The following is a 144179-nucleotide window of genomic DNA, read 5'->3' as shown; positions in this document are numbered from 1 at the left end:
CAGTAATCTAAAGTTACAGTCATTACTTTAGCTGCATGTTGATAAAGTTGTAGATTAGGTCTTTTTTAAAAATAAACTTTGACCTGAAACCCAAGAAAATTCTTGAAATCCAAGTCGCTTTAATTGTTTCTAAATAAAAATTCAGAATGACATAAATACTGAATGGCTCCTGGGCAATGTATCATTGCAGGTTAAGTACATTTTGCCCCGGAGGCTGCAGTTCACAGGGTACAGATAACAAGAGGAATGAAATTGGTGATCCCAGCTAGTCCAGAGTGGATATTAACATACATCACCTAACTGTCTCCAAATGTGACCCTATTCTCACTCTCAGTTTTTCTGTCCTCAGGAAATTGTTGCTGGTGAGAGAAGAGGTGGACGAAAAAGAGAAGTGATGGGTGTAGCAGAGGTGGGAAGGGCACATTAACAAGACTGAAAAACTAGAACATCCTCCTGATCTATTCTTTGCATTCTCTCACTTTTTTAAGAACAGGGAAGAAGAAACAGCACCTCCTTTCTTAGCCTAAAGGGTGCATAAAGAACACTGTCCTCTAGGAATGCTAGGACATTTCCATTTTTCCTCTCTAGTATTTCTGATATTTTGTTACTAGGGAGGGGGATGGGAGTGAGAAGGAATGCCTATGTGAGTTTTTTTTTTTAAAGTTTACAAAATCAGCACTTACCAATTATTGCCAAATTTAGCTCCTCGAAAACTAAGAGAAAAGAAAAAATATCAGCATAGGTATCAAAGAGAAGACTAGATAGAGAACACTGTAATCCTTCAGGAGCCAAACGAAATCTATATTTTCGTACTATTAAGTATAGTATAAAAAGGCCAAAGTCATGGGCCTTAGCCCCATAGGGGCCAGTTAGCTGGACTCAAATTCAAGGCCACAGAATATATATCTAACTTTGCTGCTGGCAGTTAATTATATCAATGACCATCAGGAGAAATAGAAAAGTGTCTTCTCAGTGCCTATTTTAACATTGCCTAACACTTTCGGCTTGGTTGTTATAATTGTCAAAAAATATTTTTTTTAATCATATCAATTTTAAATGTAGACTTATGTCCATGAGCTGCTATACAAACACGATATTTCTAAAATATAGCAAGGCCTCCTCTCTTTTGTAGATGGAATTTTTGTAATTTATCCAAAGCTAAGACCAAATAATCTACTTTTGCTCCATAGTTCATACTGTGGTTTTTCTCACTGTAGTATTTTCCACCACAAACAAAACTTATAAATATCATATTAATCATGAGAGTTAAAAGCAGCATAGCAATTGCTTCTGCTTCTCTTTTCTAAATTATATCATAGCTAAATATTAGTTACTAACTTTCTTGTCTAAAAACTTTATCTCTAGAACCAGGAACAAATACCTAAGGCTGCCTTTGTCTTCAGCTCTGGTATAATTTTCATTGTTTTGCATATAATAAAATATGAAATGATTTTACAGTGTTATAGAAAAACTAGAGCTTCAGGATTAAGCAAAATTATCATTAAAATATTATAAAAAGAAATGCAATGCTGTTCACAGGCAAATGTTTAATATAAGTTTCAAAAATACATACTCAAAATGGAAAACCAACTTTTCCATAATACCAACTGTTGAATCAACTGAATAAAGACAAACATGACACAATATTGCAATGTGTTAAAACATAGCTTTCTGTTTCATCTGTAACTATTTTTGTGCAAATTTAAAAACAGTTTGTTAATTACTATTTAGTGGAACTGTCTTCACTATAGACTGTTGAAAGTTTTGAGTAAAAAGTATCTCCTCCCTCCCTCCTTCACTTCTCTCCTTCCTTCCTTCCTTCCTTCCTTCCTTCCTTCTTTCCTTCCTTCCTTCCTTCTTTCCTTCCTTCCTTCCTTCTTTCCTTCCTTCCTTCCTTCCTTCCTTCCTTCCTTCCTTCCTTCCTTCCTTCTTCTCTCCTTCCCCTCTTACTTTTCTTCCTTCTCTCCTTCCCTCCTTCCCTCTTTTCTACCTCTCTTCAGTATTTAAATAGGATCAAATCCCATGTCATACCTGCAGACTAAGGTAGGAAATCATGGAAGACTGAGGAGAGCCACTGCAGGTTGACAGATCCTTGCTGACTGTCTGAGAAGTCAGCTAGAAGAGCCAGGGTATTTGAGTTGCCATAAGATTCAAGTGAGGAAGTTATAGGTAACATTTATTGAGGATTTACTATGTGCCCTTACTGTTCTAAGCCCTTACCATTAGAGGATCCTATTTAATCTTCATAAAATTTTGCTTTATATAATTGAGGAAACTGAGGCTCAAGAAAAGCATACTAACTTATTCAGACATTTAGACAGATAATAGTTATTATAAAGTCAGGATTCATTTTCTGTACTGTTTGCCTTTTGAGCAGGTTTGGACACAGAGCTCTGAATCATTCTTACCTAAGTGTGTCCAAGTTGAGAGCTCTGGGGACAGGGTATATACAACTTAGAAGTGGCTTTTACCCTTGTTCCCTTAAAGGTTATTTTAGGCAAGAGACAAACATAGTCAATACAACTGCCTGCTGACGACTACGTGCTTTTGAACAGATGTGTAATGGGAGCGCATCCAGATATGGATAAATACAGTTAAGAACCAGTATGGAAGGTTCAGTATGGAGCCAGTATGGTATCATCTGTCTGATTTGCCTCCTTTGGATTCAAGATCCTTTGGATCTTGATAACAGCTGTCAGTTGGGGTCCAGCCACTTTGTACATCTATCTCAATACCTAAACAGGCTTTTGAGCTCCTTAGTTGTGCATGACTAAAGTTACACTATGAAACAGATTATAAAGTTTACTAAACTTTTCCTGTGGCCAAATGTCTAAGACTATGCCTGAGTTTAGTTTTGATGTTCAGAGGCATGAAATTCAAGTTTTTTGGTGATATTATAAGAGTGGTAATAAGAGGAGAGATGTGTGAAAGAAAAAAAGAAGAAGAAATATGGCAAGGTGAAGGAAAGATGGGAATCCATGGCAATCTAGTTGCTTGTATATTGATTGCACTTCTGTCCTCCCACGGAAGTGGAAGTGAAATCATAATAACTCATTAACCTCTGTTTCATTATTAACACTGTTTTTTTTTTTAATTTTTTAATGTTTGTTTAATTTTGAGAGAGAGAGACAGAGACAGAGTGTCAGTGGGGGAGAAGCAGAGAGAGAGAAGGAAACACAGAATCCAAAGCAGTCTCCAGACTCTGAGCTTTCAGCACAGAGCCCAACACAGGACTCGAACCCATGAACTGTGAGATCATGACCTCAGCCAAAGTCGGACACTCAACTGAATGAGCCACCCAGGCGCCCCTTAACACTGTTTTTGACATTAGAAACACAAAATATTATTTTCTTTAATTTTAAACAATTATGCTAAAGGGTTAATCAACACTTCCTGTGAAAGGAACAATGATGTTTAGCCAAATAGTTTTGAAAAAGCAGACAACAAAAAGTAGCTTCAATAATTCATATTAATTCAAGTCCTATGGTTAATGAGGCAAATGGAGTGCTCTCAGAGGGGATAAAAGCACCTAGCAGCAGCATCAACAATCTTTAAACCGCTGCTGGCAAAGGATACTGCAAGTCCAAAATACCCCCTTACCACCTACTATTCATACTTTACACTCGGGAAAAGCTTAATATCATTCTAATTTTGCAGATGGTAGCAAAAAGAGTGGCTGTACAATTATAACACAAACAAGCAATGGCTTACACCCTTCTTTGTTGTTATGGTTCTTAGCTTTGATGATCCCATCCAATTTGTCTGAAATGTTCACAATATTAAGCATATACTCACTTGATGAGGCACAGAAATAGTGAGACTGTGATCAGCTGTATGTGGCCCAACAATTAAGCTGATATCAGGGTAAAGATATGTTAAAGTTTGTAACAAAATCATGGAGCAGCTTACCAAACGGGATGATGAATAGAGTCAAGTGTTTAGAGAGATGATTGATTCATCAGAGATCAATCTGATAAAGTATAAATACATGTTCATTTTACCATTAATGAGGCAATGACTATGTAGTATGTATTAGGTAGTGTGCCAGCCACTAGGGATATAAAAAAAGAATAAGGGGGCACCTGGGTGGCTCAGTCGGTTAAGCGGCTGACTTCAGCTCAGGTCATGATCTTGCGCTTTGTGAGTTTGAGCCCTGCGTCGGGCTCTGTGCTTATAGCTCAGAGCCTGGAGCCTGCTTCAGATTCTGTGTCTTCTTCTCTCTGCTTCTCCCCTGTTCATGTTCTCTCTCTCTCTCTCTCTCAAAAATAAATAAACGTTAAAAAATATTTTTTACAAAGAAAAAAGAATAAGATTTCTCCTCTGAGTTCTAAAATTCTCCTGAGGCTGACAGAGACCATCACTTTCCACTTTGATTTAATGTAATAATGCAACCTGTGCTAGTAACACTGTACTCTGTTGAAAGTAGCAGAAACAGAAGAGGGATTTAGCTTCATAAGGGGACCTCTTTTTGAGCTGAGCTTTAATGAATGAATGGGAAAGAAGGTGGAATTGCATTCATGCATTTGCCAGTTATGTATGAGCGTCAAGTGCCTAGTCCTTTGTGCTGTTTTGGGAATATAATTAGACATGGTGCCTGCTGTCAGGTTTCTTATAGTCTGGTAAGGGTTGAAACTCCAAATATGTAAAGATATCCCTCTCCCCCCAAAATACACACACACACACACACACACACACACACACACACACACACACACACACATATATAAAAAGCATGCTGAATTCAAAGAAAGGTGAATAATATGATGCAACTGTAACACAAGGTGCATAGAGAGATGTAAATATCTAATCCTTTCCACTGGTCTCCTTTCTTACTGCTCATTTCCCTACCCCTTGTTGCCTGCTGCTTTATCCTGTTTACTCATTATTTTAGATCTGAGTCAATGCAACAGCATCCTAACAGGCTTTTCTATCTCCAATTTCACTAACTCCAAATGATGCCATAAAATTCTTACTCCAAAAGCTCTCATTGTTACAGGATAAGCCCCATAAGTCACTCAAAGCCTGTCATAAACTTGCCCAACTCACTTACCCAGTCTGCCTCCCCTGCCTTTTATTGCAACTAATGTTTTCCTCCAAACACACTCACCCAATGGTATCTTCTCCTCACATCTCCATGCTTTTGTACACTGAGCTTTTTATATGTGGAATGTTTTTACTACTTTCTGCATCCAGGGAATGCCTCCTTATCTTTGAAGATATCTCCTTTAGGAAGCTTTTTTTTCTGTCTCCCAGCCTGCATAAATGCTCCCTCTGTGGACTCCCATAAATCCATGTGGTTACATCCACCATAAGAAAGGAATACACCAGGCTATCTCATCTTCACTATTCTGTCATCTGTGTCCTTCTTTGCACCTGGAACCCCTGGAAACTAGGGCTATATTTTGGGTTTCATCAACATCTTGTACCATATCTGAAATAGTAAATGCTTAAAACATATTTAATTAATGAGTAAATTAATTTTTGATTTGAATATTTGATTAAAGCATTTTATATGACATTCTAAAATTGTATCCTCTATAGCATTGGTCAACAAAGAAAAAGTGACTGTCTTTCTTAAAGGGTCAGATAGTAACTATTTCAAGCTTGGCCTCTATTGCAACTATTTCATTTTGCTGTGTTGGCACAAGAGGGGCCAAAGGCAGTATGTAAATGAACAGACATGGCAGTTTTGTGATCCAATTTTATTAGCAAAAACAAGTAGTCAGTATGTAGCTGTCTTTAATGACCTCAGCTCTATACTCTCATGGGGTCACAGACTCCCATCCCACCGATTAGATCTGTTTTTAAAATACATTTTTGTTGTTGTTGAGAGATAGTTCTTCATGGTGTCCCTTGTTCCTGCACATCATGCAAACAGTCACTGACTGCCTTTGTTGTCTCACACTATCTTTACAAGAACACCTGTAGAGTGAACAGACTTGGAAGATAGAGATAGCGTTTCCTTCTGGAATAAAAGGCAAACAAGTGTACGTCCCATCATTAAAGGTTCAGGTGCCAAAAACTCAGTGTTTCTCTCCTGTAACACAACCCACTGTGTGTGTAGGTTTCTCATGATCCTCTTCACGTCACCCTGTGGGAACGGGGCTCCAGGAACCAGGCTGCATGCTGATGCTGGCTATTGCTATTACCATAAGTAATCATGTTTGTCTCTCTCACATTCTGCAAGCATCCATGAAGCTACAGCAGGATAAAATGTAGTAGGATAGAGTGTCAGACCCTTCATCATTCTTTCCTAAACAGAGACAGCTTTTCCTAAAACATACCTTAAATAATTAGAGCAAATTATTTAAATTTGAGGGATTTTACTTTTTTAATGTTTATTTCTGAGAGAGAGAGAGAGAGAGAGAGAGAGAGAGAGAAAGAGAGCGAGAGAGAGAGATGGAGTGCAAGTGGGAGAGGGACAGAGAGAGGAGACACAGAATCCAAAGCAGGCTCCAGGCTCCGAACTGTCAGCACAAAGCCCAACGCAGGGATTGAACCCACAAACCACAAGATCGTGACCTGAGCCAAAGTCAGATGCTCAACCGACTAAGCCACTCAGGTGCCCTGAGAGATTTTACTTTTAATAATCTCTTTTTTAAAAAAAGAGAAATATTTACTAATATTGGGCCTTTGTTTCCAGATGACAACAAATGGCAAGAACTGAGTGGCAGCTGTCCCCATGGTCCCCACGCCTCAGGCTGTTTCCTGACCCAGTTTGCTTCTCTGATTTATACTTCTTGTCAGGTTCCTATGGGCCTTTGAGTTGGTGACCCCTGCTCAAGGCAATAAGGTGCCACCAAATGTATTTATTTACACAGGGAATGAGGTTAGATCTGAGTTTTAGAAAGATAACTCTGTTGACAGTGTATAGATGAATTATAGTAAGGGAAATCCAGAATGAAATATTGAGGGATAAGGTAATATTCCAGAAAAACAAATGAAGAAGGCCTGAGCTAATATAATGACAAGTGTTGTGGATAAAAAGGAAACGATTCTATGGAATTGTCAGAACTTGGTAATATATCGGTACTTCTTATGTGGGAAAGAATGACATTTTGAATTATGCTTCAGTGACTCCTTGGATAGTAATGCCATTGCTTGAAAGTGAAATCGAGAAGAATGTGATATGAGAAGGGCATCCATAGGAAAGGCTAAGGACCAAAAGGGCCACACTTAAGTGTCTAACAAAGATTCAGTTAATAATGTTAGTAGGCAGTTGACTGTATACATCAAGAGTAGGTTATCCATGGGCGAACCTCATGGGGTGTGTAAAACCTGAGAAAATAAATATAAAACTTTGTATGCCTATTGTTTAGTTGTCTCTTTTTCTTTCTGGGAAAGGTGTTGAAACCTTTCATTAGACTCTCAAAGGAACCTATGGTAACTCTAGAAAAAAAGGTGACAAAAGTTAAAGATTTGGACTGATCCAGGAAATGATTGCGGTTACCCTTTGGAATATGTGTATGGTAAGAAAATAAGAAGGCTAAGGAAAAGTAATTGGAAAAAAAAAAATACAAAATAGTTTGTGAAGACAGAAAGAGGGAAATTTCAAAAAGGAACACCAAGGCCTCAGAGAAGTCAAGTAGATAAAAGTCATTAAATTTGGTAACTGGTAACCTAGAGCAGGTGTGGAAGCCAGAGTTCAGAGGATCAAAAGGAAAAAAAAAAAAAGAGGAAGAGGGGTGCTTGGGTGGCTCAGTCAGTTGGGTGTCTCACTCTTGATTTCAGCTTGGGTCATGGTCTCATGGTTTGTAGGATGAAGCCCTGTGTTGGGCTGACAGCTTAAAGCCTGCTTGGGATTCTCTCCCCCCACCCCACTCTGTCTCCCTCTCTCTCTCTCTCTGTCCCCCCCCCCCCGCCTTTGCTTATGCTCTTGATGGATCTGTCTCTCTCTCTCTCTTTCAAAATAAATACATAAACATAAAAAAAGAGGAAGATTAGAAAGTAGAGACAGCGTAAGTAAGCTATTATTTTAAGATTTGATTTTTAAGTAATCTCTACACCCAACATGGGGCTCAAACTTACAACCCTAAGATCAAGAGTCATCCGCTCTACTGACTGAATCAGCCAGTCGTCCTATGAATAAGCTATTTTTATGGGTTATCTGAAGATTAGGAGTAGATTTTAAGCAGGGTTGTGGGGATTATTCAGGAGGATGATAGATTTGAATGTGTTTGTAATTAAAAAGGAGACACTAGAGGAAGAAGGTAATTAAAGATGCTATAACATGGGCAAAAAGTATCGATGTGTCAGTACTCTTAGCATCTTCACATTCCCTGACCTATTAAGCAAATTCTGCCATTTTTGCTTCTCTTGACCCCAAGCTCCACATTCTCATCTCCACCCTGGCCTTATCAGCCAAATGGAGAAATTGGTGGGGAGAGACCCAGTTCAGAGATTGAGAGACTTGCATCAGAAAGGGTAGAAATTTACTGGGGAGAGAACCTAGAATAAGTTGGCTAGAAAGAGAAAAGAAGAAAAGGGAAAAGGCCCTCACCATTGGTAATTTGTGATAGGGAATCGGATGTTTGCAGGTAGAGAAAAAGAGGTGTCAAAACAGCACGTGAAAAACTGGCAGAGCAAGAGCACTAGTGGAAAATGGATTTTAAGAAGGGAAATTGTGAATTTTAACCAAGATTTCTTTTTCATGGTTTTTGAGCACCGATAGTAAAGATCTGAATTCCTTTCTACCGGCATTGCTTGCAAGATTTGTGTTTCTCTGAGCGTGATACGATTATTTTGACTGGACCTCTTGGAGCTGCAGTATTTATTTGGGTTACACAAGAAATGGGCAGGCTACTGGATAGTACGGCTCTGAGTAGGACCAGAAATTTCTCTTCCAGGGGCTCCTGGGTAGCTCAGTCGGTTAAGCGTTTGATTCTTGATCTCAGCTCAGGTCATAATCTCATAGTTTGTGGGTTTAAGACCTATGTTGGGCTCTGTGCTGACAGCCTGGAGCCTGCTTGGAATTCTCTCTCCCTCTCTCTCTGCCCTTCCCCAGTCATGCCCTCTCTCTCTCTCTCCCCCAAAATAAATCAACTTAAAAAAAATTGCTCTTCCAGAGGGTACTTTATACATTTTAGACTCCCAATCCCAGGACAGAATAGAAGCAGTGTTCAGGCTGATGGGATGGACAAGTATATAAAGTCAGAGGTAGAGAGGAGATACAAGTGGGAAGAAGAAATGTTTATGTCCTTTATCTCTCATCATGAAAACCAGGAGAGTTGAAGGGAAAGAAAGATGGGAGAACATTTGTCTTCATGCTTTGATAAAGTTTTTATGGATTACCACCCCCCAACCCCCTCAAGCTTGAGGAAAGAGAACAAAGATTAGAAATGGAGGTGGGAATGGGGAGAAGAGTATGAGTGAAACAAGGCTGAGAATGGGGAGAAAAATAGGAAAAAATACCATTTGGCCCAACTCTTCTTTCCTCCTTTCCCTTCCTTGAAACCATCCACATTTACAGTCTTATGCAGCCCAACTATTTTATTTTTAGGAAGTGATAAAGAGAGAAGAAAGGGAAAGGAAAAAGAAAAGATGAACTCTATTCCCCCAAACTCTCATTTTAACTTCTCCCTCTATTTTCTTCATTTTTAACTTGGCACAATCCCCTTCAATGGCACCCTGGATCCTACATCCTCAAGATTCTTCTTGATTTGTTCCAATGTCTGCTCCTTAATGTCACACTGTAGTACCTCAAGATCCTAGAGGTAGCACCGGTGGAGCTGGAGAAATTCCAGTTTCCTCTGGCCATCACTTAGTAAGTGTTCTGTAACTAAGATTGCAAAAGGCAAGACATGCTTTTGATACCCAGAATTTAAAGAACAGAGTTCCTGTTCCCCTAGCCACATAGTTTCTGCCCTATTGCCCTTCCAAGTTCTAAACAAACAATTTATATATGTTCAGACAATAACGAATTTAATATATATAGGAGGGAAATGAGCAAGTAAAGAGGATGCTCCTTCTATTTCGAAGACTTCAGTTTGTTTTCTAACCATTTAATAAGCCACTATCTTTGTTTGACCTCATTGCTTTTTGATACCTACTTAAAATTTGGCATTAGCAAACTAGCACTGTGAATTGGTTTATTTTTCCCCTTATAATTTTTTAACCACTGTTTTCAGTTGTATGAGGCTCTGGGGGCTAAGTTCAAGCTAAGTTTATTATATTTTAATTTGTACAAACTCTATACCAAACAGGAAGATAGTATCTCAATGAAGGGTAGCTATAAAGATCTGTGCGTTTAAACAAGGCCAGATTAAAACATCTTTGAAGTTAATTTAAGCAAAGAGTATCATCCCACACAATTGTGCTTATTCAGTAGGTACTTGGATAGAGGTAATCTTAAAATTTCAAACTGAATTAAAAGCCACAGATTTCTAGTTTGGTCTCAAGTCAGCCTCAATATCTGAAAAACTTACTAGCTTAAGGGAATGAGTCTACAGAAAAAAATTAATCAGATTTCTTTTTTGTCCCGATGTAAAAATCTCTTCATAACCTACCAGAAAAGTAAAAAAGCAATGTACATAAAATATTTGCTATCATTTGCCTGTGTGTCTAATTATTATTGTATCTTGGAACCAGTTTGTCTCCCGCAATCATAGAAAATAAACAGCAAAACATGGTTTTTATTTGTTCAGATTTGAGCTGTAGACATTGCTTCTCAGTAATATTAAATAAGTTACTTAATTCACTTCTATTTAAATATTGATAAAGTTTATTATTTGTACTCCAGATTCTTCCACAACCTAGAATAATTTAGATAATTAATAGAATTTTTGATACATTTTGGAATAATTTAAATTAATATTTAATTCACAATTCTGTTTGATATCATATAAAGTAATGATAAATATGAGTATTTTGGCTACCAGTAATTCTTTAATAGCATTCTCTTATGGAGATAAAAATGTTTAAATATTAATTAATTTAGTACTATCAGAACTGCATAGTTATTAGGCATTTCCAAATTTGGAAGAATTTTCATTACACAGTAACAGAGTAATGAAGAAAGAAAACTGAAAGTCCTCCTGTCGTCCTTATTGGGAACAGATCAATGAAATTTCCTAATAATCTGGAGATGTTTCATAATTGAACACTTAGTAGTCGTTCCCGAAATAGCAAATCTAAGGTTTCATTATTGACTAGGATTTTGAGAATACATCCACATCTGTCTCTATACCAAATAGGTTTTCATTACTCAAGTAGCATATGGCAGTAAATGAACCAAAAAAGAACATGTTGCATTATTTTTCTGCATTAAGTGCCCACATTATCTTTGCCACACTGTGTGTGTGGTGTTATGTAATGAGAATCCTTTTAGAGAGGGTTTGGAGGTCCACGTTCTGTTCTAGCTTATACCTTTCGGAAGGAGCCCTTTTTCAAAGTAGCATACAGTATGTGAATTATGCCCCATCTAATTACCACGCAGTGCTTTGGGAATTCACTCCTAAATGGATGCTATTAACATAAACAAGTCAATTTACATGTCACAGTCAGGTTCAGGTTAAAAGAAAATGTATAATGGATTTCTGTATATTTGTCATCTACTGTAACTATGCTTTTATTTAAAAAAAAAAAAAAAGCCAGAATGATAAATAGATGTACTGATTTTCCTCCATATAAACTTAGCTCTTATAAGAGCAACATGAATAGTTAACAGTAGCTTCTGCCATTAGTCACACATACTTACTGAGGACCTACTGTGTGTAAACAGTGTGCTGGGCAAAGACCGTCAAAGCTGATAGGTCTCTGCTCTGGCAAAAGCTACTCTAAATTAATTTTGCCCCAAATCTTCACAATAACAGCTATAGAAATCTAGAGGAATAAACACTACCATGAAAGGGCAGGGCTGTCTGGCCCACAAATCAGATACATTTTCCTTTTTAAAATGAAACAAAACTTACAATGCAAGTTAGATATTTACAATAAATTTAAATTAAAAGGCTTGAACTGGTTGATATGTGTCACTAAATTGATCAAGTCAGAAAGAAAATAGGCAAGTGTAGCACTATGAACTTGAATGGGAAAAAAATTGCAACATGAATATAGAATCATTAACCCAAATTTCCCTTGACCTTTTAAAATTAGGATGTTTCACCAAGCTCAGGGGAAAGGCCAGAGGAGAGTTATAAGCATATTTTTTAAAATGGTAAATAAATAGCATGGAAAAAAAAAGTTAAATGAAACTTGATGAGAGAGTCAATTTGAGCATAAAAGATATATAGTTATTCAGCGGTAATGTCTTTTTCCTGGCATTGCGCCAGAGCAAAGGTTATTTTTTTCAGGGAATTTAAATTTAAGTTGTATGGAAGTAGGACATGTGAAACACGAAGAAACATTTCCAAATAAGGAAGGCAGTAGCATGATCTCCCTTTCTGGAAGCCGCATTTTGGTTTTGGCTGTGCCTACAAAGCAGCTACATATATTAAAAAATAAAGCATTCACTCAAACAAAAATTAGGAACTCCTTGGCTAATCCCAAGTAACTGCCATGGTTATTTTCTCTAGTTTTATCATGATTATATAGACATGTCTCTTGTTTTATCAAAAAGCACAAGAATGGTTTTAGTTGTTGGGCTTACAAAATCAGAGAATATTTATATGTAAAATATCAAAGCTGATGATGACATCAACTTTTAACTGTCATCTAAAGGCAGACATAATAGGAGAGAATTTATATTGGCTAGAAGACCACCAGTCGATATTACTGGGAGTATGACCTCATTCATTCATCCATTCTTTCAACAAATATTTATTGTGCATTTATAAGGTCAGAGATACAGCCACAAGCAAACTGCCCTAAGGAGTCTAATTTACATTCTAGGGCAATATAATGGAGAGCAAAATATAGTTTCTGCCTTCAGAGAGCTCAAAGTCTGATCATTATAAAAATAGCAAGAAGGAGGAAAAGGAGGATGAAGGAGAGAAGAAAAAAAAGAAAGAGAAATTAATCTTTGTATAGTATGGCTGAGACTAGCTGTCATTATCATTTAAACTTCTTGTCTAGCTTATTGCTTGTTGTCTCTTAGCCATCTTAATCAAATATTTTATATTTTCCAAATATAGTGACAATCCTTTGTTTAATTTCTGGCACATTATTTTAATGACATAATTTTGAATTAAAAAAAAATTAAGTTTATTTATTTATTTAGAGAGAAAGAGAGTACAAGCTGGGGAGGGGCAGAGAGAAGGAGAAACAGAATCCCAAGTAGACTCCGTGCCATCAGCACAGAGCCTGATGCAGGGATTGAACCCACAAACTGTGAGATCATGACCTGAGCCAAGATCCAGAGTCAGTCGCCTAACTGACTGCACCACCCACATGCCCCCGAATTTTTGTTTTTGAACAAAGTCACTGCTACAAGATTAAGCTGAAAGTGCAGGTTAAAAAAAATTTTTTTAATGTTAATTTATTTTTGAGAGAAAGAGAGCGAACAAGCACTATCAGGGAAAGGACAGAGAGAGGGGATACAAAATTGGAAGCAGGCGCCAGGCTCTGAGCTGTCAGCACAGAGCCCAACGTGGGGTGCTAACTGACGAATCATGAGATCATGACCTGAGCCGAAGTTGGATACTTAACTGACTGAGGCACCCAGGCACACCTGAAAGTGTAGTTTTAAGAGAGAAGCAAAGTGATATGGATTTGGAAAATTTTCTCTGGCACCTGTATAATTTAAAAAAAAAATTATTAAGTATTCAAGAATAAAGTCCAAATCCACTTGTGAAATTATTCCCTAGAACTTTAGCTTCCTTGAGATTCTAAGGTTATCCTAAGAAATGACTACCAAATACTTTTTACATTTATTCCTACCTTCCACATTTATTGTACCAAAAAACCCCTCTTTTCAAACTTGACAAATTTGTTTTTAAAACATGTACAACTAGACTAAGGGTGGGGGGAAGGATGTTTCTCCGGTAACCTTAAAAAGAATGTAGTGTTATTGTGCTTGTAGTTTAATCTGCCAGGATTCCATAGCCAAGAAAAGATGGGTGTCAGATCTCCACACATAATCTTCAAAACATCCGGAACTGAGAAACGGAGGTTGAACAAATGAAAACAAGATAAAAGTGAAGCAAGCTTACTTTAACTTTATAAGAATGTGAATCAAATAGTGCAGGGTGGAGGGGGAAGCCTCATCAGTTTCAGGACTGGGACTGAGACCTTGGCTATAACTGAGCTCCTTGTCTCTTTTGCTCTGTGCAGATACTGGTAATGCACCCACTGAAATGGGAAGAAGGAGTCCTGGGAAAGCCGGAGAAACCTTTTTTTTTTTTTTTTTTTTTTTTTTTGTTCTAAATCAGATTGGAGCGCTAACAGGAGCTGTACTCTTGACAAAAAAAAAAAAAAAAAAAAAAAAAAAAAAAATCAGGAAACATGTGGGGACAGAACAGCCACAAATGCAATTGAAGCTTCACTCACAGCCTTGGTAAAATGTTCTGGATCTGATACCTCTATTGTTATCTAAAAGGAAGAGAGGCTCTCCGGGCAAGTTTAAATATTCTTTTACTGGGAAAAGATATGGAAATGAATACATTGCTTCATCCTACTTGATTAAATTGAGAAGAGCTACTCAAAGTAAATAATTTTTGTGTTTACACGCGGAGTTAAACAAGTAACTTTTGCATTACCATAACAAAGACACTTGTAACACTGTTATTATTGTATCCAATCTAAAGAAACTACCTAAGTGGGAGACATTATATGTTAAAACTCTGAGGCTCCTAAAAAACTCACAGCAAAAGAAGTAACTCAGTTATTTTGTGAAGTATCTGTCCTAAAAGGCTCTCTGAATACAAATTTTAAGAAGATATTTTAAAATATCATTTGAATGTCTTTTAATTGCAACTCGAAACTTTTTTCTGATGACCCTTTATAGCTTAATACAATCCTTGTCCTTCTTTATATTACCTGAGTCTCCTTTCTAAGCCAAACACTGGCTCCAGATTCTAAAGCTGTTACTTTAATACTCACAAATAGTATAACACACTCTGATTTTGTTCTTTTTTTTTTCTCTTTTTTTTCTTTATCTCACAGTATTTGGAATTGAGATGGGCAGCTGTGTAGTAGATTGTGGAGATGTTGACCTGTTTTCTTTTCTATTAGTTTGTATATGAACTACCTTGGCTTAATCTCCTTACTAAATAACTTATTTGCTTCTAGATTTCTCTTACACATCACGTAATCATGGAAAGCAAGACCTTTTAGAGCAAAAAGATGTGCTTTTCTTCAAGGGACCAGAGTATTCCTTCAAAAGAATGGGATAATTAGCCTCATATGCTCTGCCCTTTCACATAACAACGTACTGTCATAAAGCTTACCCTAGGGGCACTGGGTCATGATCTCCTAGTTTGTGAATTCCAGCCCTACATTAGGCTTGCTGTCCTCAGCCAGTCAGCACAGAGCCCACTTCAGATCCTCTGTACCCCTCTCTCTGCCCCTCCCTCACTTGCGCTCTCCCCCAAATAACTAAATCTTAAAACAAAACAAAACAAAACAAAACAAAACAAACCTTACCCAAGAAGAGACCTACCTCCTCACTTTTCCTGGGGTGACTAGTATTTCATATCAGCCTTAGCTGTTGAAAGCCATTTAGGAACACAGCCTGGACTGAGTGGTGGTAGGGCCAGGGAAGAAGAACCAGCATTGGCAATGATTTCAACTTTTTGTCACCTATTATCACAATGATACAAATTTCTTTCAAAGTCCATGCTGCTATGGGTGACTAAATAATTTCTGTTCAATGGCAAATGAAGAGTTCCATGGAAAGCTATTAGGGAATGTTTTCTGTTTGGAGTTTTCAGAACAGGCTACTTACTCCTGTTTCAGCTCAGCTGGAGGTCTTTCCTTCTCCCATAATTTTAGATCGAAAAAAAATTTTCTTAAATATGAATAAAGTAATAGTGTAATAGGTCAACTTATAAGATATCAGAAAGCTTATTGTATATAAGTTTGCCTGAAACTCACTTTTCATGAATAGTTGAGATAAAAGGCTTATGTCGTTCCCTATTAGGGTTATCAGTAATTACTAACCGCCCTATCTCACTTCTGTGACCTCACCTGCTTACTAAATAGATACCTTAGGATGCAAAACGCTCCCCCACCCCCTCAACCAAGATCTGGCCTAGGCAAGACCAACATGTAAAAAGTCACTACTCACTGCCCTACAGCATCTCAGGTGTCTAACTATGATTGGTCATTTTAAACCCTCTTAGGACAAAGACCTTTAAAATGTATAGGTTCCCGCCAAAACTAATGTCTGTGTGTCACAATATAATTGGCTACCATGAAATGCTGTAGATTGTAATTGGTTAACCAAATAATGATATATTCTGACTTGCTAAAATCCATATAAGCCCACTGCTGCTTTTGTTTGGGGCCATTCTCTGCACTTTTCTCCGTAAGATCAGGAGATCAGGTTTGGCCTGGCCGTGAATAAAATCTTGCCTCACTTCTATTCGGCATCTGGTGGTTTTTTTTGATATCACCCTGTTTCAATAGTGACTCAAAAGTACACTCTAAGTAGTATTTCCTTTTATTTCTAGTTACCTTGGAATCCTTCTTGGTGATGTTTTAAGGGAGAAGACCAAGAAAGTCACCCACCTTACAGACTCACAGCCCAAAGTTTCTAACCTCTGCTTATGAGATGATTTTGCTTTAAAGATGTGACATTTATAATTGTATATTAGTTTCAGATTTCTAACACCAGCATTTTAGAGATATTCCATAAAGTGTGTTTTTAAATACTATCAACTAGAGTTGGTAGAAATGCAGATTCCTGGATCCCACACCAGATTTTCTCTGAGCATGTCCAGAAAGTTAACAAGTTACCAAGACAGTTCTTGCAAAAATGCTCTGATCAAAATTTGCAAACCACTGCCTCAGAGACTCATAAATTACAGAAACAATGGTTACAACAATAGCTAAATTTTACCAAGAAATTACTTAGCCCTCAACCTAGTTAAAGCTATCTTTTCTGTCAATTCACAGAGTGGTTAGAAAAATTTCATTTGGGGCACCTGGGTGGCTCAGTTGGTTGAGCATCAGACTTTGGCTCAGGTCATGATCTCACAGTTTGTGGGTTCGAGCCCCTCATCAGGCTCTGTGCTGACTGACAGCTTGCTCAGAGCCTGCAGCCTGCTTCAGATTGTGTTTCCTTCTCTCTCTCTGCCCCTCCCCTGCTCATGCTCCGTCTCTCTCTGTCTCTCAAAAATAAATAAATGTTAAAAAAAAATTTTTTTTTAAAGAAGAAAAATTTCAATTGGGCAAAGAAATAAAGTATGAAATGGATTTAAAGAAACTGAAGTATATTAGTACAAATAACTGAAAACATTCTATGAATTTCAAAGTTTGCTCTTCCTTTCTACATTGCCACACATACAAAGTGGAAAGGCTGTAGGCTTGGTCACATCCTTCTCTCTTGATTCCAGACCATGTCTTCAAAGTGTTCATATTACTTGCTTTTTGCCTCTTTCCCACTTACTGCTGCTGCTTTGCTGGGGTTTTTTGGGTTTGTTGTTGTTGTTGTTTTTGTTTTTTTGATGCTGGATCAATACTACCTCATTTCAGTGATGAAAAAAGACCTATAATTTTTTCCATAAACCTTCTGTTTCTCTCAGTGACTATCAGCTTTTGTCTTTTTTGGGGGAAGAAAAGAAAAACAATGTGAATGGTGAATTCTGATTTCAAAATTAGCCCTTAGGGAAACTTCTTAAAGTGCCGAGTATTTGATTCTGAATCATCCAGAAATCTTTCATGGAATGCAGATTCCTTGGTTTCACCTTTCCCCCTGCATAAAATTGAACCTATTTTTTTCTTCTAAGAAAACAAATGTTATTCGTACATAATAGCTGCTAGGTTATTCCCTTTCCATAATCTATCCGTTAATAGTCCAGTTTTATCTGGTTGTTGTGTTTGTTTGTTTGTTTTAGCCAATACACTTCCTAAGGACCTATAGGGCTTTTGTTTATATTTTTTAAACTCCTATAAGTTTTATTCCTTTTATTCTAGGTTTATATTTCCCATTTATCAGCATTCCTCATTCTACCAAAACAAACATTCAAATGTGTTTAACATGTATTCTTTTGTCTTTATGTGTTCTTGAAAATGTGTCTTGCTGTTTTGAGTGCATGAATTTTTAATTTGCATAAATGATATTGTGTTATGTATTACTGCTCATGCTTTTTCACTCAGCATTACATTTTAAAGGTCCACACATACTGCTAGTTATTCACCTCTCTGGTTCTTTATTTCCACAGGCTGCCTAGTAACAACAGGTAGTAAAAGTCACCACGTGTGTCTGTCCACTCCCCTAGAGAAGGACACCCAGATTGCCTCCAAGTCTGTCACCATAAATAACTGACATTAGCGCCACCTTACAAATTCCCTTAACAGGCTTGTCTGAGAATTTCTCCAGGTTATGTATCAAGGAGTGAAATAGCTGGGTTGTAGGTGGGCAGAGGGTTATTTTGGCTAAGTATGCCAGGTTGCTTTCCAGAATGTGGCTGCACCAATCCACATGCACCTGCCTCATAATACATATGCCTCATCATACATCTCTATCCCTACCATATCTGGCTTTATCCAGCTTTCTAATTTTATATTTTGGTGGCATAAACATATAAACAGTTTATAAAAGGAAGGAGACTATAACCAATCAACAGCTCTTATTGATTATTACAAATACTTTACAGTGTGATAGATGCTGAAATTTTAAAGCAAATGATGTATCAATTCTACATTCAAGGACCATGCAATGTAACAGGAAAGAGAGACAGAAGATGTAGGAAAACCCTTGACAACAGAATGAACGGTGTGGGGGAAGCACAAAGGGAGGTCTTGTAGCCCAAATTGGCAGAATCAGGGAAAGTTTTCTGCAGAAAGTGACCCTGAGGCTTGAAGGGGTGAGGATGCTTACCAATCCTTGACTGAACAATGATTCCCCTCTGTGTGGAAATGTTATCCTCTTTGACTTAAAGTGTATTGTGAGGAATCACACCCATAGAGCCACATCAACCCTGGATATCAATGTTCCAGCATCCCTTGCATTTTAGAAGACAAATCCTGGTTTGTTATGCTGGACATTGCAAGACTTTCAGCAGGAGAATAGCACATACAAAAGCAGAGGGAAGAGAATATACAAAATTACAGAGATCAGCATGGACGCCAGATACAGAATGTACTTTCCGCTTTACGTGCATGTTCTCATTGAACCACAGCATTCTGGGATGTTGGCTTTGGTCTTTTGTTTTACAGTAAGAAAGCAAAGCCTCAAAAACAAAGTTGTATCGCTCAACACCAAATGGCTAGTAGTACAACCAGATACAACCAGGATTTTTTTAAGTTTATTCATTTATTTTGAGAGAGAGGAAAAGAGAGAGAGTGAGAGAGACAGAGGGAGAGAAGGAGAGAGAGAATCTTAAGCAGGCTCCACTTGTGGCTCAGAGCCTGACTTGCAGCTTGATCCTGCAACTGCGAGATCATGACCCAAGCCTAAATCAAGAGTCAGACGCTTAACCGACTGAGGCACCCAGGCACCCCTCAGGCATAAGTCTCTTTAAACTATTGATATGCGCCAGTAGAGTTTGGGGGCATATTTAGATGTCTGGAAAAGGCGATTGTATACAATATATTAACAAATAAGTGCTTCTAATAGGAAACTGTTTCCCATTAGTGTCCATACAGATCACATTGCCTGCAAGGCCTCTGAGCTATGGAGACAATAGATCCATGACCTGCAAAAGGCATTTTCGTGTAATGTAGCCTGTAATTACAATTAAATATTAATTAAATATTTTTGCCAATTTTGTCCGTTTCCTCACAAAGCATTTTATGGATTAACCTATTTCTATTTGTTAGTCTAGGTCTTACAATTAGTAAGTAATTGCCGGAAGTCATACTTAAACTTGTTAAATATACAAAGTATACAGTGAGATACTATTTTTGTAATTAAGGCAATAATTTATCAGATTGTAGATGTTATGCCTTAAATCACAGATCCTCTCAAAGAAGGTATCCTGAGAATTGAATATGCCAGATCATCAACATGCATTGTGGAGACATCTAATATTAAAAAATAACATTAGGGGCGCCTGGGTGGCGCAGTCGGTTAAGCGTCCGACTTCAGCCAGGTCACGATCTCGCGGTCCGTGAGTTCGAGCCCCGCGTCGGGCTCTGGGCTGATGGCTCAGAGCCTGGAGCCTGTTTCCAATTCTGTGTCTCCCTCTCTCTCTGCCCTTCCCCCGTTCATGCTGTGTCTCTCTCTGTCCCAAAAATAAATAAACGTTGAAAAAAAAATTTTTTAAAATAATAATAATAACATTAAAGGAAACCCAGTGCTTTCCACATGGCATATTCTGCATTCATAGGCATGGGAAGAACAGGGTTTTTTTTTTTTTTTTTTGTCAGCAATACAGTATTTCTTACACGTATACATTTTTATATTTTTTTTTATTTTTTTTAAAATTTTTTTTTTTTCAACGTTTATTTATTTTTGGGACAGAGAGAGACAGAGCATGAACGGGGGAGGGGCAGAGAGAGAGGGAGACACAGAATCAGAAACAGGCTCCAGGCTCTGAGCCATCAGCCCAGAGCCCGACGCGGGGCTCGAACTCACGGACCGCGAGATCGTGACCTGGCTGAAGTCGGACGCTTAACCGACTGCGCCACCCAGGCGCCCCTACATTTTTATACTTTTTATTGTTAATCAGAGAGCACACTGCTATTATACCATTAACTCACAAGGGATTTCTGACTATATTTTTATATTGATGACACAGTATTTAGCATTAAGCCAGCTGGAAAAAAAAGGCACCCTCTTATGTTAAAGTAAATTGGAATGATTTGGATCAAAGGCAGAGATATTCAGATTGAGGGACTAAATCCCCCCCTTGAGACAATCTATAAAGGTTCTCTTCTTAACCTAGATATTGAAACTAAAATTAAGCAGTTCTTTGAGTTAAATAAAATGTGTTCAAGCTGACATAAAGTTGTAGAGAAGATTCCTGTCCATATTCTTCACAGTTTCAAAATTCTAATGACTTGAAGTCCTAGATGGAACAGATTCTTCAATGTTAGTCTTCAAACAGCTACTTAACTTGAGGCTAAATTAATGATGGACTAACCAAGACCAGAGACCCAAAGAATCTCTTGGGAATATCTCTATTCAAAAATTAGGTCTCTGGGATGGCCACATGAGAACACTTTTTAAACCAAAATTCTTCTAATCTATTACTGGGAGTACTATGGTGTATTAGAATGCAATGAAATTTCTTATTTGTCATTGGTGTATCAGGACTTCAGCAGTTGAATATGGCAGGAAACTCACTTCGAAGTAACAAACCACTTACCAACCTTTAGTATATCAGATTTACCTGGAGAGCCCATCAAATCTTTGGGCCCCATCCCTAGAGGTTCTGAGTCAGAAATGAGCATTTCTTTTTTTTTTTTTTTTTTTTTAATTTTTTTTTTCAACGTTTATTTATTTTTGGGACAGAGAGAGACAGAGCATGAACGGGGGAGGGGCAGAGAGAGAGGGAGACACAGAATCGGAAACAGGCTCCAGGTTCTGAGCCATCAGCCCAGAGCCCGACGCGGGGCTCGAACTCACGGACCGTGAGATCGTGACCTGGCTGAAGTCGGACGCTTAACCGACTGCGCCACCCAGGCGCCCCAGAAATGAGCATTTCTAACAAGTTCTTGGGTGATGTGAATGCTGCTGCTCCAGGGACCACACTTTGAGAAACACAGACTTGAACAAGTAAATAAAAACAATAACAAAAAAAGGCTCATGTAATTTTTAAGTCCAGGGGCCCAGGAATCCTATTGCTGCTTTGGGTTTGGTTGGCCCACAAGAAGGAGCTTAAATACTGTAAGGAAAGCTCCATCTCCCAATTATTGGGCAGATTCACTCTGTGTAAGCACTAAATGATCACTGGCACGCCCATAATCAAGTCCTATAGGATCAGCAGATTCGTCATAAATAGACAATCTTGTCCAATTCTGTAAGGGAAAAGTCCTAAGGAGGGTTCGGATTGGCCTTAGCTTAGTCACATGCCTATTTCTGGAAGAAAAAAAAAGACTGAGCTTAGGGTAATGGTGCATAGTTACTGTGCAGGCAGAGGCCATATGCAGGCCTATGTGCCCAAGGAGTTCCTCTAATAGACTTGGTCATTTTACTTCTCTTGCCTTTAGACTGACTTGTGTCCATGAAATTCCTTGGTTCTTCATGGGAGTATGTTTTGGCACGGCAGCCCCTGGGCCAAATGGTGCATGAAAACATCTATGCCCAAACTGGGAATATAGTCTAGATCCCAACCCTGGAGGCTATTTTACATGTAAGTATGGAGTTTAAATTCTCTTAATGTCATTTTTTAAACCTTCGGTAGTATTCTAGTTATGACAGTAACAACATTTTAAACAGATAGAGTCTCTGACAGTAATATCACTTGTCCGGAAAAGAAAGGGTTAAAAACAATATAAAAACTGGTGAGTACCTATGGTTACAGACTCGGAGTTCAGCAGTTCGGCCGATTTGTCTCCTAAGCATAAGGTAAACTGGTTCACATTCAGAGGCCCTTTAAATGACATGATTTAATGTGACTAAAAGATGTCCAGATGGCACCACACTGCCTCTACTGGGAGGAGAGGTCAGACGGCAATTGGCTCGAACACAAACCACACTAATGCAGAGCTACAAGCTGCCACATCAGGGTCCATCTTTCCAAGCTCCAGTTGGGTGAAATAATCAAGCACTGCCACAGTGTTCCCCAGATGCAGGGAAACATGGTGACTTTAATGCCACCCTAAGTGCTGTCAGATACTCACAGGACGACTGTTTTAGGAACAATACTTTAATATAAATTATCATCTATTTTATTTGTTTAATAAGAAGATAAATATTATACATATTAGGTGACAACTCTAATTTGAATCCACAATTCCATATATCATTGAATTCATGTGAGTATTGAAAGGTTACATTTAAAATCACAGTAGCAGAGGGGTACTAGGGTGGCTCAGTCGGTTGGTTATGCCTCCGACTTTGGCTCAGGTCATTATCTCACAGTTTGTGAGTTCGAGCCCCCCATCTAGCTCTGTGCTGGCAGCTCAGAACCTGCAGCCTACCTTGGATTCTGTGTCTCCCTCTCTCTCTGACCCTCCCCCTCTCCTGCTCTGTCTCTCCCTCAAAAATAAACATTAAAAACTTTTAAAAATAAAATTACAAGCAGCATAAGCATTTATACTCTTAATGTACACTTTTATCAAATGTAACTGAGATGACTGAAAATTGAGCCAAACCACACAGAAGACTATTGATGTAGTTAAAGGATAGTTGGTACTATTGCAATATTCTAAAATCATACTTTGTCTTATAAACTAATGGGTGCCTTATAAGAAATGACTACGAAAACACTGTGACTTTCAAAGAAGGAAAGACTCGAAAAGATCATTATCAAGAAGAAAAAGCTACTGATCATTTATTTCATAACAGAGTTTGTACAAAACACAGGTGAGCAAAGACAAAAGAGACGCATTCATTAAAAAGAATATGGCTAAATATAATTCTATCTATAAGAAAATCTCAAATCATCTTGAACTGGGTGACATGGTATATATGTTAGAAGTAGACAAACCTATGGTTTCATTGAAAAACAAAATGTAAAGTGCTTACATTTCCCCAGTTCAAAAATAATGCCTCTTCAAGCTAACAGGAGAAAAGGGACATGTCCTCCTATCTCATTATTAAGAAAGGAAAGTAGACAATGATATGGCAAAATGAGACCTACATAGAATGAGTAATTTGCTGGGCTGCCTGGGTGGCTCAATCAGTTGAGTGACTGGCTCTTGAGTTCGGTTCAGGTCACGATCTCACCGTTAGTGGGATTAAGCCCTGTATCTGGCTCTGTGCTGAGGACATGGAGCCTGCTTGGAATTCTCTCTCTCCCTCTCCCTCTGCCCCTCCCCCGCTCTTGCCCACAGGCACGTGTACATGCATATATGTGTGTGTTTGCAGAAGCTCTCTCTCTGTCTGTCTGACAAACAAATAAATAAATACTTAGAGAATGAGTGATTTGCAGAGACTCACAAAACAAACTAGCAGCAGAATTAGAACCAGAATACATGTCTTGTCTACTGGAGCAGTTCTCATTCCATTATACCATTCTTTTTCTCTCTCAGCCATCAGGTTGTAAGCTAACATAGAACAATTAATCATAGTACTTAGAGCTATAAAATTCCTGCAGAGATCATTTATTTTCAGCTTCTAGTCAATAAGTTATGAAGTATTTCCAGCTCCGTTTTGCACATGAGGTAATTGGGATCAGAGTGATATGTCAAATATTAAACATCTAGTTGGTTTATTTTTTTAATTTTTTTTTTTTATTGTTTATTTATTTTTGAGACAGAGAGAGACAGAGCATGAATGGGGGAGGGTCAGAGAGAGGGAGCCACAGAATCGGAAACAGGCTCCAGGCTCCGAGCTATGAGCACAGAGCCTGATGTGGGGGTCGAACTCACGAACCGCGAGATCATGACCTGAGCCGAAGTCGGCCGCTTAACCGACTGAGCCACCCAGGCGCCCCAAACATCTAGTTGGTTTAGAAAGAAAGACCATAAGTCAGATCTCCTTAATCTTAGATGACTATTCTTTCTGCTGCTATACAGTGCCTTTCAAAATAACTATGCCTCTAACTGAGGTTGAACCACCAACATAGCTAGCAATTAAAAGCAAAACATGTAAATACTTATTTACAGAAATTTTGGTTAAATATCATATTACAGGAGATGTTCTCAAATGGTAAATCAGAAAGTAAGATTCTCTGCATGATGTGGTATCTTGAATCTGGAAGCAGCAAATAGATATATTTTCCATTTTGCTCATTCTACGCATTTGATGAGTTCGTATTTTGGAAGTAATACTTAAATCATGTCATTTTATGATGTTTCAGGATCTTCTAAAAAATTGAAATTTGACCCTTAAAGTAATGGGGTCTCATGTGTTCTAGGATGGATAGAGAGGTTTTGATGGAGGAGTTAATTACCCAGACTCAGGTACTATACAGACTGATTTTATTATATGTTTTTTATATTTTATTTATTTATTTATTTATTTATTTATTTATTTATTTGAGAGAGAGAGATAGGGAGGGAAGACAGAGGGGCAGAGAGAAAGAAAGAGAGACAAAGAGAGACAGAGAATCTCGGGCAGGCTCCACACTCAGCATGGAACCCAACATGGGGCTCAGTCCCTCAACCCTGGGATCACGACCTGAACTGAAATCAAGAGTCAGGGGCTCAACTGATTGAGGCATCCAGGCACCCCCATGCAGCCTGATTTTTAAATCTTGAACCTACTCTGTTCTTTACATGACTCTCTTAAGTTTTGGTTTCTTAATATGTAAAATAGGATAATACTATAGGCTTTACAAGTTTGTATAAAGATTAAATGATATATGCAAAGTGCTTAGTACAATGACAGTAATTGTTCAATAAACATTAGCTAGTACTAGCTAGTAGCTCAATAAACAGTCAGTATTTGCTGAGATAAGCTTCCATAACAAACAATCCAGGAATCTCAGTGGCTTTAGATACAAATGTTTGTTGTTCACTCATGTTACATATCATCTATGGATCAGATTTACTTTGGCTCTATTTCACTTCTCCAGTCTGGGATCTAATCTCCCATCCCCCTGTTGCCCATGTATAAGACATCCTATTCTCACAGTAGAAGGAAAAGAGTAATGTTCATAACTGGTGGCTCTTAAAGCTTTTGTATAGATGTGGTGTATGTTACTCCCCCTTCACACTGTTTTGGCCAAAGTAACTCACAAAGCCAAGTGAGAAAGTATATTTTTCCAAAGGGAGGTAATGGAATTACATGGCAATGAATGGAGATGTATAATTCTTTCTCATAGAGACAGCAAATAATTGAGAATGACAACTACTTCTACCATAGTTAGTGACTCCATAAAGGTAAAAAGGGAGATATAGGAAGCACTTTACCAAGAGCAAAAATAATTGGCTGTGTCTAATGTACCTCTACTACTAGTATGATGTTCAATAAGACATTGGTGCCTCTAAATTATAGGTTCCTTGTATGTTCAAGGACTGTTGTAAGAATTAAATGATATAAAGACACTCAACTAAAGCCCTGTATGGAAATTCAAAGCAGTGATGAGCACTTTGGGAAACTGACCAATTGTTGCCCTGGATCGTAAACACAAAAATACAGGCAATCCAGATATTTTATTAAGAGCTCTGAGTGCTTATCAATCATGAGGGCTCCCACTGGGCACAGGTAGGCAATAGTAAAACTATTTACCACCAAGAAAATCTCAAAAATGAAATCACTTGCTGAACCTCAGCAAAAACAAGCATGAACTAGAGATCTTGAAACAGAAGTCATGAACCCTACTACTACACTCCCAAGATAAAGGAGAAAATGAATGACAAACTTATACTGATATACAATAGCCCCACATTGTCTTCTCAACTCATCATTCATTATTCAATCAGTGACTCACTCATTTGTCCAGTAATTATTTATTGTTCACCTGTTTTGTGCCTAGTTAAGGGATAGAGAAATAACGATGAATAAAACATAACACATCCATGATATTATGACCCTTGTGTCTAACTAAGTGTCTAATTAAGGAGACCAATATTAATTAGATAATTATATTAATAATGTATAATTGCAAAATAGGAAATGTGCCATTGAAGAAAAGAAAATGATCTCTCAAGAGTGTATGAAGGTGGGAACAGGGAAGACTTTTCAGAATAGGTGATTTTGACCTGAGATTTGAAGAGTACCTACCGTACATAGTTCACTGGACCAAGGAAACAGGGGGTTGGGAGACATAATGGTGAAGAGCATCTCAGACAGAACACTCCAAGGTGAGAAAGTATGATACATTGAGAAACTGGAAATTCCCTGGGCCTGGAGCACAGAGAGGAAAGAGTGATGAGAGAGAGGATGGCCTGAGGCATGGAGGCTGAGTTCTACAGGGTCTTATAAGCTCTAACTATCTATCTTTATTCAAATATCAGTGAGACACCATTAAGTAAAATTAAGTAGGAAGGAGCTTGGTATAATTCGATTTTATTTTTTTTAATCAAAGTAATATATGCATTGGTTAAAAATTAAATTGTGCAGGAAGATTTATAAAGGAAAGCGATAGTCTCTCATCTCAACTCCACACTTTCCTAGACTCACTCCCCAGAGGAAAAACCACTTTTAACCACTTTCTTTTTAGTTCTCCTTTCATTACTGTGATAGTGCTAAATGAATTGTTTACTCTTTAATTTCTCAATCCATGCTCAATAATATACTTTTCAACGTCCTGGTACTGAAGGTGGAGATTTAACTCACATTCTTTCACTTCTCATTACCCCATTCACCAGTCAATTTTTAAATCATTATTTGAATGCTTCTGTCATTCCCTTTGTAACTGTAAATAATATATTTAAACCTCTATTACATGTTCCAGGAAATATAAATAGTATGTCTTTAGTAGTCCCTCTACTATATTAATATAGTAATACCTAGATAACTCTTTTCTTCCTCTCTCCTCCTTATTCATTTCTATAACTACCACTTGCATCTATGTGCATCAGTGAGATTGATCATCATTGACTATACTGTCTTTATCTAATTTTGCTATCAAAATATGCTAATCTTTTTTAAAAATTTTATTTATTTATTTTGAGAGACAGAGAGAGGGGTGTGAGAATGTGCATGCAAGCGGAGGAGAGGCAGAGACAGAGAAGGAAAGAAAGAAGGAGCCAAGCCGGCCCCGCACTATCAGCACAGAGCCCAATAGAGCTGGATCTCACAAACCATGAGATTATGCCCTGAGCTGAAATCAAGAGTCACTTGCTTAACCAACTGAATCACCCAGGAGCCCCTAAAATATGCTAATCTGATAAAAGTTAGTTGGAAAGCCCTTCCTCCATTTCTCTTCCTTGGAAGTGTTTATGCAAGATTGAAATTATTTGTTCCTTAGAATATTTAGAATTCAGCTGTAAAATTGTCTAGATTTGTTGCTTTCTACATAAAAACAGATTTGATTTCTTGTAATGAACAACCTATTCAGTTTTACTTGCTCCATCAAGGGTGAATGTCCAGACCTCACATACCACTGGTCTTCTGGAGCAGTTTTTCTTGGGGAAGACCTCACTGAGGCAAGAGCAGTAGCTAGCCTGAGGGTCCACCCAAGGCATTCCAGAGAAATACACAAGGATCTTTCAGGGCTCAATACCAAATTTCTATACAAGTTACCCTTCCCCTTAGGCTCCAGGGTTTTTAAGTTGCCTGGTTAGGAGGGGTGTCTGGGTGGCTCAGTCAGTTGAGCATCTGACTTTGGCTCAGGTCATGATCTCATAGTTTTATGACTTTGAGCCCCACATCAGGCTCACTGCTATCAGCACAGATCCCACTTCGGATCCTCTGTCTCCCTTTCTGTCTGCCCCCCTGCCCCACTCACATTCTCTCCCTTTCTCTCTCTCTCTCAAAAATAAATAAACATTAAAAAAAAGAGTTGCATGATTAGGGAACAACTAGCCTCTTCTCTAGGATAAATCAGCTGATGTACCTCAAGGATTCAACAGCAGAAAGATATGTTGCCCTCTTCAACACTGATGGGCTAACAGACTACTCTGATGTAATGGAGAGCTGGAATTCAAGTCCTGCAATGATAGCACTGTGACCAAATGGTGAAGAGTTTGTGCCCAGTGCTTCATCAGTCCCTTAGCTTTCAAGAATTGGGAAGAGAGAAACTTTTCCCTGGTTGGAATCCCAAGACTGATGATTCAGCTACATGATATGATGGACCAATGCCTTGATCTGCTCTTATCAGCATTCTTTCAGAGCTGACCATAGTAACCACTAGACTCTGACCAATTTTCATGGAGTTTTACTTAAAGCCAAACTCCTTTTCTGGAAAAGCTAGGCTATAGAAAATCTGTCTTGGACAGTTGAGCCTTACCTCTTAGGTTTTCTGTTTCTTCCTAAGTCATTTAAACAAAAATTTTTTAATGTTTATCTTTATTTTTGAGACAGAGAGAGACAGCATGAGCAGGGGAGAGGCAGAGAGAGAGGGAGACACAGAATCAGAAGCAGTCTCCAGGATCTGAGCTGTCAGCACAGAGCCTGACGCGGGGCTTGAAGTCGTCAACTGTGAGATCATGACCCGAGCTGAAGTCAGACACTAAACGGACTGAGCCACCCAGGTGGCTCTTCCTAAGTCATTTTTTTTTTTTTTAATTTTTTTTTTCAACGTTTATTTATTTTTGGGACAGAGAGAGACAGAGCATGAACGGGGGAGGGGCAGAGAGAGAGGGAGACACAGAATCGGAAACAGGCTCCAGGCTCTGAGCCATCAGCCCAGAGCCCGACGCGGGGCTCGAACTCACGGACCGCGAGATCGTGACCTGGCTGAAGTCGGACGCTTAACCGACTGCGCCACCCAGGCGCCCCCCTAAGTCATTTTTAATAACATTTTTAAGAGAATGCATTTACTTCATCTAATTTATCAAATTTCTTCAGATAAAATTGTTCATAATATGCATATCACTTTTTAAAAATCTCCTTTAAAAATGTTTTGCCAATTGTAAGTTTTTTAAAAAAGCAATTTTTAACCTTGTCTTTCTATTATTGTAATTTGTTTTTGTATTTGTTGATTTCATTTACTTAACACATTCGATTGAATTCTGACAACAAGCAAAGCATTCTTCTAGGTTCTGGAGTGAAAAAAGTTTAAAAAATCCCTTATCTGATGAAACTTGGATTCTAAAGTAAAGACAAGAATAAATATGTAAAGTACATTCTGTGTTAAATGTGATATACTTAATGGAGAAAAATACATCAGGAGAGAGGAGTTAAGGACTCTGGAAATAGGAGTGTAGTTTTGTAAAGGGTTGTCAAAAAAGACCTCACAGAGTAGGTCACATTTGGGAAAGATCTGAATAAGAGCAGAGAGAACCCTGCCTTTCTCAGAAGGAAAAGCAGTATATATGGTGGTACCAGCATGATCCTGGTGTGAAAGCAATGTTGGGCACATTAGAAGGTCATTGAGATCCTCTTGTGATTGGTGTGGAGCCAGCAAAAGAGAAAGAAGTGAATGAGAGGGAGATACTTGCTTTTACCTCATTATTCCTTGCCTTCTAATTTCTTTGGATTTATTTTGGTATTACTTTTCTAATTTCTTGAGTTGAATACTTTGTGCAATAATTTTTAGGTGTTCTTCTTTATTAAGACAAGTACTTAGGACTAAATATTTTCCTCAAAATATAAGGCCTTTGCTAAAATACATGTATTTTATGTTTTATTTTTATAACTCAGTTTTAATAATATTCTAGCACCTATTTTATTTTGGCTTTGGTCTATAAATTGTTTGGCTAGAAATATATGTATATGCCAATTAATTATTGGGAGTTTTAGAAGGAAAGAGTAGTGAGAAGAGGGAAAGCAATGGTTACATACATAATGTCTGAGAATTTTATAGAAATTTTAAAAGATAATAATCCTCATATTCAGGAAGCTGATGAATCCAAAATGGATTAAAACATAATCCATCTCAATATGCTCAAATCTTCTATATTTTTATTAATAATTACTGAGCCATGCATAACTGTTGAGCACTTTAAATATGGTTAGTGCAACTGAGGAATTGAATTTTCAGTTTTATTTACTTTAAATAAATTTAATACTAATACCCATATGTGGCTAGTGGTTAGCATATTGAACATCACAGTTCTAAAATGAGGTTAGAAGAGGGCCTAGGGCTAATCCTTGAGAAAATGTGGCATTTGATGGCCACACAGAAGATGATGACTCTGCAAAAAGAACCAGGAAACTGTCAAAGAGGTGACAACAATACCTATAGAATGTACTTGCACAGAATCCAAAAAAAGAAAGTGTTTCAAGCAGGGAGAGCAGTCAACAGTGTAATGTGCTGCTGAGAGAATCCAGTAATCCTTACTTTTGGTTATTTAAGCATAAAGAAATTTAGGAACTTGTAGCAGCATACAAAATACCTTACAAGGAATAAATTCTTTATTGTGCTTTCTGGAAACACCTCAAAACAAAACTATACTCCGAAGAATCTTCTAACCCTAAGGCAATTAGGGTTTGCCAGTCATTTTATAAAATCACTGCCACAGAGGCCAGCTCTTGAGCCATGCTATTTCTGCTACAATTCACACCAACAAAAGAGATGCCTTTTGATCTACCTCTCTCCCAACTCCCATGAGGCTCAGGGGAGCTCATGTGGTTTTTGCAGACTAAGTTACCTCCAGGAGACTAGCTGCAAGGGAGTCTGACAAATGATGTTTTTAGCTTGAGGATGTTTTAAATTGTAGGTGGAGGGATGTATTTAGTTGTGTTATCTTTATGTTATTGGTCTTTAACTTAGTACCACTTTAGCAAGACAATGTGTCCTATGTGATATTCATTTTTTGAAATATGTTGGTATTTGCTTTAAGCCTAGAATGAGGTCAGCTTTTTGCATATGTTTTGGGTGTTCCCAAGAATGTAGGATGTATCTTGTGTGTACTCTAATTTTGTGGTGTAAATTTCTAAAAAGATCCATTGGGTCCAGCAGGAAAACTGTATTGCTCAAATCTTCCATATTCATTCTTATGAATTATTATAAGAGTTTTGTGTCAAAATCTCCCACTATGATAATGAAATTCATCAATTTTGACTTTTTATTCATCCATTTTGCATCATATGCACTGAGATTAGGTTACTAGTGCACATTAGTTTTAAAAATTTCTATGTTCCTGGTGCAATTAAAACTGGTGAGTACATACCTTTCATCAATTGGAGTGGTCTTCATCTCTAACAATACGTTTTGCCTTAATTTCTATTTTGTCCAATATTAATATATCTATATCAGTTTTCTTTTTGTTAGTGTTTTCCTAGTATAAACTTTTCTTTGTCTTACCATCAACATTTCTGTGTCCTCTTTCTTCTGCTCACTTTCTTTCTTTCTCACATTCTTCCTCCCTCCCTTTCTTCATTCCTCCCCTCCTTCCTTCCTTTCTTTTCTTTTTTTTTTTCTACTCTTTCTTTTTGGCCCTCTATACTCATTTCTCCCCCCCCCCCCCCACCTACCACCTCAGGCAAACACCAACCTATTCTCTGTATCTATAAGCTTGAGTTTTTGTTTTTGTCATGTTGTTGTTTGTTCTTTTGTTTGTTTGAGATTCTACATATGTAAGAGACCATACAGTATTTGTCTTCTTCTGACTTATCTCACTTAGCTTAATGCCCTCAAAGTCACTCCATGTTGTCACAAATAGCAAGATTTCAGGTTTTTAAAGGACTAAATAATATTCCTGTGTGTGTGTGTGTGTGTGTGTGTGTGTATCTCACAATTTCTTTATCCATCATCCATTGATGGACACTTAGGTTGCTTCCATATCTTGGCTATTGTAAAGAATGCTGCTATGAATATGGAGGTGCATATAGCTTGCTAATTAGTTAGCACTTTTGTTTTTTTTTTTAATTAAATTTAAGCTTATTTATTTATTTAGAGAGAGAGAAAGAGAGAGCACGAGTGGGGTGGGGCAGAGAGAGAGGAAGAGAGAATTCCAAGCAGGCTCCATGCTATCAGCCCAGAGCCCCATGTGGGGCTCAAACTCACGAACTGTGAGATCACCACCTGAACCAAATTCAAGAGTTGGATGCTAAAACGACTGAGCCACCCAGGTGCCCCAGCATTTTTGTTTCCTATAGATAGATAAGCTAGAGGTGGAATTGATATACTATAATTGCTATACTATAATATACTATAATTACTATGTGGTAGTTCCATTTTTAATTTTTTGAAGAACCTCCCTTTGTTTGTCATACTGGCTGCACCAATTTATACTCCTACTCACAGTGTGCGATGGTTCCCTTTTCTCCACTTCCTTGCCAAAACTTGTTATTTCTTGTCTTTTTGATAATAGCCATTCTGATTGGTGTGAGGTGATATCTCATTGTGGTTTTAATTCTCATTTCCCCAGTGATTAATGATGTTGAGCATCTTTCCAAGTACCTATTAGCCATCTGTATGTCTGCTTCAGAAAAATTTCTATTCAGATATTCTGCTCATTTTTATTTGGATTTTTCTTGCTATTGAATTGTATGAATTTTGCATATATTTTAAATATTAGCTCCATATCAGATATATTTTAAAGATTAGCCCCTTATTTGATTTGCAAACATTTTTCTCCCATTTAGTAGGTTGCCTTTTCATTTTGTTGATGGTTTCCTTTGCTATGCAAAAGCTTTTTAGTTTGACGTAATCATACTTGTTTATTTTTGTTTTGTTGCTTTTGCTTTTGGTGTCAAATCTAAAAAGTTACCATCAAGATCTAGGTCAAGGAACTTACCACATGTTTTCTTCTATGAGTTTTATGGTTTCAAGTCTTACATTCAAGTCTTCAACTCATTCTGAATTAGTTATTGTGTATGTTTGTAAGATAGTGGTCATGTTTCACTCTTTTCCATGTAGCTGTCCAGTTTTCCCAACAAAATTTATTGAAAATGTTGTCCTTTCCCTATTGTATATTCTTGGCTCCTTTGTCATAAATTAACTGACCATACATGAGTGGACTTATTTCTTGGCTCTCTGTTTCATTGAGATATATGTCGCTTCTGTGCCAATACCATACTGCCTTGATTACTATAACTTTGTAATATAGTTGGAAATTGGGGAGCATGATGTCTTCAGCTTTGCTCTTCTTTCTCAAAATTGCCTTGGCTATTTTTTTGTTTTGTTTTGTTCTGTGGTCCCATACAAATTCTAGGACTATTTGTTATATTTCTTAGAAACTGTCATTGAAATTTTGGTCGGGATTACATTGGATTGGTAGGTTGCTTTGGGTAGTATGAACATTTTAATAATATTGGTCCTTCAAATCCATGAGCAAGGAATAAGCTTCCATTTATTTGTCTCTTCATCAATTTTTTTCATTAGTGTCTTGTAGTTTTCAATATACAGTCTTTCACCTCTTTGGTTAATTTATTCCTAGGTGTTTTATTCATTCTGATGCAATTGTAAATGAGATTATTTTTATAATTCTTCTTCCTGATAGTTTGTTATTAGTGTATAGATATGCAATGGATTTTTATGTATTGATTCTTTTATCCTGAAACTTTACTGAATTTATTAGTTCTAGCAGTTGTTGATGGAGTCTTTAGGGCTTTCTATGTATAATATGTCATCTGCAAATAGTGGCAGTTTTACTTTTTACTTTCCAATTTGGATGTCTTTTATTTCTTGTTCTTGATTCATTGCTCTACCTAGGATTTCCAATACCATGTTGAATAAAAGTGGTGAGAGTAGGCACTCTTGCCTTATTCCATACCTTAGAGACAAGGCTTTCTCATATGAAAGGTTAAAATATGATGTTAGCCTTGGGCTTGGTATAAGTGGCCTTTAATACATTGAGGTATGTTCCCTCTGTACCCATTTTGTTGAGAATTTATTTGTCATAAATGGAGATGAATTTTGTCAACTGCTTCTTCTGCATCTATTAAGATGGTCATATGATTTTTATCCTTCATTTTGTTAGTGTGGTGTATCACATTGTTAGATTTGCAGATGTTGAACCACCCTGGTATCCCTGGAATAAATCATGGTGTATGATCCTTTTAATGTATTGTTGAATTTGGTTTGCTAATATTTTATTGAGGATTTTTGCATCTATATTTATCAGGGATGTTGGTCTATAATTTTCTTTACTTGTGGTATCTTGTCTGAGTAATGCTTGCTTCATAAAATGAGTTGGAAAAATTCTCTCTTCTTCTATTCTTTTTGGAAGAGTTTGAGAAGGATTGGTATTAATTCGTCTTTGAATGTTTAATAGAATTCACCAGTGAACTTTTGTGGTCCTAACCTTTTATTTTTTAGGTTTTTGATTACTGATTCCATCTCCTTACTAGTAATTGATCTATTTAGATTGTCTGTTGCATTATGATTCAGTCTTGCTAGGTGTGTTTCTAGAAACTTACCCATTTCTTCTAGTTTGTCCAATTTGTTGGTGTATAAATGTTCATAATAGTCTCTTTACTCATTAACCTCTCTTGACCTCTCACTTGAGGTTATTTTCCTCCTGCCATAAATACTTGGATAGGTTCTTTTGGTGGTAATCTAGTTTAGTTTTCATGAAAATATTTTTATTTTGCTTCTCTGTTTTAAATCAGATTTCACTAAGATGCAACTTACATCAAACATAATTGTATTTTCAGCACCTTAAAGGTATTATGTTATATGCCTTAGCTTACATTGTCAATCCACATCATTCCTTTCTAGGTAAAATGTCTTTTCTCTCTAGCTCTTTTTAAACCCTTATTTGCTTTGGGTTCTTCAATTTTCCTACCATATGACTTTAAATATTTTTTTTAGAATTTTCCTGCTAGAGATTAGTTATGTATTCTTAGTATGAAGATTGGTGACTTTCTTTAATTCTGAAAAATTCTCAGCATTTATTATCTTGAATATTCCCTGCCCATACTTCACTCTCTCCTTTTTTTCTGAAACTGTGATTGCATTATTTTAGGCCATCCCACTCCAGCCATATCTTATAACCACTATTTTTAAATTTTATTTAAATACAAGTTAGTTAACATACAGTGTAGTAAGGATTCAGGAGTAGAATTTAGTGATTCATCACTTACATATAACACCCAGTGCTCATCCCAACAAGTGCCCTCCTTAATGTACATCACCCATTTAGCCCATCTTCCCACCTACCTCCCCTCCAGCAACCCTCACATTGTTCTCTGTATTTAAGATTCTCTTATGATTTGCCACCCTTTCTCTTTTATCTTATTTTCCTTCCCTTATGTTCATGTTTTGCTTCTTAAATTCCACATGAGTAAAATCATAGAATATTTGTCTTTCTCTGACCGACTTGTGTTGCTTAACATAATACACTCTAGTTCCATCCACATTGTTGCAAATAGCAAGATTTTTCATTCTTTTTGATTGCCAAGTAGTATTCCATTATATGTATGTATGTATATATATATATATACATACATATATATAATGGAATTGTATACACACACACACACACACACATATATATGTATATAATGGAATTGTATATATATACAATTGCCAAGTAGTATTCCATTGTGTGTGTGTGTGTACATATGTGTGTGTGTGTATATATATATATATATATATGTATATATATATATATACACATATATATATATATAATGGAATACATATATAGAATGCAATTATATGTAATATAAATATACACATATAATATATGCAATATCATATTACATATATTACACATATATTATATTATGTATATTATATTACATTATAATATATTATATGTATTATATATGATGGAATTGTATACCTTTATAATGGAATTGTGTGTATATATATATATATATAAATAAATTGAATTGTGTATAGGTACATGTGTGTATATGTATATGAAATAGAATCTATAAATGTATGTATATGTATATACACAATGGAATTGTACATATATATATATAAATTGAATTGAATTGAATATATATGAATGTGTATATATGTATGTATGTGTGTATATAAACATTCCATGCCCATGGATTGGAAAAACAAATATTGTTAAAATGTTAATACTACCCAAAGTAACCTACAAGTTCAATGCAATCCCAATCAAAATAACACCAACATTCTTCACAGAGCTAGAGCAAACAATCCAGAAAAGAACTTGAATAGCCAAAGTAATGTAGAAAAAAAATCAAAGCTGGAGGCATCACTATTTCAGACTTCAAGCTATATTACAAAGCTGTAATTATCAAGACAGTATGGTACTGGCACAAAAACAGACACACAGATCAGTGGAACAGAATAGAGAATGTAGAATGGAACCAGAAATATAAGACCAACTAATCTTTGACAAAACTGAAAAGAATATCCAATAGAAAAAAGATAGTCTCTTCAGAAAATGGTGCTGGGAAAACTGGACAGAGACATGCAGAAAAATGAAACTGGACCACTTTCTTACAACATACACAAAAGCAAATTCAAAATGGATAAAAGATCTAAATGTGAGACAGGAAACCATCAAAACCTACAGGAGAAAACAGGCAGCAACTCTTTGACCTTGGCGTCAGCAACTTTTTACTAGACATGTCTCTGGAGTCAAAGGAAATAAAAACAAACATGAACTATTGGGACCTTATCAAGATAAAAAGCTTCTGCACAGCAAAGGAAACAATCAACAAAACTAAAAGGCAATCAATGGAATGGGAGAAGGTATTTGCAAATGACATATCAGTTAAAGAGTTAGTATCCAAAATCTATAAAAAAAAAAAAACTTATCAAATTCAACACCCAACAGAAAAACAATCCAGTGAAGAAATGGGTAGAAGACATGAATAGACATTTTTCCAAAGAAGACATCCAAATGGCTAACAGACACATGAAAAGATGCTCAAAATCATTCACCATCAGAAAAATATGTATCAAACCTCACATCTGTCAGAATGACTAAAATTAACAACTCAGGAAACAACAGATATTAGCAAGCATGCTGAGAAATGGGAACGCTTTTTGCACTGCTGGTGGAAATGGAAACTAGTGCAGCCACTCTGGAAAACAGCATGAAGTTCCTCAAAAAACTTATAATCACATTTTATTTTTCCCAATCCTTTCTCTTCATGCTTCTCTCTGTGTGGTCTTTAATCAACCTTCTAGATAATTAATTATTTCTTTAGTCATGTGAGTTTTTACGAGTTTATACTTTGCTGCCCTAAATCTGATTTGAGAGCTCATTCCACAGAAATGATGGGTTTTTGTTTCCTCCAAGTATCTCTGGGCATGTCTTACTCAAGTCTACTTTTTTTTCCATGTAAGTAATTCAATACTTATTTTTTTAATATGAAATTTATTGTCATATTGGTTTCCATACAACACCCTGTGCTCATCCCAACAGGTGCCCTCCTCAATGCCCACTTTCCCCTCCCCATCAACCCTCAGTTTATTCTCAGTTTTTAAGAGTCTCTTATGGTTTGGCTCTCTCCCTCTCTAACTTTTTTATTCCCCTTCCCCTCCCCCATGGTCCTCTGTTAAGTTTCTCAGGATCCACATAAGAGTGAAAACATGGTATCTGTCTTTCTCTGTATGACTTATTTCACTTAGCATAACAGTTCCATCCACATTGCAACTCAAGACTACTTTAATTAAACATTTTGGCTTCAGGTTCCTGGACCATAATGATAATTTGAACCATAAACACATGTGAAGATAGAGATGTTGTTATAAATTTCCACTCAGTTTTTTTTTTTTTTCTATTCTACTTGGAAGCTTAGGCTCTAGGTCAGCAAACTCTGATTGACAACCAAATCTTACCTGCAGTCTGCTTTTGTACAGTGTATGTGTCACAAAAAAAGGGGTTTGTGTTTTAACATTTTTAAAAGGTGATGAAAGTAATTACATAAATAAAGAATATGTGACAAAGATCATATGTATAGCCCGCAAAGCCAAAAATATTTATTATCTATTCTTTTACTATATAAAATGGCTAATCTCTCAGACTGGAGATCAAGGAAGGACCTTTTGTTTAAGTATCTATCCAAATCTTTTGCCCATTTCTTATGTTAACTTGTTTGTTCTTTTTTTATTGACTTGTAAGTTTTCTTTACGTGTTCTGTATACAAGTTCATCATCCAATATGGGTTTTGCAAGTATTATCTCCCAGTCTCTGGCCTGTCTTTTGATTTTCTTAATAGTTTCTTTCAAAAAGCAGGTTTTTATTTTAATGAAATTTAATTATCATTTCTTCTTTTAAATTTTCTGTGTCCTATCAAAGGAATTTTGCCTAATCTAATGCTACAAAGATTTATTCATATATTTTCTTCTAGTAGTTTCAAAGTTTTAACTCTTACATTTACTTTGTGATCCATTTTGTGTCTTGATTTTTGTTCATAAAATCATGGGGGTTTTTAGGTATTTTAAAATATTTAAACTATTATGTAGCAGGATTATATGAGAAATCTGTGCTTTCTGTTCAATTTTGATGTGAACCTAAAGTTGCTCTAAAAAAAAAAGTCTAAAGGAAATCCTGCCATTTGCAACAATATGAATAAACCTGGAAGACATTATCTTAAGTGAAATAAGCCACACATAGAAAGACAAATACTTTATGATCTCACTTATATGTAGAATCTAAAAATGTGAAACTTACAGAACCAGAGAATAGAATGGTGCATACCAAGGATTGGGGAATAGGGCTAATGTTGGTCAAGGGTACAAACTTTTAGTTATAAAATAAGTTGTGGGGATCTAATGTACAGCATAACGACTATAGTTAATAATACTATATTGTATTCTTAAAATTTATCAAGAGAGAAATCTTAAGTTTTCTCACCACACACACACACACACACACACACACACACACACACAAAGATTTTAGAAAGGTAACTGTGAGGTAATAGATATGTTAATTAACTTGATCATGGTAATCATTTTGCCTTGTATATATATATATATATATTTATATATATATAATTACAAGATAATTATGATTATATTACATAATCATAGTATGTATATAATATATATAATCATCATGTTATCCACCTTAAAAATCACATTGTATGGCCTAAATATATTAAATTTCAATTTGTCAATCATACCTCAATAAAGCTGGAAACAATGTTCAGTAATGTCTGTTAAAAAATTTGTGGTATATTATGAAACACTATATGCCAACAAATTGGACAAACTGGAAGAAATGGATAAATTCTTAAAAATATATAAACTACCAAAACAAACAGGAAGAAATAGGAAACTTGAATAGACTGTTAACCAGTAAAGAAATTGAATCAGTAATCAAAAATATCCCAACAAACAAAAAGTCCAGGACCAGATTGCTTCACAGGGTAATTCTACCAAACATTTAAAGAAGAGTTAATATCTATCCTCCTCAAACTATTCCCAAAAATAGAAATGGAAGGAAAAATTCCAAATTTATTCCATGAGGGCTGCATTACCCTGATACTAAAACCAGACAGTGACACCGCTAAGAAAACTACAGGCCAATTCCCTGATGAACATGGATGCAAAAAATCTCAATAAAATACTGGCAAACTGAATCCAACAATACATTAAAACAATCATTCACCACAATTAAGTGGGATTTATTCCTGGGCTGCAAGGGTGGTTCAATATTCACAAATCAATCAATGTGAAACACCACATTAATAAAAGAAAGAATAAGAACCATATGATCCTTTCAATAGATGCATGTAAAGCATTTGGCAAAGTACAACATCCATTTATGATAAAAACTCTCAGCAAAGTAGGGTTAGAGGGAACATATCTCAACTTCATAAAGCCCACTCATGAAAAGCCCACAGCTAATAACATCCTCAATGGGGAAAAACTCAGAACTTTCCTTGTATAGTCAGGAACAAGACAGGGATGTCCACTTTCACCACTGTTATTTAACATAATACTGGAAATCCTAGCCACAGCAATCAGACAACACAAAGAAATAAAAGGCATCCAAAGAAAGAAGTCAAACTTTCACTATTGGCAGATGACATGATACTCTATATAGAAAACCCAAAAGACTCCACCAAGAAATTGCTAGAACTGATATACAAATTCAGCAAAGTCACAGGATACAAAATCAATGTACAGAAATCTGTTGCATTCCTATACACCAATAATGAAGCAACAGAAAAAGAAGTCAAGGAATTGATCCAATTTATAATTGCACCAAAAACCATAAGATACCTAGAAATAAACCTAACAAAAGAAGTAAAAGATCTGTACTCTGAAAACTAAAACATTGATTAAAAAAAAATTGAAGTGGACACAAAGAAATGGAAAAACGTTCTATGCTCATGGATTGGAAGAACAAATATTGTGAAAATGTCTATATTACCCAAAGCAATCTACACATTCAATGCAATTCCTATAAAAATACCACTAGCACTTTTCACAGAACTAGAACAAACAATCCTAAAATTTGTATAGACCCACAAAAGACCCCAAGTAGTCAAAGCAATCTTGAAAAAGAAAAGCAAAGCTGGAGGAATCACTATTCCAGACTTCAAGTTATATTACAAGCTGTAGTGTTCAGGACAGTATGGTACTGGCACAAAAACACACACATAGATCAGTAGAACAGAATAGAAAATCCAGAAAGGAACCCACAAGTATATGGCCAACTAATCTTCAACAAAGCAGCAAAGAATATCCAATGTAAAAAAGACAGTATCTTCAGCAAATGGCATTGTGAAAACTGGAAAGCAACATGCAAAAGAATGAAATTGGACCAGTTTCTTACACCATACACAAAAATAAATTCAAACTGGGAGAAGACCTAAATGTGAGACAGGAAACCATCCATCAAAATCCTGCAAGAAAACACAGGCAGTAACTTCTTTGACAACAGCCATACAACTTCCTACTAGATATATCTCCTGAGGCAAGGAAAACAAAAGCAAAATAAACTATTAAGACTTCATTGAAATAAAACATTTCTGCACAGCAAAGGAAACAATCAACAAAACTGAAAAGTAACCTTCAGAATGGGAGGAGATATTTACAAATGACATATGTAATATTATTCAAAATATACAAAGAACTTATAAAACTCAACACCTGAAAAAACAAATAATCCAGTTAAAAAATGGGCAGAAGACATAAGTAGACATTTTTCCAAAGAAAGTGTACAGATGGTCGACAGACACATGAAAAGATGTTCCACATCACTCATCATCAGGGAAATACAAGTCAAAACTACAATGAGATATCTCCTCACACCAGTCAGAATGGCTAAAACTAATAACACAGGAAATAACATATGTTGCAAGGATGCAGAGAATGGGGAACCCTCTTACACTGTTGATGGGAATGCTGCTCTGGAATTTCCAGACTACAGCCTCTCTGGAAAACTGAAATTCCCCCAAAAAGTTAAAAATAGAGCTTCCCTACATCTCAGCAATTGTACTACTAGGTATTTACCCAAAGGATACAAAAATAATAATTCAAAGGGAAATATGTAACCCAATGTTTATAGCAGCATTATCAACAATAGCCAAATTTGGGAAGAGTCCAAATGTCCACTGACGGATAAAGATGATGTGCTATATATGCAATGGAATATTACTCAGACATAAAAAGAATAAAATCTTGCCATTTGCAATGACATGGATGGAGGTGGAGAATATTACGCTAAGTGAAATAAGTCAGTCAGAAAAAGACAACATACGATTTCACTCATGAGTGGAATTTAAGAAAGAAAACAGATGAACATGGTAGGGAGGAAGAGAGAGAGGCAAATCATAAAATAAACTCTATAGAGAACATACGGATGGTTATCAGGGGGGAGGCTGGCAGAGAGACGGGTTAAATAGGTGATGGGTTTACCAAGGGCACTTATGATGAGCACTGAGTGTTTTATAAGGGTGATGAATCACTAAATTCTACTCCTGAAACCAATATTACACTATATGTTAACTAACTGGAATTTTTTTTAAATTTTTTTTAATGTTTATTTATTTCTGAGACAGAGAGAGTCAGAGCATGAGTGAGGGAGGGGCAGAGAGAGAGGGAGACAACAGAATCAGAAGCAGGCTCCAGGCTCTGAGCTGTCAGCTCAGAGCCCAATGCGGCGCTCGAACTCACAAACCATGAGATCATGACCTGAGCCGAAGTCGGTCTCTCAACCGACTGAGCCACGCAGGCACCCGTACTAACTGGAATTTAAATAAGAATTTGGGAGTGAGGTGGGGAGGAAACTTGGAAGGAAAAAAATGTGATATATACATATAATGGAATACTATTTGGCCAGAAAAAGAAATGAAATACTAATATATGCAACAACATGAATAAACACCAAAAAATTGTTAAGTAAAAAAGCCAGACACAAAAGGTCACATATTGTATGATTCCCCTTATATCTACTTATATTCCATGAAAACATCCAGAACAGGTGAAGTCCGTAAAGAAAGAATGCTGATCAATGTTTATCAATGTTTGTGAGGGGTTGGGCGCAGGAGTGAATGGGGAAAACTGTTTAATGATACAGTGTTTTCTTTTGGAACAAGGGAAATGTTTTGGAACTAGATAGAAGTGGTATATTCACAATGCACAATGCACAACACTGTGAATGTACTAAATGTTACTGAGTTGTTCACTTTAAAATGAGAAATTTTATGTTATGTGTATTTCACCACAATAAATTCTTTGAATGTTTATTTTTTTTGAGAGAGAGAGAGACAGAGAGAAAGAGAGAGAGAGAATGAGTGGGAGGGGAGCAGTGAGAGAGGGAGAGACACAGAATCCTAATGCAGGGCTCAAACTCATGAACCTGAGTTGATCATGACCTAAGTGGAAATCAAGAGTCAGACACTTCACTAACTGAGCCACCCAGGCATCACTATCACTGCAATAAATTTTTAAAAATTTAAGAATCAAGGTGAATTCCTTATAAGCTTAATTCTTTTTAATGTGACCAAATCTATAAATTTATAAATTTTTAGATATTATCATTTAACATCTATTTTATATTTAAAATATCTTTCCAACCTTCTGAAATTTGCAAAAACAAAACAAAACAAAACAAAACAAAACCCAATCACCAGAATTTTCTTCTACTAGCTTTATGGTTTAACCAGTCTGAAACATATTTTGATATAAAATATGTAATAAAATATAAATATAGTAACAGCAGGCCTTCACAGGGAAAGAATCATGTGGGTTTGGAAAAAGTGTTTTGGAATGGAAAATATAACCGCAAGGCTATGAGTTAATGAGAAACCAGAGAGTATCCAATTGTCCTGTATCATAAAAATGAGAAGAATTTGTTTTCATTTTGTTTTATGTTGGGCTTTGAAATGAGTGAAACATAAAGGAAGGCTAAAACCTGATTTTCAGAAGACACCTACAAATGGACAGTTGAGGAAATGAAATGTTTGATATTCAATTTTTATGTTTATAATGCTGCATTGTCAATCCCATTTATTTCCCCAAAGAATCCTTAACCTTGGCTAACACCAAAAGCTCTTGAAAGCAGATGAGCAAGGTGAGTTTCATCTCCAGGACAATGTAGTGGAACAAGGTAGCAAAATGACCTAGGGGCTGAAATACCTCATAAAAAGCAGAAATCTCAGGTAGGATGTATTTTCTCGCACTGGACTTTCTACTGGACATAAAATAAGGGTTCAAGTTCATCTTTCTTAGATTTTTAAGAGGCAGTATGACTTCAGCTAATAGCTGAGCATTAGATATAGACAAGAATGAAGACATTTCTAATCTATTCTACAATTATGATTGTTCAAATGCACTTTAATAGGAAAGTAATTTAGTAAGTTTGTCAGGGAAAAAAAAAACACCCTAAAGTACATGCTTGAAAGAAACTTGTTTGTATTAGCCTTTTTGAGATCGCTAAAATTTAAGTTAGGGAAGATCCAATTTATATTATGCAGATAGGAAAAACAAACTCAAAACCAAAAATTATTTCATGCATTTAACTCATTTTGGAATGAAATTTCATAAGTTTACTTGTCACTTTTTAGGTTATAAAAAAACAGATGCTATTTTTGAACTCTACGTGTTCAAAGAGAATGGCTGATAATCTACTTTGCTAAGGACAATAAATTTTATCTCATGATCAGAAAAAATCAGGAGGATATTTTTACCGATTTTACCAAACCAGCAGGATTAACTTCCAACTAATCTTTCTGTTTTAGCAAAACCACATATAAAAGTGAATGAATATAAGATTTTAAAATAATTCCTTAGATATGAGTAATATCTTTCTTCCAAGAGCTCAAAGCGATTTGCTTTCTGTTCTTATTCAGTCAAGAAACACTTCTGTGAAGAAGATGTGCATTACGTGAGAGATAAATATGTATTTTCACTCTCATTTTATAAATAGGAAAATCAAAACTTGATAGACTAAGTTGAGATTAAGTTTTGAGATTAAAACTTGATTTTGAGATTAAAAACTTGAGATTAAGTTTTGGCTCAAGATTACAAAGCTAAACTCAGATCTCCTGACTTCCTGACTTCCTCTCTCTCCAAAGACTACTTACTCTCTGAGCAACGCAGAAATCCCCTTATCTCCTGCTGGATTTCAGTGAATGACCTTGTCAGGTCAGGCAGGTACCATGTTGTCTTCCCAAAACTAGTTTCTTTTTCACTTCCATATTTCCATCTATCTGGAATGTTCCTTACCCCTTTATGTATTCAAATACATCCTTCATGTCCCATCTCATCTAAAAATTATCCTTGGACTAAGGAGACTCAATTTCAGTTGGCTTAACCCACAAAACGAATATATTTAACCAATAGGTTTAACCAATCATGACCATGATTCTGGTGTAGATATCAGCACCTTTCAGAAGAAAATACCCAGTTAGTTTGTCCTCTTTGAGGGCAGAAACCATGTCTTAGTCATCTTTGTTCATTTAGTACCTATATAAGGCCAGATACAGTAGACAATGAGAGTAAATCTTACTGAGAAGATTGCTATATGTAGCCATGTTGATATATTTTATATATATATATATATATATATACATGTATCAACTTATACTAATGACATATTAATAACTTAGATTAATTAACCTGCATACCTTATACTAACTATTCTATTAATAACTTCTGAAACATATTAATATGTTTAAATAACAGAGCACAGTACTGATTTAGGTGATGGCAAATAAAGCTGGCAATGACCTCACAACCACTATTGGCTCCCTATCCATGCTACAATGTCTTTGATGTCTGTCAACTAGATTATGATGTTTAAAAATATGAGGGGTCTTTTTATTGGTGCTCTTTACATCACACCATTCTTAGTCTCTAGCTGCAATCACTATGGTTATTCCCCTTTGCACTCTTGGCTTATTCTTCACCATTTACTCATATATTACCAGGTCCTCATAGGGTTTGGAACATGGTTATGAGAGTGGGGGGTGGGTGATGGCAGATGTAGGATGGCAACTGAGTGATCAGCTTCCTCTTTCTAGCCATGGCCACATTCCCTTTTAACATGTCTCCAACTCTTCCCTGAACTTCCAGACAGACGTGTTTTCTAGATGGCTATGGGCTTTCTGCTTTACTAGATCATTTTACCTGTGGCTCTCTAGGTACTTAACAATGAATCAGGCACATAGTAGATGCTCAGTAAATACTAATTAATTCATCAGCCACCCGGAAAGGGAGTGCAGCAGAGGCACTTCTGAAATACCAGAAGAGCCAACGTGACTGATCTCAATAAGAATTACTATTCATCCCAAGAATCAGCAAAAGAACTGCTATTGCCAATAATGCTCTTAACTAACACAAGCCCAATCCAGCAAGCCATATTGGTATTTAGTCCAGTTGCCATCTATTCCACTCTTGTCAAAAGGGGATAAGAAATGCCTTTTAGTTAAAATAACAGGACCATAGACTTCCTACTTTTCCATCTTCTTGGTTCACTGGAATAAGCAAAACAGAAATGGTAATGCTATTGACAACAGAGATATGTAAGAGATTGTGAAATCATCAAAGAACTGGGATTCATTTATCTATGAATAATTAAGAATATATATTAAAAATATGTATTAGGAGGAGGAGCAAAGATAGCGGAACAGCATGGAAGTTTTTTGTGTGTCTCGCATCCATGAAATACAGCCAGACCAACACTAAACCATCCTACACACCTAGTAACCTGATTGGAGGATTAACACAACAATCTACACAACCTGAACCACAGAATTCAGCAGGTATGCAGAGCGGAGAAGTGAACTTGGGGAGCAAGAAGCCGCGAAAGGTAGGGAACCGCTTTTGAGGGCAGAGAGAGGGCGGAGACTGGGGAGGGGGGAGAATACAGGAAAAGCACCCCTCCCCAAAAGCAGTTGGAGAATAAGTGGATAATTGGAAACAGCTGCAGGCACTGCACTAAAAAGGGAGAAAGGAGAAAGGAGAAAGGAGAGGGCTTAAATTCCATTAAGACTCTAAACAAGGGGAGAGCAAAAGCTGCAACTCCACAGCTCCATACCTGGTGGTGCTCTGGCGGGAAGGGCGGATCCCCAGGAACAAAGTGGAGTCCGGGAGGTTCTTGGGCCACATGGGGAAAAGCGGTTCTACTGCTGGAAGGACATTTGGTAGAGACTGTTGAAGCCACCTGGTCCCAGCAGACTCCAGAGGGAGGCCACATTCGCTGGTGCTGGAACAAGGTCGTTAAGCGTGAAGCCTGGTGCCAGATGTCTTGTGATTTTCCGTAATCCCTGAAATACTGCTGCTACACTATCTCGCAAACTTTTTCTGAGGCGGGCTGGCACCTGGCTGCCGTCTCGGGGCACCGGCAGCAGCAAGCGTTCCTGGCTGCAGCTGACATTTGGCCATTGCTCATTCGGCCATTGCTCGGTGAGACCCTCCTGCAGAGGGGCGGAACAGGTCAAAGCCGCAGTCCTTCAGAAGTAAGGGGTCGGGGAAAACAGCCACATCTGAGACAAAACTCTGGAGTAAGGTACTGCCTGAGGCCTGATCACGGAGAGTGGAAAAGCAGGGAGTAGATGAGAGCTGAAGACAGAGGACGGATGCACGATTGCTGATCCAGGAGAACAGACTGGGTGGCTGGATGGCGCCATTTTTCACCGCTCCCGCACATGCGCATGCGCACAGAGGAGCACCGCAAGAATCCACCCCAGTAGGCTAGCAGCGCCATCTAGTGGAGAACGGAGCTGTTACACAGAGCCCCACCCAACTGGGCCAACTTCGCTCTTCAAGAACACAAGTCTCACCACCAGCTTAATTTATGGACTATAAAGAGCTACATAGACTGATTTCTAGGGGAAAACGAAGCAATTTCAGTCCTACTTTAATCTGTTAGCAGGTTCATTTATTCAATTTTTTTCTTTTTTTTTTCCTTTTTCTCTTTTGCAATTCTTTTCTTTTTCTTGAATACAGAAAGAGAAGAAATTCATTTTTATTTTTAATGTTTATTAAAAATATCTTTCTTTAATTTTTATTACTATATTTTTTTACTTTTGTGTAAATTTTTCCAAATTCTATTTTACTTCCATCATTTTATTTTAGTATACTTCAGTGTACTCACCTTTTCAAATTTTCAAACAATTTCCTTTTTTCTTTCTTTTTCTTTTTCCTCTTTTTCATTTCTTTTCTTTCTCTTGAATGCAGAAAGAGAAAAACTTCATTTTTACTTTCAATTTCTATTAAAAATATTTTTAATTTTTATTACTATATTTTTTGGCTGTTATGTAAATTTTTTCAAATTCTATTTTACTTCCATCATTTTATTTTAGTCTACTATAGTGTATTCACTGTTTCAAATTTTCAAACACTTTCTTTTTTTCCTTTTCTTTTTTATCTTTTTTCTCTTTCATTTCTTTTCATTTTTCTTAAATACAGAAAATGAAAAAATTCATATTGATTTTTAATTTTTATTAAAAATATTTTTATTTAATTTTTTTCTACTATATTCTTTACTTTTGTGTATATTTTTTCCAATCCTATTTTACCTTCATCATCTCATTTTAGTTTACTTCGGGGTATTCATTTTTCAAATTCTCAAACGATTTCCTTTTTTTTTTCTCCCTCCCCCCCCCCCGCTTTTTTCCCCTCTAATCTGTCAAACCAATTTCAACACCCAGACCAAAACACACCTAGGATCTAGCATCATCTATTCGATTTTGTGTGTGTGTGTGTTTTTAATTTCTAATTTTAATATTTTTTTTATTTTAATTTTTTTATTTCAATTTTTCTACCTTATTAATTCCTTTTCTCCCTTCAAAATGACAAAACGAAAAATACACCCCAAAAGAAAGAGTACGAAGAAACGACAGCCAGGGATTTAACCAATACAGATACAAGCAAGATGTCTCAACCAGAATTTAGAATCATGATAATAAGAATATTAGCTGGAGTCAAAAATAGATTAGAATCCCTTTCTGCAGAGATAAAAGAAGTAAAAAATAGCCAGAATGAAATTAAAAATGCTATAACTGAGCTGCAATCATGGATGGATGCAGCAGCGGCAAGGATGGATGAGGTAGAACAGAGAATCAGCGATACAGAGGACAAACTTATAGAGAATAACGAAGCAGAAAAAACGAGGCAAAAGAGCACGATTTAAGAATTAAACAAATCAGTGACTCATTAAAAAGGAACAACATCACAGAGCGCCTGGGTGGCTCAGTCAGTGAAGTGGCTGACTTCTGCTCAGGTCATGATCTCACAGTCCGTGAGTTCGAGCCCTGGGTCGGGCTCTGTGCTGATAGCTCTGAGCCTGGAGCCTGCTTGTGTTTCTGTGTCTCCCTCTCTCTCTGCCCCTCCTGCATTCACTCTCTGTCTCTCTCTGCCTTTCAAAAATGAATAAATGTTAAAAAAAAATAAAATAAAAAAAAAAGGAACAACATCAGAATCATAGGGGTCCCAGAAGAGGAAGAGAGAGAAATAGGTGTAGAAGGGTTATGTGAGCATATCATAGCAGAAAACTTTCCTAGCCTGGGGAAAGACACAGACCCCAAAATCCAGGAAGCACAGAGGACCCCCATTAGATTCAACAAAAACCGACCATCAACAAGGCATATCATAGTCAAATTCACAAAACACTCAGGTAAGGAGAGAATCATGAAAGCAGCAAGGGAAAAAAAGTCCCTAACCTACAAGGGAAGACAGATCAGGTTTGCAGCAGACCTAACCACAGAAACTTGGCAGGCCAGAAAGGAGTGACAGGAAATATTCAGTGTGCTGAATCAGAAAAAATATGCAGCCAAGAATTCTTTATCCAGCAAGACTGTCTCTCAAAGTGGCATATACCAAAAGCAACAAAGATTAGAAAGGACCAGAGAACATCAAAAGAAACTCCAACTCTACAAGCATCATAATGGCAACAAATTCATATCTTTCAGTACTCAGTCTAAATGTCAATGGACTCAATGCTCCCATCAAAAGACATAGGGTAACAGAATGGATAAGAAAACAAGAACAATCTATATGCTGTTTACAAGAGACCCACTTTAGACCTAAAGACACCTTCTGACTGAAAATGAGGGGATGGAGAACCATCTATTATGCTAATGGTCAACAAAAGAAAGCCAGAGTAGCCATACTTATATCAGGCAATCTAGACTTTAAAATAAAAACCATATTAAGAGATGCAGAAGGGCATTATATCATAATCAAGGGGTCTATCCACAAAGAAGACCTAACAACTGTAAACATTTATGCGCCAAATGTGGAAACACCCAAATATATAACTCAATCACAAACATAAAGAAACTCATTGATAGTAATACCATAATAGTAGGAGACTTCAACACCCCACTCACAGCAATGGACAGATCATCTAATAAAAAAATCAACAAGGAAACAGTGGCTTTGAATGACACACTGGACCAGATGGACTTAATAGATATATTCGGAACATGTCATCCTAAAGCAGCAGAATATACATTCTTCTCCAGTGCACATGGAACGTTCTCCAGAATAGACCATATACTGGGACACAAATGAGCCCTAAGTAAGTACAAAAAGATCGAGATCATACCATGCATATTTTCAGGCCACAATGCTATGAAACTTGAAATCAACAAGAAAAAATTTGGAAAGGTAACAAATACTTGGAGACTGAAGAACATTCTACTAAGGAATGAATGGGCTTAAAGAGGGAATTAAAAAGTATATGGAAGTCAATGAAAATGATAACACCACAACCCAAAACCTCTGGGACGCAGCAAATGCAGTCATAAGAGGAAAGTATATACAAACCAGGCCTTCCTAAAGAAGGAAGAAAGATCTCAGATACACAACCTAGCCTTACGCCTTTAGGAGCTGGAAAAAGAACAGCAAATAAAACCCAAAACCAGCAGAAGACAGGAAATAATAAAGATTAGAGCATAAATTAATGCTATTGAAACAAACAAACAAAAAAAAAAACCCAGTAGAACAGATCAATGAAACCGGAAGCTGGTTCCTTGAAAGAATTAACAAAATTGATAAACCACTAGCCAGTTTGATCAAGAAGAAAAAGGAAAGGACCCAAATAAATAAAATCAAGAATGAAAGAGGAGAGATCACAACCAACACAGCAGAAATAAAAACAATAACAACAGAATATTATGAGCAATTATATGCCAATAAAATGGTAATCTGGAAGAAATGGACAAATTCCTAGAAACATACACACTACCAAAACTGAAACAGGAAGAAATAGAAAATTTGAACAGACCCGTAACCAGTAAGGAAATCGAATTAGTAATAAAAAATCTGCCAAAAAACAAGAGTCCAGGACCAGATGGCTTTCCAGGGCATTCTACCAAACATTTAAGGAAGAGTTAACACCTATTCTCTTGAAACTGTTCCAAAAAATAGAAATGGAAGGAAAACTTCCAAACTCTTTCTATGAAGCCAGCATTACCCTGATTCCAAAACCAGACAGAGACCCAACTAAAAAGGAAAACTATAGACTAATTTCCCTGATGAACATGGATGCAAAAATCCTCAACAAGATATTAGCCAACTGGATCCAACAATACACTAAAAAAATTATTCACCACACCAAGTGGGATTTATACCTGGGATGTAGTGCTGGTTCAATATCTGCAAAACAATTAATGTGATTCATCACATCAATAAAAGAAAGGACAAGAACCATATGATCCTCTCAATAGATGCAGAGAAAGCATTTGACAAAATACAGTATCCTTTCTTGATAAAAACCCTCAAGAAAGTAGGAATAGAAGGAGCATACCCCCAGATCATAAAAGCCATATATGAACAATCCAATGCTAATATCTCCTCAAAGGGGAAAAATTGACAGCTTTCCCCCTCAGGTCAGGAACAAGACAGGGATGCCCATTCTCACCACTGCTATTCAACATAGTATTGGAAGTCTTAGCCTCTGTAATCAGACAACATAAAGAAATAAAAGGCATCCAAATCAACCAGGAGGAGGTCAAACTTTCACTCTGCGCAGATGACATGATAGTCTATATGGAAAACCCAAAAGATTCCACCAAAAAACTGCTAGAATTGATTCATGAATTCAGCAAAGTTGCAGAATATAAAATCAATGCACAGAAATCAGTTGCATTCCTATACACCAATAATGAAGCAACAGAAAGTGAAATCAAGGAATTGATCCCATTTACAGTCGCACAAAAAACCATAAAAGACCTAGGAATAAATCGAACCAAAGAGGTGAAAAATCTATACACTGAAAACTATAGAAATCTTATGAAAGAAATTGAAGAAGACTCACACACACACACACACACACACACACACACACACAAAGATTCCATGCTCCTGGATAGAAAGAACAAATATTGTTAAAATGTTGATACTACCCAAAGCAATCTACATATTCAATGCAATCCCTATCAAACTAACACCAGCATTCTTCACAGAGCTAGAATAAATAATCCTAAAATTTGTATGCAACCAGAAAAGATCCGAATAGCCAAAGCAATCCTGAAAAAGAATACGAAAGCAGGAGGCATCACAATCCTTGACTTTAAGCTATACTACAAAGCTATAATCATTAAGACAGTATGGTACTGACACAAGAACAGACACTGATCAATGGAACAGAATAAAGAACACACAAATGGACACACAAACTTATGGCCAACTAATCTTTGACAAAACAGGAAAGAATATCCAATGGAATAAAGAGAGTGTTTTCAGCAAGTGGTGCTGGGAAAACTGGACAGTGACATGCAGAAGAATGAACCTGGACCACTTTCTTACACCATACACAAAAATAAACTCAAACTGGATGAAAAACCTCAATGTAAGACAAGAAACCATCAAAATCATCTAGGAGAAAGCAGGCAAAAACCTCTTTGATCTTGCCTGCAGCAATGTCTTACTCAACATGTCTCCAGAGGAAAGGGAAACAAAAGCAAAAATGAATTACTGGGACCTCATCAAAATAAAAAGCTTTTGCACAGCGAAGGAAACAATCAGCAAAACTAAAAGGCAACCGACAATATGGGAGAAGATATTTGCAAATGACACATCAGATAAAGGGTTAGTATCCAAAGTCTATAAAGAACTTCTCAAACTCAACACATGAAAAACAAATAATCCAGTGAAGAAATGGGCAAAAGACATGAATAGACACTTCTCCAAGGAAGATATCCAGATGGCCAACCAACACATGAAAAAATGCTCAACATCCCTCATCATCAGGGAAATACAAATCAAAACCACAATGAGATACCACCTTATACCTGTCAGAATAGCTAATACTAACAACTCAGGCAACAACAGCTGTTGGCGAGGATGCAGAGAAAGAGGATCTCTTTTGCATTGTTGGTGGGAATGCAAGCTGGTGCAGTCGCTCTGAAAAACAATATGGAGGTTCCTCAAAAAACTAAAAATAGAACTACCCTACGACCCAGGAATTGCACTACTAGGCATTTATCCACGGGATACAGGTGTGCTGTTTCAAAGGGACACATGCACCCCACGTGTATAGCAGCACTGTCAACAATAGCCAAAGTATGGAAAGATCCCAAATGTCCATCGATGGATGAATGGATAAAGAAGATGTGGTATATATACACAATGGAGTATTACCCGGCAATCAAAAAGAATGAAATCTTGCCATTTGCAACTATGTGGATGGAACTGAAAGGTGTTATGCTAAGCGAAATTAGTCAGTCAGAGAAAGACAAAAATCATAAGACTTCACTTCTATGAGGACTTTAAGAGACAAAACAGATGAACATAAGGGAAGGGAAACAAAAATATATAAAAACAAGGAGGGGGACAAAACAGAAGAGACTCTAAATATGGAGAACAAACTGAGGGTTGCTGGAAGGGTTGTGGGAGGAGGGATGGGCTAAATGGGTAAGCGGCTTTACGGAATCTACTTCTGAAATCATTGTTTCACTATATGCTAAATAATTTGGATGTATTAATTTAAAAATTAAAATTAAAAAAAAATTTCAATGGCCAAAAAAAAAAATATGTATTAAAACATGGCAGATCCCCAATAACATAGAGACTCAAGCACTTGCATTTTAAAAATCATGTTCATCAGCTTTAATTTATAAGGCAAAGCTTTCAAACTGAGAATTAATTGATTCTCTTACTCTTCCTTTTCACTGTTCATTAAAAAAAAAATAAGTGTGGTACTCTCTCACTTATTTTCTTCCTCTCACCCATTTTTATTAACATTATTTAACATTCGTTGAACAACTCACGTATATACTAGGCCCTGTTAGGGATATAGAATTGGTCTTCTGTTTTACATTGTCTTGCAAAGGCACCTTCTGAAACATGATTTGCTACTGTAATCCACAAATGGAACATGATTGTACCCTTTGTTTCACCTTAAGCCAAAAGCAGCTCAAGTTAAATGCCAAGCTTCCCTGAGTTACAAATTTAGAATCTCTCTGAGGTGCTTGTTCACATGGTGCATTAGCCTACTGCACTGGTTGATTAGCAATGCTCTCTCAGAGTGGTATATTGACTTCCATGTGCGCTTATCATTTATCATACTTATGTTCATTTTATTCTTCTCCCAATAATGACAGCTTTCATGTAAAATGAAAGGAGAAAATAAGATTAATACCTTCTTAGGACACCTTTCACACCATGCACAAATACGCAGGCTTCTGAATCAAACACATCTTCTCTGAATTTGTATTTTTGTATCATTATTATTATTATTATTACTCTCATTCAAACATGATCTGAAGATAACCATTTGTCATTTCTTCAGGAATGGTCGAGCAATAAAAGTGGCAGAGGAGTATAGAAAGCAAGAGAAAGGGGATAGAGAGGTTATATGATGTGCATGTTCAGTAAGGAGAAAAGCAATGACAACGGAAAATCAGACCAGTCGTCTGAGACAATACTCATTTTTAAACTTAATCATTTGAGAGTTTATTGAAGATATGTATTCAGCTTTGGAGCAATTTTGAAAGTCTGTGTTGGTGTTGATATCCAAGAGCTGCAGCAAGTTTGAATGAATTCCAACAACTGTAAACTTTTTTTTATAGGTACTTCTATCAGTTCAGAATTAACAGGATAAATGACAGCTGATTAATGCACCCTATCCTCTAGAAAAATTTAAAATTAGAAATATCCCTACTCCTGGAGCTGCAAAGATACCTTTGCATGTTCTGTCACTTTATGACATTCTGTCTTTTTTGCTACTGGGCATTGAAATGGTTAAAGAGGGAAAAAATTGAGTAGTTGCAGCAAGTGGGGTCGAGAAGTAAATGGATTTTTACTGATGGTGTACAGGAATGTCATAGTGTTTATATTTACAGTCAATGAAGGGTGCCTTTCCAAATGGAACTTCCTCAGGAAGTGATCTTTTCCGTGGAAGGTTGCAGAACAAATCTCTCACTCTGTCTCAGTATGGCACAGAATGGTCAGTTTAGACACAGAGCTGCTGAGCAAGCAAAACTCCCATAGGAATAATAGGACAAAGGCTGCTGCTTAAAATTAATCTGAGGCCATTGCATTCTCAGTGATTAGACTTATTTGCAAATAGCAATGCAGAGCATGAAACAAGGACATGACCAAACAAAACACAGATGACCTAGTGAATTGCGTGGGAGACAGGCACGTCAGCATCACCAGAAAACTGAGGAACTGACCAGAAATATATAGAAGGGCTCTTCCTAGTTCCTTAGAGAGGAGCACTAAAAATGGGTATCAGAAGCCTAGTGTATTACTTTGAGAATTGTATATGTTTATGTTTAACTTAAGTCCCGGTCTATGCCTGCAATTCTCATTCCCGAATGTGTGGGCCAACATTTTAACTTTCTCTGGTTGTGTTCCTAACGCCCTTTATTTGGAACAGGGCTTCTTAACCTCAGCACTATTGACATTTTGGACCAGACAATTCTTTATGGTGGGTGGAATGCCCTCTACGTGTAGGATGTCTAGCAGCATTCCAGACTGCTACCCATTTTATGCCAGTACCAGCCCCACGGTGGGGACAATAATAATGTCTCCAGACATTGACAAATGTTCTGGGGCAGGAGTGATGTGGAGACAAAATTGCTCCCTTTGAGAATCACTGACTTGGAGAGATATATAAACCTTATACTAAAGTCAAGGTTCTGGCTAACAGATTTAAAAATTGTCTAGTAGAATTATGGATGGAGTCTTGGCCAGGTTTATTTCTGACTGGATATGCTCCATGTAAAAGGCAGGGACTGATTTTGCTGGAAGAATTATTTGCTCTGAAGGAGTTCTTTTTGCCTCCATGGAAAGACTAACCTACAAAATGCAAGGAGCTAAGGAACTGATTCAAGGATTTCCAGATGTCTTTAGAGCTGGGCTCAATATCAGCATTCCACCTCTTATTGGAAGAAGGCAAAAGGTTTTCTGTTTTGGTTTTGGTTTGTTTTGGAGTTTTAGGGTTTTTTTTTTTTTTTTTTTTTTTTTTTTTTTTTTTTGAGCCTCTTCTTTTACTGTCAGTAAAGTACAAAGCCAATGGAAATAAACTATTGCAACTACTTAACCTATTAAAGGAGCACTTTAAAAGCTCATTCACTACCTAAGCATATTCATTTGGATATCTTTAGTCATCCATGGTCATATATGATTTTATTATCCCTCAATATGGATAACAACAAATATTGAAAAATATCTCCGAAGGAATTTGTCATTTCAGGAAAAAGTTTATTAAATTAGTAGCTGATATATCAGCACTTTGGAGGGTGGAAATGATGTCTGATACTATCTTCAGCCACTAACACTCACCATTTTTCAGCTCAGCCGAGTAACCAGGTGTGCAGGTGTTTACCCAAATTATTTAAAACTCTTGATTTCTGAACATTAAGGACGTCTTGTTCAAAACAGGTGGTCTCATCATTAGTGGGACTTGTCGTTTGGTCAGTACTGCTAATTAACAAATATTTACTTTTGACCCTCAATTTTTTTTCTGATTGTGAAGATCAGAAAAAAAGCTGTTTTATAAATATATTTTATTGGCCAAGTGAAGAGTCGACTGACAGAGTACACACATTTTATGCATTTATGATTCCTTGAGGGATTATAGCAGTTTATGCAAGAATGTGCATAATGTATATAATCTCAGAGGAAAGTCATGTATATTCACTTGGGGAGAGGTAAGGAAGGGATTAGCAGAGGGTAAGGTGAAGGCAAGTAATGGGTTTGGGGAACACCAGGACGTTTGATATGATTGGCGCGTTGGAGAGATCGTGTATGAGTGTGTTTGAGGTCTACAGTTGGTAAGTATTCTGTTTGTTGCATCTGCCTATAACTTCAGAGATGGATCGAGATGCCTCCATAGCACTTTCTTCAACAACATTAGTGAGTTGTCAAGGAAGATTAAAATATGTAGGTCTATACTCTGGTCAATTCATTAATCACTCAGAAAAAGATTGTTCTGCTACTATCTATAGTAACTTTTCTATAAAATTAGATAATGTTAAATTTCTGGACCTGAAAGCTGAACTTCTGTAGTAAATACATCTTTATGTAGACTCTGCACTATTCACTGAAATTAAATGGCATTTTTTTTTGCTTTGTAGCTGAAAGTCCTCATATTTTCCTAATGCTCAAAAATCATAGCATTAAAATACCCAGTGTTAGTGCAATAAGATTATTTCATATACAGAAATACAGAAATACCATACAGATTATTAAGTATAATTCAGTACAATAATTTTAACAGAACTGGTTAGTTTATTGATTGATAAAAATATTAATAATGTAAACAGATGGGGGTGTTTCAATTCTAATATTCCATAGTCTAAGATTACCAACTGAGAAAATAATTATTCCCCTAAAAAATGGCTTGTGTTCATGTTGCATAATTCTGCTGTTCTCCATTGTCTTCAATATTGGCCACCGCCAGAGGCAAGTGTTAGACAAGACAGACAAATGGTCTGATCTAGAATGGCAAATTCTATGTTTCCTTAATACGGTCTCCTGGAATGACAGCAGTTATGTATTTTTAAGTCTGCTCTTCCATTATGGCGATAAATGGTTATTTAAATACAGTCAGGTTCAAATTATACTAGTGGAAAATGCAGTAGGGAAAAGTATCAAAGACAAAGAACTTTTAAATAAATCTCATCTCTCCTCCCACCATATGAGTTAATTTCTATGCCAGATGGCAGATGTTTATGCTGGTACTTAAAAGAAGTAAAAATTAAATGGATCTCAAAACTTAATTGTTTTTAGTTTAGAAATGTTCTCAAATAAAGGGAGGGTGGTAGAAATTTTACTTAAAATGATCCCCCAAACTCAGGATCTTAGTATATAATTGTAATTTGGAAAAAAATAGGTAGCTTTCAAGTAATTGATTATTTTTTCAGTCCATTATTGAATTTTGCTATTATTTTTCAGGTAATTTTAAAAAATGCAACCAGTTATTTTTTTCTAGAAGTGATTGCCAAAAATCTTCAAAGGACTATATTTAAATGTATAGTGATTCAATTAGCTCTTTAAAATCGAGCCATAAATGAGGTTTTTAGACACTCTTAATCATCATCTATGTCAGTCTAAGTCACAAAGTTACCTATCCAAGGCTATTTTATTTTGATGTGGATTAACACAACACAAATAACAGAGAGTCTTTCTGAAACAAGTAATTGCTACATGATTAAGTCCTGTTTACCCAGACAGAACTGATCAGCTTAACAACAAGAAAGCTTTTCTTTTCTCAAAAGGTTAGTATTATGGAGAAAAATTATGTTATTATGACATCGACATTTATTGCTCAAAATAGCAAACTTGACCTAAGTGTTATATAGAGATTTTCTTTCCTTTTCTGCAAATACATTGACCCTATCAGAAATAAACACTGCCTTCTTAATCTAAAATGCAGAATAAAATTTATGGCAGATATTTCTGGAAATCTCAACTGAAGGACAGCTATAAGCTCAAATAACTCTAGTAGTCACTTGATTTTTTTTGTGTTCAGTAAACTCCCCCAAACATTTCCTTTTGTACTAGAATAATGGCCATTTTGTATTTGGTCAAAACAAACAAACAAACAAAAATGACCAAAAAATAGTATTTCGATTAGTAAATTATAGTGAAACTTTTTCCAATTATTAGTCATAGAAACTAGGAAATCTGTAATATTCTCGAATATCTGTATTCTGAACAATCAATTAAACAAATCTCAATTGAGCCCCAAAATTAAGTTTACTGTTTTACTCTGTACAATAATATGATTTCTGTGTTAAGGGGCGCCTGGGTGGCGCAGTCGGTTAAGCGTCCGACTTCAGCCAGGTCACGATCTCGCGGTCAGTGAGTTCGAGCCCCGCATCAGGCTCTGGGCTGATGGCTCGGAGCCTGGAGCCTGTTTCCGATTCTGTGTCTCCCTCTCTCTGCCCCTCCCCGGTTCATGCTCTGTCTCTCTCTGTCCCAAAAATAAATAAACGTTGATTTCTGTGTTAAGCAGAAATATAAAACAACTTTTTTCTTCCATTTGTTTATAATGTGTGTGTGTGTGTGTGTGTGTGTGTGGCCACAAAGAAGCTTTTAGAAAAAAAATAGTTTCATCATCCAAGGCTAAGTTTCAGCTTTGTTTTCAGTTATTTATAAAGCCTAAAAGAAATTCCTGTTGATTTTATTTGAGGCAGAGTTACGGATTGCATAATCGATGAAGGTAGCTTGGTCTGAGGATCTGTGTGGTACTGACTTCTCAAATGTGCAGCACCTCTTTACAAGGAAGACTTCAACTCCAACCAGTTTTGCCCATATTTTACTTGGGAGCTGGCATTCTTAACAGAGTCCTCTTCAGTCTTCAACATGTAGGACACAAACCCTCTTGCAAGGGTCCGGTCTAGCTGCTTTCTCAGATTATCATAGACCTACTAGCAGACAACAGGTGAACCCGTGAAATTCTAGAATGGCACCTATGGAAAAGAACATTATGCATTTATGTAAAAGAGGCTGCTAGTGAAGGTGCAGTGACAAAGATACTCCAAAATACAATCACTCAAAAAGAAAATAGAACTTTATTTCTTTCACATGTAACAGTGCAGCGATAGGGGACAAGTTTCTAACACATAGAAAGCTTCACTTTATCTAGATTCCTTCTGCCTCATTTTCTAGCATTCCCTAAGTGTTGCTCATCTCACATCAGTGAAGATGGCTCACCACCACCCCTGAAAAGATGAAAGAGATAGAAGGTACCAGTTTCATTGTTAAAGAAATGAGCTAGACATTGAACATATTATCTATCTGCTAGCCAATGGGGAAATGTAGTCCCTAACAAGACAGCCGTGTGCCCTGCTAAAACTGGAGGATGGGGATAGGCATTGTGTTCCTACAGGAAAGAAGTGAGTAGATATTAGGGGGCAATTAACAATCTGTACTTAAGCATTTAATAGATAGCTTATAATATAGTGCTTTTGATTAATTTATCTTCCAACATATTTTTCCTGAGTGCCTACTTTGTATACAGCACTTCACTAGGGCCCGCAAGGGATTTTAAATATATACCAATTTTTACTCAAAAGGAAGGTCTGATATTTTTAGGGAAATCAGCTATATACACCAAATTCCATCAATAATAATATGAATTATAATGCTGCTGATAATGGAACATATGAAGGATGCTAAATGAGTGGCATGGAAGATGTGTGCTATTCGTATTCAGTGTTCATTTCCTGCTGGAAGACAGAATGAGAGGCATTAGCTGGCTCATGGGTGCCCACTCTTGTTTTGCACTTTTCACCCAATAACAAGGGCCCAATACAAATAAGGGCATTTCATACCATGAGACCCATAATTTCTATCTTTAAAAATTATATGTATCTATGTATAAATTTATGTGTATCCATATCTGTATATAAATTAACAAAGAGCCTGCTATTTTTCTAAATTCTGACGTAGATGTTATGCCTATACTCACCTTTTAGTTAAACAGCATCCGTTCTTATTGTTAGTGAGGTTGAATCAATCAACTGCATTCTCTAATGATGGAAGCAGATGGAAATAGAATGAGCTTCTGAATCTTCCTCAAGGGCATTGTAGAGGATGCTGCACCCTTGACTGAAAATTGCTCAATTTTGCAATAGAGTTGGCCAATGTAGACATAGTCTTATATTTTCACTAATTTTGAATTAATACTCTAGAAACCAGCAGCTGACAATGAGCCTGAACAGTTGGTTTCACACCTGAGGCCTCTTTTAAAAGACCATTCTCATCACAGTCAAACAACAGGAGGATATATTAGAGGGGAAATTAGCGCATTTTCTCTAAGACTACTTAAGTAGAGTTTCTCTTGAACTAATTAAGATTCGATTCTATTTCGGAAACTAATGTCTAAAGCAGACATTCTGTTTGGGAGTTATTAATAAACGAAAGCAGGAGGTTCCAGAACACTCGAAATGGTACATTTTTGCCTGGTGGATGTTCAATAAAAGCGCTTGTTGGAAACAATTAAGTAGAGAATGGCATTTTAAACGTATTAGCAAATGTTCAAGGTGAATGATTATGGTATATAAAATTATTAATGGGAACTAAGAACTTTGAAAAAGTAGAATGAGTGACACTCTTGACTATTGAAAACATCCCTGATGCTCTCCACATTAAGCTTGTAGGCTCTTAGAATTTTTAGATGTGTGGAGGGAACAAAGGACAGCAAAGGACCTTACTTTTTATTTTTTTTTCCAGACTATATTGGCTATAATATGAATTCTGGTTCCAATTTGAAAGGAAAAATATTTAAATATACGTGTGAAATTTACATACTGGATGTGATGATTCATGCAGCCCAATTCAAAAAGATCAGCTGGTCTAAACCAGAAAATGCTAATGTAGCATGGAGGAAAATATTTTTGCCTGGCAACTTCAATAAGTGCTCACAAGTTGTGTGAGTTGCACTCTGCATTTTCATATAATAAATTGCTACACGTGTAAGTGGTGGGCCAGAAAGCACTGTCTTGCCTTTCGCACAATGCATCTTTCATGGAGACCTGAAGGTGGATGTTACATTTACCTTCCAGTGATAACCATGCTACGTGAGGTTAGTGACTGCCAAAGCCCTTAGATTTGTATTTCACATCATATGGCAACCCTCATTTTTTTTTTCAAATAAAAGAAACTTCTCTGTGGTGTTTCCTGTCATTTTATTTTAATAGCAGAAATAGGCATTCACGAAAGCCATCTGCCACCCTCTATGAAGTCTCAGGGTCAGACTGCCTTTTACAAGTTGCATGGAACTGAGATTATCAGGGGACAGGAGTGATAGTTATCAGTGCTACAAAATTGTGGGAAATGTTAAATTCTTAGAAAAAAGGGAGGAAACATCAAAATGCTCAATATTCAAGATTTTAGGGCAGGCATGTTTTTTAGTGCCTGATACAAAAGAGGGGGTGTGTCAAGAGAAAGAAAAATAAAGAGTTCGTTATTGGACTCCTTTATCTTTGTTACCAGTTTCCATCCGGAGGAAAAATATGTCTAATTGGGATTCTTGTAGTTTTCTGAGGCAGCTCATTCTGTTCCATGCTGATACAAACAATATCCTCCGCTGTAGCCATTTTAAACGACTCATTTTTCTTTCGTTCAAGCGGTTCATGTCTAATGACCTCAAACTAGAAATCTTTTCTTCTTCACTGTGGTATCAAAACCGTTCTTAAACCAAGGTTGATGAATTTAAGACTAGATGACAAAAGTAAGCTGTACCAGTTTCTTTGTCATGGCCAAGTTTCAATAATAACCTTCTCTTTGTGCAAAACTGTTCTGTCAAAGTCCAATTACATACAGTAGAATCCTTCACTTTTCATCAGAATCATTATGCTTGACCTAGACAGCTGTTGAAAAAAATTCAGGGTTCTGTGAGAGGAATAGTAGTACAAAAACCTCAAACCATTCACAAATCCATTCCTTCTTTTCCCAGGGCACAAAAATACACTACCTACTGCCGGGTTCAGTATGGCCATGTGACTATTTGCCAATAACTATGTGCAGAAAATGCAAATGGTATGTGTGTGTGCGTGCGTGCGTGTGTGTGTGTTTAAATATAATTACTGTACTAATCAGCTTATTATACAAATTAATAATTCTTGAATAATCAAGCAATTGAGTCTTTAAATAAATACAGATATTTCCATAAAATAAATGTTCATTTTTACCTCCAGAGAAACTTCAATACTTAAAAAAAGAATAAGAAAAGTAAGACCTATAAGTTATGTCTTAACTGAGAAACAACATGCAAGCCAGAGAATATGAACGACAGGCCTAAAGCGAAAAGGCTGAAGGGGTGGGAGATGTAAAATTTGGGGGAACATAGCCCATCACACTTTCTGTACTAATAGCCCCAATCCATTTAAATGTTAACTAGTTAAATTTAGACCTTAAAATACAGGATGTGAGCAGAGTTGAATCTGGTTGGTCACACTTTCCCATAAGATGTATGCCCTTCAGAATAAAGTGAATTAGAGAAATGGTTTCATATTCTTCACCTTGTGTCTCGTAAACGTTTTGAGCTCAAAGGGATTCTATTTAAGAACAAGCCCCTACTGGTCTGTCCCTGTCCCAGCACGCACCATACCACCCCCCTTCACCTGGCCACTATCCACATTGAAGTCAATAAGGGAAACTTACAGTCTCACATCTAGGATGCATCTGGAAAACGGGCTGCTCATACACACCATTCTCTGCCGAGAGGCAGTCTTGGTACAGAGTACGGTATTTCTAGTTTGCTGTTCCAAGTCTGTAGAACACACAGCCCTGCTGGTGTCAGGTAAACATGTGAACAGGGGGAAATGAGGCATGGGTTCTTAGAAAGCAGGCAGATTGGAAAGCAAAAGGACTTTCTCTTTGAGAATTCCCTTCTCTTTATTTGTAGAGGTTATCCAACAATTTATTGAATTACAACACATTACACCCGAGAGGACTACAAAGCTGTAGGATATAGAGGGGCCCCAAGATGGAAGGCTGCTCGGTGTCACAGTCACTACATAAAGCCTTGTACTGACTCAGGAACACGGGACTGACTGTCATTTGAGCAGAAATGCGTAACTATTAGGTTCAGGTTCTAAACTGTTGAAGTTATGTGTCAGGGTAATGCCCGTGAGTGCCTGTGAGTAGGAAGCCAGGGCATACAAACTCCATGGCTCAGGAAGGAACCTTACTCTACACTGTAATTCCAACAACAGGTAGTTGTTGGTTGGCATGACACTTGCCCTGAAGCAAAATACACACAGCCCTTGCTTAATTATTATCATAGACTCTTGGATTTAAATTTTTAATCATACTACGATCTGAAGCCAAATCACTCTGGGGCAAAAGAAATCATTTACCAGAGAAACTACCCATTTTACCAAAGCGGGAAAAAAACCTTTTCTCTAGAGGCTACCAGTCAGGAAAAAAAAAACAAAACAGGAAAATATTAATCATGAAAGCTTTTCTTGTTTATGGCATTCGATAGATTAAAGTAGGAAGAATAGTGTGATGCGAGAAATGTTACTTTGCATTTCTACCGCATTAAGTGTTTCATGATAACCACTATTGAGCATTCACTAGGTGCCAGGCTGCATGAGAAGTATTTTTACACAGATTCTTTTACATAATTCTCATGACCTATAAAGTAAATAGTATTTTTATACCCACTTTACAGATGAAACTTGTAAGTCACAGTCACATAGTCAGTAAGCCATGAAACTGGCATTTGAACCCAGGACGATGCATTGAAATAACTTATCATCCCCTTAGCTTCGGTTGTCTCCAAAGCAACCCCACTTTATTTTCCTTGTTTTTTTTTCTATTACTTTATCACTTCTATTTTGCTTTACTGTTAGTTAATTTGTGTAACATTCACTTCATCCATTTATTGTGCATCTTCCTCTACATCTTCTCTTAAATTTTCTCCACCATGCAAGTAGGTTAAATGTATGATTTAAGAGTTGCTTGGAAAGCTTCTTGCTTTATACTATCTCCTTTAATGGCCTGCTATGGAACCTAGAAATTTACCTTTTAAGAACAGTTACCTGTTAAGAATAGTTTGTTAAAGTTCAGGTACGGCATCACCAGACATCTGTTAAAACACAAAAACCCCTCTGACTGTTCATTCACTCATTTCATCACCCACTCCATAAACAACTTATTTGAAAAACAAACAAAAAAACCCAAGCCATTGCAATTTAATCGGAATTTAAACGTGAAATCATTTACCAAAGATAGAGTATAAAGAATGGGTTAAAAGTGAATAGGGTGGAGGCGATTAACAACAAAAACAACACCCAGAGCATGAGATATTTCTCCAAAGAAAGTTACCCTGAATCCACTGCCATCCTAGGAAGTATTAGGCAGCCTCAAACAGTGAGGGCAAGTCACACTAAGGAAGAGATGCCTGGGCGGAACAGAGACCACTTAAGGTTGGGAGCAGAGCTCTCACAAGGAAGGTGGGAGTGGGTAAGAGAAAATGTTTAGTAGTTTTTCATGTTGTCTAGGCCTACTTAAGTTCTTGGCAGCCCATATCACCTTGTCCTGCGTGAACTCTAACTCTCACTGACCATATGGCTCCTCGAGTTCTCTCAATTTCTCATTCTGTCAGGAGAAAATGTCCATGCCATGCTTTTTCACTCACAGTTTCATTGAATGATAATGATAGCTCAAGTGGACATTTAGTTTTTCATCCAAACCGTTGTAAGAGGACACTACAAGAAACCATGGCTATCCTAGGCAACTCAGACATGTGTCTTCCTATTAACAAATAACCTTTATTGAGAATACACTGTAGCAAGCACTGTACTAGATTCCTTACATGGACTGTCTCAATTAATCTCCACATCAACCCTAGATATGAAGTGTCCTCTATCATCATCCTGAAACTACTGAGGAAACTGAAACATAGAAGGATTGTATAACATTTCCAATCCATTTAGCCTTTATTTCCATAATACAAGTGGGTAAAAATGTGATATTCAGATCCATACAGTATGCCTCTTCCATAGCCCATGTCAATCCTCGTTGCTGTTTGAGATTGTTGAAGCAAAGCCACTATAGAAACCTTCCCCATAAAGACAGACATGACCCAAGGCCATATTTGAAGTAAATTTCCACTGGGCTTTACATGTACCATCAAGGTCATGAGGGCAAAAGATGTAGTTGAGAAGCTGAGTTCCAGAATTCTTTGAGATATTCTAGCAAAGACCTGAAGCACATCCTGAATCAGATAACATTCTCTACCTTGATCTGACCCTTGATCTGACATTTCCTTCCCACCTCTTCATTCCTGACCTTGGTTGAATCAAAAAATAAAAGTTGGCCGTATGTACTATTGTTGAATTAACCTCAAGTAATAAAAATTAGACAGAAACGTTTTTGATCTCATTTTCTTTTTCCTTTACTATATTATGCCACATTAGAGAGCCCCATGCAACAGGTAATTCAGACATCCCAAAACTCATGGGATGAGTAGGAAGTTTCTTAGACGTTGGTGTTCTCATCCCCATGCTTCTTTGGGTTTAAAATTTCCAAGAGGTGGGGAATCTTCTGGAGTTTACTATTCATAATTTGAGAGGGAAGCGAATGAAAGAGAAGTTAACTGATTAATTTTGGAAAAACAAATAATGCCCTATTGTCATAAAGCTTTAATAGACTTTTGCAGTTTTAAGCGTTTTATAATTTGATAACAATATGTAAGCCACAGTTGTCCCTAAAGCTCAGTAGTGCTCCAGGTATAAAATGCTGTCCCAAATTGCCTGGACCTGTTTGGATTTCTGTTAGAATTCCCAGCTTTCTCACTCTAGCTCAGCAGGATAGGTCATATAGCTTCCCTAACAAGCCACTACTTACCACTGAACATGGAGACTTCGAGATGTACTTAACCTTGATGGAGGGAAACCTTGTATCTAATAAAGAGGAATAAAAATCCCGAATTACTGCAAAGCACTGCAGCGGGCAAGCTGCAATTCCAGTCATATGAAACCTCTGTTTACAGTAAAATGATGATATGAATCACAATGACTCTCATATAAGGACTCAACTGCCTACCTAGTCATATTCCATATATTTATAATATATAATTTCATTTTCATACAAGCTTATTATACATATTAAAGCAATACTTTTCCTTGTACAGCCAAGATTCATTGATAAAACAATGAAGTGAACTAACACCCTTCCTAAATAAAGTTTCACCAATAGCACCGTATGTTAATGGACCTATTTCATTGTTAATGTGACTGACTGCTTATTGATTCTTGCAGGAATCCAGCAAGGGCTTCAGAGTACAATTTAGTTTGGAGAGCTCTGGGTCCAACATCTATGCTCAATTACAACTTTCAGAAGAGGAGATCAATAAAATTTAAATTGCTTATGGTAATCACAACTTCAAATCATTGCGATCAGCATAAGCAATCTGCTGACCCCAGCCAAGCTCCTAAATTGAAACTTGTAATGAGTGGTCATTTAGTTTGGGTCCATTCATATTATTTTGGAGGCAGGTGATGAACAATTAAAGATCAGCCAGCACCTTCTCTGCACAACATTCCCATCTTTATTCCCAAAGTATTAATATGCAGTAACCCTCGGGTTCACGCTTTTGCACTGCTTTAATGGGTATTCTGTATGAATAAGCAATTATATTTTCTATTAAACAATTTCAGTGTAATTGAATTAGCAGTTATAATATTGCTAGGGCAAGCAAAAGCTTTCCTAGGGAAAAATTAAGTGATATTGGGTAGTGCAAATTAATTTATAGAACTGAAAAATGTAACCAATTAAATAGAATTGCCTTTGCTCCCCCCCCCTCCTCCAAAATACAATTAAGCAGCACATTGTTTCAAAGAATATGTTTCAGAGCAATTTGTTTTCAATCATAATAGCTGTTTTTCATTCATTATGAAAAGCTGTCTATTATAATGAAAATTTCATAGGCAGTTTTCCTTGACAAAGCAGGTTGCAAGTTTAAACAAAGATAGCCTGCAGATTACTTCCTTGATAAGGAGTCACCTTAGAATTACATTTTAATAAATCATTGAAAATAAATCTTCTGCATTACAGCACGAAGGTTTAGAGAAAGAAAAAGCAAATAGAGAGAAACTAATCAATGAAAATCTCCTGCTGCCAATATAATAACAGATGGACAAATGTTAATATATAAACTGTATTACACTCACACACACAGCCAAAAAGAAAAATGTAAGATAAATATCACGGAAGTCAACTGTCACAAATGAGACTTGAGTAATAACCCCATCTTTACTATTCATCATCTACTGTGCCTCCTCCAAGCACTTTGCTGAATTATAAACTAGGGTATTTAGGGCACATTTTTTGCAACCTAATAAGATGGCCATCTTTAGATTACTACTACTAAGGTTCAAAGCATCTTACCAAGTCTTTCAAAACAAAGTAAAATGTAAACATATACATCTATGTAATGCATATACATAATACATACAACATATGATATGTACATATATATTTGAAGGGAATTTAAAACTATAGCTGGAATCATTGTAAATATTTAATAAGTATACATTAGTTAAGAATTTTGTAGTAAAACTATTTAGTAATACCAATGTCATTTCTTTTATTCATGCTCAGCTCTGAAAAGACCCGCACAGAAGCCGTAGTCTCTCAACATGAATTCCATAAAAAGAATGGTTTAGATTCTTTAGAATTCTTTGGATTCTTTGGCTAGAACTTACAAGATTTTTATGCAGGGAATGACAAGTCAGGTCTTTAACTTGGGTGAAGTGAAGACTGACTGGAGGGCAGAGCGGACCAGAGGGAGGTAGGGCTTTAGTGACTCTTGCATTAGTCCAGGTTAGAAGGTGGGCATTTGAATTAAGGAACAAGTGGAGAAGGAAATGAATGCCATCAGTTTTCAGAAGCTGAACTGACAGAATTTCACATTTGATTGGCTGTGGAGAGGGAGAGGACTTGAGAATAGCTTGAGGTTTCCATTTTGGAAAACGTGGAAGGCTAATAATGCTATTTATGAGTTAGAGAACGTAGATGAAGAAGTATGTAGGGGAGGTGATAAAGTTCATGTGTTAATTAAGAGTATTTCCAAAATACTGAGTTAGATTAATGTTCTTTCTGGGCCCTTTGCCTCTAGTGAGTCAGTGGTGATTGAAAATGGCATTTAGTGCAGAAATAGCTACCGATGTTCCTTAGGTAAGTTTATCTTTGCATATTCCCATTTATTTTTTATTTAGTATGTAGGTTAGGCCCATTGTCTGAGAGGGTATGGGTTCTGCACCTGAGTAGAATTTTTTTTTTTTTGCAACTGACTGAAATAGCTATCTTTGGGTTAGTACCAAGGCTTAAAGGCATACTAATAATTTTCTCAAAAAAGATGGAAAATATAAGTATATTTTTAAATTCAGCCTCTGAATCTGATAAACATAGTGAATAGTGGTTTGAGGCTGCAACAAATTTTATCTAACATTCAGAAAATATTTGTCAAAAATTTATATTCATTTATTTTTAATTATTATTTTTTATTTCATTTTCTTTAGAGAGAGTGAGTGCAGGTAGGGGAGAGGGGTAGAGGGAGAGAGAGAGAGAAAGGGAGAGAGAGAATCTCAAGCAGACTCCATGGTCAGCATGGAGCCTGAAGCAGGGCTTGATCCCACAATGCTGGGGTAAAAAACTGAGCCAAAATCAAGAGTCGGAGGCTCAACCAACTGAGCCACCCAGGCACCCGTATATTCACTTAAAAGATGTAGAAATCAAAATTCTCTAATTGGGGAAAATTAGTAATGCCAAGTGTTTCCACAGTTCGTAAACAAAAAAAAAAAAAAATTAACAAATGGTAGTTATTTTTTATTTTATTTTGTTTTATTTTAATTTTTTTTAATTTTTAAAGTTTTTAAAATTTATCTATTTTGAGAGAAGGAGAGAGAAAAGTGCACGCATGCAAATGGGGAAGGGGCAGAGAGAGAGGGAGAAAGAAAATCCCAAGCAGTCTCCACTCTCTCAGCACAGAGACCAATGTGGGGCTGGATCCCACAACCCTGGGATCATGACCTGAGCCTAAATCAAGAGTTGGATGATCAATTGACTGAGGCACCCCAGTAGTTTTTTTTTTTTTTTTTAAATATGAAGACATTCTGGAGCCTGGCACAATATTTGGCATATAGCAGAAACTCAATAAATGTGAAATAAATCTGTTTATATTTGAAATGTAAATAGTGGCTTATATATTTTAAGTTGTCCATATCTTGAGGCAGTTGCTCATATATTTTAGCATCAAAGTATTTTGATGCTAAATAACTCAATTATTTAGTTATTTTCACATTGACTAATTTTGGCATTTTTTATTAAATAATTATTAATTAACTATTTAAATATGTATTAATATTAATTAAATATTATTTATTTTAATAATTTAAGGCATTTTGCCATTTAATAGTTCAATATAACTTTCCATACACTCATAAACACACTCCCAAATAATTCACCTATCATCTATTTTGTTTTAATAACTTACTGCTGAGGGGCTCCTGAGTGGCTCAGTTGGTTAAGCATCCGACTTCGGCTCAGGTCATGATCTCATGGCCCGTGAGTTTGAGCCGTGCTTGGGGCTCTGTGCTGACAGCTCAGAGCCTGGAGTCTGCCTTGGGTTCTGGGTGTCCCTCTCTGCCCCTCCCCCGCTCGTGTTGTGCCTCTCTCTTAAAAATAAATAAACAGTAAACAAAATTTATAAAAAAAATAAAATAACGTACTGATGAAATTTTTATGGTTATACAATATTAATAATATGGTTCATATTTCAATTTTTTGAAATAGATAATTGCAAAATACATAAATTTCCCAGGGAAATTCTTTCCATGGGTTTCATGACCATTAACTTAAACTTAACTTTCTTATATTGATTTCTGAAAGTCAAGATCTGATGAAACACAGCAATATATGGCAGAGTATTTCCCTTTCTACACAAGGTTACCCTGTCTATCCATGCTTATGCATAGATTACTTTTACTTGATGAGGCTTCTTGGTTCGGATGTTTCCTCTCATTCTGTAGCATCATCTGCTTTATCCCCTGAAGACACCCCTGTACTATTCAGCATTTCCATGCACCCAATCCTTAATAAAACATAACTTAAAACTTCAGTGCACTTTATCCAACATTTATTAAATACCTGCCAAGTGCTATGATAGGTGAAAAAAAAGCTGAATTAAATTCCTTCATGTATCATTTCTTCTTCCTTGGTGATATCAGTGGTTAAGAGTGATTGCTCTGAATAATCCAGTGGGTCCTTTACTCTGTGACTTCTAAACCTCATTTTCCTCATTTTAAATGGAGATTGTAATAGTACGCGCATCATAAATTTGTTGCGGGGAAAAAAGCAATATTGATAAACTATTTGCAACCGTCCCTGAAACATAGTATGTGCTCAGTTAATGTTGGCTATTACTCTCCTTTGCATGGATCAATTTTCAAACCAGTAGAATAGATTATTATGGAATTATGTACATTTACTACACTTATATCTAATTATAATCCTCAAAATTCTATGGAAAATGTCTTCCTATAGACATTTTCAAAAATTTAATTCCAATATATTTATATATACTTACTAATCATTTCTTGCACACCAGACAGTGGTGATGCAAATATCAAAGTAAGATTTGTTTCCGGTATGGGATTAGGTTCAATAAACTGCTTTCATTCACATCTTTCCTAATGTAAGATATCTGGCTGCAGTCTTTCCTGGTTCTCTTCAAATCTCCCAGGTCTTTGTCTATTCAAATTTATTGAACATTTTTCACATTAACTACAAATTTCATCAATGATTCAATTTTGACACCTTGAACTTCTTTTCACACTCTTAGCTAAGGAGTGCTTTTACTTATATGGTGGCCATGTCTTCCAGCAGGAAAATTATGTCTAAAATGATTCATCTTTGATCTCTTCTTCCTGTATACTTTTACAGGCTGTTTTGTGCTACCAAAAATCAAATATATGGGACAGCACAGTGATAGTTGACCTTTTTGATTTCTACTTATACAACTTATTATCCACGTGACTTTGGTCAACTTATTTGACATCTTTCTGTTTTGCTCATCTTTCTAATGATAATAATTGCACTCACCTTTTGAAGTCTTAAGATACATTGAGATAGTGAAGTACAGTGCTTTCTGCAATGCCTTTGATACCTAAGTGTCCCTGGAAAGAGAATTCGAGATTAAATTATTGTTATTTAACTATTTAGTATATTGTTCTTGTGAAGCTTCCATAATTTTCTACATAAAATGTGTGAAACATATACACTCTCACCTTTAAAATCTTATTTAACAATTTAATTTTCCTATCAGAAAAAAAAATCAGTTTTTAGGAGTAGTACCTGGGGAGTGCAGATGGTTGGACAACAGATTATTGATTTCGGCTCAGGTCATAATCTCACAGTTTGTGTGTTTGAGCCCAACATCAGGCTCACACTGCAACATGGAGCCTGCTTGGGATTCTCTCTCTGTCTCTCTCTGCCTCTCCCCCAGTCTCTTGTGCACATGCACTCTCTCTCCCTCTCTCAAAATAAATAAACAAATATTAAAAAAGAAAAGAAAAGAAAAAATCAGTTTCTAAATGAAATAATTTATCCCAGTACACTTTTCGTAAGTTGCAGCCTAGGCAGTGGGAAACCACATTGTGTTTATATATTGGAATCTGAATTTCAGTCCCAGTTCTGCCACTGACTGTGTTCAGTAGGTAAGCCACTTAATTTCTCTGGGCTGAGGTATTCTCATATGGAAGACAGATGGATTTCTAAAGTTTCTTACAACTCTATTCTGATCCTAAATATTTCCCTCCTTTCAAAAGTTAAAGCTTATGTTATGAGGTGAATTGGGTCCCCTCAGAACCCATATTTGAAGTCTTGATTTCCGGTACCTCAGAATGTAACCTTATTTGGAGACAGGGTTATTGCAGATGTAATGGTAAGATGATGTCATATCGCAGTGGAGTAGGCCCCTGATCCAATATGATTGGTGTCCTCATAAAAGGGGAAAACTGGAGACAGAAATGCACACAGGGAAACTGTCATGTGAAGACGAAGGCAGAGATCAGGCCAATATTTCTACAAGTCAAGAAACATCAAAGATTGTCATCAAACTACCAGAAGCGAGGGGAGAGGCACAAAACAGATTCTTCCTCACAGGCCTCAGAAGAGACCAATCCTATGGATGCCTTGAACTTGGTCTTAGAGCCTCCAAAACTGTGAGACAGCACATTTCTATCGTTTAAGCAATCATTTTGTGGTACTTTGTTATGACAGCCTTGGGAAACTAATAAATCTTATTCCGTAATTAACTAAAAAATGCTGAGTGTCAATTATGATATAAATATATATGCATATATGTGTATCTGTATGTCTGTATAAATAATATAAAATACACTATCGGAGGCTTTGTTTGATTTATTGTATCAAGTAGACTGTTGATTGAAATATTGAGCAATTAAACATTGAATTCAATTACTGAACATTAGAGTTTCAAATTGAGAAAGATATATTTTAAGGAAAAGCTTCAAAATTATAATGGCTTTTTATATCAGAAAGGTCCCTAAATATATTTCCTCCTCTTTGAAGTCTAAGAGGATGTTGCTATCTCTAAATTGCCTCTCTCAGTTTTTAACAACTCCCTAAATGGGTTTCCTGAGCAAGTAAGAAGAGTATAAGCTGTCCCGGTCAGCAGTCAGCATTCTTGGTTCATATCACACTGGTTAGTGCTTCTGAGGTATTTTGATTTTCTTATGAGACTGCTTTTCCCATTTGCCCTGCATGTCTTTCTGTTGCCCTTTATGAGAATGTGAGCCCTGTGAACTTAAGGTTCGGAGCACTTTCATCCAATCTGAGAACTATCAATTTGACCATTGCCTAAATAATAACCTGCTATGTATCCTTTCATCCTAAAGAAAGACCATAATTGATAATTTGGGCACATTCTATCACAAACCTTCTTCCACAAAGTAACAAGGGGACCACTTCTAATTCAAAAGATTTCAATATAGGCCAGGAAATTATAATACCCTGTCATTCACTGAAACATAGTCATAGATGCTTTTGTTAGGGGAATATCTTAGGAATATTTTTAAAAGATTTTTTTAGTTTTTATAAGTTTATCATAATGATTAAGAAGACCGGCTCTGGGGGTGCCTGTGTGGCTCAGTCGGTTAAGTGTCCGGCTTTGGCTCAGGTCATGATCTCACAGTTCGTGAGTTCGAGTCGCGCATCAGGCTGTGTGCTGACAGCTCAGAGCCTGGAGCCTGCTTCGGATTCTGTGTCTCCCTCTCTCTCTGCCCCTCCCCTGCTCATGCTCTGTCTCTCTCTGTCTCAAAAATAAATAAAAACATTAAAAAAAAAAAAAAAAAACATTAGCTCTGGAGTTAGACCTAGACTGGGTTCAAATCCCAATTTTACCACTTTAATAGCTTGTGGCCCTGGGATCATGATGTAACCTTCATAAACACATCTCATTCCTACGACTAATACCAACCTTGAAAAGTTATTGTGAGGATTAATGAGATAGTACTTAACACAGCACTTAGAGCATAGTACTGACTACCAAAGGCTCAATAAAGGTTCTCTGTTGGGTTCTTCTTAGCAGCGACAGTAACATCAACAGCATTGCCAGGTTTCAGTCATTATGAACAATGGAAAATTTCAGTGGGGCAGACTGAGTGCCTCCTAGGTGATTACAGGCAACTAAATAGGTTCATTTGTATTGGCCACTTCTTATAGATACAATCTAACTTTGGCCTCTGAATATTAGGACGTAAATCTGAAAGCATTCAGTCCTATGTGACATGGGTTATCTACATAAACATAGGGTTCTCTGTGAGACAGACTGATGTAGGGCACGGAGATATAATAGAAAATAAGGACATAGACTGCAAATGATTGCTTTTAATTGAGTATGTCATCGGAAGGCAAAGTAAAAACTTTGAAACTCTCTACAAGTCTCAGGATTTTATACACTGCCCACGTTTAGTTCCTCTGTCAGACCTGCCATTTTATGTGTAATATAATACAGCTTAAGGTTATCAATCTTTAAAAAAGTATACCATTGCTTTATAGCCACTCCTGCTTTGCAATACAAATGACATAATTACTTGTTCTGGCTGGAGGGGGTCCAGTTCCTCTAGTTCATTTTTTAAATGCAAATCTTATTAAGTATTTTATCCTAAAATGGCTAATGCAAAAAGGGCAGTCCTAGACTAAGATGGACAACATGCCTAAAAAATAAATACTAGGCAAGTAATGAAACCTGAATTAAATCAGCGTAGTGGAAACCAAATTGATTACTTATTGAAATATGTTAACATGGTGTAATGGGTAACTGCCAAAGTCAGATATACAATAATATTACATGAATCATTGTCAGATAATCACAAAGGTTTATAAGAGCAATAAGAAATTTTAAAATCTTTTCTGCCGAAATCTAGAGGCTCATAAAAAAAATTACAGATAGTGATCTGTATATTATGTAATTCAGTTAAAAAGATCCTTTTGTTTTTTACAGGTTCTCTTTTTGGTTTTCTTCAAAATTCATAGGCTTGTTGTCAAATAGAATAATGGGCAGTTTTTCTATAAAATCTTGCAAGAAACTTTTAAGAATGCTAAATGCATTGTCTCTGCTCAATTCATTTTAAGGTTTCAGCTATGCAACAAAGTCTTTTTGAAAATTCTTTTTTTATTTTGAAATGTGGAATCCACATGAAAAGTATATATTGTATATTTTTGTGTGTACAGTTTAAAGAATTAAAAAAAAAAAAGAAACACCCAATGTACACACCACTGTCCTAATCTAAAAAAATATAGTTTCTGTCCTTGGAGCTACCTGGAACAATGCCTTTGAAGAGATTGCTTTCATTGAAGCTATTCTGAAAATAATTGAATTAAATTGTTTGGTTGCTTTAAATGTATCCATTGGTTTCTAGAATGTATCCATTAGTACTTATAGGCTTTTTTTTTTTTTAACCCAATTGTTTAAATGTCCAGTTTCACACAAACGATTTGCAATGTAATTTAAAAAATTGAAATGTAATACTTCATACATTTGTTCAGTGTTTAACAATTAGAGAGCATTTCACAGCTATTGTTACTCTCCAAGATGTTAACTTAGAAGATATAATACCTGAACAGCTCTTATTCATTTCACAACGTTTAAATAGCAGTAGGGAAAAGCTGGAGCGGAAAATCCATCCAAACTCAGATAATTGTACTACCTTTAAATTTTAAATTTGATCCTTTACGCCTCAGTTTCCCCTAAGATACATTTGAAAAACACACTGCCTGCCAGGATTGACAAGGTATTTGAGTATTTTGTTTGCCTGATCAAAGAGAGCTCAACAAAGAAGGGAAAGCCCATTGACTCCTGCTGGGAAGAAAGTGACTTCATTAGCACATCATAGGGGTGCCCCTTTGAAAGTGTGTTAAACTGTGTTAACAGTTTGGTTTAGAGGTGGGAGTGTGACTGGTTTAAACTTGTCTCATTAATATACTAGTGTGATTCTGAGTTGGATTTTGCAACCCTGTTACAGTATTGCCCCATTGCTCTCCCTAGAATTCCTTACAATTTCTACTTCTCCGCGGCTGACTGTTATCAAGGCTCTGTTCTTGAGTGATTTCTAGCCCTAGGACTCTTCCTTTGTTTCAGTCATCAAGAACTGTTAGCAGCTCATTTTCCCAAAGAAGGGCCATTTCGATGTATTCTGTTGTTTCAGCAGCCCTTTGTCTTCCCCTTGAAGAAGAAATGAACCCCCATGCTTTCCAGAGGGGCTGGCACTCAGAGAAGCATATTGCTTTATGTGATGAGAGATGTAGGAGGAGGCCCAAGTGACTGGACACACACACCCTAAGGGTTATCCGTGCAACCAATAATTAAGTTCTTAGAGGCTGATTACTTTCTGTTGCTTAGATGCAAAGCAAACAGAAGTGTCGTACACAGGATAAAAGCCAAAGAGCTGAGTATGTGTAAACCTCTTTTGGAAGATTTATTACATGTCACAATGTGGCTATAACTTATTCTCATCTGTCCCTCTTGGCACTTACCAACAGTGATGAAAATGGAGAGTCTTTACTCAGGGAACTCTTGACTGCATTACTATTAAATTATTTGCATATTGGTAGCACAGAGGAATCCTGGGATGGCATTTTTCCAAGTTTCATTACCCTAACCCTCACCACTCAATAAGAGTTCCCACAATCCCAATGAGGTGGAGAGAAAGCAGTGGAGCTATTTGCCTTCTGAGTATTTTCACCGTTAACTAATGAAGAATTGCAGGTAAATGACACTAACTGAAAGAATGGAAGGATGGAGGGATAGATAGATGGATAGAAGGCCCCAACAGTTTATTAACAAAGCAAAGTGGTTCATTGGAGGGGGGTTGGGGGGGGGCATTTAAATGAATGAGCACAATTGTATTGCAAAGCCACAGAGCCCCCTATTGGTAATACAATATAGTTTATCTTGGTTACTGCCGTTCTGTTTTGATGAACAGTTTCATCATTAGGTATTTGTTATGTCACAGACAGACAGATGACCATGAATCAATCTTTCTCCATCCAATCGCGTGCCTTTTGCTAACTACAAAGTGTCCACCTGCATATGCACTACGGTATACTCACCTCAACAACTAGACTTACAAAAAGTTCAGCACAGACCCCATAGCATCATGATTTTCTCCATCTTACTAGGTTTAAAATTACCAGTATTTTTATGAGTTATTTTTAACATTGTTAGCTTGACTTTTAAAGACCTAACCTTCCCCTACCTCACTTACAAATGAGATCTAATTTAAAGTGAATTTCTGCCTTTCAGACCAATTAGGGTAATGTTTCCTGCTTTCCTCTTTCATTTAGAATCTTCCACCTTGTTCTTCTATCAACACATTAATGCATTTCATTAGCAGAATGGAGATACTTTGGGATAGGATTGGAGAGAACTAAAGGTCTTCTAAAATCCTTAGTAGCTTCCCCAAACAACCCCAAGTTAAATAATCACTTAATTATTTAAATGACAAGAGAATTAGCAAATGTGTGTTTGAAAACATCAACTCAATATTGTTTGCATTGATCTATACCACAGACTTTAAATTTTAAATGTTTTACTAGGGAAATGCGGCCTCCAGACAAGTGCCCTGAATCTGCTCTCAACTACATTGTTGCTCCGAATCTCCATCAACATGAAAATTCTGGAGCCATTGTTTTTGTTTTTTTCTACCCTGACATGTCTCTTTATTTCCTCATGTGCATTACAGCAGCAAAGTCTTAATCCTGCTCATGCTTAGCTGAGGGCAGAATTAACCCTATTCCCTACATCTATCCCATTTCATCATGCTTTGATCCAATTAGTCTTTAACTCAAAACTTAACTCTTCTTAGAAATTCTTCCTCATCGAACCCTAATCCTTGATTTACCCACAAATTCATACGATCTCTTCCTTGTTAATTATACAAATTCTAGAATATTACAGCAAACATTTGTTAATTAACTGAAGCACAACAGAATGCCTAGATAAAATATTTATGTTCCTGTCACTTTTTCAGTCTTTTCTGAATTCTCATAATCTTATAACCTATAAATACTGTTGTTCCCTAATTTGTTGTTTTAAAATTTTTCCTTTCTTTGGTCTTGTATAATCTTCCTTGAAAACATCAACCACTCTTATAGCCTATTTTAGCTATTGCCGATATACAGATAATTCCCAATGCCTCCTCAATGTTTTCATCAGGATATACCAGAATTCCCTTCAACTCAATAAATCTATTTATTCAGCATTTATTAAGAGACTTCTGGTTCAGGCCATGATAGAGTACCTAGTTTTGTAATTAAATTCCCACCATAAACAACTAAAAAACTTAGAAAAATATATATGAGGGAACTGTTTTTAGGCATTTGATAGCAATTGAGACAAGGCTACAACCCATGAAAAAAGTCAGGCTCATGGGTGAGCACCATTACCACCTGTCAGAACCTTGGACATCTCCTGAGTTGACCTTATTCTGAGACTGCTTACAGGATGTCTGGCTGAGAGCAGGGGCTGGGAAAGACTATAGAGTGCTTGACGGAGTCAGTTCTGTTATGCCAAGATTAGGGCTCTTGCTGGGAAAGCCTGAAACCCTGACATATGATGATCATCTGAATGTATGTGCCCAAACATTTGGGCTCCCCAAATCCTCTAAATACTTAGATCCTATACAGGTGGCCTTTTCTGCATGTGGGGAAACACTGTAGAGTCCTCTCTCCCACAAGGAAACAGGGTCAGCTTCAGGATTTTCCCCACTATCTTCTTTTCTGCACGTCAGGCCAAACTTTGATTTAAGTCATAGCAAAAGCAAGTCAAAGATCTACTGGGCTTGATTAGTGAGGAAAGGGACTATACTTAAAAAAAGAAAGAACGAAAGAAAAGAAAGGAAAAAGATATTCAATAATTAGCCAGCATTGATGGCGAAAAGCCTGTGCAGAGTACACACAACTAAATTTTGAAGGTTCTTGATCAAGAGGACAGGACATAACACTAAAAAAAGGAGAGTTTATTAATTCTCCCAGGGTATGACTTTAACACTTGGCAAGGACTCCAGAGAATGATGCAAATTTGTTGCTTTATAGTGGCTTTCAGAAGTTTAGAGAAAGTGATGGCCCATGATAATTGAAGTTGCAATGCTTGAACTGCCATGTGAGACAATGGGGAAACGGATAAAAAGCCTCAGGGAGGTGGGCAGGCTAGAATGGCTCTATTATGTGAGACCAGAAGACCCGCCAGAGGATTATGTTCCACAGAAACATAATTATGTTCCAGATTATGTTCCAGAGAAAATGTCATTCAGCAATGCCATCAGGAATCCACTGGTGTGAGGGATACCAGAATCAATAAGTTCAGTGGTGGCTCTGTTCCTCAGGCCAAGGTAGATTCTAGGAAATGCTGTCACAGAACTTAGTTTGTAAGTGATAAGGTTTTATAAAACACATGAGCTTCTGGGAGTGGAAGACAGATTCTGCAAAGATTCTGGGACCTGCCACTTCAGCAAATTTCTAGTGCTCAATCATAAGGGCTATCCCAGGACAATCGCACCAACGTAAATGCTATTTACTGTATCTTTCATCACCCACCACAAAGAACCACAATACCCAATTGGCCTCTTTGGGTTCTGGAAGCAGCACACATTCCACATCTAAGAATACTCTGGCCCATGTAGTGAACTGATAGACTTGAATGGGGTCTGGAATGGAAAAGGACTCTACAGCAAGTCCAGGCTGCAGTAAATAAAACTGGCAGTTTGGGACCTAAAATCCAGCAGACTTTATGATTTTGGAGGTTTCAGCAGTGTAAAATATGCAGTATGGATTTTATGACAAATTCCAGTGGGAAAATCACAATTCAAGCCGCTAGAGAAGTCATGCCATCTGCAGCAAAAATACAAAACAAAACAAAACTATGTTCCTTTAAAAAAGCAGCTTCTGGTATGCTACAAGATTCTTAGTTTATCCGTTTGTTTAAAATTCCCTATGAGCTCAGTTATATTGGACCCGCCAAGTCATGTAATCAAGTGGTCCCAGCAGCAATCCATCACAAATTGAAACTGTATGTACTAAGCAAAACCAGAAGGCATAAGTAAGCTATGTGAACAGGTTGCTCAGAACCACATGTCACTCACCATGGTTGTTTCACCATGGTTCCTTCAGTTTATTCATACCTATGGCCATGTGAAAGATTCTACCTAATCAGCTGAAGGAGGGAAACAAAGCCCAGTGGATGGGTTGACTAGGTTAATGGAAGGATTGGCTCAGTATGTGGTATAAGCTGAAAATGATATGCCTGCTCTATAGTTATTATTAGAGGTGGCCTTGAAAGATATTGGTGAGGCAAAATTTTCCCAATAGGAGGAACTTTTAATGCTGTTTATGTCTATGCATGCTTTGATAAAATAAAAGTGTTCTGAGTGGAAAATGACTTAGCTAGCTTGCCAAGGAACTTATAGAAATAAATTGAAAGATCAATAACAAGAGAGTCTGGAGAAAAGGTTTCTGAAGGATATATAAAAATAGGTATAAGGTGAATATTTTTTTAATAAAAGCTAATGCCCACAGAAAACCAACTATGGAACAGGCACTGAAAAACCGAGCAGACAAGATAATTCAGAAAGTTGTCTTAAGTCAGCCTTTGTCATTAGCCACTTAGAACTAGCTAAAAAGGCACCCGGAAGGATTGACCACGGTGGCAAAGACTTAGATTATGTATGGGACTAATAGCATGGAATACCACTTACCAAGGCTAATATAGCTACTGTATCCTGTCATTAATTTTCCAGAAATAAGACTGACACAAAATGTGGCACTATTTCTGAAGGAGATACCATCACTCGGTGACAAGGTGACTACTTTTGGCTCCTCTTATCTGAGGATGACAAATGACATTTTTATTGGATGTGAGTTTGAATTCTGCTTTGTAGGACTTCAGCCAAAACTATTATCTGGAAGCCTACAGATGTCTAATTTACAGCTGTGATGACCAATATTGTGAGTTAAGTTTGCTACACCATCGTACCCAGTTTTTGGTCAAACACCAGTCTAGATGCTGCTGTGAAGGTATTTTTTAGGTACAATTAATTTAAATTAGTAGATTTTAAGTAAAGCAGTTTACCTTCCTTAATGTTGATGGGCCTCATCCATTCAGCAGAAGGCATCAAGAGAAAACACTGAAGTCTTCTTCAGTGTTTATAGAATTCTTCCTATAGACAGTCTTTGGACTCAACACTGCACCATCAACTTTTCTCTGAGTCTCCAGCCTGCTGGTCTTCCCTGAAAATTTGAGACTTGTCAGCCCCCACAATTATGTGAGCCTGTTCTTTAAAATATCTGTCTCTGTCTCTTTGTTTCTGTCTCTCTCTCTCTCTCTCTCTCTCTCCCCACACACACACACACACACACATGATATGAAAGTATCCAAATATTGGGATCCACTAGTCATATCGTACAATGTACCACCCAGAATTAGCTAGCCTTAGAACATTGGAATGACCTGCCAGAGGTAATGCTAGAAGCATCAGCTCAGAAGTAATATTCTGTGAGGATGGGCTGCCATCTCTTAGGATGCAGCATCCCCATTGAATTAGAGACTTATATAGCACTGTGTCCCCCCAAGAAAAACATGCATGCATACAGGAACCAAAAGGTAGAAGTAGAAATGGGTCTACATATATACCATCATTCCTAATGATCCACTGTAAGACTTTGAGATTTCCCTTACCACAACTCTGGATTCTGTACAGTTTGAGCTCCTGGTCCTAAATAGGGTCATATTCTTGCCAGTGGACATGTGTAGCAATTGACCTATATTCTTTGATTGCCATCTGGGCACTTTGGAATGCTGAGATCAGGGAACAACAGACAAGAAGAATAGTTATCATCTTGTCAGGGACAATTGATCCTTACCAGTAAGATGAGTTAGGATTATTCTTAGATAATGGACCAGAGAAAAATATTCATGGAATCTACTTGGATGTCTCTTGGTACTCCATTGCCTGACAGTACATGTGAGTGAACAAATGCAGTAACTCTATTCTGAGAAGGGTTTTGTTACACAAAACTCAAACACCCCTAGGTCACTCCACTAGTCATGGAAACCAGCAGAAATAACACTGAGGATGAGGGTTATACAAATCATTGTGGAAGAGAGACTATGAACACCAGTTGTGGTCCCAAGAACAACTACAGCAGTGGTGGTTATAGTTGTCCCACTAACCTCATGCTTTTTTTCCACCCTGGAAGAGAGGTCCATCGGAACCCTGAAAGGGCTACAACCTAAATACATAAAAAGTGAATCCATGTAATGCAAGACATGGATCATGTTAGTCATAGAGTTATTCCTCTCTGATCTCTCTTTGAGAAGAATTCGTCATTCAGTTGTGTTGAGTATATTTAGCTAACAGCCTCCAACTCAATGCTTTAAGGATGCACTTCAATGTTCCAGCCAAGGCTATGTTTTTGCCAGGCAGCACCAAACTAATGATTAAACAGAGCAGGGGTATTATAACCTGGCTGTTTCTCACTAACATGGGACTTCTCAAACAGGTAGAATTTGCTTCAGCGCTCTCCAAAGAGTTAGTCAAGGTTGTGTCAGATTTGTATCATGGGATGAGGCTCTTCCTGCCCAGGTCTTTTTCTTTCTTAATTTCTACTCACAGATGTCAGATCAGCCTCACAATCTGACATACCTGCCTTCTGCCTTTTTATCTTTCACAGGAGTTACCTACTCCTCCCATCCTCCAATAAACATTTTGTGCTCCTTAATCTTGCATCAATGTCTGACACACTATGGAAGCCAGAAAATATCTTTAGAGTGCTAAGGAAAACAACTGCTAAAATCTAGCATGCTATCTCCAGTGAAATTATCCTTCAAATGAGAAGCTAAAATAAAGACATTCTCAGACAAAGGAGAAAAAGCTGAGAGGATGTGTCACTAGCAGCCCAACATTACAAGAAATACTAAAGGATTTCCTTCAGCTGTAAGGAAAATAAGCCAAGATAAAAGCAGAGAGGTGAAAAGAAATAAATGGCTCTGGAATGGTAAATAAATGGATAAACATGAAACTATTTACTATTTGGAGCAACAATCATATTTTTGGGGGGTTTTTACATTAGGATGAAAGGCATGACAAAATTAGCAGAATATAAAAAATGAAAAAGAGATGAGAGTGTATTAAGTGGAGTCAACTGGTAGAAAGAGCTTACATTGTTTAAGATGTTCTAAAAGTACTAATTTAAGGTATACTGTAATAAGTTAAAGAAGTAATTTCTTGGATAACCACAAAATAATGATACTAAAAGTTATAACCCCCCCCCCAGGAAAAAGCTAATAGAGGAATAACAAAAATATTTAATCAATACAACAGTAACAAATAATATATGGAACAACAAGACCAAAAAGTAAGATGTTAGACTTAAACATAACCATGTCATAAATGCACTACACATGAATTGATTAAAAATCCCTATTAAAACACAAGGATTATCAGAGTGGATTTTAAAAGATCTAATTGTATATTGTTTACAAGAAGTGTACTTTAAGTATAAAAGTAAAGGTATATTGAAAATAAAACAATGGACAAAAAGGTTTTCCATGTAAATACTTACCATAAGAAAGATGCTATTACCGTATTAATATTAGACAAAACTGCATTGAATGCAAGAAGTGTTACAAGACGTAAAGAAACACTTTGTAGAGATAAAAGTCCTATTTAATAAGAGGATATATAAGCCTAAACTACTATGGACCTAATAGTAAAGATTTAAAATATATAATGCAAGAGTTAACAGAACGAAAAGAATACACAAGTATATGCACAAGTTCAATTGGGCAGTTTAACACACCTTTCTCAGTAACTGAGAGTATAAACAGGTAAAAAATTTAGTAAGCATATAAGATTTGAAAAATATAACACACTCAAGTTTTAACTGATGAATATAAAACACTGCAAGATTTCAACCCAGTTGTCTCAATAACTAAGAGAACAGCAGACAAAACCCCCAAAGGTAGACTCAGAATAGCCAATACAATATTGAAGGATTACAAAGTTGGAAGACTGACACTCTCTGACTTCAAGATTTACTAAAAAGCTAATAATCAAGACAATGTGGTATTGGTGAAGGAACAGACAAAATAGAGAGCCCAGAAGTAGGTCCACATAAGTATAGTCGACTGATCTCTGACAAAGGAAAAAAGGGCATCTCAAAATAGAAAAAGTAGTGTTCCCAACACATGGTGCTGAAACAACTGGATATCTGCATGCAAACAAAACAAACAAAACAAAAGCAAAGAAAGAAAGAAAAAGAAAATAAAGAATTTAGGCACAGATCTTATGTTTGTCACAGAAATGAATTCAAAATGGATTCTAGATCTAAATGGAAAATGGAAAATTATAAGCTCCTAGAATTTAACATTAAGAGAGAATCTAGGTAATCATAAGTATGGCAATGGTTTTTTTTAGGTAAAAACCAAAGGCATAATTCATGAAAAAATAACTGATAAGCTTGAATTCATTAAAATTAAAAACTTCTGCTCTGTGAAAGACAATGTCAAGAGAATGAAAAGACAAACCACAGACTGGGAGAAAATATTTGCAAAAGACACATCTGATAAAGCAGCATTATATATTTTATAATATACAAAGAACTCTTATGACCCAACAATAAGAAAATAATCCATTTAAAACATGGGCCAAAGACATTAAAAGACTGCTCACCAAAGAAGTCATATAGATAGCAAATAATCATGAAAAGATGCTCCACATGATGTGTCATCAGCGAAATGCAAATTAAAACAATAGCAAAATATCACTCCAGACCCGTTAGAATGTCCAAAATCCAGAACACAAGACACCAAATGCTGGGAAGGATATGGAGCAACAGAAACTCATTGCTGGTGGAAATGCAAAATGGTTCAGCCTCTTTGGAAAAACAATTTGGCAGTTTCTTCCAAAACTAAACATACTCTAACCACACAACCCGGCAATTGCATGTCTTGGAATTTACCCAGAAGAGTTGAAAATTTATGTCCACACAAAAGCCTGTACATGAATATTTATAACAGCTTGATTCATTATTGCCAGAATTTGGAATCAATCAAGATGTCCTTCAGTAGGTGAATGGATAAACTGTGGTACATCCAGACAAAGGAATGTTATTCAGTACTAAAAATAAAAGCTATAAAACCATGAGAAGACATGGAGAAACTTTAAATACACATTACAAAGAGAAAGAAGTCATTCTGTAAAGGTCACATACTGTATGACTCTATATAACATTTTGGAAAAGGAAAAACCATGGAGACAATAAAAAAGATCAGTGGTTGGCAGGGGTTGGGGGAAGGAGGGATAAAGAGGCAGAACAAAGAGGATTTTTTAAGGTAGGGAAACTATTCTGTATGTAATTATAATGGTGGGTATATGTCAATATACATTTGTCCAAACTTATGAAATGTACAACATGGAGTGATTCCTATTGTAATCTGTGGAGTTTGGATGTAAAAGATGTGTCAACATAGTCTCATCAACTGTAACAAATGTGTTACACTCAGGTGTAGGATATTGAGTGTGGAGAAGGATGTGCATATATATGGATAGAAAGTATAAAGGAGCTCTGTAATTTCTACTCAGTTTTTCTCTAAACCTAAAACTTCCCTAAAAAATAAAGGATATTTAAAAGAAAAAACAAGTTAATTGCATAACCCCCACCCCCCACCAAAATCAATAAGAATAAGATTTGAAGAACTGACAAACCAAATTTATCTAGTTGACATATATAGAACATCATATGCAACAACCACAAAAAGCATATTCTTCTGTGGTGCACATAACACATTTACCAAAATAGACCATATTCTGTCCTTAAAATAAGCTTTGACAAATTCCTAAGGATTTAAGTCACATTCTGATCATCGAAGTATTTACATTAGAACTGAATAAAAGATAGACGACTAGGGGCGCCTGGGTGGCGCAGTCGGTTAAGCGTCCGACTTCGGCCAGGTCACGATCTCGCGGTCCGTGAGTTCGAGCCCCGCGTCGGGCTCTGGGCTGATGGCTCAGAGCCCGGAGCCTGTTTCCGATTCTGTGTCTCCCTCTCTCTCTGCCCCTCCCCCGTTCATGCTCTGTCTCTCTCTGTCCCAAAAATAAATAAACGTTGAAAAAAAAAATTAAAAAAAAAAAAAGATAGACGACTAGAGAATCTATAAATATTTAGACATTAAGCAACATACCCCTGCAAAAGACTTAATTCAGAGAATAAATCACTAGGGAAATTAGAAAATATTTTGATCTAAATGATAAAAAAATACAACATGTCAAAATTTATGCAATGAAGCTAGAGCATGCTGAGTAATAATTTTGTAGTTTTATATGCATGCATTACAAAAGAAGGATCTAAAATCAATAATTTAAGCGTCTTCCTCAAGAGTGAGAAAAAGAACAGCAAACTAAACTCAAAGAGGGTGGAAGGGAAAAAGATAATTAGGTAAGAGTAGAAACAGGCATACAATAGAGGCAGTCAACAAAGCCAAAAGTTGGTACTTTGAAAAGATTAATGAAATTCATAAACAACCAGTAAGATGGACAAAATAAGGGGTTGGGAGAGAATAAGAAGCATAAATTATCACTATTCAAAGTAAAAAAAGGAAAACTATATTGTAAAGATATTAAAAAGGTAATAAGTGATTTTTTGAAGAATTTACATTCACTAAATTTTTAAAAATCATGAAATGGGAAAAAAAAATCCTTTGAAAACACAAGTTACCAAAACCAGCACAAGATGGAAAATCTAAAGTGTTGTATGTCTTTAAAAAAATTTTTTTTAATGTTTATTTTTGAGAGAGAGAGACCGAGTATGAGCAGGGGAGGGGCAGAGGGAGAGAGGGAGACATAGAATCTGAAGCAGACTCCAGGCTCTGAGCTGTCAGCACAGAGCCCAACGCGGGGCTCAAACTCATGAACCATGAGATCATGACCTGAGCTGGAGTTGGATGCTCAACTGACTGAGCCCCCCAGGCGTCCCTGAACTGTTCTATGTCTCTTAAAGTGTTTTTCTCCAAGTTAAAATCTATTGATTCAATACCATTCTAATCAATTTAGAACAGTTTGGGGGGGTAGTAAGTGGGAAGTGACAAGCTAATTCTAACATTTGTATGAAAAGCTAGCAACCTAGAATATTCAAGACAATCTTAATAAAATTCAAAATTAGAGGGCTTACTCTACCAGATTTCAAGATATAGTAATTAAGGCAAATATACCAATGATATCAAATTAACAAACCAAAAGTAAGCCTACACATATATGGTCCTACTGCAAGTTAGTGACAGTAAAGATGATCTTTTCAATAAATAGTTCTGGAGCAGTTGCATTTGTCTATGGGATATAAACAAATCTCAAAACTTTCTGCACACCATAAAGAAAAATAAGTTTGAAGTGGGTAACAGACCTGAATTTGAAAGTTAACAAATCAAATTTCTAGAAGAATTACAGAACAATATCTTTATAAACTTGGCTAAAGATTTCTTAAAAGTACATAAAGAGATGAAAGAAAAAAAAATGGGACTCAGTTAAGAACATCTGTTCATCGGGGCGCCTGGGTGGCTCAGTCGGTTAAGTGTCCGACTTCAGCTCAGGTCACGATCTCACAGTCTGTGAGTTGGAGCCCACGGGGCTCTGGGCTGATGGCTCAGAGCCTGGAGCCTGCTTCTGATTCTGTGTCTCCCTCTCTCTCTGCCCCTTCCCCGTTCATGCTCTGTCTCTCTCTGTCTCAAAAAATAAATAAATAAATAAATAAATAAATGTTAAAAAAATTATAAGAACATCTGTTCATCAAAAGAAAGGCAAACTACATCTGAGAAACTTTATTTGCAATACATCTGACAAAGGAGTTGTATTCAGATATGTAGAGAACTCCAACAAATCAGTGGGAAAAGACAACCCAGTAAAAAGTGCAAAAGAATTGAAAAGGCAATTAGTAAAATATGATATCCAAATGGCCAATAGGTACATAAAAATGTGCTCAACATTATTGGTCAATAAGGAAATGTAAATTTCATCTACAAGGAGGCCACTATAAAGCCACCAGAGTGGCTAAAATCAATCACTGACAATATGAATTACTGGCAAGGATACGGAACAAGTGGGACTCCTAAATTTAGCTTTTGAGTGTATCAATTGCCCCAGCCAATTTTAGGAAGTAATGAAAGTTGAAAAACTAATCTTATACCTATCTTATGACATACCAATCCAATGCCTACATATATACTCAAGAAAATGGCATAAATATCCACAAAAAAATGAAATAGTAACAAAAATGTTAATAGTAACTTTATTCATAGAAATTAAAAACTATATATAGTCCACATGTTCATGAAGAAGAGAATGGATAAATAAGTCATGTCATGCTTATGCAATGGGATTCTATACCATAATACAAAAGAATGAACATAGAACAGCATCGGTGAATCTCAAAAACATTGTGCCAAATATAAGAAGTCAGACACAAAAAAGTAAATACTGTTTGGTTCCACTTATAGACTCCCTATGTAGTTCAAAACCAGAAAAAATAATTTATTGCATTAAAGTTAGAATGGCAGTGACCTGGTAGGGAGAAGGTGTTGATTAGGAAGGGGCATGAAGAAACCCTCTGGGAAGTTGGAATTGTTCTATACCTTCATCTGAGTCCCAGTTACATGGAGGTATACAAATGTAACAGTTATTGAGCCCTACACTTAAGGTGTGTGTGTGTGTGTGTGTGTGTGTGTGTGTGTGTGTAATTGCTCACTTTATATTTATCTATTTATATTTCTCAATTTATTTATAATAAAATGAAAACACACATATACAAATATATACAAATGTTATTTAATCATTATTCATCACTTAAATTGTGGTTGCCACTGAATTTGAAGTTAGGACTCACAAAGATGAATGAACAGTGGTGCCTGGGTGGCTCAGTTGGTTACATGCCCAACTCTTAATTTTGGCTCAGGTCTCTGCATTGGGATGCTCCCTGCTCCATCTCTCCCTACCCTTTCTCTCTGCCCCTCCCCTGCTTTCTCTCTCTCTCTAAAAAATAATAATAATAACAAAAAACATGAATGAACATCCTACCACACATTCTGGTGGTGGGGTTGCGAAGACAGGTATTTAAACAGACAAATCAGAATATCATATCATAAATTCTTTTTCAGAGTCATCATTATGTTGCTGAGGTAATAACTAGGATGACAAAAACCAAGTCTTTGTGGGGGCTGATGGCGAAGGCTTCCCTCGAGAACAAATTTTGAGCTTGGAATTTTATATTTTATTTTATTTTATTATTTTTCAGCTTGGAATTTTAAATGAAATAGAAATGTTCTGGGGAGAAAGAAAATAGAGTAGGTGGAGTTTGCTTTTCCAGATGGATATATAAAAAGGTGAGATTCAGGAAAAATAAGTGGGGTTCATAATGCTAATGAAATTAGTGACCTGGATTATATCCAGATTACAAAAGGCTAAATAATTTAACACTAATGATTCCTAGGCATGAGTTAGGTGTGTTTAAATAACTGTGGAGTCTTCTTTATTTTATTTTTAAAATTTTATTAATGTTATATTTATTTTTGAGAGAGACACAGAGCATGAGCGGAGGAGGGGCAGAAAGAGAGGGAGACATAGAATCTGAAGCAGGCTTCAGGCTTGTAGCTATTAGCACAGAACCCAATGCTGGTCTTGAACTCATGAGCCTCTAGATTGTGACCTGAGCCAAATCAGAAGCCCAACTGACTGAGCCACCCAGGCACCTATGGAGTCTTCCTTCTCCTTCTCCTTCTCCTTCTCCTTCTCCTTCTCCTTCTCCTTCTCCTTCTTCTTCTTTTCTTAATGTAATTTATTGTCAAATTGGCTGACATACAGTGTGTAAAATGTGCTCTTGGTTTTGGGGGTAGATTCCCGTGGTTCATCGCTTACATACAACACCCAGTGCTCATCCCAGCAAGTGCTCTCCTCAATGCCCATCACCCATTTTCCCCTCTCCCCCATCCCCATCCATCCTCAGTTTGTTCTCTGTATTTCAGAGTCTCTTATGGTTTACCTCCCTCCCTCTCTGTAACTATTTTTCCCCCTTTCCTTCCCCCATGGTCTTCTGTTAATTTTCTCAAGATCCACATAGGAGTGAAAACATATGATATCTGTCCTTCTCTGACTGAGTCTTCTTTATAACATGCAAGTTACTCCAGAGATCGTCATGCCCCTCTTGTACTTCCCACGCCTCCACCTTATCGAACACTCTCATAGGGAGCCACTGTAACTCCAACAGGAGTACATCAAGTACCACCAGTGTTTTGGGGACAGAAAGAAAAAAAGATTGAAAATAAATGTTTTAGGACAAGGCTGTGGTAAGCCAAGAAAGGAAAGATGAGGCTCTCATCAAAGGCAGAAACAGAATTTTCAAGCTATTTCTGAATAAACACAATAGGAGTAAGAATCTGATTGGTGGTTGGAGATAGTCACTCTTCCAATCCTGGAGAATATCATCCTTGTATATTTCTGGTTTCCACCTTGTTACCAAATTGGAACAGACACTCCCTGAAACACTCAGTTCTTAGTAAAAACAATATTACATGAATTATAAATGTAATGAGAATCTTTCTCAAAGTGTGTATTTTTAATGTTCACTATGTTCCTCTTTGTACCCGACAAATGCAACTCTGAAATAGTCCTCTGGTTTTGTGGCAGGGTTTCATACAATCACAAGGGGATATAAATAGTCTTCTATCTGGCTTTTTTTTTTTCACATGTCTTACTTTTTCCATACAATTTATGCTATCCTGAGAAGTTGGAGATTCCTCACCTTTCATCTGTAAAAATATTCTGTGTTGTCAGACTGTTTGAGCAGTACATTTGACAGGCTTTCATGTTCCATCTTTCCTATTAAAAATTGCACCATGAATAAATACTGCCCCCAGTAGTTAGTTAAAATAGTATCCGGCCACCTTTCACCCCTTTTTGCTCACAAAGTAATCTAAACCTAGCACATTAAGGGAGAGATCAAAGTGATGTTGCTGTTTTATGTACAGTAGGTGCAGCTGGCTCATTTGTGAGTTACCCCTCTCTAGGGCAGAGATAAGGCATGCAAACAGTTAGTTGTGGCCTTTCACCCGCAAAATCGAGTTCATAGTAAAATATGTGTGATGCACAAAAGAGATAAATAGGAAGAGATGTAGAAATCAACATAAAGAAGGAAAAGAGACAGATTTAAACATTTTCCAGATATTAAAATGTCACAGTATTTAAAATGAACAATTATGACAGAATCTAAATTTCTTTATGTGTGCTACATGGGGAAGAGGCCATATTATCTCTGTCCAATAAACGCAGGACAGACAGACAAGGCATGATGCAACCTTTATTCACATGTTAACCTCTAAAACTACCCTGCTAAGCAACTTCTGAAAAAGTCTTTTCTAAATCTGAACCTGATTTATCTCCCAAGTTATGAGCTTCGTCACCAGAGAGTCTAGTTCAAACATCAAACATTGTTCTTCGAAGGAAGAAAGTAACTCCCCCACTGTCAATGTAATTTTATCCCAGTGGCTGAGGATCACATTTTCCATTGTGGAGCACATTTTGCTTTTTCTTTTGTCCTCCTCTCCTTTTACAGAAAAGTCACATTAACGCCAGCCAGGATGTGGAATGCAGATGTCCAGCCACTTCAGGGATATTCAGGGAGATGGCAGGTATGACTAACGCAGGCAATGTACTTTTCTTGCCATATTTCTTTTGAGGATGCCTTCAGATTTGCGCCATGTCGTTGATTTTACAAGCTGTGGGACATGGCACTATATTTAGCCCAATATTGTCTTCCAAGAGCAGGCAAAAGGTTTTTTTTGTTTTTTTTTTTTTAACTCTACTATACCACAGAGGTAAGCCCAGGCATGCCAAACAGTTTTAAAATGTTATGAACCCTGTGAGGACAACCCGGGTCCTAGAGGAAAGACATTCAGGATACTTTAAAACATTTGATCTAGGTCTTTCACTTCCTATGAGACATGTTACCAAGTCACCTTCTGGTAAAACTTGGGGATAAATAAATCTGTGAGAGGTTTATTTCTGTTTATTCTATGTTTTACCGTCACTTGTTTCTGCCCTCAGTGCTCTTTTCCAAACGGAGTTTATGATCTCTTACCCTCAGAGCACATTTGCAAAAGGATGAAAAGGTGTGTTCCTTCTCTTTTGAAAATGCCTAAACTTTTAGAAGTCATCTCGCAAAGTGCCTTCCTTTTAGAAGGGAGAGAAAAGAATGGCTTGCCTTTAAGGTGGACCAAGAAGGAAGTGAAAGCTAGTTCGGTCAGTCAGCCTGAGAAGAAATCTGAGGTCTCCAGAGTAATGAGAACTTGAAAGTCAACTTGTGCCAGCCATTCATGGAGATAAGACTGCAGAGCATTGGGGTTTATTCTGGGAAGAATTTCTGGAAGCCACCAAGTCCTGGGCACAGGGTGGATTTGTTTTGCCAAAGATTCAGGTGTCACCAGATTTGAAGATTCAAAAAGAGCCAGTGTCAGCCTGTCATTTGCTTCAAACAGATTTTCCTAACCATTACCCTTGACTCTCAAACAGAATCATCATTCCAGACAGCCTGGTCTATACATGTTTCCTAGAGCATAACTGTTTGCTGCTTAGAGTCACACGACTTTGATTCGTGACATGGTTTCTCTCTGGAATGTGTCCCACATCTTCCTGTCTGATCTCACCTTCCCAGGACTTTAATCTGAATTCCTCTTCCTCCAGGAAGTCTTCCCAGAGTACTCCAGATTTCAGTAATCTCCCCTTTCTCTAACGTAATCATGTATGCCCTTGCTCCTCATTTTTGACATTAGTTGCAACAGCTATAATTTTAATGTATTTATTACTATTTAGCTACTTAAATGATGCAAACATGCACAACTTTCCCGGTTATACATTAAGTTCTTTGAAGGAAGTGACCATGTCAATATCATTCTCTATATTACCCACAGAGCTTTGAGAAGCATTGTGCAGTGGTTAAGAGCACAGATGCTGAAACCAGACTTCTGGGATTAAGTCCTGGCTTAACCACTAACTAGCTGTGTGATCTTAGACAAGTTGTTTAATTTTTGTGCTTCAGATACTTCTTCAGGACAACATAGACATAACAATAGCAATTATTTCAATACAGTTTTGAAAATTAAAAAACTCAATACATTTAAACAGCAGCACTTAACAAATATTTGCCATCATCATAATTATCACTATACTTATAATTATTCACATTTTCCCTGGAATACCTTCTTTTATTGCATTTACTTATGTGGATTCAATTAGAAAACATTTCTTGAGTTTCTACTGAATGCAAAGCATTGTTCTAGGCAACATCGAGAGAGAAAAAGACATATGCAACATATTTCCTTCTCTCAATAAATTTAACATGTGAAGAATACCTATCATTTAAGGAAAACTTATTCCATCTCCTTGTTCAGGTCTTCCTGGAAGCTTTCTCTGAATGTGGCACATCACATGGCATAGCTTGCCTAACTAAATTATTAAACACCTGAGGACAGAGCCTACCTTAAGGTGATTTTATCACTCGTAGTATCCAACAGAATGTTTTTCACATTGTAAGAACTGGGTAAATATTTAGTAATTGATTTAGCTTTATTTTGTCATTGTTTCTTTAGTGCAACTCTCAGGAAAAGCAAATACTAGCCTATTAGAAATACCTTGTTGTTGGAAGAGGTTGAAATTCCATAGTGTTGACCTTTGTGGTAGTACTAATTAGAGGCTCTAAATGATTTCAGTAAAGCCAAGGAATTATGAAGTCAATTTTCAAAAGAATTTGTATGTGTGAGATATATACATATATATTATTGTATCAGCATCAAAATAGCTAGTTTCTTTCAAGGATATCACATAGGTTCTATGTTTGAATTTTTCTGCATAGATCTTATGACTTAAGGGCTATTGAAAACTCAAGGCTATCTTAGAATAGTATCTGAAATAACAATGCCCCTAAGTACAACACATTTCATTCTTTATCCTATGAAAAGATAATAAACAACACAATCATGTCGAATTTTTAATTTTCCACACTTTAGTCTGAGTGGTTTGTTTCTTCTATGAGATCTAGGGTTACAACTGTTTTCATAACTTTTAGAATTGTAGCTCTGATTTGGTTATATGCCTTGTCTTTTTATTATTCTATATCTACCATTCAGCATGTAAAAAAGAATTATTAAATATTTGTGGAATGTTGAAAGGGAAAAAAATTCCCTTTTATTAATACTCAGAATGTTGAAGGAGGAAAAAGAAGATTTGACAAAAGTGTTTCTAACATAAAGAAATCAAAATTCATAGTCAGAATTTGATTGAAATCATATATGTTTTAGCTATGAATTGGAGAAGATAAAATTTAGAATGTAAAATTCAAGGTGTAAGTTTACTTTAGGCACATTTCCTTAGAATTATGAAAACCAAAGCGTTTAATAATATTGCCAAAGTATTGCCTATAAGTTGTAATTATAAAGCAAGGGAATTATGAACAATAACTTACAAATTCACCTGTGCTATTTCAATATTCATTCATTTGTACTTGTATTTGAACATTTCTATGTTCTTGTCTCTCATGACTCTTTATTTGTACATTTAATTAGGACAGGGAAATGAAATCAGCATAAAGCCAATTAAGGTAAATAACAAGTCACTGGGTGTTGTATGGAAACCAATTTGACAATAAACTTCATATATTGGAAAAAAAATAAATAGTGATATAGAAAGAGCTTATAAACAAACAAAAAAGATAAATAACAAGAGTATACTGTGAAAAGTTTTTATGTTATCTGTATTCCCAGGTCCTAGAATAGTGCCTGGAATATTGGTATATAGTAGGTGCTCAATAAATTGGAGCTGAACGTTTTTAAATGGACTTTTTGGTAAAAGATGGACATCCTTTTGTTAGATATATTTAAAAGAGGATCCCAGATAAAATTAAAAATAAACAATGAAAGAGTTATACAAACCTACCAGATTAAGTTAACTAAAAATGTCATTTCTCCTCTTTCATTGCTTATGTTCTTTCAATTTCATAAGAAAATTATTTTCTAAGCCAAACTAATATCAAATGTGATCTCTATTTATGAGAAAACCACATAGCGGAAGCTATCAAAGTAGGGTTAAATTTACATTCTGTCAAATCGTTTTACTTTAAGGGTTCTTGGAAGTCAAGCATGCTGGTTAATTCCCCATAGAGATTTGAATGCTCCAAAAACAATTCAGAACTTCCACTCATCTCTGCTAAAAGAAAAAAAAGGCGTAATGAGTATATAGGAGGCGGGATAAGAAAGAAAAAGTAAAAATGAAGAACGGCTGTTTAATTAAGGTGACAATGAATCTTTGAATCATCTAGGGACTTAACTGGTCATGGAATAATTCTCTACGAGTTTTTCCTAGTATCCAGCATATAGACACAAGCCAAATCTAGTTGCAGCATGTTAAAAATGGAACAGAAACACACACACGCACACACGCACATGCACACACACACAAGTTGAAATAAAATAAATGAAAATTACTTGGAACTATAATGAGACATAAAAAGTGATCGCAAGAACCAACAATTTCTGTTGTTTAATCTTGTGTTTTAAAACTAGAAAGTGTTTTATAACGCTGTACAGCTCAACTGGATGACTTGCTACCACCATTCATAAAATGCATTTCTTTCTTATTTGCATAGTGTTTCATGATTTCTGCATTAAATATTTGTTTTCAGTGATTATTTCATTCATCCATTTATTAGCCATTCATTTATCTGTTCACTCAATAAACATTGATGGTGTGCCTATATGAGGAATATTCTTATTAGTCCAGATAGAATAGAGATAAATACATGCTTACAGATATACATATAAGGTGCTTGTTGTTGCATTGCAATGGAAAATATAATGGGGACTGGAGAAAGAGATGGAAATAGTAGAAGTTAGTTTTGGAAAAAAGAAACAATTTACTCTCACACAGGAAAAAGTATTGATGATGATATAAAGAATCTAGGAGTTGTAAATTCGCAGAAAATAGAAAATTAGTCTGAGATAATGGCTTTTATCAAAATCAACCCTGTGTACATCAGAAAGAGAGGTAGAAACATAGATATGAGAAACCAACATTAAAACTAACAGAAAGCCTTGGGGACACTGAAGACCATCTTGGATTGGAGGTGTGTTTTTGATGGTTAACTTGAGTAGGTCACAAGGTGTACATTGGTCAAACATTGTTCTGGGTGTTTCTGTAAAAGTGTTTTTAAATAATATTGATATTTATATCCATAGACTGAGTAAGCAGATTGCCCTCCCTAAAAGAGTGTTGTTTTATCCAACTGTTTGAAGGCTCGAATAGAATAGAAATATTGGCCTTCCCCTGAGTAAAAGAGAATTAATCGTACCTGACTGCCTTCAAACTCACACACTAGCTTTTCCTTCCCTTGGGCTCAAACTGAAATGTCAGCTCTTCTTGGGTTTCCAGCCTGCTGGTCTTTATTAGAACTGGACCATCTGTATCTTGGTTCTCAGGGCATCAGACTAAGACTGGAGCTACACCATCAACTCTTCTGGGTCTCCACCTTGTCAATTCACCAGCAGATCTTAGGACAGGTCAGTCTCCATAATCATGACAGCCAATTCCTTATAATAAATCTCTCTTCCCCATATATATATATATATCTCATATATATATATATATATATATATATATATATCTCATATATATATATATATATATATATATATATATATAATATGCAATATATATGCATATATATTACCTCTATATGTGATACATATACACACATTCTATTGGTTCTATTTATATATATGTATATATGTATGTATATATATGTATATATGTGTGTGTATGTATGTATGTGTATACAAACACATATCCTGTTGGTTCTATTTCTCTGAAGAATTCTGACTGACACAGTATATGTGTGTATATGCATGTGTGTGTGTGTATATGTGTGTGTGACTTAGGGGTGAAGATGTATTATCAGGAATAAGACTATAAAGTTGGGGGGGCAACAAAAACAAAAGTAGAAGTTTAAGATGCTGAATAATTTAAGCTTCATTTTTAGCTCGTCCCACCTGCTCTTAAGAGAATCATTGCTTCAACCATGAAGCAGAAAATAACCATCCAGGGTTGACTAGGTAATATGCAGGCTGCTCATAAGTATTTACTTATTTTCTCCCACTGCTCCAAGCCCTAACTAAGTTAAGAAACATGGAAGAGTGAAGAGTACTATTTAACAATCTGAAAAGAAGGAAAACATACATCTACATATGGTAATGGACATTAACTAGATTTATTGGGTGATCATTTTACAATAAATACAAATATAAAAATCATTATGTTGTGCACTTGAAGTTAATATAATGTTATATATCAATTATATTTCAATTAAAAAAAAGAAAGAGGAAATTATAGGAACAAGACAGCAACTAAAAAATTTAAATAAGAGTTTCAAACTATCAACCACAACACAAGAGTGACTGTAAGAGCCATAGAAAATAGCTGAGATGACCCAGCATACATATGACTTTCTGAAAAAGAACAAATATTAAAAACAATAAGTTTTTAAAGTTTTAAATTAAAATAAGGCTTGAAACTAGCTATACAATCACTCACAGACAAGAATACTTTCGTGGGAGTCTTGGAGTCAAGGAGAGCAATTCCAGAACACTAGTGGAACAAAACACCCAAAAATAGATGCAAGAACAGCTTTACTTTATCTGTATCACTCATGTCCCAAGGCAGCACAGTTCAATTCCAAGAGAGATTCCCTTCAGCCAACGATTTCTTCTACACAGAAAAGAGAGCACAGTGAGGGAGGGACTAGTTTTCCTAGCTAGGCAGGATATTGCCCAAAGCCTACCTAGAATGCTGAGGTGATTGGCATGGCTGAGTGATTGAGAGCCTAAGAGCAGGGAAGATATATGTTCTGGGAGTAGGGACTCTGGTTCTAAGCAATCAGGGCTCAGAATTCATCAAAGGGCCAAGGATCCCACCAACCACTTTGTGAATTCCATCAGGAAATCCACCCATGAGCTGTGTGGGATGCCCCACCTGTGGACACCTGAGTGGCCCATGGAAAACCCCAATGCTCTGCACACTTCATTCCCCTCCCAACATGGCAGTTTCCCCATGTGCCCCCACAGAAGATGACTGTGTTCCTTTGCAGGTGGCTTGTGAACTTATGCAGAAAGGCAGCCCAACTCTGCAGGATTGGTAGGAGGCACACAAATTTGAACATTTTCCAGGCGCTACTTTAGGGAAAACAAATGAGAGACTCTCAGCACTCAGCTTGATAAAGAAAAAGGCACGTCATCCAAGAATTCCCTCCCCCTGACCCAAACATATCGGTTTTGCTTTTTTCTTTGGTATATATACATATATTTATGATATGGTATGTGCGTGTGTGTGTGTAATATATATATATGTATATATATATATGAAGAGAGGTAAAGAAGAAGCTTTACTTTGGGGAAGTATGACTCATGTAGACTTGATCTGTATGAATAGGGTAATAAAATAGAGGCTATATTTCCCTTTCCAAGTATGAGGGCTGATGGTAGTTTTAATGATGGTGGGGAAAATGACAAGGTGACAGTTTAAAAGGTGAGAAGTTCAATTTGTGCCAGATTTAGCTTTTATGGGTGGCAGTATATGCACATGCCCATGTCACTCAGGCAGCAGCAGACATAAAACTGGAGCACAGCTGAGAAATTATGCCTTGGATAAAGATTTGGAAACCATCTTCATACTCCATACATGTGGTGAGAGCAAGTAAGTGAAGAAGTAACAGAGCACAGATTTCAATCCTGGATCTCAGAAGGATTAACTAGAAGAAAAGGTAAAAATGGTAACTCAATGCCCAGGAATGAAAAGGTGTCCATGAGAGAGGAGAGTTCGATATTATCAATGGCAATGTACAGATTTCAGAAGTTTTAGATCACTAGATTTTGCAGAGAAGTTTGGAGGTTTTTGCAAAGTGGTACGTGAAGGGCTTTACTTCATTCCTGTATACTTTTAGATAGAAAATGCTGTCTATTTCTTCCAAACATTCTCTCAGGAAGACTTAGGTCAAAGTGAAGTTGATTCTGATTGCTCTGTTGGACTGAAAGACTGTGACGTGTTCATGTAAGTAAACAATATATCCTTCACAAGGTAGGTGCTAAAAACATTTAATAATTGATTAAATTTAATACAGCATTTATTTAACATCTATGTTTCTTCTTGGTCCTACAGAAGACAAGAAGATGAATAAATCATGGTTTTTGCTCTCCACTGACTCGTAGTCTAGTTGCATCAAGAAATACGCTTAATAATAATACAAATCTGGGTAGGTCATTTTATTGAATGTAAACAGGAAAATATGTTGGATGAATTGAGGAGGTTTTCGGAATTAATGGGAAGCCTAAGAACCAGGCTAGAGCACTGAGAGCCACCACATCCAGAAAGAAAGCTAGAACACAAGAACCACCACAGAGGAGTGATAGCAGAGTCTGGTGAGGCTTAGGTAAGTTTACTTATGTGCTTAGGTAAAATGACCATTTTCTTTCCAGGGAAGGAGTGTATGATTGGCCTATCATGGAGCAAGTGCCTTTAGACAGAAGAGTGAAATGGAAAAGCCGTCATTTCAATAATAGAATTCATAATTCCAAGAATAGAATAGGCAATTAGGAAGGGTCAATGAATGTTGGGCAGCAAAATAACAAGTCCTCAGATAATTAGAATCATAATGAATGCACAAACAAAATGCCAAGGGAAGGCCTAGAAGAAAGCACCTGTCCCACAGTAGAAGGATCCAATGGCCATTGAGACGGAATGACCCAGTCAGTTGATGTTAGCCAGGCTTGGCCAATAGCCATTGCATTGTTGGCACAATTGGTGTAAAAGTCTAAGATGGTAGAATGAAGACTATTTATACATGGGTGTAGCATGCACTTACTAAGGTTGAACTAGCCACTGCTCCTAATGATGAATATCAAAACAGCCAGCCACAGAGATCTAAAGTGATGACAGGAATGAATGCTGGGTCCAGATTTGTTACCATCCCTCAGGGAGATTAAAACAGCCACTGAGAATCAGGTTGATTACATTGAACCCTTCTCCTCTGGAAGGTGGTGTTATTCATCTTGACCAAAACGGACACACATTCCAAGTACGGGTTGCTCTTACTATGATGGGGCTTATAGAGTATTTGCCTCATCAGCACAAAATTCCATCTAAGAGTGCTCCATCTAAGAAACCACTTTACAGGGGTGCCTGGGTGGCTCAGTTAAGCGTCCAACTTCGGCTCAGGTCATGATATCACAGTCTGTGGGTTCAAGCCCCGCATCGGGCTCTGTGCTGACAGCTCAGAGCCTGGAGCCTGTTTCTGATTCTGTGTCTCCCTCTCTCTCTGCCCCTCCCCTGCTCATGCTCTGTCTCTCTCTGTCGCAAAAATAAATAAAAACATTTAAAAAAAATTAAGGGGCGCCTGGGTGGCGCAGTCGGTTAAGCGTCCGACTTCAGCCAGGTCACGATCTCGCGGTCCGTGAGTTCGAGCCCCGTGTCGGGCCCTGGGCTGATGGCTCAGAGCCTGGAGCCTGTTTCCGATTCTGTGTCTCCCTCTCTCTCTGCCCCTCCCCCGTTCATGCTCTGTCTCTCTCTGTCCCAAAAATAAATAAACGTTGAAAAAAAAAATAAAAAAAAAATTAAAAAAAAAGAAACCACTTTACAGAAAAGGAAGCATGGCAGTGAGTTTATCACCATGGACATAACAATGGATCATATACCGTACCATCCAGAAACTGTTGGTTTGATAGAGTGACAAAAGAACCATTTGAAGGCAGAAGTGAGGTAACAATTAGGAGATGATTCCATACATAGAAAATACCGTTCACATGAAAAATACATTTTAAGTATAAAACACTTATAATATGCTATGCTATTGAATATGCTATGTATTCAATAAATAGGATACATGGATCTAGAAGCTATGAACTAGAAGTAGAAGAAGACCCACTTGGGAAATTTGTGATTCTCATTCTTGGAACTCTGGGCTTCATAAGTTTAGTGGTCTAGTTCCCAAAAGGGAAATGCTTTCATCAGGGAAGAAAATAAGAGTCTCATTAAACTTTAAGCTAAGGCTATTTATTACCTCATCAGACAGAGAGTCGTCCTTCCAAGAAACCTGCAGGAAAGGAAAGGAGTAGCCCTACTGTTAGAAGCAACAGACCTTGATCAATAAGTGATAATGGGGGTGTATGTTTGGTACTCAGGTGATCCACTGTTATTCTCTCACCCAGTTTTATTGGTAAATGGACATGTGCAGCAGCCATGGGTATAGCAACTCCTCAGGACTGAAGTCTGGATCATTTCATCAGGTCAAGTAATGTAGACAAAAAGAGGTGGTAGTCACGAGGCAGGGAAATTGGTAGCAGAATTTAGTAGAGGAAGGAGACAAGGAGCATCGACTGCAGTCTTGAGAACAATTGTGGAAATGGGCTAGTAAGGCATCCCAGTAACCTTTCTCAGGCAAGTTTCACCCCAAAAAGGGACCTATCAGAATCCTGGAGAAAGTGATCCTAGAACTTATCATGCAAAGCAAATGGATCTGATAAGCTCAATGGGTAGACTGTAATAGATGCTGAGGCACTCATTGCCTCAACTGCTGGGAACCTCAGCTAATGCTTAAAGATTCTTAGATGAGTCCTCTGGCAATTGACAGGAGACAGCAGTGTTTCCCAAGGTCACCTCCCCTTCCCACTGACAGCCCAAATCCAATTGCTGTTTGGATAAAGGTCCAACTCTGAAGAATCATTCCAGTTCCAGAATTTTCTATAGGATCCAAGGAGGTATTGTCGTGATTGCATCACAATTCAACTTCCTTCTGTTATTCTTCTTTCACTCCATCACCAGTGTTGATCCTAAGAGCACACCTCTGGGAACATCCAACATGGTAACTTCAGACTCAAAATTTATTTCTCAGGAAACCTAAGTTAAGACAGTTTTCTATTTAGATTTAAAAACATGTAAAAAATTACATAGAGTCTGGAAAGTTCATTACAAGAGCCTTTCTAATGACAAGGGAGGTGAGTTTTCCTTAGATTATGAATATGCTCAATGTTGCAGAATCAAAATGCAATTAGCATCCTCAATGAAAAGACCTGAATCTGCAGTTAGGGTATTTTGCCCCTTATGGAAGTGGGCACCTAGATGAGGTGGTCTGGGATATCAAAATGTGCCTGAGTGTAATTATTTTAAAAGATTAACATTTTTAGTCACCCGTGAAAGAAATAGGAAAAATTATTATTTCGCATGATTGATTCTTAAAGCCAATACATAAAGACAAACTTTAAGGAAAATAAAATCAGAGTAGAAATAAATTGTTAGCATAAACATTTCCTTCTAAATCACCCTTAATCCTTACACTGGATTCAAACTGCTTTCAGCATTAATATACTTTGGTTTTTCACCAAAATCCCTCTGGACAGCCTTTATCAGCTGCCAATATGTCTCCATCACAGACCCAAGTAGTCTGTTCACTCTGATTAGACTGTTGGAGCTAATTTAAAGTATGGCCTTTGTTATGTCTACAGCAGTCTAATCAGCTAGTAAGATTCTCTGACACCCTGGCATCCAATCCGTCTCCATGTCATTGAAGCAGAAAGGCAAAGATTATGGCCATCAAAGTATATCTTCAGGCAGAGATATAGCTTTCCAAACCAGTGCTTAGTTAAAATTGTCATGTTTTAAAATCACTTTAAAATCAAAGATATTCAGATATTTCATAGAAATTCCAGGAAGCTTAGAAGTGGCTCAGTTGTTTTATCTCGGCTAGGTCTCATTTCCCTCACTAGAAGGTAAGCTCCTTGAAGGAATAGATCATATTCTTCTCAATATTTCCTACAGTATCTTATAGATAGAATGGCTTTATACAAATTTATGCAACAAGATAATTTACTGGGAAAGTTCCTTGTTACTTTGAATGTCTCTGATGCTCTTTCAGCAGAGCACTCACTTTGGATTAGACCCAATGTTAGGTTCTTTATATGTATCATCTTATTTACTCTCTACAACCTTAGGAGTGACATTATTATTATTATTATCCCTGTTGAGACAACCAAAGCACAAAAAGGTTAAATATTTGCCTACATATATCTAGTTGGTGGGAAAAGTGGTATTTAAATGCAGACTCTCTGTCTTCAAAGCCCAGAATTTCATCTTCTTGCTTCTTGATGGTAGAACTCTCAGAATATTCTCTGAGTATTAGAGTGTGCTTCTGGGTACAGAACAAGTGAGGGAACTGAACTCCTGTTCCTGGCACTCCATGTTGAAAGTCATTTTGATCAGAGAATAACAAGGATAATGAGCGCAGACCTTCTGATGATATATTTGTTAATTCAACAAAAATATAAATGATAGCACTTCCTGATTTCCATCTTCCCTACTTCACCTTCAGGTGTTTTTTTTTTTTTTTTCCCTCTCATTTGAACCTTGCTCTCATCCTTGGAGGTGGACTGGTATGCTGCAAAGAACATGAACCTTGGAATTAAACTAGCCTCATTCCATTTTTGACTCTACCATTTACTAACTGCGTCCTTGTGCATAGTTTTTAAAATATTTAAATTCAGTTTTCAATAAAATGAAGACAATAAGCCCTGCCACATAAAGTTGTTTGGATGATTAAATGACATGACAAACATAACATTCGGAGCCTATGGATGATACTCAATAATCATGAATTCTCTCTGCCCTGCTTTGACTACTTTATTTTCTGATGAAGGGATACATGTGCAATCAGCCACCAAGTCTTAACAGTCTTTCTCTATAGCAAGGAGCAAGGAAGAGCTGCTCAAGCTGGAAATTGAAGATTTCCTATCTTCCATATGTCGAATTGCTTTAATTGAGTAATTAAGGAAGGACCTCAATTACATTTAAATACTTGTCTTGATACTTTAAATACTTGCTTTAGTGCTTTTGTATTTTAAAACCAATACCTTTGATGTTTTAGTACTTGCATCTGGGGATGTTTTCTAGGTTCTGAATTTGATCCCTGTTGTACGGATGTTAAGGCCCATTACTTCAAATACTGTAGGTTTGCTTTTAATAGTTCCAAAATAGAAAGGTCTTTATTAACCTGCCATGAGTTAGAGGTACTGATTCATTTACATAACTGCCGAGCATTCTCTGTCTTTAGTATTGGTCAGACTCTTAAACTTCAGAAGTCTTATAGAAAGAGCATTAAACCAGGAGTTGTGACAACCTGAGTTAGCACATTGGCTCTGCTACTATCTGTCGGCAGCATCTTGGACGAATAGCTCTCTGAGCTACTCTAGCCGGGTACCATTTCTCATTTATTTGTTCTTTGTACAGAGTCTATCAGAGTACCTAGAATAAGGTAAAAACTACAAAAAACAAAGTTTGTGGATCGAGAAATATTTTAATCAATTAGACAATTAGTATAGGAATTGAAAGCTAAAGAGCTTGGCGCATTTTCAGCTGGCTACCTTGTGGTCACCCTTTGGATCTGGACTTGTAACAAATGAGATGAGGAATGGTAATAACTCTACAAATTTCTAACTTCAGTTTTTAACAGTGAACTTCCAAATTTTCAACCAAATCTCTCCAGTTTGTAACAATTCTTTCTACATCTACCCTCTCATCCATTTTGTTTATTTTCCTCTGAAATTCCTCCAAGTTTCCAATCTTAATAGCACTTCAATCTAGTTTAATAGTTATACATTTTTGTATTTCTTTTCTAGGCTGAGTTTGACCCTTACTTACTTGCAACTTTTGAAAAATATCTTCATTTATGTCATTAAAATGACAAACTTAGCACATTTATAAACAATAGTTTTAAGCAAAAATACAAAACAGTTTTTAAAATAGAGGTGTAAATTGACTTCATAATCAACGAAATCTATAACTACAAAGTTATTTCTTTTCCACATGGTTTCATTTCATATCTTGTTCCCAAATAGAAAACTAAACCTGGGTGGCTCAGTCAGCTAAGTGTCTGGCTCTTGATTTTGGCTCAGGTCATGATTTCATGGTTTGTGAGCTCCAACCCTGTGTTGGGCTCTGTGCTGACAGTGGGGAGCTTGCTTAGGATTCTCTCTCTCTCTCTCTCTCTCTGCCCCTCCCCCACGCTCTTTTATGCTCTCTGTCTCAAAATAAATAAACTTTAAAATAAACGTATAAATAAATAAATAAATAAATAATAGATAGATAGGTAGATAAAATTAATAGGCCCATCTGACCCTATGTTAAAGGCAACCATTCATTTATATATATACAAAAACACATGAAGGGACTACATATTATTCTTTTTGCTAAAACATATAGAATGTATATAGAGAGTGCAAATCTTTCAATTATTTTTAGAATATTGATACAAACATTTATAAAAGAAGCTTCAAAGACATTTGTTTGTGAGTTTTCTATTACTGGTACTTGAAGATAAGCAGGTCACCCCTGACAGTGAGAATTTGGGCTTCCCCTCACTTGTGTGATTAGGTATATTTCACTTATGGCCAAGTAAATATGGTGAGTAAATAAGATGATGTCTTCAAATCTGTATACTTCACTATGCACCCCTCTTCACTATGGAAATTAATTAACTGGCATCATGAAATAAACAATATAAACTCCAAATGTTAGCGAGAAAAATTTTTGCTTTTGTATTCAAACTGGAAAATGGAAAGACATACGTGAAGAGTAGACTGTCTAAAATCTTAATGTATGGGAAGAGTAGCAGAATATGCTACCCCAAAATATGCTGGTTTGATATAGTGATTAATCTGAGCTGTAGGCCTTTGGAAAAGAGTAAATGCAGGGATAAGCTTTCTCTTCTGCCTAAAGACAGACCCTCCAAAAAGAACTCAATGGCCATGAGTTCCCTACCTGACTTTCATCAATGAAGGAAGACTGATTTTTGTCACAGAGGAGAAGACAAGAAGTAGACACGATGTGTGAACTTTGTCACAAATGATCATACCTCCCATATATGCTTCCAAGGACCCATTCACCTTTCTTAAAAATAATTTAGGCTCTTCTAAGACTAAGTCTACATCCTGCCTCTCCTTTCTCTGTTAAAACAGTATTTAAGCCCAAATTTTAAGCAAGCTTAGGGAGTTATTCATTTTCCCTTGGGTATCTCCAACGTGTACATATATATCAATTAACTTCAGTTTTTCTTTTGTTAGTCTGTCCTTTATTACAAAGTTCTCATCCAAGAACTCAGAAGTGTGTATTCCTCCTTTATATGTGATTCCAGAAAATTACATATCAACTATGAAATGCAAATTTGCTTTTAATGTTCAGTTCCTTATAAATGTTTTAACCTACCATAAATACTAAAACATACAGTAATTATCAGAAAATATATATTTTTTAAATAACCATCTTGAGACCTAAAGAAATCAGGTAGTATGGAGGAAGTCATGAATCTTCCACTTTTTGTCAATAGTTTGAATGTAATAAATAGCTTACCAATTGGTTGTGAGTCTCTGACCTGTAGAGTCCACATTTTTAGTCTAAAAAATATCACAAATCTGTGTGCATAAAACTAAAAGGTAGTAGCTAGAATAATTGACATCCCAAAGGGATAAAGAGAGTACAGAAGTTTAAGAAGCCTAATTGTCTTTTTGGACACCAATATTATTTCTCTTGGTAGAACTAGCAACCCACTTTTCCCTTCTTGCAGCATATTCACAAGTGAACCAGCATGTTGTTTTGATTTTTCATTATTCTCATAAGAAAAGTGCAATTCCTAGTAATTTTCAGAGACTTTGAAATCTCAATAGGAAGAAGAGAAGAAATATAACAGCAAAAAATATAAGAAAAAATAATAAATATAAAATTTGATTCATAGTTAGCAATTACAAAGAGTTCTCATCATTTCATTTAATAAAGGTATATCCTTAAATGTTAAATTGCATACTATAGGCTTTATTTTTTTTTAATATATGGAATTTATTGTCAAATTGGTTTCCATACAACACCCAGTGCTCATCCCAAAAGGTGTCCTCCTCAATACCCATCACCCACCCTCCCCTCCCTCCCACCCCCCATCAACCCTCAGTTTGTTCTCAGTTTTTAACAGTCTCTTATGCTTTGGCTCTCTCCCACTCTAACCTCTTTTTTTTTTCCTTCCCCTCCCCCATGGGTTTCTGTTAAGTTTCTCAGGATCCACATAAGAGTGAAACCATATGGTATCTGTCTTTCTCTGTATGGCTTATTTCACTTAGCATCACACTCTCCAGTTCCATCCACGTTGCTACAAAAGGCCATTTTTCATTTTTTCTCATTGCCATGAAGTATTCCATTGTGTATATAAACCACAATTTCTTTATCCATTCATCAGTTGATGGACATTTAGGCTCTTTCCATAATTTGGCTATTGTTGAGAGTGCTGCTAGAAACATTGGGGTACAAGTGCCCCTATGCATCAGTACTCCTGTATCCCTTGGATAAATTCCTAGCAATGCTATTGCTGGGTCATAGGGTAGGTCTATTTTTAATTTTCTGAGGAACCTCCACACTGCTTTCCAGAGCGGCTGCACCAATTTGCATTCCCACCAACAGTGCAAGAGGGTTCCCGTTTCTCCACATCCTCTCCAGCATCTATAGTCTCCTGATTTGTTCATTTTGGACACTCTGACTGGCGTGAGGTGATACCTGAGTGTGGTTTTGATTTGTATTTCCCTGATAAGAAGCAACGTTGAACATCTTTTCATGTGCCTGTTGGCCATCCGGATGTCTTCTTTAGAGAAGTGTCTATTCATGTTTTCTGCCCATTTCTTCACTGGGTTATTTGTTTTTCAGGTGTGGAGTTTGGTGAACTCTTTATAGATTTTGGATACTAGCCCTTTGTCCGATATGTCATTTGCAAATATCTTTTCCCATTCCGTTGGTTGCCTTTTAGTTTTGTTGGTTGTTTCCTTTCTGTGCAGAAGCTTTTTATCTTCATAAGGTCCCAGTAATTCACTTTTGCTTTTAATTCCCTTGCCTTTGGGGATGTGTCGAGTAAGAGATTGCTACGGCTGAGGTCAGAGAGGTCTTTTCCTGCTTTCTCCTCTAAGGTTTTGATGGTTTCCTGTCTCACATTCAGGTCCTTTATCCATTTGGAGTTTATTTTTGTGAATGGTGTGAGAAAGTGGTCTAGTTTCAACCTTCTGCATGTTGCTGTCCAGTTCTCCCAGCACCATTTGTTAAAGAGGCTGTCTTTTTTCCATTGGATGTTCTTTCCTGCTTTGTCAAAGATGAGTTGGCCATACGTTTGTGGGTCTAGTTCTGGGGTTTCTATTCTATTCCATTGGTCTATGTGTCTGTTTTTGTGCCAATACCATGCTGTCTTGATGATGACAGCTTTGTAGTAGAGGCTAAAGTCTGGGATTGTGATGCTTCCTGCTTTGGTCTTCTTCTTCAAAATTACTTTGGCTATTCGGGGCCTTTTGTGGTTCCATATGAATTTTAGGATGGCTTGTTCTAGTTTCGAGAAGAATGCTGGTGCAATTTTGATTGGGATTGCATTGAATGTGTAGATAGCTTTGGGTAGTATTGACATTTTGACGATATTTATTCTTCCAATCCATGAGCAGGGAATGTCTTTCCATTTCTTTATATCTTCTTCAATTACCTTCATAAGCTTTCTATAGTTTTCAGCATACAGATCTTGTACATCTTTGGTTAGATTTATTCCTAGGTATTTTATGCTTCTTGGTGCAATTGTGAATGGGATCAGTTTCTTTATTTGTCTTTCTGTTGCTTCATTGTTAGTGTATAAGAATGCAACTGATTTCTGTACATTGATTTTGTATCCTGCAACTTTGCTGAATTCATGTATCAGTTCTAGCAGACTTTTGGTGGAGTCTATCGGATTTTCCATGTATAGTATCATGTCATCTGCAAAAAGCGAAAGCTTGACTTCATCTTTGCCAATTTTGATGCCTTTGATTTCCTTTTGTCGTCTGATTGCTGACGCTAGAACTTCCAGCACTATGTTAAACAACAGCGGTGAGAGTGGGCATCCCTGTCTTGTTCCTGATCTCAGGGAAAAAGCTCTCAGTTTTTCCCCGTTGAGGATGATGTTAGCTGTGGGCTTTTCATAAATGGCTTTCATGATCTTTAAGTATGTTCCTTCTATCCCGACTTTCTCAAGGGTTTTTACTAAGAAAGGGTGCTGGATTTTGTCAAAGGCCTTTTCTGCATCGATTGACAGGATCATATGGTTCTTCTCTTTTTTTTGTTAATGTGATGTATCACGTTGATTGATTTGCGAATGTTGAACCAGCCCTGCATCCCAGGAATGAATCCCACTTGATCATGGTGAATAATTCTTTTCATATGCCATTGAATTCGATTTGCTAGTATCTTATTGAGAATTTTTGCGTCCATATTCATCAGGGATATTGGCCTGTAGTTCTCTTTTTTTCCTGGGTCTCTGTCTGGTTTAGGAATCAAAGTAATACTGGCTTCATAGAATGAGTCTGGAAGTTTTCCTTCCCTTTCTATTTCTTGGAATAGCTTGAGAAGGATAGGTATTATCTCTGCTTTAAACGTCTGGTAGAACTCCCCTGGGAAGCCATCTGGTCCTGGACTCTTATTTGTTGGGAGATTTTTGATAACCGATTCAATTTCTTTGCTGGTTATGGGTCTGTTCAAGCTTTCTATTTCCTCCTGATTGAGTTTTGGAAGAGTGTGGGTGTTTAGGAATTTGTCCATTTCTTCCAGGTTGTCCAATTTGTTGGCATATAATTTTTCATAGTATTCCCTGATAATTGTTTGTATTTCTGAGGGATTGGTTGTAATAATTCCATTTTCATTCATGATTTTATCTATTTGGGTCATCTCCCTTTTCTTTTTGAGAAGCCTGGCTAGAGGTTTGTCAATTTTGTTTATTTTTTTCAAAAAACCAACTCTTGGTTTCGTTGATCTGCTCTACCATTTTTTTAGATTCTATATTGTTTATTTCTGCTCTGACCTTTATTATTTCTCTTCTTCTGCTGGGTTTAGGCTGCCTTTGCTGTTCTGCTTCTATTTCCTTTAGGTGTGCTGTTAGATTTTGTATTTGGGATTTTTCTTGTTTCTTGAGATAGGCCTGGATTGCAATGTATTTTCCTCTCAGGACTGCCTTCGCTGCGTCCCAAAGCGTTTGGATTGTTGTATTTTCATTTTCGTTTGTTTCCATATATTTTTTAATTTCTTCTCTAATTGCCTGGTTGACCCACTCATTCGTTAGTAGGGTGTTCTTTAACCTCCATGCTTTTGGAGGTTTTCCAGACTTTTTCCTGTGGTTGATTTCAAGCTTCATAGCATTGTGGTCTGAAAGTATGCATGGTATAATTTCAATTCTTGTAAACTTACGAAGGGCTGTTTTGTGACCCAGTATATGATCTATCTTGGAGAATGTTCCATGTGCACTCGAGAAGAAAGTATATTCTGTTGCTTTGGGATGCAGAGTGCTAAATATATCTGTCAAGTCCATCTGATCCAATGTCTCATTCAGGGCCCTTGTTTCTTTATTGACCGTGTGTCTAGATGATCTATCCATTTTGTAAGTGGGGTGTTAAAGTCCCCAGCAATTACCACATTCTTATCAATAAGGTTGCTTATGTTTATGAGTAATTGTTTTATATTTTTGGGGGCTCCAGTATTCGGCGCATAGACATTTATAATTGTTAGCTCTTCCTGATGGATAGACCCTGTAATTATTATATAATGCCCTTTTTCATCTCTTGTTACAGCCTTTAATTTAAAGTCTAGTTTGTCTGATATAAGTATGGCTACTCCAGCTTTCTTTTGGCTTCCAGTAGCATGATAAATAGTTCTCCATCCCCTCACTCTCAATCTAAAGGTGTCCTCAGGTCTAAAATGAGTCTCTTGTAGACAGCAAATAGATGGGTCTTGTTTTTTTATCCATTCTGATACCCTATGTCTTCTGGTTGGCGCATTTAATCCATTTACATTCAGTGTTATTATAGAAAGATCTGGGTTTAGAGTCATTGTGATGTCTGTATGTTTTATGCTTGTAGTGATGTCTCTGGTACTTTGTCTCACAGGATCCCCCTTAGGATCTCTTGTAGGGCTGGTTTAGTGGTGGCAAATTCCTTCAGTTTTTGTTTGTTTGGGAAGACCTTTATCTCTTCTTCTATTCTAAATGACAGACTTGCTGGATAAAGGATTCTTGGCTGCATATTTTTTCTGTTTAGCACACTGAAGATATCATGCCAATTCTTTCTGGCCTGCCAAGTTTCAAAAGAGAGATCAGTCACGAGTCTTATAGGTCTCCCTTTATATGTGAGGGCACGTTTATCCCTTGCTGCTTTCAGAATTTTCTCTTTATCCTTGTATTTTGCCAGTTTCACTATGATATGTCGTGCAGATTGATTCAAGTTCCGTCTGAAGGGAGTTCTCTGTGCCTCTTGGATTTCAATGCCTTTTTCCTTCCCCAGTTCAGGGAAGTTCTCAGCTATTATTTCTTCAAGTACCCCTTCAGCACCTTTCCCTCTCTCTTCCTCCTCTGGGATACCAATTATGCATATATTATTTCTTTTTAGTGTATCACTTAGTTCTCTAATTTTCCCCTCATACTCCTGGACTTTTTTATCTCTCTTTCTCTCAACTTCCTCTTTTTCCATAACTTTATCTTCTAGTTCACCTATTCTCTCCTCTGCCTCTTCAATCCGAGCTGTGGTGGTTTCCATTTTGTTTTGCATTTCGTTTAAAGCGCTTTTCAGCTCCTCGTGACTGTTCCTTAGTCCCTTGATCTCTGTAGCAAGAGATTCTCTGCTGTCCTCTATACTGTTTTCAAGCCCAGCGATTAATTTTATGACTATTATTCTAAATTCACTTTCTGTTATATTATTTAAATCCTTTTTGATCAGCTCATTAGCTGTTGTTATTTCCTGGAGATTCCTCTGAGGGGAATTCTTCTGCTTGGTCATTTTGGATAGTCCCTGGCGTGGTGAGGACCTGCAGGGCACTTCCCCTGTGCTGTGGTGTATAACTGGAGTTGGTGGGCGGAGTCGCAGTCCGACCTGATGTCTGCCCCCGGCCCACCGCTGGGGCCACAGTCAGACTGGTGTGTGCCTTCTCTTCCCCTCTCCTAGGGGCGGGATTCACCGTGGGGTGGCGTGGCCCGTCTGGGCTACTTGCACACTGCCAGGCTTGTGATGCTGGGGATCTGGCGTATTAGCTGGGGTGGGTAGGCAAGGTGCACGGGGGCAGGAGGGGCTGGCTTAGCTCGCTTCTCCTTAGGTGATCCACTTCAGGAGGGGCCCTGTGGCAGCGGGAGGGAGTCGGATCCGCTGCCGGAGGTTTGGCTCCTCCGCAGAAGCACAGAGTTGGATGTTTGCGCGGAGCGAGGAAGTTCCTGGCAGGAACTGGTTCTCTTTGGGATTTTGGCTGGGGGATGGGCAGGGGAGATGGCGCTGGCGAGCGCCTTTGTTCCCCACCAAACTGAGCTCTGTCGTCCGGGGGCTCAGCAGCTCTCCCTCCCTTTGTCCTCCAGCCTTCCTGCTTTCAGAGCAGAGCTGTTAACTTATGCCCTCCCAGACGCTAAGTCGCGCTTGCTGTCGGAACACAGTCCGTCAGGTCCCTCCGCTTTTGCCAGCCAGACTTGGGGGCTCTGCTTGGCCAGCGAGCCGCCCCTCCGCCCCAGCTCCCTCCCGCCAGTCCGTGGAGCGCGCACCGCCTCGCCGCCCTTCCTACCCTCTTCCGTGGGCCGCTCGTCTGCTCTTGGCTCCGGAGACTGTTCTGCTAATCCTCTGGCGGTTTTCTGGGTTATTTAGGCAGGTGTAGGTGGAATCTAAGTGATCAGCAGGACGCGCGGTGAGCCCAGCGTCCTCCTACGCCGCCATCTTCCCTCATTCGCATACTATAGGCTTTATTGATGCAGGGGTGTGGAGAAGAAAAAGATTAGTATGAGTAGTACTAGTTTAGGAAGCCGTCAGTTCAGAATAGATTTTTAAGTTAGCCTTAAAAAACATGAGAGGATAGTGTTGACCTAGAATGTTCGCAGCCTCCGAAATAGCTTAACACTGGCAGACATATCTCGTAAAACATTTATTTAGGCACCAAGTCCCAGTGCCTGCAATTGGAAGGACTTTTGAGTCAACCACCTACTGGTCTATTTGGTTGTACAAAACATCTGTGAAATGAGAGACATGATAGACAAATGTGACCCTGAGTACCACTTGGATATGGATAGAATAACAGAATCACTTTAGGAACTTTAAAAATTACAGGCACTCTTTAGATCTACTGAAACAAAATCTACAAAGGGATGAAGAATTTTTATTTTTTTTACAAGTCCCAGATAATTCTGGCAGTTGGTAAGATTTGAGAATTACTAGATTTGAGTTTAAAGTATATTATTTTGTCAAGATGTTTTTCTTAGAACTGACAATGAGCAATGAAGTACTGAACAGTAATTCTAATAGGACTTGCTGAACACGGTAGCAGCACCCTCACAATTAAACTCACACTGGTTCTCTTTTCTTTACAAAGCTCCATGCACTCTTTATCAGCCTTCAGAAGTGTCCAAGATGAAGGCAAATTCCAGCTCTTCCTTGATAAGAAGATGGAGATCAAAGTGTTTGGTACTATGTTAGAGAGGGCCATTGGGAAAGTGGTATGTGGTTCTAGGAAGAAGGACATAAATATATGACTAGGAATGAATACTCACTGACTCTACTTCAGTATTACAATTCTCTTTTTTTTTTTTTTAAAAAAAAGCAATATTTTTTGTTAACAGAAGAATTACAAAGTAGAATGATTCTAAAGGAATAATACAAGCACTTTTAACTACTTTTACTCTATACAAAGTACTAGTTTACAACGAGGTTAAACTTGCAACTCATTCAAAATTTATGTTGAAATGTGTGACTCTCTCTCTCTCTCTCTCCCTCTCTCTCTCTCTCTCTCTCTCTCTCTCTCTCCCATCTCCCTTACACCAAGGCTTCCAATCATGATGTTCATAACTTTTCATCTTGGCATTCTTTAATATCTGAAATGTTTGTATAATAGAATTTCAGGTATCCTGGAAGTTGGAGTGAAGAATATTTGGTTACAAAGAGCCTTCTACAGACATAAAAAATTATACCAAGTAGGAAATAAGTAGGAAATACTTATATGGTTATATAAGACCATAGAGTCACAACTCTTACTAGGCATATATCATGACACTTAACTACTGATCCTACATAAAACTTAAAGTTCACTCTGTTTTAGAAAAAAAATGTTGCACAGAGTAAGGCTTACTATTATGTTTACAAGAAGAGAATAATATGTATATACATTCATTCATTCATTTGGTATTTGCTAAGAGTTTTCTATGTGCCAGGAATTATATGCTAGAGATGCCAAGATTAAATGACACTATTAATTGCATAGCCTAGAAGTGGAAATAAATGTAAACAAATATTGGCAACATACTATGACAGGTGCTAGAATAACAAGATGTAGTGGTTTACCCAAAAGGAGGGGATAATCAACACTTCTTTGAGAATGTGTGGAAAGAATTAAGAGTAGGTGAGACATTTAAGATGTATCTATAAAGATAAGTAGACTTTGCTTACATTATCTGGGGAGAGGATAAAAGGGAATTCTAGTGTAATGAATATTTCATCATCATTTTTCCTCATCCAGATACTCAGGCTGGGAGATTTCTCTCTCATCAAATGCTGCACAACCACTTACTTGCTGTTTTCAGTGTTCACAAAATGTCCCAGCCATTAAAAATTGGATGACCTGTTCATAATGGGATTGCTTTGGATGACAGTCAGCAAAATCTTGGGCAATGAACAGATGTCTTTTCTGCTGAAGAATCCACAGACAACATGCAGGCACCTGTGAATGCAAGACTCTCCCTTAACAACTACATGAGCAGCAGCTAACAGGGCTCCTCAACACAAGTTACACGTGGTGGCCACCAAAATGGCAACAGAGCATCACGGGAATCAACTTGCTCTTTCACATCAAATTGAGGTTGAAAAACCAGAGTGATAGTCGTTCTCTTGATGCTGATTTTCTAGCCTCATCCATTCCCTTCCCTCCTTTCTTTCTCGGTGGTCCTCATTGAGTAACCACACAACTCACCCTGAAATTAATGACCATTACCACCACCATCAAGGGTAGGAAGACCAAGGAGTTCGTTACTTTATTTCTAACTTAGTATCATGGCATATATTCTATGTTCTGCTTCTTTCAGAGCCCTCTTCTTGATCTTTTTTTATTTTTAATTTTTTTAATGTTTATTCATTTTTGAGAGACAGAGAGAGACAGAGCATGAGAGAGGAAGGGGCAGAGAGAGAGGGAGACGCAGAATCCCAAGCAGGCTCCAGGCTCTGAGCTGCCAGCACAGAGCCTGATGCAGGGCTCGAACTCACGAACTGTGAGATCATGACCTGAGCCGAAGTCGGGCGCTCAACCGACTGAGCCACCCAGGCGCCCCGCCCTCTTCTTGATCTTAAGAACCTTTTCTTCTTTCCATAGAAAGCTGAGTCTTCTAAATTAAAAAAAAATATTGTTTTCAAAATTACTGCTTTTGATGATGGATCCAAAAGCCTATTCTGGAAGAAATGTCAGTTGTTTTTGTTTTTTTGTTTTTTCTCTAAATGCTTCTTAATATTTACAATTCTAATTCTCTTCAAAGTAATGAATGCCTCTGACCAATTCCAACCAGGAAGAGATTAGGACAAAATTAATATTTCTAAGTAATATTTCACTACATTTGTCTGTGAACAAAATGATAAAAAGGAAACCTGGCAGATCAGGGTGGGGCAGTTACTTTAAAGATTATATTTCATAAGTGTAAAACAATCTTCTGAGGTAGATGTTACCATACTTCACGTGATTGATGTAGTTGTTAAGGTTTAGGCTGTGCCCATGGTCACAGTTAGTGAGTTGGATTCAAATACAAGTGTTCTGACTTCAAGTCTAATGCACTTTAAGTTTGATCTATAAAAAGAAATAACTAGGAATAGTGTAGCTCCAATTTCCACACTGCATATGCATGACTTCTAAATGCAAAAATTCAGACATATCACTGGCCAAATAACAAGAATAGCTAACATTTATAAGTAGTTTACTATTTAGGAGGCACTATGCTATGTACGTTATATGAGTTAATTGTATTTTTACCAAAACTTTATGAGATTGGTATTACCATTAATTCCACTTGACTCTTATGTCAAGTAGGGCTTATAGAACTTATGTAACTTTCCAAAGACCACAAAGCTAAAGGTGAGTGAGCCTAAATATGAAGTCAGGCCTGATCCTAAAGTCCATGCTGTTAATGATTACTCTCTACTACTCTTATGGCTAATATACCTCTTTGGGGAACATACATCATCAAAGAAGTCATGGTCCTTCCCTAGTTCTATCTTCTGCTTAGAGTATTAGAGAGCAACTTTGTTATGATACTATTCTTTTGAGGAATTACATCACCTGAAACACCACCATTTGTATATCCCTTTATCATGTCACATTAGCTTTTATTAGAATTAACTGCATAAGCTAAGTCATCCAAAAACATCATATATTATTAAAGAAGACTGACTTTTCAAAAAAAATCTTTGTGGGCTTTTTGAACTGTAACCTCTCACTGTCCCAGTAGTCTGTTAAATTTAACACAAAAGTATCTTAGGTAATATTCTCTATATACTTAAAATCTTTCTTTGGCTATCTTACAATTGTGGCTCATATAATAACTCACTTCACAGGATTTAATCATTATAATGTGTGAGGTATACTCAACATTGTATGTAATTTTTTTATTTATTCAATGAATATTTTTGAATACCTACAATGATCCAGACAGTAGTGTTGCACAAGACCTTGAGGACTAGAAGTCATGGCGAGTCCAACAGACATGGTTCTACCCTGATAAAACTTAGGCCTAGAATGAAGACAGCCAATAAATAAAAACAGACAAATATACAATTACAATTTTGACAAGTAGGTGTTGCCTTGAAGGTCTCTTAACAGAAATATTTTATAGGAGATAGAGGTCTGGGAAAGCATTCCTAAGTACATAATGGTTGAACAGTCAGAGCTAAATAAGCGGGCATGGAGCCAGGAGGAAGTACATTCCAGCCAGAGGGAAAGTCACAGCAAAGGTTCTATGCAGGACAGCCTAACTGGGTACAAAAGCAACAGAGTGATAGAATGGTTCTGAAGAAGTTTGAGAGAAAACAAGACCAAACCAATTAAGTGTAGTCTATTCTGTGAATAAGGAGAAATGGATGGGTTAGGAACACTGGTAATATGGCTAATGGATGATTGAATACCAAACTTGCCTTGGAAGCAATGGATATGGTATTGTTCTAGAAAGGTTTAGAGACTTAGTTCCCCAGGAGCCATTTGTTTCATTCCAGGGAGATAAAAATCTGAATATTCCTTTCCTGTCTTCTTAAAGAGAATTTGTTTGTTTGTTTTTCAGAGTAAAGATTTCTCTTCCTCTTTTTTCTCTCTCTTTTTTTGTGGAGATGAAGAAGGGTAGATGTGTTAGCTCCAATCTTCCTTATTTTCAGAGATTCTTTCCTGTGGTACAACCCCACAGCACGCATCGGTGAACATGTAGCCATCATGACTTCACCTTATTAGATACTGGTTTATGGTTAACAGATGCTAAAATGTTCTATGAGTAATAAATGGTCTGTTTTCTGAACAGACATTTCTGTCAAAGTATATTTGGGAATATATGTACATACATATATACAGACAGACAGATACTGCCTTAACTCCAGGCCTCAAATAATTCTACAAATAAATGTCTTTTATTTTTTTTAACATTTATTTATTATTGAGAGATAGGAAGAGATAGAGCATGAGCATGGGAGGGGCAGAGAGAGGGGGAGACACAGAATCTGAAGCAGGCTCTAGGCTCTGAGCTGTCAGCACAGAGACTGAAGCAGGGCTTGAACTCACAAACCTAGAGATCATGACCTGAGCTGAAGTCAGATGCTTAACCAACTGAGCCACCCAGGCACCCCAATACATTTCTTTTAAAAAAGCAGTTCACATTTTCTTTGTAAACTATTCATGAAAACTAGACATCATAAACATGAACTCAGAAAGAGAAATCATATCCACAAAGACTTTAAGTGTTTACATTACAAACACAGAATATAAAATACTAATGTCTAGTTGGTTTAAAAATAAGAGATAAATTTAACATTGTGTTCAGAGAATATAAAACTTTAAAGAATCACCAAGTAAATTTGCACACAAAAAAAAACTTCCGAAAATGAGAAATACTACACTCAAAATTTTAAAGTGAATACATATAGAATTTAGAGTGGATTATATGGAGTTTTGAGTAGATTAGACTCAGCTAAAAAGAGAATTTGTGAATTAGATAGAGATCAAAAGCAATTATCCAGAATGTAGCACAAATTTACAAAGAATTAGAAAATATGAAAAATGTGAGAGAGATGATCTGACATATTAAATCAGAATTTCAGAAGTAGGGAAAGGAGAACAACAAAAAAAAAGATAATATATTAGCTAAGAATTTTCTAAAACTAATGAAATATACCAAACCACAAATACAAGAATCTCAATAAATTCAAAGTAGAGGAAAATATTCATAGTAAAATTGCCAAATGCCGAAATAAAAGAAAAGATTGTAAAAGTAGTCAGAGGCAAAGATTAACTTTAAAGGAGGAGCATTTAGACTGGTAGCTTTCATCTCAACAGTGCTAAAGGAAGTGAAAAAGAAATAGAATGATAGTTGGAATGTGCTTATTGAAAAACATTTATCACACTATAGTTCTATACTCATCAAAATGTCTTTCAAGAATAAAGGTGGAATAAAGACATTTTTCAAAAACTAAAACTGCCACCAACATATCCATGCTAAAAACAAGTCTATAAGATGTACCTGAAACCAAAGGAAAGTAATCCTAGTTGATAGTTCTATATACACAGACATAGGAGCAAATAAAGTGGCATATGAAGATGTAAAGCTAGATCACTGACTGAATACAATAGTAGTAATATCTCTACAGTTTAAAAATTAAACAAGGACAATAGCATAAATGTATGGAAAGAAATAAATCAAGCAAAATTTTAATGATCTCTAAAACATCTCAGAGAAGGTTAAAAGTATTGGCTAAATTTGGACTTGATCAGTTAAGGATGCCTGTAGTAATTTAAGAATAACATTTAAAAATATAAACAGAATGGGGTGCCTGGGTGGCTCAGTCAGTTAAGCGTCCGACTTGGGCTCAGGTCATAATCTTGGGGTAAATGTGTTTTAGCCCTGCGTTGGGCTCTGTGCTGACAGCTCAGAGCCTGGAGCCTGCTTCAGATTCTATGTCTCCCTCTCTCTGCCTCTCTCTCTCTCTCAGAAAAAAAATATTAAAAAATATATAAACAGAATATATAGCTTCTAAACTAGTTCTGGGAAAAGAATAAATAATTATAAAAAAGAAAAATAGAAGATTAGGTATAAACACAAATATATCAGCAGTGAGTAGACTAAAAAGAAACCAAATGTTCCTGTAAAAAGATGAGGATTGCCAGATTGAATTTTAAAAAATAATCTAATATATGCTGTTAATTATTGTAATAATTCAGACAAGTTGAAAGTAAAAAGATAGGAAAAACACTGTGCAAACATTAACTAAAAGGATGCTAGTGTAGCTATATTAATTATCATGCAAAACAGATTTTAAGGCTGAAAGAATTTCTTGGGAGAAAGAGGGACAAAAGTTACAACTCAAATATATATGCATACATTTGCATATAAAATTTTGTATCTGCTTAAATCATGACCTCAAACTACCTGACACAAAACTGAACTAAAAGGAGAAATGAATAGCTCTGCGATCATAGTGGAAGATTTCAAGTTTGCTCATAATTGACATTAAAAAATCAGACAAAAATTTTACAGCATAATTAAACTTTGACACATAGAGAACATCATATCCATCAATTGCAAAATATTTTTTTTCAAACACACAGAATATTTGCAAAATTGACTATATGATGGGCCATAAAAAACGTTTAAACAAATTTCAAAGGACTGAAATCATACATGGCATATCTTCTTGCCTCATGAATTTAAGTCAGAAACTAGAAGTAACAATGAAGCAAACAAGCAAAAAAGAGGGAATAAACTCACACATTTAGTATTAAATATAATCTATGGGTCAAAGAAGAGTTGGAAAAAAAATTGAGAACATTTTGACTGGATGATAAAAATCCTACATGCCAAATTTGTAGGATGCAGCTAAATCTGTACTTTTAGGAAACTTACAGTCTTAAATATTTATATTAAAAAACTGAAAGAATAAAAATTATTGAGTCTAGCATCCATCTAAAAAGTAGAATAATTTTTAAATGTATAAAAAAGGCAAAAATAAAATCCATAATAAATCCAAAGAAAGTAGAAGAAAGGAAATAGATTAGCAAACAGCAGAAATCAATAAAATAGAAAACACACATAGAATAGAAGAGATCAACAACAGAGAAAGTTGGTTCCTTAAAAGACAAATAAACAACAACAAAAAACACATACAAATATCTGTTAGACTAATCAAGAAAAGCTTAGAAGTCACAAATAAATGGAGAATCCAAAAGAATCTATCATATTAAGAGATTTGAGTAAGTTTACTGGATATAGAATGATATATAAAACTCCATTACATTTCTATACCACTGCAACAAACAGGAAAAAAATTAGAAAAATGTCCTATTTAAGTAACATCAAAAATAATAAGAACTACTTATAAATCTAACCAAGGATGCACAAAATTCTATAGAGAAATTGAACTATTTGTGAGAGATGTCATAGTGCATATAAGTATATGGAGAGATATTTGTGACCGTGAATTAGAAGATTCAATATGTACAAATGTCAATCTTCCAACAGGTCTTCTAGTGACCTATAGATTTAATGTAACCCTATCCCAAATTTTAATATAGTGCTGTGGGCAGGATGAGGGGGAGGGACATTACACAGCTATTTTAATTAAAATACTGTGCTGTTGATGCTGGAGTAGACACATAGACTAATGGAAATGAATATAGAGAGGTCAGAGAAGGACATACACATATATGGAAACTTCACATATGTTGATATAAAAATATCCAAAAAAATTTATATATGTATATATAGTATAACATATATTATTGTATATATATATAGTATATATATGTATAGTATAGTATATAGTATATATTGTAGTATTGTATACTATAGTACATAGTATTATAGTATATATTATAGTATTGTATATACTATAGTATATAGCATTATAGTATTGTTAACTATACTATATATACTATACTGTATATATAGTAAACTTTTGTATATGTCAAAGCATCAACTGCAGGAAAAAAAAATGGCAAGTCTTTTTCAGAGACCTCTAGAGGGTGAGGTAGTGAAGGGTATTCAGAAAGTGGAAAGACACTCATAGAAAGAGATGTGATATACTTGTGATAAGAGGGAGATTATGAAACAGGGAGGAAATGTGAATTGCATTCTCAATGTTTTTCTAGTCAAAATATTTTTTAATTGGATTAAATTGTAATACAAATATTATGAACCTGCCTTAATTTTATAATGTATTTTACTTCAAATGTCCAAAATTTAAAAATATATCATTTGATCTTTTTTTAATGTTAATTTTTAATTGTAAGTTTTAAATTTATAAAACCATATATGACCCAGGTTCTTTCACAATGCATACTATAGGCCTTCAGATTTAATTGTACATGCTTTGAAATTCTCTCCTTGACCCGACTATTATAGGTTTGAAAAGAGAACTGTAGCAGTAATATCAACTAGGCCCTCAGTTATAAACATAAAAGCACAGGAATAAGAGGAGAGAAGGGACTAGGGAGAGAGAAGAGCAGGTTTATTTCATTTAAATGGGAAATGATGGAATTTCAATGAATGGTAATGAGAAAGTGGGATTTCCTACCTTGTACGATATTTTCTTTTTTTTTTTTACAACGTTGTACAATCACCACCTTTAGTAAGTTCTAAAACATTTTCATCACCCCCAAAGAAAATCTCATACTCAATAAGCAATCACCCTCTATTTCCGCCCCCCAGCCTATCCCATGGAAACCACCTCTCTGCTTTCTGACTCTATGGATTTACTTATTCTGCTTATTTCATATGCAATATGTGGCTTTTTGCGTCTGGCTAGTTTCACTTAGCATGTTTTCAAGGTTCATCCATGTTGTAGCATATGTCAGCACCGCATTCCTCTTTATGGCTGAACAATTCTTTTGTATGTATGTACCATATTTTGTCTATCTACTCATCCCTTTACAGACTTTTAGCATGTTTCCTCCTTCTGGTTATTGCAAATTGTGCTACTATGAACATATGTGTACAAGAACTTGCTGAGTGTTTTCAGTTCTTTTGAGTATATAGCTAAGAGTAGAAATGTTGGGTCATAAGCTAATTTTATGTTTGCCTCTCTGAGGAACTACCAAAGCATTTTCCAAACTGGCTGCACCATTGTACATTTTTAACAACTTGTATGAGGGTCCCAATGTTTCCACAACTTATTATTATTGTTTTAATTATGGTCTTCCTGGTGGATGTGAAATGCTATCTCACTGTGGTTTTGATTTACACTTCCCTAACGACTAATGATGTTGAGTATCTTTTCACATGCTTGGCCATTTTGTATACATCTTTGAGGAAATGTCTATTTAGGTTCTTCACCCATTTTTAAATTGGATTGTTTTTATGTATTCTGGACACTAGACCCTTGTCAGTTATATAATTCACAAATATTTTCTCCCAATCTGTGGGTTGTCTTTTCACTTCATCAATATTCCTTGATGCACAAATGTTTTTAATTTTGAGGAAGATCACTTTATTTTTTCTTTTGTTGCTTGCACTTTTGGTGTCATACCTAAGAATCTATTGCCAAAACCAAGGTCAAAAAGATTTACCTCTATGTTTTCTCCTTTCGTTTTATAGTTTTGGTCTTAGATGTAGCCCCTTTTTAGGTGTATGTTTATTAAATTTATTCTATAGATGACTTTATGTGTTTTATCAATCTGATACTCTTTTCAGTTTTATCTTCTGCTTAATTACTATGTTTAATATTTTTAAAAATTTTAATTCCAGTATAGTAAACATACAGTGCCATGTTAGTTTCAAGTGCACAATATAGTGAGTCAATAATTCTATACATTACTCAGTGCTCATCATAAGGGTACTCTTAATCCCCTTCACCTATTTCACCCATCCCTCCACCTATGTCCCCTGTAGTTACTATCTCTTTGTTCTCTATGGTTAAGAGTCAATCTTTTTGTCTATTTTTCTTTTGTTCATTTGTTTTGTTTCTTAAATTCCACATATGAGTGAGATCATATAGTATTTGTCTTCCTCTGACTATTTCACTAAGCATTTTACCCACTAGATCCATCTATGTTGCTGTGAATGGCAAGATTTCATTTTTATGGTTGAGTCCTATTCCATTTAATATATATTTATATATAAATATAAATCACCTCTTCTTTATCCCCTCATCTATCGGTGGACACTTGGGCTGTGTCCATAATTTGGCTATTGTAAAAAATGCTATTATAAACATAGGGGTGAATATATCCCTTTGAATTGGTTGCATTTTTGTATTTGTGGGGTAAATACCCAGTAGTGTGATTACTGGGTAGTAGGATATTTTTATTTTTAACTTTTTGAGGAACCTCAATACTGTTTTCCACAATGGCTCCAGCAGTTTGCATTCCCACTAACAGTGCATGAGGTTTCTGCTTTCTCCACATTCTCACCAACACTTGTTCCTTGTGTTTTTGATTTTAGCCACTCTGACAGATGTGAAGAGATATCTCCTTGTGGTTTTAATTTGCATTTTCCCGATGATGAGCAATGTTGAGCATCTGTTCATGTGTCTGTTGGCCATCTGGATGCCTTTTTTGGAGGTATGTCTATCCATGTTTTCTGCCCATTTTTAATTGGGTTATTCATTTTTTGAGTGTTGAGTTGTATTAGTTATATATATATGTGTGTGTGTGTGTATGTATGTATATATATATATTGATATTAGCCTTTTATCAGTTAAATCATTTGTAAATATCTTCTCCCATTCAGTAAGTTGTCTTTTAATGTTGTTGATTGTTTCCTTTGCTGTGCAGAACCTTTTTAATTTGATGTAGTCTCAGTAGTTTTGTTTGTTTGTTTTGCTTTTGTTTCCTTTGCCTCAGGAGACGTATCTAGAAAAAAATGTTTTTTGTTTTTGTTTTTTTTTATTATATGAAATTTATTGTCAAATTGGTTTCTTTTTTTTTTTATAATATATGAAATTTATTGTCAAATTGGTTTCCATAAAACACCCAGTGCTCATCCCAAAAGGTGCCCTCCTCAATACCCATCACCCACCCTCTCCTCCCTCCCACCCCTCATCAACCCTCAGTTTGTTCTCAGTTTTTAACAGTCTCTTATGCTTTGGCTCTCTCCCACTCTAACCTCTTTTTTTTTTTTTTTTTCTTTTTTCCTCCCCCTCCCCCATGGGTTCCTGTTAAATGTTGATATGGCTGATGTCAGAGAAATTACTGCCTGTGCTGTCTTCTAGAATTTTTATGGCTTCAAGTATCACATCTAGGTCTTGAATCCATTTTGAGTTTACTTTTGTGTATGATGTAAGAAAGTGGTCCAGTTTCACTTCTTTGCATGTAGCTGTCCAGGTTTCCTAACACTGCTTGCCTAAGAGATTTTTTTTCCTATTGCATATTCTTGCCTCCTTTATTGAAGATTAATTGACTATTAATCATGGATTTACTTCTGGAATCTCTAAGCTGTTCCACTGATCTATGTGTCTATTTTTGTGCCCATACCATACTGTTTTGGTTACTACAGCTTTGTAGTATATCTTGATATCTGGGATTGTGATACCTCCAGTTTGTTCTTCTTTTTCAAGGTTGTCTCATACTATATTTTCAAATGTCACTTCCCCCTGTGAATTATGGCCTATAAAAAGTTAAAACTATAAATATTTTAGAAATACAGGGAAATATTTTTATAAACTCAGAGTATTGTCATTCATTTTAGCCAGAAAGCACCAAAACAGAAAAAGAAAAGATATTTTAATTCAATTACACTAACGTTAAACATTTGTGATTATCAAAAGACACCTCAAAGAGAAGAAAAAGATAAGCTTATGAGAAAATATTTACTGCATATAAAACTGGTATGAGCTAGTTTTCAGAAAATATAAAGAAGTTTTATGAATCAATAAAGAAAGGGCAGATAAGTCAATAGAAAAATCATCAAAAGAGCTGAATAAGCACTTGCAAAAAGACAAAACTCCAAGAGTCAAAGATGTATGAAAAGTTGCTTGCCACGATAGACAAAAGGCAAACTAAAGCCACAGAGAGATACCATTAACCATTCATAAATTTGAGAAATATTAAAAAGCCTGACAGTGCCAAGTGTTGATAAAGATGTAGGGCAAAAGGAGGTCTCATATACTGTTGGTGGAAGTGTTTCATGAGGCCATGAGGTTGGAAAAACAGTTTGTAATTACCAAGTAAAATTGGATATGTACATATTCTACAGCCCAATAATTTGTCTTCTAGGTATGTCTCCCAGAGAATATCTTGTATGTTAGCCCAGGGACACGTGTATCTGGATGTTCACAGCACAAGTGAGGAAGCAACCTAAATGTTTATAAGCCGGATAAATGTGGTCTATTAATGTAGTAGATTGTCAAACAAAACCGACAATAAAAGAACTATACCGTCAGGTTGGATTGGGTTTGAGTTGTGTGTCAAGTGATAACAATATGCTAGTGGCTTAAATGCATTACAAATGTTTAAGTGTAGCAGATATTTTGGGGCCACTGACCAAGGGAAGAAAAACATAAGGATGTGGGTAATGGAAGTATAACAGGCTGAGCCCCAATTAGCATAGTCTCTGAAATATCAGCCTCCTTTCTTTCCTCAAACCATGTCTCTCAAATCCAGGTGATTGCCAAAGGTTTACAAGCTTTTCATTACGAGCATCAACTATTACCTGCTGTTCCTTCAGGCTTCAGGTTTGATGAAAGTGTACTCCAAATCTGCTGGTTTTCACCTTTGCTGCTGTGGTAATATCTGAGAGTCACTGCTCTTGTGTGGACAGCCTCTCACTGCAGGTTTTTCTTGCCCTGACAGGGAAAGAAAACAGGAAGGAAATTCCAAGAAGCTACTGTTGACAGTGCACATGACAGGGGACATTCCTCTTTATTTCCCACATTTTTGGGGACACACTCTCCTGCTCCTGTCTCTTCTCACCAACTTACTCTGAAGCCAATGAACTTTAAGCATCAAGACCCCTTCATTTGCACAGGTGTGTTCAAAAGGTCTGGAAAGAGCCCTAGCAGTGTGTTCACATGATTATATGTCTTTATAAAATTTGCAAAATTAATGTATGTAAACAGGAATGAGTTGAGACCACTCACTGTCTATTTCCTCCCTGACACACCCTTCAGAAAACTTCAGCTCATGTTGAGTGACATTACAACAGCTCAGAGCATTTTTGATACTTGGTTAAGGGGAAGTTGAACTGGGAATACACTAAAAAGATTTTAGGTGGGAGGGGTGCCTGGGTGGCTCAGTCAGTTAAGCCGCTGACTTCGGCTCAGATCATGATCTTGCACTCCGTGAGTTCGAGCCCCATGTCGGGCTCTGTGCTGACAGCTCAGAGCCTGGAGCCTGCTTTAGATTCTGTGTCTCCTTCTCTCTGTGCCCCTCTGCCTCTCACGCTCTCTCTCTGTCTCTGTCAAAATAAATAAACATTAAAAAAGATTAAAAACAAAAAAAAAAGATTTTAGGTTGGAGACGCTTGGGTGGCCCAGTCGGTTACAACGAAGACCCATTTCTGTTCAGGTCATGATCTCGTGGTGGGTGAATTCAAGCCCCACATCAGGCTCTCTGCTGTCAGCGCGGAGCCCACTCCAGATCTTCTCTATCTCTCTCTGTCTTTCTATCTCTGTCCCTTTCCCACTTGTTCTTCCTCTCAAAAATAAATAAACATTAAAAAAAAAGATTTTAGTTGGATATGGATAAATATCAATTTCTCTCTATCTCTCCATCCATCCATCTGACTAGATATAATTACATAACAGATATAAATAATTATATAATAGATACAGCTAAATAAAGATAAAGATAGAGATGGGGAAGAGACATATTGCTTGTAGTCATTTCTGGGCAAGGTTAAGTTATTGCTAAGCATCCATGTGTAGTAATGGCTTGTAGGAATATTCATCTTGGCCACTGTGCTGACTCACCTGGTAAGAACACAAGTGACCGCCAAGAGTTTATATTATGATTCGAACATATATTATTGTGTTAACCACCCAAATCACATAAATACACAGGGAGAGAAATCAGGCTGAAACACATGCAACCAGAGCCTGGTCTGCAGAAATCTTTCCGACCGTTCATGTATGAAGAAATCCGATGGAAATGTTCCTAAATTTGTCAACAATCCCGAAAGTTTGCATGATATTACTGATAACATATTATAAAACTAAAATTTCTCTCATAGTATCAGCACGTGTTTAAATTTTTTGACTAAACGTGTGTAGGGGAGGAAAAAGTATTCTTCCACCCTCTTGCGGGCCCCGACGGGGTTTGAAAATTAAATTGACAATGACAGATAAACAGCAGAAGAGCACACAAATGTATTTAATATGAGTTTTGCCTGACACAGGGGCCTTCATTAGGGAATGGAAACCAAGAGATGGTTAGATCAGAATATTTTATGCTAGGTTTGATAAGGGGTGAGCAGTTGTATAGAAATACGATAAGTTAAGGAGTATGGGATAAGTGCAGTGTGCTGGCAAAACTTAACAAAGTGGTTTGTGAGGTTCTCCTTGGCATCCTTTTGTCTTCAGAGATAAGGACACGTCTTTCCTCCAGGTGTTGGGAGGGCACCTCTTTCACGAGGGTTGTATGACCTGTTTCAGGAGAGAAGGGCTGGGAAGGTCAGATTGACATTCTTGCTTCTGCTATTTTTTTAAAGTTTTTCACCTTAAAATACTCCATATGCTGGGGTGCCTGGGTTGGCTCAGTCGGTTAGGCATCTGACTTCAGCTCAGGTCTGGATCTCGAAGCTCATGAGTTCCAGCCCTGCATCCGGATCTGTGCTGACAGCTCAGAGCCTGGAGCTTGCTTCAGATTCTGTGTCTCCGTCTCTTTCTGCCTCTCTCTCTCTCTTTCAAAAATAAACAAACATTAAAAAATTTAAAAAAAATACTCCATATGCCAAGGTGCCATATTTTGAGGTAACTGATCCTCAACCCGATCACATGAAAGGAAGAGGCACTCAAAGAAGATGCAATGAAAATATGTAGAAAAAATGACATAAAGATGGCTGGCGATTAAAAATGGTTATGTTTTCTGTATTTTGTGGTACTCGTTAGCTCTTTAAGATGGATATTTTGTTTTGTTTTTATTTTCTCATCTCAATAAATACTTACTTTTATACCTAATTTTATATATTTTTAAATTTGCTTTTTTCTCTGAGGTACCCACAAAGTACATATGCTTCAGGTTCAACGAAACCTGTTTGTGTCCCTGCCTGTGTTATATTTTCCAAGGAAGATGCTGCAGAGGTCAGCCCTCACAAGAGGCATCATTCTGGAAGGACATACTTAGGGCCCCTATTTTGGAGCCCTTGCCACATAAAGGCAAACATATAAACGTGAGCCTTACCCATGGAATTTCAGTCCCTGGTTGATGGACCTGTGTGTATTGCCCCTCAATTTCTTTTCTCACATGCACATTTCTTTCCTCTTCATTTTCCACTTGTGCAGCTTCCTCTCACTCTTCTACGCACTTCCTCTTGGTAGTACCTGATCCACAGCTTCTGGTACTCACCACTCTGCATCGTCTGTGAGACATCCCATGCCTAGCTCCAGGCCACCGCTAGAAGATTGTACCGCACAAACCCCAACCCTCCTCATTGAACATGGCTTTATACTTCAAACTTCAAAGAAACAGCTTATGAAACCCTTCTTCCACAATTCCCTTTGTCTGGAATCCTACCTCTCGTCTGGCCACTGCCATGAGGGTCTCGGGTCATATTGCTGTCCTGATCAGAGCAAGGAAATTCAGAGAAACCCCGTGCCTCCAGCCGCTCTCCTGAGAAAGAGAGGGGAAACCTTCGATCAAAATTTGGGATGTAATAGAGAAATCAATGTTATCCGCCGGTGGACTTGACCTAACCTATGGAATTATAAAAGAAAAAAAAAACATTGCTTTATTATTTTAATTCAATTACTGCCTGGTTTAAATGATATTCTGTGAACTAACAGGAAACTTAACCATCATCCTTGACTTTGTCTTTAAGGCAAATTGTGCTTTTGCATTATGCATAAATGGCTTAATAAATGATTGTTGGGACACAAACTGTTGGTGCATTGAGTAAACAAACTATTTCTTTCCCGTTTGTGAAGCTAAAACTCTCTTCCCCTATTTCTGTAATTGGAGCCGGTTGCTGGGTAAGCCATCACACTATCTATCACCTAGGCTTCACTATGGCTAATTATTAAAATGAATCCAAGGACATGGTATTTACCATCCCTACCCCACCTTTATTTCTTTTCTAAAGTGCAAGTGAGCCCTTACAAGGCTCACTTAATTTTTGCAAGAAGTTTCAGAAGCTGTAAGAACTCTCATTCCCTCTCCACTGTTGTTGCTTCCAAGGGTCACCCATTGTTTCTGTTTAAAGGAGCCATAATTTGAGGGGCGCCTGGGTCTCTCAATTGGTTCAGCATATGACTCTTGATTTCAACTCAGGTCATGATCTGTCAGTTCATGAGTCCAAGCCCTGCCAGTGTGGAGCCTGCTTGGGACTTTCTCTCTCCCTCTCTCTGCCCTTCCCCTGATCTCTCTCTCTCTCTCTCTCTCTCATAATAAATAAAAAAAACAAACTTTAAAAAAGTATCCATAATTTGAGATGCAGTGCAGGAGCTCAGTGGAAGATCCACATCTGACCTAGAGCAGGTGCCCTGAAAAGACAGAGACCACACCCTCCACACATGGCATGAGTCTCCATTCAAGTTTTCCAAAGCTGCCTTTAGTTCCCCATTTCCTCATGGCCCGTTGGTTTTAATTCAAGGATGTAGAACTAAGCCTTAGGGTAACACTAGACTAGTGCCACTCCAAATGTGGTCCTCAGACCAATGCTGCTCTGCAAACTGTTGCCAGTCAATGACAGCAGAAATACAGAAACTGAGAGTTCGCACGAGAAAACACTTACAGTCAGCTTATGCTGCAGTACAATGGCACATCCAAGCACATAATCAGTGAACTCATTTCCTTAAACAGGGAATACCCAGTTTGGATGTTACCAAACTCGCCTGTTGAGTTACATGTGATGTGAGGGGCAAGCTGGCCCGGCACCAGTGAGACTATGCATTGGTCTATGACAGAGAGATCAGAAGCATAAAAACATATTTTTAAGAGCTAGTTCTTCATGATAGTTTGAAAAGCTTTGGTTCAGGGTACTGAGAGTGGGCTGACAGGCAGGGAAGTTTAATGACTGAGAGTTGGAAAGGACCCAGGGACCTCTGTAGAGAGAGTCCTGATTTCTTCACAATCTTGGAGTGATTTTCCCCTTTGCCATGCCCTTATGTTTGAAATCAGGGTATGAGAGTAAGGTGTGTCGGGTCCCAGCCTGGATAACACTCAACTGTAAACTGGCTCTTCGGAGACTGTAGAACGCTCTCCTGCCATGCAGCAGGGCAGAAATAACTTGCAGGCACACAGCACCGATGTCCAAAAGAAAAGCCACACAGGGACATCTAGTGGCAATGGGAGATCCCGGAAATGCACCCGAGGAGCCCAAGAATTTCCAAACCACTAGCTGCTTGGGGGCTATACATTCATTTATTGAACTTCACCTCCTACCCTAACAAATCAGTCATTGCATTTGAAGGCAAGCAAAGGTCAGAAAGATTTGCAGCGCCTGAAACCTTCACCACTAGATAGACCACACCTAAAGAGTCACTGGATAGCCAAACAAAGCAAAGAGTGAAGACAGATTCTTCAGGCCAGTGTGCTGAGGAGAGAATCCGGATGGGAGACCCTCATTTTACAGATGATTACTTCCATACTCTCGTTCTAGCTGTCTGCAAAACAGACCTGACCCTTGAGAGGTTGAAAAGATGCAAAGCTTCAAAATAAAGTGAATACATTAAAAACAGTCCTCCAAACTTGCTGATCTATAAATTAGCATCAGCAGAACTCTTAATGAGAGTCACTTGTGAGCTTCATGGCAAGATGACAAAGCCAAATCAAAGCCAGCCACCCAGACTGATAAAACAAAGCCCTCAGAAGAGGCAGGCTTCTCCTGGCCTTTGATGGTAGGACTGAAGCTGAAATAGATACAGTTGCATCAGAAATTCATTGTCAAAAGCTGACTCTTTCACAGGCAGACAGATGTGCAAATAAATTAAATTAGATCTAAATTAGATGATAAAAATCACAGTGGATTGTATTATGACAAAACTATTCGAAGTCTGTAAGCACTGATCTTTTTTTGCCTCTTCTATGTGTAGCAAGGTCAATTTTTACATACTACGTGCACCCTAGTACAGCTTTTCAAAAAGTATCTACTTGATGTAATTTCAAAGTCCTCAGTTCCACCCACCTACACCCCCATCATCTAATGACAAGAAAAGTCTTAAAAGTGCCCATGCATGCTCACCAACCCTCTTCTCGAGTACAATCATCCATTGCAGGCAAACTCCTACTACAGTTCAAACTAGTTATTTGAGCAATTTCTCTTTGCAAGGTTCTGCTCTTTCTCCAAGTGAAATTTGGGCACATGAAGAAGTTCATATGGGGGAGGTGATCTCCAGTCTCTTGTATTTCTCTCCTGTCTTCTGCTTCTCTGAGCTATATGGGGTTTCTTCTACCCTCCCACCTCAGACTGTTCTGTCTAAATGCACTCTAACAGGTCCACACTCGTGGAATCCCTGGGCAGTTCTCTCAGCACATTTAGTGTGTCTGGTAATACCCTCCATTCCCACCCAACCTCTGTCCCAATGTCTATCTCTACCATCCACCTGTCCCTGTCATCTCTGCTGTGACCCTCACTAGAGTCTGGCCTCACCGTGGGACCTCTGTGATAAGGCCACCTGTTCTCAGCTATCTCACCTGGAACAGGTCAGAAACTCAGAAAACAGTCTCTGAAAGTGAGCCAGGAGAGACTTGGGGGTCTTATTTCTGGGCCTTTCCCTTCCAAACTACATGACACTGACATTGCCATTCTCATATTGCCCTGGAGCCCCTGTGAGATGCACTTTTCCCAGAACCCACTATCAGAAGCTGGGCATATGAGTTTCTTGGGGTTCCTGTGGCAAATTATCACAAATTCAGTGGCTTCAAACAACAGAAATTGATTCTCTTCCAGTTGTGGAGGCCAGAAATATGAAATCAAGTTGTCAGCAGGGCTGGTTTTCTCTGGAAGCTCTGAGGGAGAATCTGTTCTATGGCTCTCTTCTCACTTCCCATGGCTGCCACCAACACCTGGTGTTCCTTGGCAGGGGTCGTATAATGCCAGTCTGCCTCTATCTTCCCATCACCTTCTTTCCTCTGTACCTCAGCCTCTGTTTCCCCTTCCCTTTTCTTCTAAGGATTTGGTATTGGATTTAGGGCCCATCCTAATCCAGAAAAATCTCCAGTCAAGATCTTTAATTTAATTACATCTGCAAAGATCCTTCACATTTATAGGTTCTAGTCGGTTAGGATTTGTACACATCTTTGGGAGGGGGCACTATTAAACCAATTAGATGGGACACAGTTCTTACTGGGGCCTCTATCTTCTCACAAAGGCCAAGGGGGTGTAGGTCCCCTCATAGGATCTCAGTAGCAGTTCATTCCTAGACCCATTCTCTCTTTTTGGTGGTTTCCTGTCCCTCTTCAATGAAGAATTCTCCTGTGTCATATCTTCCCTCTTTCCTACCAATGGGCCTCTCAATTCTAGAAGGTACCTACTCTCTTCTTGCCTGGGGTGATAAAGTCTCACGGCATGTACTAATGGCAAAAATTGTGTGGTTTAAAAGAGATTAAATTGTTTGAGAAAATATTATCTCCATTATATATGTACAGATGCACATCGAGTCTGTTATATTAAGATATTGGCCCCGCATGGCAATATCTTAACAGAGATTTTAAAGGAGAAATCCAAAGTTGGAAAATAATATAAAATTTTACTGTGGATAAAAATGCTTATCATAAGCACCAATTAATGTACCTCAGCTTGTCTATAATTTTCTTCTATAGAGTACAGAACATTTTTTCCTTCAGTTGATCATTTATTTTTATCAATTTTTATTCCAGTATAGTTAATATGCAGAGTTATATTAGTTTCAGGTGTACAACATAGTGATTCAACAATTCCATACATCACTCCGTGCTCATCAGAGTACAAAATATTTTTAAAGTATTAGTTCAACCGACAGCATCTAATTTATTTAGACTTTGATAAAGCTATAGTTCTAGGTCTTAGAAGACTTTGTTCACCTCCCCCTTTATGTTTTAATGTTTTATTTTAAAACATTTCAAACACAAATAAGAGCAGAGAGAACAGTATAGTGATTTTCCATGAACTTATCACTCAGCTTCAACAGTTCAAAACTCAAGACCAATGTCGCTTTCTTTACACCGACCCTTTCTTGTCCTCTATCCCATCCCTGCAGTTTGAAATTATCTCAGACACCACATCATCTGTAAATATTTCAGAGATGTTTCTAAAAGATGGAGACTTTTTTGCATATTCAATCTCATTATCACACCCGAAAAATGTTAAAGGAATTCTTTTCTAAAAAATATTCCTTTATATCAAATATTCAATCATGTTCACATTTCCCCAATTGTTTACTGGTTTTCACTTTGTTTCTTGATTTAGAATCCAAATGACATCCATACATGGACAGATGATAAATCTCTCAAATTTCTTTTATCTATGGGTTCCTTCTCTGTGTCTTTCTTTTTCTCTGTTGCTTTTATTCTCTTTCTTCAAGCTTTTGGTGAAAAAATGGATTGTTTGTCTTTTAAAGTTTGCTTCAGTCTGAATTTTTAATCTCATCCTCATGGTGACTTTTAATCCTTTGTATTTCCTATAAGTTTGTATTAAAAATTAGAGACTTGGGCGCCTGGGTGGCGCAGTCGGTTAAGCATCCGACTTCAGCCAGGTCACGATCTCGCGGTCCGTGAGTTCGAGCCCCGCATCGGGCTCTGGGCTGATGGCTCAGAGCCTGGAGCCTGTTTCCGATTCTGTGTCTCCCTCTCTCTCTGCCCCTCCCCCGTTCATGCTCTGTCTCTCTCTGTCCCAAAAATAAATAAACGTTGAAAAAAATTTTTTTTTAAATTAGAGACTTGTGGAGACTCATGCTGGCTTTTTTTGCCCAGACAACTTCATAGGTGGTGCTGTATACTACCCTCAGGAATAAATTATCGCTGGCTGTCTTCTTTTTGTGATGTTAGTGGTCATTAATAATCATTGTTTGGATCCATTAATTCATAACGTATTGAAAAGACAATTTTTTTTTCTTCAATTATTAGCTGGCATTCTTCTACAAAGAGACATTTCCCTCTCAACAGCAATTGGTAATGCTGAGGTACAGTTTGTAAAAGAGGCAACATAAATGCTTGTTTTTTTTTTTAACAGTTTTCAAAAACAATGGGACCCCTAACATCCTTCAAAGAAGATAATATATGTGGTCTTTTATGTATATTAGATGTATAATATGCATGCATGTACACATATGTATGTGTATGTATTTGTAAATATTTTATCAACTCATGGATTTAAACATCTTTGATGTTTTACAATTTACTGCAATTATTCCTCCTGATACTCAAGTCATCCTGTATTTGACACAGGAGTCTATTCATTTAGGCCCCTGAGTCCTTTTCAAGATGACACTAGTGGTGTTGAATAGCATCCTTTTTTTCTGATGTGACAAGCTATATACCAGGTTCATCTTACATTTCCTGCATCTGGCTGTTAGTTCTTTTCAGTGAACGTAGATAGAAAATAAGGTTATCTCTGTTTCATTTTAGATGAAACACATCATAAGTTCAAACTAATACTTCCAATTCAAAATCAGGAGTACAGGCTTTTCACTCTACTAACTGATTTCATATTTGTATCTCCTTTCTGCCATGCCCCTAAATCCTGATTTTCAACGATGCAGGATAACTACTCATTTGCTTTATTTCACACTAAATACACAAACGTCTTAGAATAATATTGACACTACCACCAGTTATAGCATCACGGAAAAGAAGATTTTGTTTGTTTGTCTTTTTATGTTCTTTGGTCCCACTAAGGATGTACAATCAATCTGTTACGCTTTAAAGTCACTTGGGATAGTTCCTCTGTGGGAGGTTATGCCATCAACACACACTCTGAGGATTCTTTTTCTTTTGACTTTCAGTGTCTAGGAATTGCTCTTTGTGTTTAATTTAATTTTATTATTATGTAAAATATTTACATTTCCAAAGTCACATCTTCAAAACAAGGTATTGAAAGGAAGAAAAGAACAGATTCTATCCTTCCCCCTTCCACTCTACCTTCTTTTTCCCCTGCAAAAAAAAAGTTATTTTTTTGAACCTTATGGTTTGTCTTTTTATTGATTTTTAAAATATAAGCACACACCGGCATGCACATACACACACACACACACACACACACACGCATGCACACACACACACACACATTCTTACAACCTGGAGATTATTCCATAGTTAACATAGAAATTTTTCTCATTCTTTATAGCTGCATAATAATCCATGTGTATCATAGATAATTCAGCTATTCCCTATTGGTGGGTATTTGGATTATTTTCAGTATTTTGCTATCCATTGGTGCTTCAGTGAATTCAGGTGCTTCAGCCTTGTTCACAAGTACTTTCATATTTTGGACTGGTATATCTTTGGGATGGATTCCTAAAAATGGGTATCTATGCAATTTTGCTAGTTCATATTTTGAAATAATTTTAAAACTCTAACTCAGAATTCTAAATGTAATGGTTAGTGTTTTTGTTTTTGGTAAAGGGTTTGGGGTGATTTTTGAATTCGTGAATTTAAAATTCGTTTGTGTGGCAGAGCAACGAGAAGTGATTTTTCTAGTCGAACAATATCCTATTTCTCCATAAAATAGTAATAAATTTAAATCCATCAAAGAAACTAGGAACAATTTTAAAATCAATAACCATGACTATATTATATGTATGCAATATAAAATCACCACCATGAGCATAAATGTCCCAGGAAAAAACAAAGATGTTGAATTAAACCTCGTCAATGGTTTCTGAGTCTCCCATTCACTTTCATTTGCCCACAGTTTATTCTGCTCTCTGTTAGTGTAAACTACCTGAAGTGATTAAACATTAATGGTTTTAACTACCGTGTCTGACATGTGAGTGAATAATAGTGTTTTACTGCAAGTGTCATGATTTCTGTACGTCTAATCCAAGCAACACGAAACTTTTACAGCCAAAAGGCCTTCAAAACTTCAACATCCCTCATGGTAACATCAAGAGTACTGATTTCAAGGAGAAAATTCAGCTACCAGGGAGCACTCATCCAGATTCAAAACATGCTGGTAAGAAGCTGTGTTTTCACAGAGGTCAATTCACAAGATCTCAATCCCTTTAACAATTGAGCGAATGCTTAAAAGAATACCAGATATTCCAGCATACGCCATATCATGTAGGACATAATAATTTGTAACAAAAAATAGATAATTTAAGTCAAACATAAGAGGATCAATGTTGAAATGAAGTTTTTTTTTTTATTTTTTTAATGTTTATCCATTTTTGAGAGAAAGAGAAAGAGGCAGAATGTGAGAGAGGGAGGGACAGAGAGAGGGAGACATCGAATCTGGAGCAGGCTCCAGGCTCTGAGCTGTCAGCACAGAGCCCAACGTGGGGCTCAAACTCACAGACCGTGATATCATGACCCGAGCCAAAGTCCGACACCCAACTGACTGAGCTACCCAGGTGCCCTGAAATAAAGTTTTCTTGGTTGCTTTGATTAAATTCTGGCATAAGTTATTTAGTGAAAGAGAACTAGAGACATTGCTGCATCCATTTGTGTCCTTTTGATTCAGTTGTGTAGATCAGGAACCGACATTTTTTTCTGTAAGAGCCTGCATAGTGAATATTTAGACTTTGTGAACCAAAAGCAAAATTGAGTGTGTTACGCAGCTACTTTTATGACAAGAGAGAAAGCAAATTTCCACATTTTTAATTGAGGAAATTCAAAAGACAATTATAATGGAGCCCAATTCTGTTTTTGTAATTCAGATCCACTAGAGAGAAGAATGGAATTTTATTCAAAGGATACCATTTAGCTTATTTGGGGTTCAGGGTGTGCTCAATTATCAAAGTTTGTGCAAATGCTCATTAGTAAAAAAAAAAAAAAAAAGAAAAGAAAAGAAAAAAATTGTAGCTTATGGATCTAACAATAATAGGTAGCAGGTCAGATGTGGCCCACAGGCCACAGTGACCTGAACTCTGGCATAGACAATTCCCATTATAGCATAGGTTCAATCAGTTGAACAAATCCTTTTGCTTTCCTTTGGCCTTCTTTACAAGTCCTAAATTAAAGGATTCCCACTAGAATGCAAACTCTATGAGGCAAAGATCTTCATTTGTCTATCATTAATGTATACCAAGCACCTAGAGCAGTGCCTGGCACAGAAGAGGCCCTCAGTGAATATTTCTTTCATAAAACAATGAATAAAACCTTTTCTGCTGTTTTACATGGGATATTTGGACTAGATGGAACCTCGCTAACTCTTAGAGTCAACATTCTGGAAGCCAAGAATTAAAAAAAAACAAGGAATCTTATTTCGCTCTGTCCCACAAATGATCACCGCTACTAGTGACTGGACTACTGCAGTGATAGTATGTTTAATGTCTGGAAAAGTTTAATAGAATGAAAGCTTAAAAGTGGGAGCAATAATGCATTTTTTTCCAGAAAATTAACAAATGATCATTTGGTTTTGGTGACATCACATTGGATACTCAGAGAAAATTAAAGATTAATATTCTAAGACATTAAACCACAAGTTGATATTTAACTTACAAACTTATCTTTGACCTCATTAATAGATGCTACAAGCTTTCTGCTATAACGATTCCCACATCTTGCCATTCACGTTTTACCACTGGAAAAAGAAGAGTCCAATACCTGCCTTCAAAACAAATAGAACTTCTAGAGTCAGAGAATATGTCAAATGTTTTTCTAATTCAACCTCTTTCTTTTAAGTGTGAAAAATGGAGAGAGCAAGGGTAGGTGATGTGCAAGAGTGTCTCATGCAAATTAGTGGCAAAACTGTTGTTGGAACCAGTTCTTGGTTCTCAAGTCTAATTGTATTGTCATGAAATATGAGTTATTAAGGAAAAGTAAATTATATACCATTAGTTATCAAGTTTATAGATTTAGTAGCTCAGAGAAGAATTTAGCACAGTTCTTACTTTCATGATTAATACAATGCATAGAAAGATAATATACAATTATTCCAGCAAATACTAAAACAAGAATTTTACATTTGGGCCAGTAATATTGTCTATTCTATATGCTACACACCAATAGTCAGAAATTGATTAGATTTGAGGAAACACTTGGTTGGGAGCAGGGTGCAGATCATAATTCAAGAGAACAGACTGGGCACAGTTTGGGAACCAACTTGATTATGGAGGCAATAAGGCTATCCAAATATTTGTTCCTTGTCCCATCTGTCTCCCTAGGCAGCACATTGCAAATGAGAGGGAGAAGGCCAAGTTCACACACCCAGTATCATATTTTTTATTTAGTTACAACTATTGCTATCATACTGAGTCTATAACAGATTACCACGAATCTGAAAAGAATTATTACACATTAGAATGAATGCTGTTTTAATGTGGTAGAGTTTATAAGATGCTTTACATGTGTTCGAACTGAACCTTACACAACAACATCATAACGTGGGCAGATGTGGTAGACTGCTTGCATAAATAGCCTAAACTCTTTCTCTCTCTGTGCATCCATGCCTTTTTGCCATGTGACTTTGCAGTTCTCACTAATGAGGTTGAGTCTATTTCCTAGCATTTTCATTCTGCAGTTACACATGTGACTCTTTTTTTTTTTTTTTTTTTTTTTTGCCAATAGCGTGTTAGCCTATGTGATGCATGCAAAATGTTGAAAACGTGCTTACATTTTTCAATTTCCTCTATTGCTCTTTGCCATGGCCATGGTGACACATCAAGCTAGCCTACTAAAGCAAGAGCCAGCAAAACTTTTCCTGTAAAAGATGAGATCGTAATTTTGGGTTTTTTTTTTTTTTTTTTTTTTTTGGTTTTGTGGGCCATGTGGTCTCTTTTGCAACTCTTCAATTACTCATCTCTGCCATTGTGACAGGAAAGTAGCCGTAGAAAAAATGAAAATCAATGAGCACAACTGTGTCCCAATTAAACGTTATTTATAAAAATAGCCCGTGGGCTAGATTTGGCTGAAGAGCCATCCATGGTTTGCTGACTTCTGCCTTAGAGGAGGAGACACATGGAATAGAGGTGAGTTGCCCCAGTAATCCTAGTTGAGATCATTTGGAATCAGCCAAGCTCCAGCCAGTTCCCAGAAACATCAGACAACTAGACACACGTCCAGCAGCACTGCCCGGCCAACGTGTAGCTTACAGCAGACACGTGAGCAAACCCAGCCAACATCAGCTCAACCCTGCAGAATCATTTGCAAAGCCACTGAGTCATGGGTGATTTGTTATACAGAATTATCGTGGCATGAATAATCATTCATATAGTAGGTAAAGTATTAATTTTGCCATTTGAGAATTAAGGATGGGGCTTAAGGAGGTTAAATACCTTGGTCATTATCTCAGGCAGCCAGAAAGTGTCAGAGTCAAGACTTAGATATAGATGTTTTCAAATCCAATGTTCTATTCACTATACAAAACTACTTTGATCCTTCTCTTTTCTCTCTCTCTTTCGTTTTGTTTACATGGAGATACAAATACAGATATGTACAATGTAGGCTAAAAAATAAGAATTTTAGGCAGTTTCAAACTCTTCCCTGCTTCCGCTTTTAGCTTTTAGCTGTTAAAAATCCTATCACGTCACTCAGGCTTAACGTTTGAATTATTTTCCTTACTTTGCTAACGCCGATCTCCTCGTGGTGTCTCCTAGTCTATGTTGTCCTGGTTCGCATTTTCCAAAACTCCAGTAAAAGGAAATAACTTAAATGGCCCACTCTTGCACACACCTCCTATTTCTCCATTTTACTGCTCCCATTTTATGCAGGGCTGTCAGGGCTCCCTGAATTAAATGTGACTTAGGGTCTGCGCACGCTGACTGAGGGGGCTCATAGGTTCTATAGCTCATCCGCAACCCTGTACTTGAGCTGTCAAGTGTGAGAGATTGGTGCCAAATTCAACCCAACATAGCCCCTTCCCAGTAGTCTGCCTTTGACAACTCCTCCTTGTCAAATCCAACAGTTTACATAGGATATAGAGTGAATAAAATACTCTGGAAGATACGCATGTAGAGGTGCTGCTTCCGCTGATAGCAGGAACACCTATCAGCTTCCCACAGGGCTGACATTTCAGGCTGGCAGGGGGGAGACGATCATGGGACTTCTGTGCCGCCGTTTCTAAATGGATTGTGGCGACTCCCGAGGCAAATTGCCTCACGTCTCACCAACTGCCTTCAAGAAGAGTCAGTGTAATGCAACTGTGCATCTCAAAAATTTATTATTATTTTTTTGTATTTATAAAGTAGACCCTTCAGGTGAATGGCTTATACAGCCCATGCAGGATTCCGTGGATTTGAGTCTCTTTGCCTTAAAGTTTAATGCTTTAGGCACCAGAAACTCCATGTTCTTCACACCGCCTGGGGAGACATCTGGCCTTAGAATCATTGAATGTTAGAGCGCTAACTGCTGTTAGCAGTGCTTAGGTGTTTCTGGAGGTTCCCCTATTACTAGGAATCAAAGGTTGAACAATTAATTTTTAAAAAATTTTTTCAACGTTTTTTATTTATTTTTGGGACAGAGAGAGACAGAGCATGAACGGGGGAGGGGCAGAGAGAGAGGGAGACACAGAATCGGAAACAGGCTCCAGGCTCTGAGCCATCAGCCCAGAGCCTGACGCGGGGCTCGAACTCATGGACCGCGAGATCGTGACCTGGCTGAAGTCGGACGCTTAACCGACTGCGCCACCCAGGCGCCCCATTGAACAATTAATTTTTGACAGTCTCCTAGCTGAACATACTGTAGGTATAAGTCATTAGCTTCTAACTCATTAAGACTCAAGAGGTAGACTCTCAGTCGGAAGAGGGATCAGATAGCTAAGGAAATGGGAAAAGAAGAACACAAAGATACGCGTTGACTGTGCCCGTCTGAGCACCCAGGTTGGAGAGGGGCTCGCGTTGTCAGTGTTGGTCTTGCTAGTCCCCACTTGCAAGGCTGTTCCAAGTGTGGAGGGGACTATGAGTATTTTTAATCCTGTTCAAGAGATCATCTCTATTTTGAAATGGATGTATCAGATTATTTTAGTCTTATGCCATTTAACATTTGTTTCATCTAACTCTCTTGGGTCTAAACCCATGCTCACCAAGTATGTTTTTTGTTTTGTTTTGTTTTGTTTTGTTTTGTTTTGCCACATAAGCCTACCTACAACGTGTAGAGTGTTAAGGGGTGGAGTAACTTTAGTACTTTTGGCAGCACTCCTTCAGATAAAATCAACAGAGGCTTTCTGATCATGATTTTAGCTTCTAAGTTACTGTGACCATGGGGACACAATGGACTGGTCCCTGGGATTTAGACCAGAACATGGGACACTTATAAGACTGACTTTCAATGAATTCCCTGCCATTCTGGTTTACACTGCAGTCTCATTTATATTTTGGTTCTTACGACTTTGCGTCTCAGGTCCTAAGGGCACCTATGCAATGAAAGAGTAAATCTCTGAGCCTTCAAAACAGATGGACTCCTTCATTCGGCATCGATTGATAAAGTTTTCTTAACCTTTTATAAAGCACTGAGCCCTTTGATATTCATGAAACTCACCATCTTTCACAACATGCCCCATCCAAATAAGTACATCTTATAAATAGATGTCCCCACCTGCTCAGAAGATTCTATGCAATATCATAAGATAAAACAATAGGGCTTATATCCTAAATAATATAGATTCAATTTTATATATAAAATTGTGTGTACAGATGCTAGCTGTAGAGATTTTAATGAAACATGTCACCCTCACTTGAGGGTCACCTTTCACCCTCATTTGAGAGCCACTGCATCCTCTCCAACAAGACTCCCATCACTTCCCTACATACGGCATCTATAAGAATTACAGATAAATATCTTCTGATTTCTGCAGAAAAATCTTGACTTACAGTAGAGCTGTTTTAGGGTAGGTGAGGGGATAGCAAGGCATGAGTGAAGGGAGATGGCGAAGTTTGAAGAAGTAACATGTTACCCAATCACTAAGTATCCATAACGGTTAGTACTGGTGATGGTGCTGGTACTGGCTGTGTGTGTGTGAGATGTAGGGTTTGAGAATACGAAGTGTGTGGGTGCGAGTATTTATATGCATGTCTGTGTACATGAATGAGAACACGTATACAAAAATAAATAAAACACAATCCTCACTTTCAGAGTTCCAATTAAGTGGCAGAAACATGAACATATCCACCATATGCCTCGCAGATAACAGTGTGTGTAAACTGTGCACTCTCTTTTCCATGTCTGTCTGATCACAGGTGAGTTGCTCACTGTGCACTTTGCTCTAAAGCCCAGAGTATCATGCGGTCAAGTGGGGAATCCTTGGTGCAGGAGAGACTAGACCAGTATTTGTCCCCTTCATCCATCTGCGTCCATTAAAACAATTCCACTGGGGCACGTAGGTAGTTCAGTCGATTGAGCCTCCTACTTCAGCTCACATCATGATCTCATGGTTTGTGAATTCGAGCCCTGCATCAGGCTGTCTGCTGTCAGCACAGAGTCCGCTTTGGATCTTCTGTCTCCCTCTCAATGCCCCTCCACATCTCTCTCAAACATAAATAAACATTAAAAAAAAAAAAAAGACTCCACTAGTGAATCTCCCAACATCTACAGCTTCTCTTGTAAGGGAAAATAGAGTTGGAAACCATTTAAAATTGTCTTTACAGGGTGTCTGGGTGGCTCAGTCGGTTAAGCATCTGACTTCAGCTCACGTCATGACCCCGCAGTTCATGACTTTGAGCCCCGCGTCGGGCTCTGTGTTGACAGCTCTGAGCCCGGAGCCTGCTTCAGTTTCTGTGTCTCCTTCTCTCTCTGCCCCTCCCCTACTTGCACTCTCTCTCTCTCTGTCTCTCAAAAATAAATAAACATTAAAAAAATTGTTTTAGGGGCGCCTGGGTGGCGCAGTCGGTTAGGCGTCCGACTTCAGCCAGGTCACGATCTTGCGGTCCTTGAGTTCAAGCCCCGCGTCAGGCTCTGGGCTGATGGCTCAGAGCCTGGAGCTTGTTTCCGATTCTGTGTCTCCCTCTCTCTCTGCCCCTCCCCTGTTCATGCTCTGTCTCTCTCTGTCCCAAAAATAAATAAACGTTGAAAAAAAAATTTAAAAAAAAATAAAAAAAAAAATAAAAAAAAAATAAAAAAATTGTTTTAAATTAAAAAAATAAAATTGTCTTTACAACTATTATTCAAACTTGGGAATTAAATGAAGTAGGTT

At 37.1% G+C, this 144179-nt stretch overlaps 1 long non-coding RNA gene across 4 annotated transcripts; it reads right to left on the bottom strand.

Moving 5' to 3' along the window:
• Positions 1-59555: 59555 nt before the first annotated feature.
• LOC123591920 lies at positions 59556-127119 on the bottom strand. Of its 4 annotated transcripts, none has more exons than XR_006709496.1 (11): positions 126474-127119; positions 115166-115315; positions 113951-114108; positions 82162-82281; positions 81556-81713; positions 72803-72989; positions 72009-72082; positions 66753-66808; positions 63558-63686; positions 60862-62764; positions 59556-59860 (listed from the first exon to the last, which is right to left on the bottom strand). It is a non-coding gene; the product is annotated as an uncharacterized LOC123591920 (long non-coding RNA). The 4 variants fall into 4 exon arrangements; XR_006709497.1 differs by having other exon boundaries at positions 63558-63666; XR_006709499.1 differs by lacking the exons at positions 81556-81713; positions 82162-82281.
• Between the last annotated feature and the right edge of the window lie 17060 nt (positions 127120-144179).

Source organism: Leopardus geoffroyi, chromosome B4 (genome assembly GCF_018350155.1).
Source record: "Leopardus geoffroyi isolate Oge1 chromosome B4, O.geoffroyi_Oge1_pat1.0, whole genome shotgun sequence".
NCBI classification, from domain to species: Eukaryota; Metazoa; Chordata; class Mammalia; order Carnivora; family Felidae; genus Leopardus; species Leopardus geoffroyi.
The sequence above is the reverse complement of the archived record's forward strand: the minus strand, read 5'-3'. Positions and strand labels throughout refer to the sequence as shown.